At 41.2% G+C, this 144,179-nt stretch overlaps 3 protein-coding genes across 3 annotated transcripts; 1 reads left to right on the top strand and 2 right to left on the bottom strand.

Moving 5' to 3' along the window:
• The first annotated feature begins 50,936 nt into the window (after window positions 1-50,936).
• Window positions 50,937-60,105, top strand: MRPS22 (mitochondrial ribosomal protein S22). Its single transcript, XM_074963967.1, has 8 exons — window positions 50,937-51,127; window positions 52,174-52,337; window positions 53,665-53,829; window positions 54,368-54,511; window positions 55,092-55,175; window positions 57,051-57,196; window positions 58,711-58,819; window positions 59,102-60,105. The coding sequence occupies exons 1-8, from the start codon at window positions 50,998-51,000 to the stop codon at window positions 59,192-59,194; spliced, it is 1,035 nt and encodes a 344-aa protein (XP_074820068.1). The 5' UTR covers window positions 50,937-50,997; the 3' UTR covers window positions 59,195-60,105.
• COPB2 (COPI coat complex subunit beta 2) lies at window positions 58,822-86,108 on the bottom strand. The gene is made up of 22 exons (XM_074963966.1): window positions 85,958-86,108; window positions 83,452-83,589; window positions 82,477-82,563; window positions 77,121-77,247; window positions 74,799-74,947; window positions 73,515-73,661; window positions 72,369-72,468; window positions 70,936-71,078; window positions 70,502-70,701; window positions 70,230-70,340; window positions 69,845-69,933; window positions 69,623-69,729; window positions 69,189-69,332; window positions 68,297-68,427; window positions 67,768-67,975; window positions 67,351-67,461; window positions 65,490-65,704; window positions 63,450-63,542; window positions 63,188-63,368; window positions 63,001-63,069; window positions 61,074-61,172; window positions 58,822-60,545 (listed from the first exon to the last, which is right to left on the bottom strand). Exons 1-22 carry the CDS (start codon window positions 85,958-85,960, stop codon window positions 60,435-60,437), a joined length of 2,763 nt encoding a protein of 920 aa, XP_074820067.1. The 5' UTR covers window positions 85,961-86,108; the 3' UTR covers window positions 58,822-60,434.
• Window positions 86,109-99,351: 13,243 nt separating this feature from the next.
• RBP2 (retinol binding protein 2) lies at window positions 99,352-138,374 on the bottom strand. Its single transcript, XM_074962980.1, has 7 exons — window positions 138,299-138,374; window positions 133,978-134,156; window positions 131,132-131,233; window positions 129,382-129,431; window positions 122,745-122,842; window positions 101,073-101,123; window positions 99,352-99,485 (listed from the first exon to the last, which is right to left on the bottom strand). Exons 1-5 carry the CDS (start codon window positions 138,369-138,371, stop codon window positions 122,788-122,790), a joined length of 459 nt encoding a protein of 152 aa, XP_074819081.1. The 5' UTR covers window positions 138,372-138,374; the 3' UTR covers window positions 99,352-99,485; window positions 101,073-101,123; window positions 122,745-122,787.
• Between the last annotated feature and the right edge of the window lie 5,805 nt (window positions 138,375-144,179).

Genomic DNA, 144,179 nt, shown 5'->3' with positions numbered 1-144,179 from the left:
TTCTCAACTATGCTTTGCTCTCATTTGCCTTCAAAAATAGTAAGATAAAGCTATATCTAAACAGTTAAGCTTTCTGGAAAAGACAAGAAGGCGAGCCCATGCCTCGTCAGTGGGATCTAAATTCCAAACTTGAAGCTTGTGTCCCTTTTTCCTTTGTTATCAGTCATTGGTGCATCCCTATTTAGATTCACATGAGACTGTGGTTCAGTTTTCATGTTGTGAATCTGACCTGCCCCAGCTGCAATTCACTTATCTACATTTAGTTTTTTACAGTGTAATCTTCAGCACTTGCATTTTAATTGCTTGGAAATGCAGAGTTGTTTTGGTTCAGTCAAACCACAGAGGCGACATTTATCACAACCGTTACATTGCGAACTGGTTCAGTTCTCACCAAAAGGAACTGTTATTCCCATCAATGACATTGTGTTCCAAAAACAAGGCTACTGATTTGGCTAAAGTAAACAAAACAGCCTTTCTCACTCCAAGATAGCTACTAGACTCTCATCTCAACTGCAGAATAGAAGGGAGGTGCCAAGGGACCAAGGATATTACAGCTCCTGGAGGACCATGTTACTGATATAGGGCCCAGTTCATAGTGAGCGAAAGAAAGTTGCTTCATTTAGTTCTGTCCTTCTCATGGATAAAAAAGAACCTTAAGGCCTCTTTATAAGAAAACAACATGATCCATATTTATGTTGGGGCTACTGTAAAATGTAAATATGGCTTAATATCACTATTCCTGCTCCAAAATGTATCATGTATAATCGCCAGAGGGGAGGTGGGGCAGAAAGAGAATCATTGTTTAGGCTACAAGTGGCTGAGTATCATGGGGTGGGGGGAATCAAAAATTTCTTTTAAGAGCCTAAAGTTCGGTTCCTAAATCCATGCTTAGGTAACCGCCTGATTTTTAAAGTGTTGATCACCCAGCAAGTGGACACTTTTGAAACTCAGGAAGTTGCCTAGATACCTGCCTACCTTTAGGCTTTTATTTTTGAAAATCTTGGCTTGGTATTATAAATGGTCTTCGCTGGTGGTCTCAGCAGAGAAATCAAGGACCGAATGAACATGGGATAGGAATTTCAAAACGTCAGCACGGGCCTAACTTTGTTCCCACTAAAGCCAGGGGCAAAACTCCCATTGAGTTCAATGGGAATCAGTCAGGCCAGCAATTCTGGAAATCGAACCCGTGGAGACAACTACTGCTCTTCCTAATCAGGGTTGTTACACATTGGTGGAATGCCATAAGGACACTTACACTGCCACTATGTGTGCTGTATCCCCATTCTATTGCTAAACAGGGGACTCTAATGACTAGGGCTTAGATCCTGCAACTTCTTCCTGCATGGGAAAACCCTGGCTCCAGTACACAGCTCTGTTAAAGTTAGCTAGCAGGTACACAGAGTGCTAATTTTTCCAGATCCTGCAAACTGAGGTCCACATTTTTTAAAAGATTTGACAGGGTAGATGCAAAAGTAACACAACATTATCCTGCAAAACTCCATGTTACCTAACAGACTCAGAAAGATGTTTCTCTTGATTTAATTATAGCTCAATTGTTTGTTTTTGACGCTTCCTAAGGTAGAGCCAGCTTCTGACATTGTTACTCACATTGAGTGTACCCGGTTTGCTTTGGTGTCACTGACCAAAGGTGGTGCTCCATGCGAATCAGAATTTGGCCCATTAACATTATCTGAAGTCCAGTCTTTTGAAGATGCTAATGCTTTCAACTCTTCTAAAAATTCTTACTTTACAGATTTTTATGCAGAACATCCTTAGCTACTGAATTTAATAGACTTGTGAAAAACGTTACTGATGAGCAGAAAGCCAGTTCCATTAGAAAAGAATTACAATATCTCTCACTTGCACCACTATGATTGAGTTTCTTGGCATCCAGTTATTTGTAGTCTATCTAGATTTTGTAATAATTTTTATGTTCTCCCCCCCACACACACTTCTTCTGTTGTATTAACTGTAATGTGCCAGCAAATTCTTCATGTGGTGTTTTAAAAACTAAACTAATATATATATAAATACTTGTATAAAAAAGCTTGGATCTCAGAATAACTCCATGACTAAAAGCTGATGAATTTGCCCATTATACTGAAAGCCCATTATACTGAAAATATGGGATTAAATGCAACCTTTACAAGGTGCTACCCAAAACTGGGCTAGAAACTTCTTGAGAACAAGTTTCCTCCTTAGAATGCTATTATATCCTCATTCTGATCCATGGAAACACGTCTTTTGTGTTTTACGTTGGCATTTCTGAATTTTGAGCCTGAACTCAAAACTGAAGAATCAAATCAGAGGGAAAGTAGCAAGGGAAGTGGCAACAGGAGAATGTTCGCCAATCTTTTTCACATCAAAAAGTGATTTGGTTCAGTTTCAGTTATCTGGGCAGGTATAGGGGAATTCATATTTTATGCAGGCCAGTTGGTTAAACTCGACAGCATCCACTAAGCTCATGGGAGGAGGAGGGCAGGAGAGAGAGAGATAGAGAGTAAATAGTAATCCATTGATAATTTGCACTATATTGCAAAAGCTAGGTGCTGTATGTACCTATTTAATAAGGATTCAGTGGCACATACAGCTTGTTTTCTATCAGCTTACTGACCAGAGTTCCATACCACAGAACAGATGTTCTGAACTCAGACTGGATTTCAGTTACCTGAGCTAGTTCTCTTATCTTGCCTAATTCTGCATAAACTTGAATTGACAAATTCTATGTGTTTTCTCCTATTTTTTATATGTCATTACATATCTTGTTTCCCAAAGGTGGGTGAAGCTTCAAACAGTCTCTGAGCCTGGAAGAACAGAGATGTTGCCCCATGACTGCACTAACTGCAGCAGTGCTTAAGTCCTGTGGAAAAAAATCAAGCAGAGCAGAGTTTCAGGTATCTGGTCCCAGAGCTGTAATCATTATGTATTAGTTCTGATTAGACCAATGTACTAGAATGGAGTAGGGCTACACAACATGACTGCTAAGATGTCCAATCACATTTGTCAAATGTTATGTTGCATTCACATCAGGAACACCATACCAAGCTCATGTTTCTGATTCTGGAAAAGACCTTGGAGAAATCTGTCATCTACCTACATTCAGTCAGGAAATATATATTGTTTTATATAGCTGTGCTTTCAAAAGCAACCAGACTGTTTTGTTTTTAATGTGAAGGAGTTTTTATTTAAGATGGATTTTTCTCTGCCTATGGTTTCTTTTGGCTCAATTGTTTTGGTTCTCATTTAAAATATATATATATATATATATATAAATTGCCAGGACACTGTCTCCTTCAAGAGAGGAAGGATGATCTTGTGGTTAAGGCACAAGACTATAACTCAGAAGATTGAGATCTGCATTCTGGTTCTTGTCTTTGTTTTGGACAAGACTTTTAACCTTTCTGTGCTTTTATTTATCCCTCTCATAGGGACATTGAGAGACTTAATTCACCAATTGATATAAAGCACCTTGAGAGTCTTAGTTACAAATCACTTCAGTGCTAGCAAAATTATTATTCAGAGAAGGTGACACTTTTGTTCGGCTATACTGAAAGAAGGACAAGAGACATTTGATATGGATTTAATCAAGCCGCAACTCTATTATTAGAAGTCTGGGACTACCTGGCAGATAAAAGTGTACAGTGCATGTAACCCCTGGTTTATTCCGTAATTACCTGGGGGGCTTCGACTAGCTCCCCCTCATTTTTCCATCCCAGTTCCTTCAGCAAATCCATTGCTGGGACCTTACCTCCACCCCACCTTGTAGGAGGGTTAAGATGGGCTATAAGAAAAGGGGGTTGGCTCCCTGACATTCCAACCGTAGGAGTCCCAAGCCCTCCACCATTCCATTCCTTTAACCAGCACCTCCTTTTTAAGTCCTTTACCAGGCCATTTATCTGGTCACTGGATGTCTTCCCTGTGCAGTACCAGCACTGGACATCCGCCCACACTTACATATAGCCTACCACCTTTTGTGCTCACCATAATAGGTCTTCCCTGACACCTGCTGTGGGGAAGGTGAAAAACCCCCACTCCACCACGGTATACATTGGGGTAGTGTTCTTGAAATGGACGACAGATACCAAAAGGACGGATACCGGTGACCCGCTGGTACAGTAGTGGTGTCGGCAGGAGGGAACACTTGGGTGGGCCCTGGGTGGGCGGGCAATGATGGGGGAGCCAAGGGGTAAGAGCGATCTGGCTCCAGCCGGCCTTGCGGGGGGGTGGGTGGGAGGATAGACGCTCTGGCCAGGGGCTCCTGGAAAAATGGGAGGGGCTGTAAAAATGTGTGCCCTTGCAACCCCCGTGCTCTCCTCCCGCCCAGCGCTCGAGGCTTGCCCCGCTCCATCCACTTGGCGCTCCTGCTGGGGAGTGGGATTGGGGTGCAGGGGCTCACCCCACTCTGCCTGGCACTCCAGCTAGGGATTGGGGCACGACGACTTGTCCTGCTCCACCTGGCAGGAGAGCGGGATGCAAGGGCTTGCCCCGCTCCGCCCGCCCAGCATACCTGCCGGGGTACAGGGGCTTGCCCCGCTCTGCCTGGTGCTCTTTCTGGGGAGCAGGATTTGGGAGTGGAGGCTTGCCCTGCTCTACCAGGCAGCGGAGTGGGATCTGGGCATGAGGGCTTGCCCCGCTCCGCCTGCTCAGCGCTCCTGCCAGGGAGCGGAGTTGGGGGCTTGCCCTGCTCCGCCTGCTGAGCGCTCCTGCGAGGGAGCGGAGTTGGGGGCTTGCCCCACTCCACCCACCCAGCGCTCCATCCGGGGAGCGGAGTCGGGGTGCGGGGGCTCGCCCCATTCCCCCCGCCCAGCACTCTAGCCAGGGAGCAGGGGTTGGGGGCTTGGAAGCCCCCACACCTCAACCCCACTCCCCAGCAGGAGAGCCGGGCGAGCAGAGCGCAGCAAGCTCCTGACCCCACTCCGCGGCTGGAGAGCTGGAGCTGGGCAAGCGCTGGCCGGGAGCAGTGCCGGGACTGGGAGGGTGGGCCTGGATGTAAAGTGGCTACATGTATCTGTTGCTCATCAATAGGGGAACGTGTTCTGATTGACGTCGGTCCCGATCCTCATATCCCTCGGTTGCAACTTACAGTACAGTACTGCAAATGACGGATATGTGGATCGGGACCGACGTGAATCAGAACACGTTCCCCTATTGATGAGTGATGGATCTGTGACACAATGGATAAGGGGGAGATGTATACCGGGGACCCCCTGTATGGTGCTCGGGGAAAAATTCCTTCCCAGCCCCTTAAAAAGGAGTGACTAGTGCAATGACCACAGCAGATTCAAACCCCACCTCATAATCACACCTCAAGGTGCTGCCTTGCCTGCTGCACAGAGAAAAAGGTTTCCAACTCCAGGGCTTGCACTGTTAAAGCCTTCTGCCCTTACATTCCCAGGGGGTGAGTCAGTGCTGCAAAGCTGACACCACCCCCCACCCTTTTGCAGCAGTTTCTGACCTTGTCTCTCCCCTCCCCCATAAAGCACTACTGCCTTCCTCTGGCAAGCCTGGACAATGTCCATCCCCCTTCCCCCTCCACCCTGCTTTAGGTGCCGTGCAGTCATTCTGAAAACTAAAGAGCTGAACACATAAAGGTAAAGTGACCATATTTTCAAAATAAAAAAACAAGACGTGTATGTCCACATGTTTTTTAGTATTGCAAAATATTTCTACAAAACATAAAAATATACTTCTTAAAAACATGTGTTTGGGTTGTGTTCTTCAAGCTTCTGAAGATCCTCCTTGATCTAGAGGATTTTTCTAGGAATCTAGTTTTCTGAATGAGTTTGCCATGAAATGTTGAACAAGGGTTCGTAACATTCCCAGAGCAAAAGAAGAGCTCTGACAGTACCTACACTTATTTGACATTTCTCTTCACTTCAAACTATACATCATGCTAAACACTTGTTCTATTGGACTGCTTTTTCCTGGTAAACACAGGAAAACACTTACTTGGTATATCAATATATCTTGAACAAACATTTATGAGTTATAAAATATCCAAATGTTTTGACTGATTAAATGAAAAATTGGAATATTGCAGTTGTCTTTAAAAAGGGTCCTGAGACAGTAAGATATTATATGACAAAACAGGACTGTCATTATGTTTCATAAAGGGCTACTCAAGTACAGATAGTTCATGTCCAGTAATAGACATAACTACTGTTCCTTCTAAGCTGTGCGCGTGTGCGCACGCACACAGATCCTAAACCCCGCGCACACAGCGAAACACCGCATGCACAAAAATTTGCACAGAAGCACAACAATTTGCACGGAAGAAATTTTTTGTGCACATGGCCTGTCAAAAATTAGAGGGAACATTGGACAGAACATACCTTATAAATGTTATCAACTTTGTTGATGTGTGTTTTAAAAATCAGTTTATCACCTAGAAGTTATATTTTGAAATGTCACCTTTTGAGAGGTCCATCGAAAGGGATCCTGACAACGTACTAATATGCATTCCCTCTGAGGCTTTTAGCCAGATAGATACCAAAGCAACTTACAAAAAGGACAATTCAAACTACAGTATGGACCAGATTCACCATTGTATGCCTCTAGATTTACACCAATGTAAATCCACTGAAATCAACACTTACTTAACAGTGAGAGAGTCAATTTCCTTATATATTCCCAGACAAGAACTTCATTAAAATGTAGATAAGGTTGAGACTACTACCACAAATCAATAATTTAGGTTAAAATACTGTGATGAGCTGGGTGAAACCGTGTTATGGGTTGAGTTAAAACCTTGTTAAAACTGATGTGTGAATGCACCCTTCACTTAAGATAGTTGTAAGAAACACTTAAGGAGGCCACACCTACAACAAGGTCCAACAGAAACTGCCCAGAAACTAGCACCATGTGGACAGAGGGTTCCACTGAGTATTGTGATCAGGGAGTGTGTGTATATGAGAGTATGTCTACACTGGCAGAGTTACAGCGCCACTCAGAGAGCGCTGAAGGGAAACCACTGTTGTGTGTTCACATTGACAGCTGCCTGCGCAATAGCGTGTTCACATTTGCAGCACTTGCAGCGGTATTCAGAGTGGTGCACTCTGGGCAGCTACCCCATAGAGCATCGCGTCCTCTTCTGCCGCTAAGAGTTGTGGAAACGCGGAGAGGGTCGCAGGGTATCCTGTGTCCTGTTCCAATGCCCTGTGATGCATTGCTTTGCGTCCCAGCAATCCCTGTGCTTCCGTCTGCATTTGGTGCCACCTTTCAATGGTTTGTGTTCTGCACACTCTGCCTCTTCAGTCTGCAGGAATGGATCCCGAATTGTTGACCAATATGCTGCTCGCTCTGACTAACACGTCACCTGTGGCAATGGAATTATTCTTTAAACTACAAAGGCAAAAGGAGTCAGAGTCAGACATTGATCTCATCACGTGTACTAGCTATGACACGAGATTGCTTGTGACATTCACAGAGGTGCTGACCACAGTGGAACGCTGCTTTTGGGCTCAGGAAACAAGCACTGAGTGGTGGCATCACATTGTCAAACACATCTGGAATGATGAGCAGTGGCTGAAGAACTTTCAGATGAGGAAAGCCACATTCATGAGACTATGTGATGAGCTCACCCCAGCCCTGCGGCGCAAGGAAACGAGAATGAGAGCTGCCCTGCCGTTGGAGAAGTGTGTGGAGATTGCACTGTGGAAGCTGGCTATTCCAGACTGCTACCGATCGGTCGCTAACCAATTCGGAGACTTTTGGACTCGTGCTGACGGAAATGTGCAGGGCCATTAATCGCATCCTGCTCCAAAGGACCATGACTCTGGGCAATGTTCATGACATTGTGGATGGCTTTGCAGAAATGAGCTTCCCTAACTGTGGAGGGACCATAGATGGCACACATATTCCAATTCTGGCACCAGACCACCTAGCCACCGAGTACATTAATCAGAAGGGGTATTTCTCAATGGTTCTTCAGGCGCTTGTGGATCACCATGGGCATTTCACAGACATTAACGCAGACTGGTCCGGAAAGGTGCATGACGCGTGCATCTTTCAGAGCACTGGCCTGTTCAGGAAGCTGCAAGCAGGGACTTTTTTCTGGAACCAGAAGATGACCTTAGGGGAAGTCAAAATGCCCACTGTGATCCTGGGAGATCCTGCCTACCCCTTAATGCCGTGGCTTATGAAGCCATACATGGGGCACTTTGATAACAGCAAGGAGCGGTTCAACAACAGGCTGAACAAGTGCAGAATAACTGTTGAGTGTGCTTTTGGCTGTTTAAAGGCCTGCTAGCGTTGCCTATATGGGAAGCTGGGCCTGGCCGATGACAATATTCCTGTGCTTATAGCCGCTCCGTAATTTTTGTGAAGTGAAGGGTGAAAGCTTCACTCAGGGCTGGACTGCTGAGGCTCAGCGCCTGGAGATTCAATTTGAACAGTCAGAGACCAGGGCTATTAGAGGGGTGCAGCGCGGGGCCATAAGGATCAGGGATGCCTTGAGGCAGCAATTAGAAGCTGAAAGCCACTAATATTTGTTGCTATGCTTGGGAGTGTAGTGCTTGTAATGCTAGGAGGTGATTGTGATTGGTGCAGACGATGCAATATGAAGGTTTAAGATAATTGTCTGTTGCTTTGCAGGGTTCTGTTTGCTTTCAATTAATAGAATAAAGATTGCTTTCAAACCCACACAATTCTTTTATTAAAACACAACAACCGGAGGAGAGATTTCAGAGTGGTAGCCATGAGGAGAGAGTCAAGCACAAAAACACCTCAGCTCTGAGGGGGACGGGGGAAGGAAAGGTCCCAGGTCCCAGGAGAAGGTGGGGTCCTGGGACAGCTAAAGATTTGTGTATGTCCAGGGATCATATCCAACGATCTCCTTTGGAGTACAGTGCAGGGAGTACTGTACTTCAGCAGGGCCAAACTGCAGAAGGATGGGTGTTGAGTGCAGTAGGTACGGGAGTACAGGAGCATTTAATGGGCAGCAGGTTTGAAACAAATAAAAGCAAGTTCTTCTTCACACAGCGCACAGTCAACCTGTGGAACTCCTTGCCTGAGGAGGTTGTGAAGGCTAGGACTATAACAGGGTTTAAAAGAGAACTGGATAAATTTATGGAGGTTAAGTCCATTAATGGCTATTAGCCAGGATGGGTAAGGAATGTTTGTCAGAGGGTGGAGATGGATGGCAGGAGAAGGATCACGATCATTACCTGTTACGTTCACTCCCTCTGGGGCACCTGGCATTGGCCACTGTCGATAGACAGGATACTGGGCTGGATAGACCTTTGGTCTGATCCAGTGTGGCCATTCGTATGTTCTTATGAGTCCGCAGTGCTGGACTGTGATGGGGAGGAGTGGAATGCCGCAGGTACAGACTGGAGCCAGGAGATTGATAAGAGTGTGTTGGCAGTGTCTGGGGGGTGCATGGAAAAGAGTTTTGCGACAGTGGCTGCAGGGGAGAGCGGGCGCGGAGCTGCTCGGTTTGCAGTGCTAGTATCGCCTGGAGCGTGTCCACTTGGCGCTCCATAACATTTAAGAGCCACTCCGTGGCTTCATTCTGGAATGCTGCATTCTCCTTTCGGTCCCTCTTCTCCCTGTCCTGGCACTCCGATTCCTGTTTTCAGCTGCGGAGTGCATTATAACATCACGCAGAAAGTCCTCCTTAGTTCTTCGTGGCCACTTTCTAATTCTGCACAGCCGCTCAGCCAGCAATAACAAAGAGGGAGGCTGGGCTCCCAAGGTCATCTCTGTGAAGCAAAAACGCAACATTTTACAGAAGCAGTATTGTTTGCAACACACGGAACACTGATTCAGTGATTTAAAACACAGCCAGTATTCACATACCTGTCACTAACTGGCTGACCCCAGGCAAGTACACATGAGCCACAAGACCCCCAAAATGGTGAGTAGCCACAGAAGCATGGTAAATCAGTGTTCCCGGACCCTACTGTACACTGGGCATGTGGCTCTTGGGGACAGCCAGCACTGTAGGAGGGGCCTGATAATCATTCCTGTCCCCACATTTTCCACAGGCTGTGATCATTATGGAAGATATCTCGCTGCTGAGGGTGAGCAGGGAATCAAGGGAGGGTCTTCTCCAAGACTGCGGCTTCCGCCATGGCCCTTATGCGGCTCGCCTGTGTGCAGCAATGGTGTCTCCCACCCCACCCCGTGATGGCACAGTGGCACGGGAAAGTTACTGTTAATGGGGCAAGAAACAAAGCAGCTCTGCCAAAGAACCTGTGGCAGCGGATTTCCCAGTATCTCCATGAGAGTTTCCTGGAGATCTCTGAGGCAGACTCCCATGAAGTGAGGGAGTCGATCAACAGCCTGTTCCGCCACTCAGACTAGGCATGTGGTGGTACATGCATCATACAGACACAAGCCTGCTTTCTGCAATCCCCTGCCCCAGCAACTCGCAACAGCGATTCCCAAAATCAAATCCACTTACCAGGGACCTCCTCCTGTTTGTGCTTCGCCAAGATCTGACTGCTGTGACTGGCTAGGCTCCTCATGGGTAGAATAGAGCTCCTGGCTGCATGTATCTCTGACCTCCAAGTCATCCTCTGCCACTGGGTCCCACTCCCCCTCCACATCCTTGTCCAAGATTTCCTCTTCCTGGCTCGGTCCAGTCTCAACTGGCATGCGACCCACCGAACTATCCTCAGTGGCCTTCGCAGTGGAGGTGGGGTCACCACCGAGTATCGCGTCCAGCTCTTTGTAGAACGGGCAGCTTGTGGGTGCAGCACCAGAGCGGCAGTTTGCCTCCTGCACCTTGCGGTAAGTGTTCTGCAGCTCCTTCACTTTGACCCTGCACTGCAGTGTGTCCCGGTCATGGCCCCTTTCTGTCATGCATCGTGAAATCTGTCCATAGGTATCATAATTCCTATGGATGGAGCGCAGCTGGGACTGGACAGCCTCCTTTCCACAAATGCTGAGGGGGTCCAGCAGCTCGGCATTGCTCCAAGTGGGGGATCGCCTGGTGAGTGGAGCAGGCATGGCCACCTAAAAAGATGCACTGAGACCACTGCATGCATCACCAAGCAAACAGGAAGGGGACTTTCAAAATTCCAAAGGAATTTACGGGGTGGGGATGACGGTTGTTCACCTAAAGGCAGGGCAGTAGAGTTCAAACTGATGACCAGAGAGGCAAGAATAGGCATTGTGGGACACCTCCCGGAGGCCAATCACAGTGCTGTAATTGACCAGGGTGTCTACACTGGCACCATGGAGCTGTACCCCTGGCACAGAAAGATGTACACCTCTTGTTAGGGTGGTTTTTTTACTGCACTGCAACTGCAGTTTCTGTGCACTAAGTGGCATGGCACTGTGTACATCTTGGGAGTTACAATGCAGAAAGCTGCTTTACTGCGCAGAAACTTGCCAGTGTAGACAGTACCAGACAGACAGACACTAAAGCTGGAAACCGGGAGAGATTGAGAGGCAGAAAGAGAATCAAGCAGCTACCTGTAAGCACAATGTGATCCTGGAAAAAGCTAGAGAGAGCGTTTTTGTGTCTGTTGGCTAAAGGGCCTGGGGCTGTAAACTAAGAAACTACTCCTTCTGTTCTTGTTTCATTCAGAGAAGCAGGGCTTTGTACATTCCTTGTAAATAAACAAGTCTGCATCTTAGAAAATACCAGACTCCATCAATTTCTACTTCCTTCTGGAACATCCCCAGGGCCCCAAACTTTGACTAGCCACTCAGGTCAAAAAGGGGCAACAGTACATTACAATGATGTTGTGGTTATCCCCAAACAAAGCATTATAAATTCATGCAATTCAGAATTAAGGTCAAACGTGTTAAGATATAGCAACGCATAGTTAGGGCACTCAAACAACCCTAACTCTGCCCTGTAGTGACACCATCCAATAAACATATTATTATGATTAGCACATTTTAGTTCTTGACAACCAAGTTAATTTTAAACACAATTTCCCCTCTCATTATGTCACTACATGGCACAGTTATGATTGTTGGGTGCCCTAAATATGCATTTCTATACCTCAACAAAATGGCCACCTAACTATAAGGAAATTATTATTTCAGTTCTGTTGAGAACAATGGGAGATGGCAATCAATCATTCTACATGGAATTCTCTTAGTAGAACATGATCTGTCAGCCTCTGCTGAAGAAAACTTTCAGTTATTAAGAATAACAGGAAAAAATATCTTTAATCCTAAAGTATCTTCAAATGTAATGTATGCACAAGATTTCAGTGGATTTTAACTATCAGGGAAGTTTAATGCCACCTATGTTATTATTAAGATCACACAGGAGAAAGAAATGGTGTATTCTGGGTGCTAAATATCTTAAAAGACCACTTTACTTGTAAAGTCTCAGCAAATGTATTCTTCACTCAGAGAGTAAAGGTGGTAGTTTCAGGGAGGATATGTTGTATTCTTCAGATGAAAGAAAATGACTGAATCCCTACTTCATACTGCAAAGTGCTGAGTACTCTATAGTCTATTCCATATACAACAAAATATTTAAGCATGTGCTTGACTTTAGGCATATGAAGGGTTGCATTGACTTCAATGAGACAACTTCTTGGCCTAAATACTTTGTTGGATTGGTGCCAGAGTGGATAGCACTTAGCAATATTGAGCCTTAAGTACAAAACTCAAACTCAGATATGGAGCTATGACCAGCACTTCCATAATTAAGTCGTGAGTATATGCTAGCAAGCTAAGGATAAAAATATTACAAGAATATTGTAACCATTATTCCAAAAACAAGGTTCCAAACCCTACAGATTCAGAGCTGAAGTTAAACTTAACATGCCTGGATTTCTACTAAGGTGTGGAAATGCACAGTTGAGGAACCCAAACAACCTTAACTCTGCCCTGTTGTGACACCATGAGGGGAACATATGACAATAACCCAATCTATTTTAAGAATGAGTTGCATCCAACCACTGAAGTACATTTTCATAATCACATTGTTAATGTATTTGTATTATGTACTCTTAAATGCAATCTCTAGGAATTTCCTAGAATTATTGTTTAAATTATTAAAAATACACGAATAGTAAACAAAAAAACCAAAGAGGATGTAACTATATGATACCGCCAATTAAACTTAACTGAAAATATTGAGCAGCAACTTTAAACATTTTTGTAAATTTTCATTTTTAAGGCACAGTCCTTGCATCACTGACTATGAAAATTAGTTAGAGGAGAAGGTTTTTAATTGGTTTAGTCACTGTACTTCTAATGTCAAAGTGGCCACATTGAAGAGAGATGTGAGCTATTGACCTGGCCCTGTCTACTAATGATAATCATAACAATTAAATACAATTGTTAATAGCTTAATTTAAAATCTAATCTCTTCAAATATAGTTTATGTACCAGATTTTCAATACATTTTAGAAAGTTTAAAAACTGTTATTCTATTGGAGCAAAAAAGCTTTGTCATCAAGTGATAATTTATTAAAGAGTCCATTTTTATTAGTTTCAGTAAAAATTAATTAACAGATTTACTTGTATATGCTCAGAAAATTAATTATATGCGCAAAAGAGTAAAGGGCTTTACCACTACTGAACGGAACTGCCGACATTTCTGGTGTAAAATACTTCAGCAATTCTATCCATTATTACTTTGAAATAATTGTTAGGGTGAGAAAATGGCCAGTCATTGATATTTTAATTATTTTTAAATTTGTCAGTTTTGGAAACCTTCATCAGACCCTCTCCTTTTCTTCCTCTTTGCAAGTAAAAGCCCACCCAGGTATTTTCCTACACCAATAGCTGTAGCTTCCGAAGGAGAAATGAAGGACTTCTCTGTCAGCATCCCACAGATCTAAGGCCCCACTCCTGCAACAAGCACTGTTCAGGCAGATCCCCGCATCCACATGGAGCTCCAATTAACTCAGTGGGGCTCTACATGGGCACAGAGTACCCTCAAATGGGGTTCACTGCAGACTTGGGGCCTAAGATATATAAGGAAGGGAAAAGTACCTGCTCCTCTCTCCTCCCCACCAAATAATCTGTAGCAGCCAGGGAAATTGGGTTGCTATTTTCAATCAAGGAGACAGAAAGCCAGTTGGGAGTGCCTAAACATCCAAATTCACATTAAAATAATTTTTAAAGAGCCCTAAAATTGTCATTTACTCACCTGCTATTAAAAAAGTGCAGCCACAGTTTAGAACAGGAACCGACAAATATTATATCCAGTTGAAACTACAGGGGGAACTTATATTAGCAGGATATAATTAGCTAAGTTGGAATTTGGCCAGGATACTAGGGTTAACATCCTTATGCTTATAAAAAGTGTCATGGGATCTTTAATGACCACATGTGGTCAGGACCTTAGTTCTCCCTCTCACAAAAAATACAAGTGTTAAATAATTATTTTCTTTGTTATTCTCTCTCATTTTGTCATTAGCCATCAAAACCTCTTCTGGTATCAGGGGCTCACTTTATATATACACCTTTGTCACTTGTAACAAGAAATTCCACTGTGATATTAGTTACCAACTTTTTTTTTTTATGGTAAAGTACTACTGGATCATCTCTGAAATTAAATCCTGGCAACAGGCTATATAGCCTATTATAGATCTTAGTATCTTGAATCTTATTCTGTCCATGGCTATGGAAATCAACAAGTGTCTATAGTCACAAAATAAGATTGATTGCTTTTCTCTCTGCATTTAGTCCTAATTACCTACTGTCAAAAGCTAAGTACAGGGGAATTTCAAAGTTTGATAAATTGTATATAGACAAACATACTTTGCTAAATGTCAGAATTCCAAGGAATCTGCAATGGAATGTTACGGGGAGTAAACGCTAGACATAAACTCACTCTTCCCAGTTATCTCTAACTAGCCAATTCTCAGTACCTTTGGTTCTCCAATTGGCTTCTTTGCATCCACAGAGATAGCTGTTTAATTGCTTTAGCTGATTAGCCTTCACAGCTGCATCTGTAGTGAGGAGGCTCCTTTTAAAATTAACTCATCTATCAATCAGCAGAGTAATTTGCTAAGGTGAAAATGCAACTGCTCAACTATACACTTATTAACGCAGAGAGTTTCTCTGGGAAAATTTCTTTTTATATTTGCTGTAATAATTATAGCCTTTCCCCAAACCCTTATAACATCAGTATAATTACTAGCTGACAGGGCAGAAAAATATTTTAATAGTATTTTGAACTTTCTTTTTCTTGCCTTCTCCCCACATACCATCCTACATTCCACCACAATCACCAAAGAAAACCTTCTTATTTTTATATGTAATTAAAGTCTGTCACGTGTCAAAGGTACTTTGGGCTTATGTCACAGATATGAAACTTAGTGATAGCTAATTTTCTAACCACAAAGTAGCCTCCAGTCCAGTCTCAAGTAATGCCACCATCTGGTCTACCCAGACAAACTTCTCTCCTCACGTAACATTGTCTACTCAGTGCCAGAAGCTCAGTAACCATTCTTTTTGCCAGCCACATTTATATGTGGCCACATTCAAATGTGGAGACTCGAGAACCCCTGCAAAATATCCGGCAGCAAATGTTAGTAGGTTCTACCAGGTGGCCATCCTGCTGAGCTGAGCTGTCCATTGCCAGCCCACTGCTGATTGACAAGCTGCTCATCCTATCAGAGAACAGCTATCCTGCCCTGCCCTACTTCCGAAATCTTCCCAAACTTGAGCAGCAAGGTGTATAGGAAAAGGGTAAGGGAGACAGCCTCCTCTAATACAGTTGTGTTTTTAATGAAAGGGACAGAGGCCCAGATCCTCAAAGGAATTTAAGCACCTAAACTCTCAAATCACTGGGAGCTAAACACATAAATTCTGAAGATCTGGGCTGGAGCTCTTACCCTGTGTGGAACCAACAACTGCATCCACCCATTGTAGTGGGGAAACAGCCACTGCCATACTAACAGAGATACAAGTTGATAGACAGTGTAGAGAGTCTGTTGAGGCGAGAGCTTTTCTCCACATCCACGTTTTATTTCATAGCTCCCTAGCTCTGGCTGCTAAATGCCAGATTCAGTCATTAGCTTGGTGAGACATGTAGATTTTTTGACATAACTGACATATTCTTTTCCACCCATGTACCAGGTGACTTTCTTTGAGGAAGCATCCATTTTGTGATTTCCAGCAGTGGGCACTATTAAATGTTGTATTGGGTTCCTGGTTTTGTTCCCTATTTATTACAGTTTATTGTCCCTGTCTTTGGCACCCTCCTTTTTTTATTGAAGGTGTTTAGAGAGGAATAATTCTCTGATTTTCAATTTACAAAACCACAATTCAACGTGTTGGTCACTTGGTGAGTTCAGAAACACAAGGTATGCCAGGATCTTTTATTTTCTATTCCCAGAGAATGGAAAGCAAGGGTCTAAGTGGGAGCTTGAGCAAAAACTTTATTTCATTTAGGAACCTCTAAAGTGTGACCAAAAGGAAATATTCTGGTGTCCCTAGAACCTCGGTCCCTAATACTGCCTGGAACACCCAACAGTAGGGCACACACATAACAGGCTGAAGAAAATGGTTACATAAGACCAAATGGGACAGGTGGAAAGTAGGAGGACAAACATGTTGGAGTGTGCAGGGATTACTACTACCCATTATTTTGTCCACTGACCTTGCCATTTTGCTTGAATAAAGGTTTTAAGATACAAGTACAGGTCACCCCTGTTGGATCTTAGCTAAAGATCTTGTTGCCTGTATTATTGTACTTCTAATGATCTTCTGGAGGCTTGAAAAAATATCAAAACAGACCAGGACCAGTTGGTGAAAGTTGCCATTATATTTTCTTCATGATAAATCAGAGTGGGAGCAATTCCAGCGAGGAAAGAGATTAGGTTGGGCCTAATGTGTCCTACCATTATGAGCAGTTTTGTATTCAGTTGAGTATCCAAAATGTTGCAGAGGGCTAAGTAGAGGCAGAGCACTTAAAATGGTTCAGTGTAGTACACTTCCCCACAGGGGGCCTGAATCAGCTCCTTAGGAAATACCTGCAAATCTAGAAAATAAATTGTTTCACATTTCCACCAATCTACCTTTTCCAAGTGTTGCAGAAATATGAACATTCTGTCCAGAGTAAAACAGAGATACACTGGTCAGAGCTCTCTCAATCTGGCGGTCAAGCTGTCAGCTTGCTACAGCACAGTACAGCTGGAAACAGCTGCCAGGCGTGTTTATTAGGTCTAGCTTGGCTTGACATGGCTTGGCTTTCCAACTTCAGAAGAAATTGATCAGGATTTAGATATTGTCACATAAAATGACAAAAATTCCAGCCTGTCTGCAATTCTTTGAGGACCTTGTACACTTGTGTCACAGGGATATAATTTATTATTTCTGAGCATATGGGACAATTCTGTAATCTGCACAGTAAAGGAAAAGGCTTGTGTGGCAATTCCTCCTCCTTCCTCCAAGCCAAGGAAGATGATTAAGGTGGACTGCTGCTGCCCTTTTAAAGTTAGGTGAAAATCAAAGTATTCCATGTATATACCACTTATATAATGCACTTCTGCTTTGTGTCTTCTTAGAAGTCAGAATATACCATGCAATTTTGTAGACTATTATACTGGCATATGGTAAACAGAAACTTCAATTTCCATGTGATCACAAGACCAGGATCAAGTTCTCTCTCATGATAAGTGAGACTGCATCATAGCTATGTACGTTTGCTGTAACCATGTAAACAGGTTAGGAATAAAAGAAGTTCTATACTGGATCAAACCAGTGGTTCATCTAATCTGGTATCTTGATGGCCAGTACCAGAAGCTTCAGAGAAAGAATCCTCATGATAGGCAGGTAGGAACAAACTTTCCCTATGCTTTCATGATTGCAAATCTTGCTCTTGGGATTAGAAAGTATGGTCTTTCCACAGCAATGTCCTCTCTGTGAATGTTCCACACTGGAATTTAGGGAAAAGTTTTTGTTTTCTTGTTGTTGTTGTTTTTAAGTACTTGCCAGAATACTTTTAGATGCTAAAGTGCTTACACTTACTATCAGCCCTGTTAAAAAGAAAATAGAGCATATGAAAACAATTTCCTTTTTAATGAAAGATTAGCACATGCATTATTGTGCACATCAACAATTATGCAGTGGGCCATTTTTAGTGCCTCAGATTCCTAATTTAGCCTCTGACATCAGTAATTTACAGCAGTCAAATGGGAATACACTACCCTGATATGAGGTGAATTTCAGCTTCATATTAGGGACGTCAAGAAGTATGACCAAAAAAAAAAAAGGAAAATGTTAGCTAACACAGCTTACTTTAGTTTAAGACAGGTAGAGCTTAGCTTCAGGCTATTAATTCAGTTGAAATAAATCACTAGCTGATGCTGTGACATACAAAGGTAAGTGCCAGGCTGTTTTATTTACCTCTCTAAGTCCTACCTGCTCTTTTGTGCCCTACTATTCTCCTATTGAAGTTAATGGGAGTTTTGTTATTGACTTCAGTGCAAACAAGTTAAGATCTTGTGCCCATGCAGACCTTATTGTAGGACCAGAGCCTTAGTTGTACAGTGATTTTGTAAAGTATTTTGGGGAAAAGTTTGTACAGAGTAAAGTAACATGAAGAGAAGAAATTAACAGGGTCTAATCAGGGGCAATCCAGTAACAAGAGGCAGAATATTTTAGAGGTTACTATTTCAAGTTTATATGCAATATGCTGGTAAATATTACTGCTATAATTCAATGTACTTCAGTATTCCCTCCATATTCATTTAGGGCTATTTCCAGGAGCTAATTGAGAGGAAAGGGGAAACCTTGACAACAGCTGTGAGCTGGCAAAACAAAAATAAATCCAAAATATGCAATGTGTGATGTAATCCACATGATCAGACAGCATGTCAGGCTCATTTTGGGCTTTGCTGTGTTACCGATAAAAATTTTATTCAACCGTACATTTTATAATCAGGGTTTGAACTAAATCATTTTAAAAGAGAAGAGAATAGAACATTAGATGAAAATCCTGCTCCTGTTGCCTATAGCTTTTTCTAGATTTTTATCAGGCTGGAAGCATTTGTTTGGTTTTTAACTCTTTTATGGATCTGATTTGCATTCATTTTATCCTCCAGTTGATTTTAAAAAGGCGGGTTTTAAGCTTTTCTGTATCTATAATCCAGAGTCTCTTTTCTGTATGCAGTACAACTATGCTTCCTGTATGGGCACTGACCCATAACTGTGAACAGATGTGCTTCTTCGGTACAGACGGAGGTTACAGATGTTCTTCTGCCAGAAAAACTGCTGTTATTTCAGTGCAGCAAGAGGAACTTAGAGCACCTTGACCCATCCAAGGAACACCTTACCCTTTGCTTTACTGTGCTGCCAGGTTTTTCTTCTTTTCACATAATGTCATTGATGAAGTTTTAATGTGTGGGAGACAAGGCTATTGCTGTTTATCAAGCCCTTTGAAATGTCCAAAAGCTTTGCCAGAACTGGGAAGCACAAGTTTTATTGAACTGACTCTGCAGTGAACTCTCTACACTAGGGGTGCTTCCCTTGCCCCTCCTCCCACCCACCCGATAGGCTTTATTACAAAGTGGCAGCTCCCTCAGTTGACACACCACTCTTGCTGCTCTTCTGATTGGGGGGCTGCTGCACAGAGAATTTTTTGTTTGGGGAGGGAGACTTTTTTCAAACACAGCTTCTTCATAATTTTGAACTGCTCACTGCATTGCTCCTTTGTATCTGATGCAGTTTCTACATCACACTGAGGAGATGCATGTGATACAGGCATGAAAAATAGGACAGGGAAAGTAGTCCAGCAGCAGACAAACCTGCATTAACAACGGACACTCCCACTCCTTTGGTAGTCTCCCTCATTCAGAAGAGAGGCTCCTGGCCAGGTGCAGGAGACCTTTAACTGTCACTGCTATTGGAGGTTGGTTTCTAATTTCATGCTAACATCCGTCACTAGATTTAGCCCAAAGAATCTATCAAGAGACATTTTTATAAAGAGTCATCTCAGCAACCAGCTGGCCACCTTGCTAGAGCCAACAAACTTTGCCAATGAGAAACATCCAATGGAAGGTGGGGGGAAAAAGTGTCTGTGCTTCAGCAGCACCTGGTCAAGCAATATGTAGAAATTGTTTCTTTTACAGATAATAAAAGAAGTTCAGTTTGGTATTGTTCCAGTTCATACAAGAGATAAAGGATCTTTTTCTTTCTTTAGTATTACAAAAGGTAAAAATAACTTTAGCCAGTGCAGAATTTCTACAAGCAACCTGTTGTTTTTTTGTTAAGTGTATTACCTTTCTAAAGTTTTTTCATAAAGGCAGATTGTATGCTAGATTAAATATATTTAATTTACTTTCATTCTTCACTTCTGCCCCCTCTCTCTTCACTCAACTCCTAGGATAATGTTCTCAGTTGTAAATCTGCAGAACTACAAAATATTCTATGAGGAATTCACTTTATTTTCCTTACCTTACATTACAGCACACATAAGTAATAAATAGATATGGTTTAATGCCAATTCCCTATAAAACACACCATTGACATGATTGTTAGCTCATTTTGTGTGTCACTGCACAAATAGCCAACTCAACACTCTTCACACTCTATTAAGGCCTTTCAGAGTCCTAACCACAAGTTCTGGCATACAAATAAGTTCACAGATTAGCAAACATTGGTAGCTGGTAAAATATCAGACTTTGCAACAGAACACCAGAGCTGCCCATTCTCAAACCCTGCCTCCTTTCATGCAGCAGAAATACATCAGTCCAACTAGCTCAGGCCCTCACAAAGCTACAGAGGAGAGGACAAGACTTGTCCCTTTGCAAATGATCTCTTTCTGAACGTAGAGAAACTTGTACTGACGATACAGCGAACTGTTCATATTGAAAATGAACTCTCCATCCCCTACCGACCCTAGTAGATCTGAAAGATTTTCAAAGTGAATACAAACCTGTATTCAGCTACTTAGGATGAGGGCTCTGATCCTGTGTCTTGTGTGCGGGCAGACCCTTGCTCCTGCACAGAGTCCCATGGAGTCCAGTTCAGTCTCACCTAGCAGAACTGGCTTTGCAGTGCAAGTACGTGTAAGGAAAAAAAAGGGTCAGCCTTTAATTTGGTCACTATAGTAAGCAGCTGTCGGACTCTGAATACACACAGAGTAGGAAGGAGCTGTTTTGCAGAGTAGACCGAAACTTTAAAGGTGCAGCAGACCACATATTCTTCTACAATCTGATGAGAGTGTTTGGGCTTATACATCATGCTTCATCACATTTGGCTGTACTTCTGATTGGGTATAATATCTTCCCCTCTAAGGTCCCAGTCCTGCAACTGGACACAGACTGACTCTTGAACCTGCACAGAGCCCCACTGACTACATCATCATCTTCCTTCTTTACAATAACTTATGATATAAATAAATATTGTTTTGTATGCATTTACTTAGTACTGTACAAATAAAAGTAAAATCACAACCGACTTTCTTGTCTGTGGTTAGCAAAGTGCACATGGCTAAATGTTCACTGTATTCCTGTCCCTAAGCCTCACACGGCATCTTACTCAAGTATCATTTTGGAAATTAATTTTTTTTAAAAGAAAGGGTTTTGTGAGTCTCCGCCAAATCACCTAGGAAGGAAAATAAAAAGATGACAAAACCCAACATTTTTAATGATGTGTCGAAAGAAAATGATGTTATGTGGTTCTCTAGTTACACCCAGCTGTTAAACAGACATACTTCTAATTCTTCAATCTGTATACAGTATCCCCAAACTAAATGCTGTCTAACAGACTGTGGATCTGTGGGTTTTTGTTGATTGTGTCTGAACTAAGATCATCTAATTATACAACAAATATTCTTCAGAAGGAAATCAGAATTATAAAAAACAGCATGAAAAGAACCTAATGGTTTATTGGAGTGACAATATTAAGTACAATTGCACAAAATACACAGAGCCATTTAAATCAATATCCCTAAATGTGGAGTAATATTCCCTGTGAGTAAGGATGACAGAGTCTAGTCCAAACTGTTTTATATGTTCCTTCACTTGTTGTAATTTCAACTTTTTCAAGCAAAACAATGACAGAATCTGATAATCATATTACCTTTGATTTATATAGCATCACACTCTGAAGAACAACAAACCTCTCTCCAAAGATGAGTTAGTATTTTTAATTGCCTCATATAAGAGGAGACAGCTGTTAAGGGGGAGATTTTCAAAGGCCCAAAGGGAAGGTAGATACCCAGCTCTCATTGAAAGTCACTTGGGTATTTGAAAATCTCTCTCTACATGACCTGACCAAGGTCACACAAGGCCAAATTGTGATACCCTTAAACTGAGCAGTACCTTACATCCTAAGTGGTCTCAAAGTCACTGGGTCCACTTGTGCAGTAAGGCACTGCTCAGCCTGAGTAAGGGATCACGTCACACAGCGAGTAAGTGGTAAAGTACTAGCAGACCTCATGAATACTGAGTTCTAGTCACTACAAAACATTGTCTGCAGATGTACAACAAAATCCTGGAACTTCAAACTACACTATCTATCTAAAATAAAGCTGTGTCTTCATTAATGTCTAATACCATAGGATGATAGAAAATACATTTCTATATTCAAAATCTAGGCTAAGGCTTATATGTTACCAGACCAAAAAGAAAATGTATTACTGTATCTCTTCCTATATATTTTTCAATTTTGTATGTAAAAGTACAGGGATGTAGCGAAACTTTTATAATGCTCTCTAGACCCAGATGGGAGGAAGTAGGTGCCTAAATATCTTTCAGGATTGGGGTCATAGATTATCAGAGTTGGAAGGGACCTTAGGAGGTCATCTAGTCCAACCCCCTGCTCAAAGCAGGACCAATCCCCAATTTTTGCCCCAGATCCCTAAATGGCCCCCTCAAGGATTGAACTCACAACCTTGGGTTTAGCAGGCCAATGCTCAAACCACTGAGCTATCCCTCCCCCATAACTGTTGGATTCAATAAAATGAGAGAAAGTGTGGTCAAGAGGAGGAAAGTCTAGTATCTCAGGGCCAAGGAACTTGGTGCAGACATTTGGCTCCACTGGTACTGTCACCTACGCTCTTTGGGGCATGAGACAGCAGCATCAGGAAGCCAAATATTTCCACTTGTATTTATAGACCTGCCACTCCTTCTCCAGCACCCCTCCTTCTCCGGCACCATCACTAATATACCTGCTATGCTACAGTTTCTTAGGAGATCCGTTGAAGACAGCCATAACGCTGTCTTACCCAGTGTCTACATTAGGGGAACACTCCCCAAGCAAGGTATGACACTCTGGCCCTTTTATTTTTGCCTATATAACCTATAAACGTGGTTGGAGATCAAGGTTTGGTTGTTCAGGGTGGGGAAATGTGGTGGTAGAAAGGGAGGTAGTTGAGATTGAGAAGGGCAATAAGTGAGTGGAATGCAGATAGGGTTTTGAATGAATGAATTGCTTATTTCCTTGCCTTTTATACTTTGCATTAATATCTTATGTAGTCTAGGAACCTTAACCCAAAGGTAACAGTGTTTGTTTAGAAACACGCATACATATGTACTCACACATGCACCCTTTGGACTCTGATGTGATTTATTAAAAAATAATTTCTTAATATTTTGATCCTTGAAGAGGACTCATCAGAAGCTGACAGACAGGATCCCTCCCTCATCAACTCTCAAATTAATCAAAACACAATTCTTTATTCAAAAGGACACTCAAATTTAAATTATATCTTTTGTGAGATTACTTTCCCTATTGCTTTGTTGCAGTCTAAATTTGATAACCACCTGGTTTAGGAGCCTTCAACTTTACACTGTTTTAAGCCTGTAGTTCCATATCTGGATCTCTGCCACTTCATTTCCACATTCATCAAAGCTTTGTGTGGGGGAACAAGATACACCATCTCCTCCAACTCTTCAGTCCAGTAAAAAGCAGATGGCTAATTAAGTAGACTGTCATTTTTTAAACATTTATTTTTTATCTTCTGAAGCATTAGGCCCTGATCCTGCACAGGGATCAACCCTATGGAGCTCACTGCAGGTCTGAAGCCTTCATTTTCTTTTTAATCTATAAGCAGGTGAGGATAATCTCTTTCCCATGAGGCATCAGATAGTTCTATTCACTTACTTACATGGAACATATTTAACCCCTAAGAGAATGCATATAGTATAAAATATTTGCTATTCTAACTCTGAGAGAAAGGGTATCATCCTGCCTTCTGTTCACATGGAGAACACTGAAGTCAATGGGAATTCTGGGCACAAAGGGGTTGCAGGTTGGTGCCTACAGATTGCAATAAATGTACTGTAACAGGTGTATTTGGGTTTGTTATGGAGATTGCCAAATTCAGGTATCTCACCTAACATAATAGCAATCGCTGACATTTATGACTGAGTATGTTAATAAGCAACTTAATTGGCCACATTCCCTAGACTTTAAGGCTAGGAGTTTCAAATGTGTCTAACTGCCACTGGAGTTGGTGTCAAATTCCTTTAGGCCCCTTTGAAAAATCCCAGTCTAAATACTGTTTTGTGCCACTTTCTAAAGTCTTTTCACACGTCACTGCAATCTTTATTTAGCTGCAGGTCTGTCTGACATTACAATGAGTACACTGAAAAGATGTATCTTCACTGTCCCATTCAGTTCTGGAATTTAGCAGTCAGGTTACTCTACTCTCAATGCTTCAATACCCTCCCGCTTTCTGAGTTGAGAGTTTTTGCATATCACCACTGCATTCCAATGAGTAAGCTCACAGTACAAGAGATTCAAAACTATGAAAAAAAAACAATTTATTTTTATAAAAAAACATGGTTTGTAAAATAAATTGGTTTTATTAATCTACCGCTATTCTATAGTTCTGTTTGTTTTAGCCCCAGTGGTATCCACTAAACAGTCAACTTTTACCAAAAGTGGTAACACCAAGTGGCTTCTGCAATACTGTACTTAGGTCCTGCTCAGCAAGATACTTAATCACGTGCACAATTTTAAGCATGTGTGTATCTCACAGACTTTCAGGGGACTATACATGTGCTTAAAGTTCCATATATTCCTAACCATCTTGCTAAATCAGAGCCTTACTGATTTGATCCTGCTCCTCTCAAAGGCAATGGCAAAACTATTGTTGACTGCAGTGAGCACACGCAACCCCTAAATTTTTACTTTAGTTATAGAGACAGATATCACTGAGTGGTGACTGCTGGCTTTTTTTGAGAGAGAGAGAGAGAGAGAGAGAGAGAGAGAGAGTCATCCTTGTATCTAGAAAATATTCTGGGTCTCATCTTCACTTCCTTAAATACCTTTAGAACCAAATCTTTCAAACATTCAACCAAGGTTTATGAAGATTTTTCAGGCAAGAAGATTGCAGATTTGGTCCCAGATTTTTGTTTTATATGTGCTTTAAGTATCATCCTTTATGTAGATAAGTGGGTATTTAGCACAGCCCATTTCCTCCCGAGTTACTAGAATTTCTGTTAAGTTATTTGGGAGTAATTTAGAAAACAAAAAGGTAGAATGGAATTCCATAAGCTTCATTGCATTATAAATGCCATCAAGACAGGCTGAAAATTACTGATCCTGCTTCAGTTGGAATTTGTACGAGTAATGTTATCTAAAGAACAAACATATGATGGCAAATTGAGCAGTACAGAACGAAAGCTATGAAAGTTGAAGCTGGAGGCAAAGTACCTAAAAAATATCACACATTCAGCCATATATCTCAATGTCTATCTAGATATCTTTTGAGTACGCTACAGTCTTCTTATTTTCCTATAACAAATCACAATAAATATCCATAAAATGTTACCACTCAATTTTAGCTGCAGAATGACATATGATGAAGAGTGCATCAGTCTTTCATGGTACAAAATGCCACATGTGCACAAGCAGATATATGTTGTATGAATCAAAGAGGCACTGTAGAAGTATATTTATTATTGTAACTTAACTATTTATAAGCTGATTCATACCAAATTTCTCCACAGTATGTTGTTTAGATTAGCAGAAGTATGAGCAACTGTGATGTTGGCAGGGAAATCAGGCAATGAATTTCTGTATATCCAAACTATCCTTGGTTAATTCAAAATATCTGCTTTCATTTAGTACTACATTTGCTCAAAGCATGAACAGTATAGGTATTGAATGGTAACGGTATTTCATACAGTATCTATTGCATGTGTGTTGGACAGCACATCATAAAGTGTTTGTGATGGGGCTAACCTAACACAGAACAATATGATGTAATATTAACTGTAATGAAAGACTATCAGAAAGAGAATATGCTGTGTAATGTCTTCCTCAGCAAACTAAGAGAGGATGGGAAGCCTTGTGGTTAAAGTACAAGCCTGGGAGACAGGAAATCTGGGATTTATTCCTGGCTCTGTCATAGATTTCCTGTATGCCTTTGGGAAAGTCTCTTTGGGGTAAATTTCAGTCAGGTTGCCTGCCTTTGGATGGGGGCAGGAGTGACACCCGCACCTCATTGTGGGCTGAAATATTCGCACTTCAGCAGATACCTACCTGATCTGCACAAGGTGCAAACATTGTGAATGCAGCTTTTGGGCCCATAATCTCTGAAGCTAGCAGAACAAGTCTCACCAGGTATGGCTTTTGAATGATTGTTTATGAGCAGCCAAGTAAAACATTTTGAGCAATGGAAAAAAGGTTAGAAACAATTTTGATTTAGGATTTTAATTGGCCTTGTAAAAAGAAGCATTCATTGAACTTCTGAAGTTAAAAAAATGCTAGTCCTTTTAATACCAGAACTAACTCCTCAGTTTCAAAATAACTATTCAGTCTTTTACTTTTAGACGATGGAGACTGGAATCTTATTCCAGCTTGAATCAACTCTCTTGGTTTCAGCTCAGTGGGATTTGGATCTGGGAGATCTCCCTCTGCTCTAAAGCACTGATAAAGAGGCACATGTGAACTGGAATATCTAGGCACAACCTCTGGCTCCTTCTTTCTGGTCTAAAGCATTTCCATAACTGAAAAATCACATATTTTGTTTAATAAATAATTTTAAATATATTTACAGACTGGGATCAGGTTTTCAGAAGACCTTAGCACTCATTTAGGCATTTCTATGAAGTGTCTAGTTTCTCAAAAGTACTGATCATCACCCAACAGCTCCCGTTGATCTCACTGGGAGCTGCTGGGTATGGTGAGTACTTTTGAAAATATGGACATTTATTTAGGTGCCTAAATGGGAGCTGTTAAGTGCTGAGCTCTTTTGAAAATCTGAACCATAAATGACAGCGCTAAGTAATGGCAGCTGGTTCCAGCAGCAGAGTTCTCCAGAATGTCCATAAAAATATATTCAGCACTCCCACTCTTGGCACATTCCATCTGGCCCCTGGCCCTAATCCTAAAACTTCCCCTGCGCCAGGATTTGAAAAGGGACTGCACATAGTGCCTGTACTGGAGAGATCTTCCCCAGATGGCTAGGGTGGCATACAGGGACCATAGCAAAGGTGACATCATCTATTGAAGTGAGCTGGGAAACATATAGAAGGCCAGAGTTTATGCCAAACAGGTCAATATCTCATGGAATTTGTCATAAATATTTTGCATGATTTTTTTAAAAAGAAATGGACTTTAGCAATAATGTTTTTGTTGAGTGATAATAGGGCTAGTTTAGCTCACTGCTGTAAGGTCAAAAGAAACTATTGCCTACTATGGAGATTTGTAGCAGTACAGCAGAGCACAATGTGCCCCATACAGAGTGGCCAGTCAATGTCGTTCATAGAAAGAGGACATTGTATCTATGAATGGATCATATGAACAATAACTCTACAAATATATGCTAGACATGTACAACTCTTCAAAGTCTTCAAAACAGTTGCACTGGGATGGAGGCATGTAAATCAGCTGATATGTACAGTCCACACTGGTGGGTGTCTTGTGGGCTTGGGGTGGAAATACATCCAGAACAGCATTAATCCATGTAGGGAAGAGAAGCATGGTGGTAAGTAAGTGTGTCCCAGAGAAATTCCAACTTGGGTATTTACATTCTGCCTATCTAAGCTCCCTCCTGCAACTTCCATTGAATAAGGTGGTCCCAACAGTCATGTAGTTTTGCGCTAGGCTACTAGACACTTGCTGCAGTTTTACGCCAAAACTGTCTGCATTTTACCCAAGTGAAGTGATTTCTGCATACTGTCAATACTGCGTAAGCTACTTTGACATCCTTCTAGATAAAATAAAATGTAAGATACTGTTATTACATTGATACTACAAGGACCAGAAGTCTCATCTTGGGTCAGCCTGCTACTTTCTAATAAAAATAGAAAGTGAAAATGAAAAGCATATTGATATAATTTCCCCACGACAGGTACATCAACTATAGGCTCAAGAAATTCTAGGCCTTCATACTAAGACATTGTCAGCTTAATTTGACAACAATAAGCCCTGACATGTAGCAGCAGGCACGTGTGCTAGTGGACGACCCAGCCGCCCAACTGTTTTTTCCACTGCAGCCTGACCACAAAAAGATACTCAGTGTTTGTCTCCAGCAATTCTGCAGGACTTTCTTCAACAATGAAACATGAGGAAATTCCTCATAATCAAAGCTGACTTATGGGAAAATGAAATGCACAAGGACGTGACAGCCTAGCAGATGACTACCCACTTATCTGCCCCAAAGGCTGTTCAATAGCTAACAGCCAACCTAAGACAGGGCGCTGCTGACCCCACATGTATTTACTGAAGAGATGTGACCTGAAGTGTGACATCTAGATTTGGAAGCTGACAAGAGCAAACCACCTGGAATAGGGTGCACACGGGCATAAAACAAATCTTTTTTAATCTTCTGAATGCTTTTAAACTCCCATGACTATTAACAAAAGACCATAGCCTCATTTTGATAAGCATCTGTGTTGTATTTGAAAGGTGGTATGTTCAAATTCTATTAAGGATGAAGTGCTATTGACTTTTCCCCTCAATTAAAAATTAATTCTTATCACTTTTTAAGTGACAAAAAGAAGCAATGAGAGCTGAGAAAAAAACCCTTCATGTTAAAAAAACAAGTTGGAAAATTAATGATTTGATTATGCCATGATGTGGGGCCAGAGACTTGGGTACATTACAGATGCTTTGTGCCACATTTCAGCTGCAATAGCAAAGACAATGGCCCAAAAAGGTTGACCCCATTCATATGCCACTCATCTTCCTTGCTGCTAGTAGAGCAGAGAAGGCAAGGCACAGTTACCAAGCGGGCTTACTCAGGGTGCAATTCCACACCACACTGATCTTGAGCGAGGTGTTTGTCCCCTTATCTGGAACTAGGCACTATTGTCATACAAATCACATTTGTAAATCTGCATCCACAAGCCATCTTTGTATTGCACATTTTGTGAAGGGCATCAGCTACAGACAGAGACCCAGATCCAGAAAGGTATTTAGAATCATAACTTCCACTGAAATCAATGTTTGCAGTGTTGTTGCAGCTGTGTTGGTCCCAGGATATGACAGATAAGGTGGGTGCGCGGAAACATCTTTTATTGGACTGTAACATGGTGTTCCCAGCCTCTGGAGCACCCTCTGCAGGCTGGTGTCCCACTTGCCGCTGGGCCCCAGGTCCCTCCTGGACTGCGGTGCCCCTTTCATGCCAGGGTGCTGCCTCCTGGAAGTGCCCCCACAGATCTGGGTCTCCCCCCACCCAGGGAACCCCCACCCTCTATTCCCACCTTGCCTCAGTCTTTGACTACTGCCAGTCACCATCTAGCTCCTGCTCCCTGGGGCGGACTGCAGTATAATTGCCACTCATCATCGGCAAGGAGGGTCTGGACCTGCTGTTTCTGCCTACCCTTGGGCTGCCCTCTGCAACCTCGGTACCCTTTTCCTAGGCCTTCATCAAGGCCTGCAGCCTGGGGGTTTCCTCAGACCGGAGCTCTCCAGCTCCTCTGGCCTTTCCACAGCCCTGCTCCACTTTAGTTAACTTGCTCAGCTCCCAGCAGTTAGGCCCCTCCCTCTCAACATCTAGAGAAAAGCTGTGTCCTTCTGGCCCACTGCCCTCTTATAAAGGCCAGCTGGGCCCTGATTGCAGCGTGGCCGCACCCGTGGCTGTTTCCCCAATCAGCCAAGGCTTGCTGCTTTCCCTAGCAGCAGCCCTCTTGCAGCCTCAGCCCTCTTCTAGGGCCGATTTCAAGCCCTTCAGGGCAGGAGCAGGTGACCACCCCTCTACATAGACCAACTTCTGTTACTTCAGCAATTGATCCATTAAAAGATATTCCCTCATCCATCTTGTCTCTCTCTATTGAAATCAGTGGATGTTAGGAGCCTAAATACCTTTGTGGATCTGGTCCAAAGTGTCAAATTCACCACTTGCTTATACAGGGGAAAGGTCTTTGACTTGGCCCAGAGTTGGATTTTCTGCTTAATAACTAGCACTACTGTAAAGTGACATACAGTAACTTACTTTATTTAATGTGCCCTTTCCAGCTCCTTTTATCACATGGTATATGGCATAAGCCCTTTTTTATTATTCTTTAGTTCATCTTTGACACTAGTTTTGCTGTTATAAAGGATATGAACAAGATCCTCAGCAGGTGTAAATCAGTCTGTCCCTCAGCTTCAATGAAACTAGGTCAGTTTACACAAGCTGAGGATCTAGCTCTGGTTTTGTATTTAGAAAAGTGCAAATGATCTATCGTTTATTCTGAACAGAGAAGATGACAATTTTCCCTTTCTTTCTAATTACTGAACTTTGACATCCCTAGATGATTCCTTCAGCATCAGGGTTTGTTTATAATGCAGTCACTGTTACATTGGTTTAGTTTATTATTCATTCATTTGAATTTTGTGTTCCAAGGATGTTTCACTGAACATTCACTGTAAGACCTTCAACTATGACCACCCACATCCTGAAATTCTCTCTCACATAATCTGAGGTTCTTCCTTTTGTTGGGACAGAGTAAATAAGTAATAAATTCAAAAACTTTTACAAAAACAGACCACATACATTTTTTCCATCCAAGTGTATTAATCCTACAGAATACCTTACGGTATTCTGAAAGTTTGTAGGCTTTTTTGTACTGTATACCTATATGTGGACCTATTGTTGAGAACTTTAGTTCAATCCACGTAGAGGAAATCCAGCTGCCACAGCTCAGGATGTCCTGTTGCTATGAAGGATGTTGGCCACTGCTTGGTCATTCTGTCATTGAAAATATAGCTATTTATGAGAGACGTTTTTGTCATTTTACCACTACTAAATAACAGCAATTTCTAAAATTCATTTTGAGAGGGGCCTTCTTTTAATAAATTAAGAATTATTGAAGGAGACTCAGGGGAAATTCAGACCTTGAGGGTCTCAGTAGGAGAGCACCCTGCCCTGATTTTGACATTGTATAGGGGAAAAATAAAACAAAAACAATTTAGCTCTGTAAATAGCAAAGGGATGTTTTCAGGTCACCAGTGGTGATCCCAGAAATGTACTGCTGCTCCCAGAGGATCTCTATGGACTAGGTTGCCTTCCAAACCAGATCCTAGCCCAGTCTTGTGCGTTCCTGGTAACAGAATTCCTGTAGAGTGGGTGGGTTGGAGTTCTTACCTCCCCACCCTGGCCGGACTGAGGGGAAGCAGCTGTGTTTCTGACTAATCTACTCAGTCAGAGCAGGTGGACCTCATTACTCTGATAACCCATCAAGGAATATAAAAGGCTGGTCTCCTGTCAGAGGGGAGAAACAGAAGGTCCTCTGGGGAGAGGCTCCTGATGAACAGCTGGCTTGTGAAGGCAATGAGGACATAGCTTTGGGTTTAAGGTCTCCTTAAAACCAGTCTTTTGCTTGTATTAAAAGGTTGCTTGCTACAGAAAGGATGAATGCAGTTCAGTAATTAATCTGGACATTGTTTGTTAAATGACTCAAAATGAAGTCAAATATATACAACTCCTAAAAAGGGAAGATTCTCTTTCATGAGCAAATACTGGGGGGACTGTCTCTTCAGTGCTGCTGTCCCAGGCCTTCTACAGATATTCAATATTAACTTGAGTTGATTTAGGTCTTTACTAATCTTCCTGTAGGAGGGAGCTCTATTGCACTGATGTCTTTACTAACCATGTTCTTGGAAATAACAGCCTACTTCATCAGGTTTAGCCTTGTCTTGCCTGCAGACATCATAGGGTGATGTGATCTGTCACATATGAGCACAAATCTGATGGGTGCCCCAAATAAGTGGCAGGGTTGCAGGCAGTAGTATGCTCTCTGGCCATACCTCCCAAGTTGGTCGTATCTTCAGAATAGAAAAAGTTGGAAAGTGTTCATGTGTGTCACAGGGGAGAGTATTTGGGTGGGGGATAAAGAAAGATGGGGACGTAGAAAGAAAGAGTGTCCTCTCCTACCCCTTCTTTGCAGAGTGAAAGACTAGGATGTGCTAAAGCAAAGGGTAGGGTAGGACAAAGTTGTCTTTGTCCTTCTGTGACCTCTTTACTGTTCTCACCTATTCCCATCCTCTCCTCTACTATGTCACCCTGCTATTTCTCTCTCACACACACACAGTCCCCGAAAGCTTGTATTTCCCAGTTTGTGTTTCCTCCCTCTATTGGCTGAGACAGATCTGAGGCAGGGCCAGAAGTCTCCTGGTGGCAGCTAGATGTACTGTAGCCTGAAGATCATCCACCCCATATGTGCAGCTCTGACACAATACATCCAATATCATGCAGAGATACACATCCAAAGACACACATAAAGTGCTCTTACATAAATGATTTCCATCTACACCTCTTTAAAGCAGGACAATCCTAGCCAGAAGTCAAATAAGTTATAGCAAAATTTTCTGGAGAAACAGGAAAGATATTAAATTTAGCCCATTTGGGAAAAAAAAATGGTGACAGTTCTGCACAAAAAGACATTTTATTTTTTGTGCAAAGTTATAATAGAAATTTCAAATTAAAAAAAAGTGTTAACCACCTCTATAAGCTTGTCAAAATCAGCCAAACTACTTCCAAAAAACTTTCATCATAATTTTAATAAGTTCTAATTAAAATGAATAAAGCAACATGAAGAAGAAGTGATACACATGGTGGAGTGGGAAGATTCATAAGCAAGATGGAGACAAAATATAGATGGGGAAAGGGTTCCGGGGCAGCAGGAGAAGGGTATATGTGAGTGAGAGAGAGGTCCCCGTAATGAACTAAACTTACCTAATTAGGGCCTGATTCTGGATCCAGCCCTTGAGGAACTTTTATGTACTTCTGTATACAAATGAAGTGATTCTGAATACTCTGCTTTCTGTTTTAAGCCATCCAAAATAAAATGCTAATTAAATAGAAGTAATTGCACTCAGTTCTATACAACATATTTCACCACAGAATAATGTTTGTTTTCCAAACAACTTTTGTTTAAAATATTAACATTTTCCCCTCTCTTCAAAGCCTTGCATTGTGTTAAAGGTCATTTGAGGGAAAATGGGAGGTTGGCATGCTGGCCACATTATTTCTTCCTGTTCTACAGTAAGGAACATTCTGATGATATCAGGAACTGAAAATTCCCCTTTTCTGTAGATTTGTCAACGTGATAGGCTACAGTAGATGAAAGGAGAGCAAATGATGTACACACTAGTCTAACAAAGAAATGTTCCCCATTAATCACACTGCAGGAAAAAAGCGTCTGCAATGCATTCGTACTTTTCAGAGTGCAGAAACAGAGCATTTCAATGTTTTAATTGTTTTCATAATAAAGACACAATATTACAAATATTTTTGGAGGATGGAGATTCTTTCATGTCTGAAAGTTCTGCTACTGTAGTTTTTGTGAGACAAAGCCGGACACTGCCATCTAGCGTTCCTTTGTTGATAAAGGGAATTGTATTTGTGTTGAGGATTTAGCTTTAAGACTGTAGCAATGAATGATGACCCAATTTGAATTTTCTGGTATATAGCACTACCAGTTACTACAATCCCAGCTATTAACAATAAGACCACGTACTATCAGAAACTGGTATTCTCATTTGAGAAACATGGGAGAAAATACCAGGTTTTATTCTTTAGAAGAGAAACTGAATGTGAACTCAGCATGATTTAACTATAATCCAACCAACAGCACAGCTGGTATAAGATGAACAAGACAGCTGTATCTACAGTACACAGTGCAGTACGTATGATTAAGTATTCTGAAAGAAGTCAGTGTTTAGAAGAGGCTTGCATAAATGTGTAGGGAAAGAGCATGAAACAGGGACCGAAGAACTGCTACTCCCGGGGGGAGGCTGCATGACTGCGTGCCGCAGAGAACGCCTCCTCCCCCACCGCCCAACTCCTGTGCTTCCCTGCAGAAATCGGCAGGGAAGCAGAGGGAAGCCGCACGGGGCGGGACGACCATGGGTGCAGGTTTTTGAGGGGGAAAGCCCCCCTCCAAACGGAGGTGAGACGGGGGGGTGGGCACATGGGGTTATGTGTAACTGCCCCCACCCCTCATTTCTGCCCGTGCAGAACTTCCCAGCTGAAGGAAGCTGTCTGGGCTCCGCGGACTCTGCAGCCGAACGCCGCCTCCTGGGTCCTAGTGCCACTTGTGCGCCCCTTCTGTGTGCTGGGAGTATGTGTGAGGGAAGGGGGGGGAAGAGGTGTGGAGGAGGAAGGGGGGTGGAATAGGGCAGAGGAGGGGAATGTGAGAGTGAGGGGAGGGGTGGGGGATGGAGCAGAAAAGAGGATAGGGGAATTGCAAGGGGAAGCGGGAGCCTGGCATGAGGCATCCCCTCAGCAGCAGCTGGGGCTCCCCCATTAAGCAGGCCCATGGAACCCTCACCCTGACAAGCCCTACCTCCCTACACATGGGCCCCTCTGACAAGCCCCACCCACACCCCACTGATCCCCAACCAGCTGCACCTGGACCTCGTCCCCATCAAGCCCCACTCCCCCAGCACCACACACACCCAGCCAGACTCCCCTGTCGAGCCACAACTCCCCACACCCAGACCCCGCTGAGCCCCAACCACTTACACCTGGATCCCCTGCAGAGTCCCATTGTCTCTGCAGCCAGAACCCCTCAAAGAGTCTCTGTGCATTCAGATCTCCCACTGAGCTGCCCGCACCCAGATTGCCCCACACAGAAACTTCACACCCCACACCTGGATCTCCCCACACAAGCCCCTCCACACTTGGATCCTGCTGGGCTGAGCCCACTGCACCACACTTGGTGCACCTGGCACAGAGGGGCAGGACCCCCAGGTGTTTCTGGGGCAGGCCTGGCCCTTGCACCGTGTCAGGGTCAGGTACAGCCTCACTGCCGAGTGAGGAGGTAGGGGCTTTAGGGTGATCTCCCACCTCTGTGCAGCCAGTGGCCTGTGCTCCACACTGCCATACTGGAGCCACATTTATTTATTAACAAATACAATTTGCAGAATTTTCAAATATTGTGCACATTTTTAATTTTTTGACATAGAATTCCCTCAGGAGTAAACTGCTGAGCAATACCAATACTAAGTAATAGGGGGAAGTGGAGGGAGGGAAGTAAAAAACTGGTTTTGATAAGATAGTCACTTTAGACCAGATTCTCATCTGTGATGTCCCCTTTGTGCTGCTGTGGTGCTTCAAAGGGAATGGAATTTGGCTTTCTCCCTCTTGCTGGGGATTAAAGTTATTTAAACTTTAAGTCTTTGTAGGATCAGGGCCTGAGTTTATAGATGGTACTATCATGCTTTTACTGCAAATTGAGAGAGGAAATTTTGAGCTCTATTTAATGGCTGTCATGGGAACATACTGTTCCAGTTGTAGAAAAAGTTATCTAAACTAGACAGCATGTGAAACATTAAAACTGTATCCAGGCAGAGTCCAGCACTTCCAACTTCGAAATTTAACTTAAGTCTACCAGCTACAGCATATGAAATATCTCAGGTTCAGCACATCTCCAGAATTATGCTTGCATTAGGGATGCCTTCCATCCCCTAAATAAATATATCCCAGACTTGGACTCCTCATCTTGTACATTCATCTCTGACAAGTGGGGGCAGCCAGCATGGAGTGTGTGAGGCAGACCTGGGCCTGCAATTTTTACATTCCTGTGAGTGATATTTCTTCTGGAGTACTGGCAGGGGCTTTGTTTGTTTGGCTTTTTTATTATACTTTTTTTTTTTTTAGAAACTCACTGCCACATCTCCCCAACTGCTCCAGCTGTGTTATTTATTTGATTTAAATGTGTAGAATGTGTATACTGAGCACTAGGCATTTATGCTAGTCCAAGTTTAAAAACAGACATGTTAATGATCATATTGTGCACTGTATAGCAGAATGTTTAAGCAATAGAAAAAAAAATCAGATATACTGAATGAGACAATAGATTAGCTAACAGATTGACTAGTTTGATTACAGATGTCTAGCTACACACTTGCTTTCACAGAATTAAAGCCACCTATGATTCTTTAATAGCCAGTTTAAAAAATGGGCTTTGCAGTATACCTATAGATCAGATTCTCACCAGTATAAGCTGAAGTAGTTTTCCTCCTGATATGGCTCTCCTGGAATCAGCTACTGACCTCTTATCTCTGTACTATGTGAAATTCTGCTTTCAGGGTTTGATCCAAAGATAATTGGAAAGAAAGACGTCTATCTGGCTTTGGATCAGGTCACTAGCTACACCTAGCAATTCACCTGATATCAAGAGAGTTACATGGCTGTAACTGTAAGCAAAAAACTCTGTCCAATAATTATGTTTGGTTAAAACAATTATATGTTTATTGTATTTTTTAATTTCTAATATTTTGACTTGCTGGGTTGGAATAAAATAAGCGCAGTGAACATAGCCAGGGACTGTTATTGTAAGATGAAGACTGAAACAAGTAGCTGACTACTTCATTTAATTTTGGGAGTAAAGGCAACCTTTAGTTCTGAGTAGTAGACTCAAAAATACATTCTGCTTAAAAGAAAATGGAAACAAGTTATACAATCACTCTTTAAAACAAAAAACACAAAGTTGGCTGAGAATTTAAACTGATGCTGTATCTTCTGCTTCTATGTGATAAAAATATCTGACTGCATGAGCGGTTTCTTTCATTTGAGTATGGAGGGAAGATAGTGTAGATTTATTTGTTGTTTGTACTGGAGAGCGCAGCTGGTTTAACTTCCCTGGCAGCACCCAGAATCCTGACTTCATAATGACTATTTTGAATTTGGATTGTATTAAGTTTTGGATCATACCAAGACACTAGCACTGGGATTCTTTTTAATAAAAGGAGATACTCAAAATTGGGGGCAAAGAAGTATCCTTTAGCCTCATCATGGAGGCTATTTAAGCATACATTAACAGTCACAAAATACTCTTATAGCCCTGAACAAAATACAAAAAACAAAACAAAAAAAAGGCTCCAGAAGGCAAGGGAAAAAAATTCACTGAGGTTAAATGGCAAAATACAAAAGTTCATTTGAGCCAAAGAAGGTAGGAGGGGAGAGGGGGAAAAAGGAACAAAATTCCAGACCAACGGAAGCCAATATAAAATGGAAATTAGGAAGGCTAAGAGGGAATGTGAAGAACAATTAATCAAAGACATTGGAAAAATGCATCAAGGATATTAGAAGCAAGAAGTCTGTGAAAGAATTACTGTTTGATGGAGCATCAGAAGGTAAAGGGAGCAATTGAGAAGGATAGTGCAGAGAATCTAAGTTTCTTTGCATCAGTCTACCAAGGAGGATGTTGGAGAGGTACTTGCTCTTTTCAAGTGAAAAAAGGGAAGTACTGTCAGAGACACAGGTGGGTTTGGAAGAAATTGGTAAACTCAGCAGCAACAAGTCACCAGGAGCCGAGGGTATTCCTCTGAGTTCTAAAGGAATTGAAGAATGAAGTGATTGAGCTTGCTAACAAGATTACACAATCTCTTATTAAATTCAGCGAACTTCAGGATAACAAATATTGTACCTAACAAAGAGGTGGTAGTGTGATTCTGGGAGTTCCTGACTAGTAAGTTATAGTCTAATATTGGGTGAACTGGTTGAAACAATTATAAAACATCTAGATGAACTGGGACAAACCAGCACAGCTTCTTTAAAATAAAATCATACCTCTCCAGTCCACCAGAGTACTTTGAGTGTGTCAACAAAATAATGGCTAAAGGAGAACAAGTAGATACAATTGATTTGGGTTTTCACAAGACCTTTGGCAGAGTCCTTCACAAGAGGTTCATAGTTCGAGAGGGTAAGGTCAGAAAATGGGCTATGAGAGAAGACAAAAAGTAGGGTTAAATAGCTAATATATATTGTAGTAAAGTTACTCTGCGACTGAGCTCCAGCTTATTTTGAATGATACAGAATCATACAGGGACCTCGAGAGGTCATCTAGTCCAGTCCCATGCCTCCTAGCACGACTAAGTATTATCTAGACCAATCCTGACAGGTCTTTGTCTAACTTGCTCTTAAAAATCTCCAATGGCAAAGATTCCACAACTTCCCTACACAATTTATTCCAGTGCTTAACCATCCTGACAGTTAGGAATTTTTTCCTAATGTCCAACCTAAACCGCCCTAGCTGCAATTTAAATCCATTGCTTCTTGTCCTATGCTCGGAGGTTAACAAGAACATTTTTTCTCCCTCCTCCTTATAATAACCTTTTATGTAGTAGAGAAGTGTTATGCCCCCTCCCCCATCTTCTCTTCTTCAGACTAAACAAACCCAATTTTTTTCAATCTTCCTTCAAAGGTCATATTTTCTAAACCTTGAATCATTTTTGTTGCTTTTCTCTGGACTTTCTCCAGTTTGTCCACATCTTTCCTGAAATGTGCTGCCCAGAACTGGACACAATACTCCAGCTGACACCTAATCAGTGAAGAGTAGAGCAGAAGAATTACTTCTCATGTCTTGCTTATAACAGTCCTGCTAATACATCCCAGAATGATGTTCACTTACTCTTTTTACACCAGTGTTACCCTGTTGATTCATATTTAACTTGTGATTCTTTCCGCAGTACTCCTTCCTAGGCAGTCATTTCCCATTTTGTATGGAAACTGATTGGTCCTTCCTAAGTGGAGTACTTTGCATTTGTCCTTACTGAATTTCATCCTAATTTACCACTATTTGTTCTTAATATAAATTTTACATACAATTAGTGTAAGAGACCCAAAAAGAATGAATAACCTTTATTTGAACACTATAGACCTAATCCAAAATCCACTGAAGACAACACAAAGGCTTCCAGTGGTTTCAATGGGCTTTGGAACAGCCCTAACAGAACGACAAAGCAAGTAATATGAATTTGAGTGGGATTAATTTATCTAGTACAGGGGTGGGCAAACTACAGTCCAGGGGCCACATCTGGCCCTTCAGACATTTTAATCTGGCCCTTGAGCTCCTGCCGAGGAGCTGGGTCCAGAGCTTGCCCCGCTCCGTGTGTGCCGTGGCTCCGTGCGGCTGCTGGAAACAGCAGCATGTCCCCACTCTGGCTCCAATGTGTAGGGGCAGCCAGGGGGCTATGCATGCTGCCCCTTCCCCAAGCGCATCCCCCACCGCTCCCATGGGCTGGGAACCTCAGCCAATAGGAGCTGCAGGGGTGGAGCCTGTGGACAGGGAAGCGTGCAGAGCCACCTAGCTGCGCAGGAGCTGGAAAGGGAACATGCCGTTGCTTCCAGGAGCTGCTTGAGGTAATCACTACCCACAGCCTGCACCCCTGACCTCCTCCCCTAGCCCTGATCCCCCTCCTGCCCTCTGAGCCCCTTGGTCCCAGCCCAGAACACCCTCCTGCACCCCCAACCCTTCATCCCCAGCCCTACCCCAGAGCTCACATCCCCAGCTGGAGCCCTCCCCCTCCCCAAACCCCAAGCCCCTGCCCCAGTCTGGAGCCCCCTCCCATACTCTGAATTCCTAACTTCTGGCCACACCCCAAAACCCACACCCCAACCCCCAATTTCGTGAGCATTCATGGCCCACCATACAATTTCCATACTCAGATGTGGCCCTCAGGCCAAAAGGTTTGCCCACCCCGATCTAGTACAAACATTTTACATTATTTCAGTTGTTGGAGTCAATATTTGTATATAAATTTATAATTATTAATGTGAGATAATGGAAGCTTTGTGAGGGATAAAGGCAAATTTGAGGTCATTAATGTTAATAGTTAATAAATTTACATTAACATCCATTAATTAACTTGAATTCTCAATAGAGCTTTGAAAACTCAATCATGCCCTCTTGTGGCCCAGACATATAATAAAAGAGCCAAATGTTTTTAAATCAAAGAGTGCATATATTTTTTCTTAATGTGTTTTGCTTTTCTTTCAGCTTTCAGTGTAAATTACAAACAAGTCATATAATTTAGGCACAAGTAAAATACTAACGCATATTTTCTCTTCTATGTTTACTAATAATCCTTGTCAGAGAGCAGCAGATAAGGAAAACTTAGGAAACCATTTTGTGTATTTCACCCTTTTTCAGCACTAAGAGTGTATACATAGATTACAGGAGACAGATGAGAGAGACTTGTTAGATCACTGATGCCATTCACATGACAGAGCGATGCACTTGACATCAGGGTCATTTAATTTCTTCAGACATCTCCATCACTCCTGCCGTCTAACACTGGCGAATAATCTCTAGTCTGGCATGAGTGAAGCAGTAGTGAAATGGTTGTTTGTCCCGCTGTTGGGATAGTCACAGTTCAGTTTGGCAATGTAAAGAGAGAATTCCACATTTGCCTTGGTCTCTGTTTCAGGTTACATCTGAGCAGGCTCTGGGTGCAGATAGCATTTCTTCCCTTCTGTATCCAGGCTGTCAAGTGCCAAAATTCAGAAGCTGGACCATGGAAGTCAGTGCCAGTGAAGTCTCCAGGATGCAAAATGGCCACTGTGACTCCCCAAAACAGGAGATTATGGGGTTTTTTCGCTTAAAAAAAAGTCTATAATCCTCAGTGGAAGTGGGGACAAAAATTGCCTTTGGCACAGTCATCTGCTGCTGTGTGACTGTGGGACAGCTGCCTAGAATGTTTCCAAGGGCAATTCTAAAAGATGGTTAGGCAGAGTGAGAGGTGAATTTTGGGCAAATCAGCAATAATTTTTCTTTAAACTGAAGTGACAGATATGTAGTAGTTTATTTGGTACTATTTCCACTTTCAAATACTGCTCCAGTTAGCTCAGTAAGTAAAATAAAATTCAGCAATCAAACCTGTACCATAGATGTACCATACAGGGGGAAAAATGCAGGCAATTAAATGTACTATTTTACCACTGAACTATATTATTTCATTCAAGACATTTTTCACAAGATTATTAACCTTTGTAAATGCCATCTCCATCACACTTGAGTACTCTGTCTCCTTAATAAGAAATAACTTCTCATCAGACTAATGTATGCAGATCTGATGGAAACAACTTCCAACCCAGTCCAATGTGTCCCTTAGAAAAATGTTCCACACAACTGCCAGATTCTCTCTTATCAGGAACAAGCAAAACAAATTAATTTTTCAAAAGTTATGCCATCAAACGCAGACACACAGCACACTTACATTGGGCCCAGTCTGTTTCCTCTTCAAGAGCAGCTGGAAATACAGCTATAAAGCATTACATTTTGCATTTTCCAGTGTTTATGCCAGAGAAGAATCCTTCCTTTCCTGAAGTTATTTCTCGTGGTGATTTTAGTGTTCACAAAAGATGTCAGATTGAAGCCTTGTAAATTGAAGACCTCAGTTTATCTATCTACCAAGCAGGGGGTTGGACTAGATGACCTCCTGAGGTCCCTTCCAACCCTGATATTCTATGATTCTATAACAATAAAGAGAGCAGCAATGCAGATTTTTTGCCCACACTCTTCCTCCATGAGACTCCAACCAACCCAGGAGAGACAGTTCAGTCTCCATAGACATTTAATCCATTCCCCTCCTGAAACTGCCAACAAAAAGGCCAATTAACACGAACTGTTGAGGTAATTTTATGTTGTTGACACTTCAAGAGAATCCAAACTTTGACCACTAATGTGTTTCACATGGCACACCAAGCAGCCATCAGTTGGTTATAACTTTTTGTCAGCAACTGTCCTGGGCAGAATTCAGACCACCAACAGACAACAAAACAATCCATATCCCATTACTAATTGTTAGACTATTCAGTATCCCATCCTGGTGAAATACCTTAAGTGTATAACTATAAACCAACACTGGCTACTACACACATTGTCTCAAAATCATTGCCTTACTCTGCCTCTGAACTAAACAAAAATCCAATCCACCAACCTGGTATAAAGAAAAGGAGTACTTGTGGCACCTTAGAGACTAACCACTTTATTTGAGCATAAGCTTTCGTGAGCTACAGCTCACTTCATCGGATGCATACTGTGGAAAATACAGAAGACGTTTTTATACACACAAACCATGAAAAAATGGGTGATCATCACTACAAAAGGTTTTCTCTCCCCCCACCCCACTCTCCTGCTGGTAATAGCTTATGTAAAGTGATCACTCTCCTTACAATGGATAACCTGGTATAATCACTTATAAAAAAAAACCATAAGGTATAGTAACTAGCTATACCTCCATCTATAGTATTTGGTATTTTCTTTATCCGACTGGCCAAAAGGCTAATCCTCACAGCAGCTGTTACAACTCCAGAATGAATACAGAATGATTGTGAATTTAACTTCTCATGGATCTAGTCTAATAAATTCTGTTGTTGTTTCAAGCACTTCTGTGACTTAAAATGAACGTTGGGTTGCCATCCAAATGCATGAACAGGTCTGAAGTGGCTTTTATGCATGTAGCCAAATAACTTCCCAATTCCCTTATAGGGTATAGCTGTCACTCCAGAGATCTTCCTAGCAAAAGTTGAAAGACAACCTCTTTTCCATTTCCTCAAAATTATTTTTTAATTTTCTTAGCATCATTCAAATAAATTAAACACAATAATTACATTATAACAACAGTAAAGACCAAGTTCTCCACTGTTACACTCTCCTAACCCGAGTGACTTCACTAGATTTGTACCAGTGTAACAGAAGAGAATGTGTTCTTTTGGGTCTGTCTTGCAATGAAAAAAAAGCCATGATAGACAAGTCTAAGGTTGAAACTCAAACATATTGTGTCCAAGTATTGAACAGGGCTGTGCAAACCAACCTGAATAAAATAATAACATCCCAATACAATTACAACCCATTATTACAACCAAAATATATTTTACGATGTTGCTTAACTTCAGCCTAACTACAATCAAGACATGCTTTAAAACTTTTTCTCCCAAAATTTTAATTCCCATTTTTCAGGAGGCAAACAACAGAATTTAGGCAGAATTAACAAAGCACTTAAGCATATGCTAATTTTAAACCACTTGGAAATTAATGGGAATTAAGCATATGCTTAATTTTAATCATGCGCTTGGATATTTTGCTGAATTGTGGCTTTAATCTGTGACTGAAAGAAAGAAAGAGGAGGAATTTGGAAGACTGGCTGTCACATTTGGGGGCATGCAGTTTGTCTATTTCCATCTTTAGTCTGGCTGAGTGTGCAGTGATTATCAGCAGAGAACAGGAGTGCGAACCCACATACCTTAGGAAAAAGCTTGTGCAGTGCTTTAAGATCTACAGATGAAGAGCACTATGTAAGAGAAGTTAGTAATGCTATAGTAGTTTAGCTAATAGGGAGTTCTCTTCAGTTCAGGTGATAGAGGCCTATAATTTTGGAGCAGTTCATATTTCTATTATAGTGTAAATTGACCATACTAAGTAAGGAGTCCATAGCGACATTGGTAGAAGTAGGCAATGAAATGTGCTGTCCCTTTAAAATGGACTGCAAAGGTTGGATGGCAGGTCATTGGCTTCTTACTGATATTCCGGCAAGGAGAAACCTAGCAACAAGTGGAAGGGTACTACAGTAAATCTAGTGTGAGATGGAAGTTGAAGAGAAAAATAATGGGATAGCAAGGAAAACCAAGATAGATAGAAAAAGGACATGGAGATTGAGAGAAGCAGATATAAAGATCCAGAGTTCAGGGCATTTAGAAGTAAAGGTAGAAACAACAACAACATTTTATCAAGAAGTGGTTTTAATCAAAGCACAGCGGGAGGAGTTGAAATATAAAATTGCTTCTCACAACAAATGTTTTGGTGGCCTCAGAACGTGGCCACCAACTTTGCTGGTGGCTACTCTGACAATTTTTTCTAAAATACTTAATTAACTTTAGGAAAAACAAATAAACATGCTGTCATAAATAGAAAGGGAAGGGTAAACCCCTTTAAAATCCCTCCTGGCCAGAGGAAATCTCCTGTCACCTGTAAAGGGTTAAGAAGCTAAAGGTAACCTCGCTGGCACCTGACCAAAATGACCAATGAGGAGACAAGATACTTTCAAAAGCTGGTAGGAGGGAGAGAAACAAAGGGTTTGTGGGTCTGTCTACATTTTGTCTTTGCCGGGGATAGACCAGGAATGAAGCCTTAGAACTTTTAGTAAGTAATCTAGCTAGGTATGTGTTAGATTATGATTTCTTTAGATGGCTGAGAAAAGAATTGTGCTGAATAGAATAACTATTTCTGTCTGTGTATCTTTTTTTAACTTAAGGTTTTGCCTAGAGGGGTTCTCTATGTTTTGAATCTAATTACCCTGTAAGGTATTTACCATCCTGATTTTACAGGGGGGATTTCTTATTTCTAATTACTTCTATTTTTATTAAAAGTCTTCTTGTAAGAAAACTGAATGCTTTTTCATTGTTCTCAGATCCAGGGGTTTGGGTCTGTGGTCACCTATGCAAATTGGTGAGGCTTTTTATCCAACATTTCCCAGGAAAGGGAGGGTGCAAGTGTTGGGAGGATTGTTCATTGTTCTTAAGATCCAAGGGTCTGGGTCTGTAGTCACCTAGGCAAATTGGTGAGGCTTTTTACCAAACCTTGTCCAGGAAGTAGGGTGCAAGGTTTTTGGGAAGTATTTTGGGGGGAAAGACGTGTCCAAACAGCTCTTCCCCAGTAACCAGTATTTGTTTGGTGGTGGTAGCGGCCAATCCAAGGACAAAAGGGTGGAATATTTTGTACCTTGGGGAAGTTTTGACCTAAGCTGGTAAAGATAAGCTTAGGAGGTTTTTCATGCAGGTCCCCACATCTGTACCCTAGAGTTCAGAGTGGGGGAGGAACCTTGACACATGCACATATACGTGTCCAAGGGCCGACCCGTCTCTCTGTCCCTGCCTCCCGCGGCCCTTCAGCCAAAGCCCGCCCCGGAGAAGGTGGGTCGGGAACTCACCAGAGGCCTGCAGAGTCCCAGGCTCCCTGTGCCGCAGCCAGGTGGGAGCAGGGGAGCGTCCCGGCGACCGAATGCCACCTCCACTCACAAGAGCCACCTATGCCGCCATGCACATCGGCCCCATGTGTCTCCAGAGGTGCTGTCCGGAGCTCCTGAGGAGGCTGCATGGTTCAGGGCACCAATCCCTGCTGGCGGCACCAGCACAAACACCATGGTGGCGCATCTTATTGCTCTTGGTAACAGCTATTCAGGAGCAACAGCTGGATGATACAGGGAGGGGCTGCTGCTTTTCGGGAGGGGGCTGTGACTCGAGCTGTTCATGGGTGGCCGAACTTTTCAATTGTGCCCCTCCACTATCAATGTATGCAGATTAGGGGAGCCAATGCCCACCCATGTTCCTCCCCAATCTCTACCCATGCTTTGGAGGCTGTTGTGGCCACAAAAAAGTCCACTGGTGGCCTCATTTGTTTTATGTCCATGTGTATTTTTAACTGCTCTAGTGTAGCAGTGTTTTGGGGGACATGTCGGGTGGAAGCGGACATGGACACAGTGCAGTGCACTCTGATGATCACAAGCTGGTGAAATGTAGAGAAACTCTGAGGCTCCATAAGAAAAACAGTAGAAAAAAATCAGAGCAACCAGCTCTACTCCCTAAGAAGGAAACCAGTGCTGCAGAACTTTTAAAGTTGTCAATAATTATATTTTAAAGGAAATAATTTTAAGACCTATTAACATACATATTTTGATTTTTTTCTACTAGATCATAATATTTGATATGCTAGACAAAGAACCTACCATCTAGTAGAGAGACTGCACCCCTGACATATCATGTAAAGAGGGAAATAAAGTGGTTAAAGCAATAGTGCCTTCTTAATTTTATGAATACCACCTCAAATTTTCTTCTCTGATACACGGTCAAACTCAGAAGCCAATGAGGAAGGCATCAAACCAGCTAGTCAGATGGAAATTGTACCATATTACACGGTTCCACAAATACGATGTATAGTAGAATATAAATTAATAACAGAAACCTGTAAATTTCCTCTCCTATTTTCATTTTTCCTTTAAGACACTCCACTACATAAGCCAGAAAAGTAGACAGACAGTGGCTCTAGCCTGGTCATTTAAGTATGAAATTAAGAAAGAAGACGGTACTTCTATATATTTATAATTTTTATGGATACTTACGTTCTTCTTTGTCACACATAGTTAAGAAGCCAGGCTAACAAGAGGCCACAGCATAAAATGACCAAGCAGCTACACAAGGTAAAAACTATGCCAAGTCCTATTCTTTAGAAATAAGGTAGGATGTGTAGAAGATGGATTATTTTGTGACAATAAAATCCATGTTTTGTCTTCTCTCTCCTTTTCTTTTACCTATCTAAACTCATTAACCTGCCAACCATGAAACAGATTCTGCCATCACACTAAGCATACTACCAAAAACATAATGCTTCCTTTCCCCCCCCCCCCGAGATGATGTAATTCCTGCTGTGACATGATGCCAACAAGAGACAGCAACCCATCAAACCAGTAGTAAAATACCCAAGCCAGCTGATGAAAATAGAACCTATTCAAATAACATTTTGTGTAAGTCACAGGATGCTGGTTGTGTTAAAATGAAAACAACACACATGTTTTAACAGTTTTTCACTGTTTCGCATCTTTTAATCCTCCAGTCAATTATCCCTCTAGGAGACAGGATCTGCCACATAAAGAGTTCTGATATTTGATATTATTGAGGGATACAATTTTATTTGTTTTTAAATATGCTTGGCATTTATTTTATTACTTTAGCTTTCTAAAGGCTAAATACCACAGGCTTTATGGAGAGCATGAGACTAAAACCATCACAAGTCAGATAGCTACTCCTTCCAGAAAAGGGAAGGAAACTGGTATCTCAACTTAAGAGACATTCTTTCCTTAGGAAATTGATTTTTAAGTCATTAAAATGAATGATTAATTTGTCCATTTTTTTGGAATTATCCCTTCTTATGTGCCAGACAGAGAGCTTGCCATTTAGGATATGGATTTATCCCCTGATAGGTCATGCAAGTCTCAAATTCATAAAGAAAACAATAGCATCTTAATATTATGCAAAATTACTATAGAATTTCCCCCTCTCAGGCAGATTGTCAAGCTCAGAACAAGATAAATACCCATACCAGAAGCTGATTATAAGGGAACCAGATGAAATAGCCAGCAAGAAAATTATGCCACATCATATTTTCTGTATATATGATAGTAGTTATGGAATACAGATTAGTTAGTAACAGCAGCATTCAAGTTTTAGTCACCTTCTCTTTTCCCTTTTAACCATTCCACTGCACCCGCTAGCAAACCTACCAAGTAGGAGACACCCTCCATCCCTTTAATAGGATATGTCATGTGATTAGGAAAGAAAATAGCCAGGCACATCATTCATTAACTTTTAGACAAAGTCCCTATTGAAGGATATGTGGCACTTTGCTTAAAAAGAAATGGGGCATGATGTTATTAATATTTCTTAATTTTATGTGGATTTTAGGTTTTTCCCTGCCTCTCACAGTCATGCTCCCAATTTAGGAAACTCAGCTTCTCAAACCAGTTGCACAGGATCTCAACCAGATAGCCAGCAAGAGAAACACTTCAACGTTTCCAAAGCAAAAGGAGTATTTTTGAAATTTGTGTTCTGTGAAAAGTTCTGATATTGTGGCTTTTTTGTCTGGATGAAAACAAATTTCAAAATATTGGAGTTTCCCAGAGTGTGGAAATTCTGTTTGTTGATCAGCTCTGTAAGGTATGATTTGTAGAATGCCGATTATTTTCAAGAAAATAATTGATGTTTTAACTGACTCTTTTTTTCTTATTTTTTTCCATCCTAGTTTATCAAACAAGCAAGTCTGCTATCCATATGAGACTGCCATATCAGATTTGGTAAGTATGTTATTACTGTAAACACAATCCATCTACAATTTCTGTTGTAACATTTTCTTTGAATTTTTTAAAACAAATTCAGTTGAAGCATTTTCCTTTTTTCCTAGTGTAACCCATGTGCCTAATAGGGAGATATCTCTTTAAGAGACCCATTGGGGGAGGTAGAAGTGAGTTGCGTCTGGGTCATTGTTGCTAGGCCGATTAAGCATGCCACATCCAGAAGCTTCTGGAACTGGGTATGGTAGTTTTGGGTATGCTCCAATGGTTCCCTGTTGCTGGGTTCAGACTCCATGAGGGCAAGCAGTCAGGGCAGGTGCTTTGTAGAAGGCTATGTGCCCTGTGTGAGTTGGGAGAAGCTGAGCCCAGGAGCAGAAAGCAGGCTGTTGTTCCTAACTCTTAAGTATTTTACAGCAAGTTCGTGACATTGTTAACCCTCTAACAGGGAACTATGGAGAATGCTAATTATAGTAAGGGGAAATTGGGAGGGGAAAGTAACTTATTTTTTAATTGTATGCTTTGAATGTTGTTTTGATTTTAACTGAACTGTTCTAGTTAAATTGTCTCAACTAGTTTGAGTCACCAACTTTTCTTTAAATGTAGTAATGGGAAAAGAGTCATTTATATTTTGCTATTCTCAGTTTTGTATTTTCTTGTAACCGGGTTTTCTTTAAATCTGTACACTTAACTGAGTGTTTGGTTAATTAGTTAGCTGACTAGGTAGCAGTGATTTCAGCAGAGGAAGAATATGTATGGATTCCAACTGCAGATTCTGACAAGCAAGTGGAGAAAAGGTGTTGTTTTAGACTCAGCAAACTGTAGATTTGATGATCAAAGCCTTTTAACTGAGACATAGGTGAACAAAACCTAAGCTTTTTGGAACTTTCAGTTTCTTCTCACTGAATTTCTGTGGGGACTGAACTGTTCAGATTTTAATTTTTTTCTTTATGTTTGACTGACGGTAATGTCTGTGGATTATAAAATAGCCATGTCATGCTGTAAAAATTAGGTTTCTTTATCATAAGATTTTACAAAGTTATTTAATTACATTAATTTCTTTAGTTCCTTTTGGGACTCAAATGTGGGGAGGTTGACCCTGTGCAATCTTTGCTGAAAATTCTTAGAGATGAAGTCTGGATCTCCGGCTACTTTCTATGGGAGTTGGGGTTTTTTTTTAAGGCACTGGAGATGGGAATTGAAGTGAACTGTAGCCCATCCCTAAAGGTTATACTAGCACTACTGTAATTCCTGCTTTGACAATAAATTATCAATCCATTTAGCCAGTGGTCCATACCAGCTAATCAAAAGAGAACCTGTGCTAAATAACATTCCCTGTAAGACCAAACCCCAGGGTGCTGGTTAGTGTGTTGGTGAAAACATGCACATTTTATTAGTTACTTTTTCTTTTCTGTATCTGATGAGTCTACAGGCTCTGCCACAAACAAGTTTCTGTAAGTATGACATTATTGGGGATACAAGGTGTAGAAGTGTGACTCACTGGCCAGCACAACCCATCATGGCTGGGGATAGTATAGCAGGGTCTTCTCTTCCAGCACACTCTGCAAACAGTTGCTGCAGCCCTGCAGTGGTGTACTACTACTTCTGATTCAGTCCTCCAGCTAGGTCACGAACAGTCCCACCCCTTCAGGGGCAACAGAGAGTCCTACAGAACAAAAGTCCACCAGTCTCACATTAAGTCTTCAGCCTGAGCTCAGACTTGCAAAAGGATCTTCAGACCACCTTCCTTGGGGCACTTGTGGGGGAAACAAAGCCCTCCCTTTACTCTAGGTTTCAGCCCTAGAGGTCTGTCTAGTCAAGCCCCCTGGGTTACCTCTTACTCTAGTCTGTCTCTATGTTTTTCCCATAGCCCCTTCCCAGGTTCATATCTCCATAGATACCAGAGAAAAAACAGACTAATCGAGAACAAAGCAAGCATAAAAGTCCTGCACCAGGCCTATCTACCAGCCCCCCACCCCCAGAAGATTCTGGACTCCAAGAGCAGTTGGAAAGAGCCTGGCCCCAGCCAGGCTTTCTTTCAAGTAGTCTCTGAACGTCTATTGAGACCTAGCTAATTGAATCTAGTTGAATAACACAAAAGGTTCATTCCTTTTCTAAACCAACCATCACTGCACAGAGCTTTCCTGCTTTCAGTCCCCTCTTTCCAGGCTTATCATCTCTCACAGATGTAACAGAGCAGGTCTGATTGAGCCCACACTTTCTCATTAACCCCTTTCTGGCTAGCGTGGTGTCTGTATACCCTAACACACAAGGGATTGGGGGCTTTTTGTTGTTTTCAGAAAATATATTTTACATACATACTTTTGATACTAGTTTATATAGCAAACCCAGCTCCCAAAACTGCAGAGAAAAGCATGGGGAGAAACAACCAGCAGTGGTCAGCTAATGAATGACCATAGCAGACAGAAATAAACTGCTGCTTAGAGCTGGTCAAAAATTTTCTGACAAAACATTTTTCCATTGGACAACATCAATTCGTCAAAATGAAAACACTCCATAGGAATGGGTCTGTTTGACCAAATTTTGTTTGGATAACAACATTTAAAAAATAAGCATTTCAATAAGAGTCAACTCAAGACTCAATAAGAGTCGGAACAGCATATTTTGATTTTTTTTTTCATTTAGAAATCTATTTATTTGTTGTGTCTATATTATTTGTCTATTGCAGTTCAGCCACTGCTCTGACCTGGAATCCACTTTTTATTTTTTCTTTTGAAATTTTTTTCTCAGGAAACTTCCAAAGTTTTGACTTTTTGTTCCAATCCAGAGGTCCCCGGCCCCCCAAACATTGCATTTCCAGTGGAACAGATATTCCTACTTTATCTCGGTTCTAGGCCTGCCTCCACCCTCCTGATGACACCTGTCTGGCCTTAGGAAACTGACCTCAATGAATATTAATATTCTCAATGGCTCCGCCTCTGGCAGTCTCCCATGGCAGACACTGACCCGCCCCCTCTCAGGCTCTTCCCCTCCCGCCACCCCTCGGGGCCCAGTGCTGGCGGTGTGTCCCAGGGACTACACGTCCCAGCGTGCCTAGCGCGGCCTCCCGGAAGTCGCATTGTGAGAGCGCGGCGGACTGAGTAGCGCACCGGCATGGCGGCCCTCGGAGGGCCCCGGTGGCAGCGCTTGTGGCGCCGAGCGGCAGCTCCCCTCGGGGTGCAGCGCCCAGGGCGCGCCCTGCTGGGGAGCCGCAGGTACGGCCAGGACGCGGGCTCAGAGGCTGGTAGGTTGCCGGGCGCGCCTCAGCCGATGGCCTGCGGAAGGGACAGGGAGCGAGGCGGGAGGCGAGCTGGTGGGTGTGTTGGCGCAGCCCCGCGTCGTGCGCCGGGGTGCGGGCTGCGCTGCTCGCCGGATCTCTCCTCCGTCCGCGTCCGCTTGGGCTCTTGGCCCTCGGGCAACAGCCAAGTCCCCGCCCCCTGCGCGCCCGCTCCCCGCCCTGGCTAGGAAAGCCCTGGCTCGCTAGTGCAGGCTGGCTCTGGAAAGCCTTGGAGAGCCTGCAGGGACAGAGCTGTGCCACCCCTTCAAGGGTGCTGAGAGCCATTGAACTAAACGGTAAACCCTGTACATGCTGGAAACCACTTCAAGCCCGGGGGTGCGGCAGCACTAGTTCCAGCACCTATACACCCCTTTATCTTCTGAACGCTTGGAGACATGGGCTGGAACAGGATACTCTAAACACAAACTCAGTATGTTTTAGACCTGAAAATGCTCAAAAGTGGTTCTTTCCTGAGCACTGCCTAACTTGCGAACAGTCAGTATGTTCTGGAGTTTTACCCTCCAGACTAATGCCTTGAATTTTGAAAGTATTGAAGGAACTTGTCACTTGCACATTTCACTTCTTGGTCTGTTTCATTCTTGACTGGCATGTGCCTAAACTACACAGCCGTGTTAGTCTGTATTCGCAAAAAGAAAAGGAGTACTTGTGGCACCTTAGAGACTATTTTCCACTCCGTACGGCTAAATGCAGTGCCTTGCATAATGACAGGTTTCAGAGTAACAGCCGTGTTAGTCTGTATTCACAAAAAGAAAAGGAGTACTTGTGGCACCTTAGAGACTAACCAATTTATTTGAGCATAAGCTTTCGTGAGCTACAGCCGATGAAGTGAGCTGTAGCTCACGAAAGCTTATGCTCAAATAAATTGGTTAGTCTCTAAGGTGCCACAAGTACTCCTTTTCTTTTTACACAGGTCTGGTATTCAGAACTTTGAGCCTATTGGGTGTTAGTCTAAGCCAAAGAAAAGAATCTAATTTTTATAAAATCTCTTTCAGACAAAAAGAAGTCAGATGTCACAAAGCCTTGTTTTACGGATGAACTTGTTCAGAGTTTACTCTCTAAGATGACGGGGTTGGATTTGCAGAAGATTTTTAGACCCATTAAACAGGAGCTTAAACCACCCACTTACAAATTAATGACAGAAAAACAGCTAGCAGAGGTATGATGCCATTCTTTTAAAAAATATATATATTTGTTTAATCAAAACGTTTACGACAGATAAAGCTCTTGTATACTTTCGTGAATACAGCTGTCCTGTTGACAGACCTATATTAAGCATTATATAAAATATATTTGAAATTCTGTCCTCTACTACAACATTCCATCCCATTTTGTAAATAACATATATTTTACTGGTACTCTAAGTGATGGTCAATTTCCTTTGATTACTTTTTTCTGTGTGAGGAGTTGAATGTCAGTAGGCATACATTTTTCAAAAGATTAATGGGAAATGTTACCAGGAAAACACAATTTAAAAACAAAATTGTTTTAAATCTGTTCAATGTCTTTGAAATTCAATACCAACTCTACTCAAGCAGTGTGAATCAAACTCCTGATTTCTTTGTCCTTAGCAGTCTGTCTTTGTTTAGTAAAAGGCTGTAGTAGGTTGATGACTTCACAATCATTAAGGCCTGTGCAAAAGTTGAGATTCAGCATAACTGCAGGGGTGGAATACATTTTTTTTTAAAAGGAAAATGAAACCTACAGTAAACTAACAAAAAGGCAGGGCAACTTGGGCACAGATGTATTATAGTACCAAAGATGCTTTTAACTCTTTTAAGTGACTAGATTTCAATGTAGTGATATCCTTCTAAGTATCTCAGAAGATATTCTACCCTGAAGTCTTTCTTTCTCCTTTTCTCTTGGGTTTTGGTTTATTGTATATGGAAGAGAGTAAACTGCATATAGTTCTGTCTCTCTAGAATGATGACTTTTTTTTTATTAAACTTCATTTTTTTTCTTTGCTCTTCTGTGTGTGTGTTTTCTATGTATATTTGTTTCATGTCCAAACTACCTAAAATCCTGGAAGTCTTTTTTCTGCAGTGTCTTCTCTGTTCCCTGGCTGAACCTCTGGATGGTTGAGATTCCTAACTTAAGCCAGTTTTGTTACTACCACAATCCTGGGTCTCTCCTAAGCAGGTGGTGGTGTTTTAATGCACCTAGGGACTAGCTGAAATAAATTAGGTGACTTCAGCACCTTCAGTATTCTCTTTGAATCTATTGTCCACCTTTCCTAATTTCCAGTCTTCCTTCAGGAGAAGTACTCAAGAGTATGACAAAGCAGTGTTTTTAAGTCAGGACTAGTGGTATATCATTTATATAAGAATCACCTGCATAGTATTTTAGCCAGCCCGTGTCTCTCTCCGGAATATATTTCAGTGTAGTAAAAGTTGAGGGAAGTTTATTTTTTAACATCCCGGTACCGAATTGACTCTTCAATCCAGTGTGATATTTCACTGTACTGTTATTGGATTTTCTCTTTTTAGGCCACAAGAAAAGCCATTGGGGAAGCTAAAGAACTATTAAAAATGCCCCCTGTTCTGAGTGAGCGAGAGCCAATTGATGATGTGTTGGCAGAAGACAGGATCCTGGAAGGAACTGAAACTGTCAAATATGTGTTTACTGATATAACTTATAGCACTCCACACCGTGTGAGTAACTTACTAATATATTCTGCAAGAGAACTTCTTGACTATTACCTGATTTTTACTTGTAACTTCAAAGGAACAATCTTGGGTTTCACTAAAATATGTTATCACAGTTCAACCTCAGGTAAGTACAATATAAAATTGAGGAAACGTTTATTGCCAGCAGAACTAAAAATTACATTCTGATGCTGTAATGCAGGAATTTCTCTTGAAAGGAAAGGAGGGGAGTCAGATCTCATTTTTGGGTGTTCAGAAGAAAGCCAGATATTTGCAATTATTCAGTAAGTGTTCAGTGAATTTCCCTTGTTGTAACTAGTTTTTTTCCATCTCTAGAACATGAGTAACAAGCATAAATATGAACGACATTGGACAAGTTTACAGTTAAGTGATTAGGAAAGCCCGTTTCTAGAATTTCTGCTTATCCTGAGCTGCTGCACAGTAGGATTTTTCCAGCCAGATTTCTCCCACCTCACCTCAGAATACTAAGGGAAAAATATGGTGATAAAATGTGCAAAATTTTTTTTTCCCCCATTGATTTCAGGAGCGTTTCATTGTAATTAGAGAACCAAGTGGTGTATTACGTAAGGCCACCTGGGAAGAACGGGACAGGATGATTCAGGTGTACTTCCCGAGAGAGGGACGCAAACTCGTTCCACCACCAATATTCAAGGATGAAAACCTTACGGTAATTTTGTTTTTGGCTTTGTGGAGATTCATCACTAGTGTTGCTCTTCTGGTACAGTGCGTTACTGAAATTGAAAGTTTTTAAAAGTGTGTTGTAAAGGCCTTGTTTTTGTTCCACTTCAGTGATATTGGTTTAGAAACCTATAGTGTGCACGCAGTTAGTCTTGTGTAAAGGTACTTATCAGCATAGCTCATTTTCATAAATTTACAGGTCTGGTAGTCAGGAACAAACAAATTTTGTGCAGATGAATGAGATGGATTGAGTTGTCTGTTACAGGTCCACACTTAACTACTGTGTGTATTGATAAGACTACGTGCCTGACCTGAATATGCAGTGTGGCTTCCAGCAAACAAATTGTTTGTTTTTTTCTTTACTTTTATATATTTCATTTCATTATTGCAGTAAGGAATCTAAAGGCAATTATTGCACTCAGGTGGCTTGTCATTCTTGGCCTTGTGCCTGTTGACGTTTCCTGAAAGGTGTCATTACTTAAAATAGAAAAGTACTGACTGTTTAATTTCTTCATTTTAGAATAAGGGGTAATATAAAATTCATTCCTGAATTACAACTGTCATTTTAGACCGTGTTTCGTGAGGACCGTCATGAAGATGTACTTAACCTGTGCATTGCACAGTTTGAGCCAGATTCAGCTAACTATATCAGAGTAAGTCCATTTTATTATTTCTAATAGGAAAGTTAATGCCAATGACAACTTGTAGGTTTTTGTTTGTATGGAAATACGAGTTCTCTGTAGACCACAGTGATTGAAAAATCATATTGCCTTTTAGTGGCTGCATAGATATAAAAATGCAGCTGAAAATTTAGTGAAAATGTATGTACGGTTCTTTTAATATGCATTTTTCTATGAGATCAGCATGTTATAAAAACAAAAAAATCACTGTCCAATTGTATCTACCTCTGATTCTCTATTTTCACTTAATAAATTATCTATGCAACTGTTGCTTTTTTGTAACACTATCAACATGTTTACCATTTCAAAACAAATTCAACTTTAGTGAACACCACATACAAAACTGTATAATATGTACAAAATTCTGGTAAGTTAAAGGGATGCTACCAACTTGATATCTAGTGAATGTAATGCGTTAAATGGCTTCTGCTACTACACTTACCCCAGCTGTAGGCTCTTTGTCAATATTTTTCTCTCCGTTGTGGTGTGTGAAAGACCCACACAAACAGATTGTGTACACTGCTATCAATTGGACAAAGTAAGCAAGCTAAAAATCTCAGCTTGTTGTTGTGAAAAGAGTAGCTACAAAAATGTTCTGGGAAAGTATAAGTTTGTCAAAGATAAGCTTTGAAATATGAATGTTTTTAATTTTAACTGTTAACATTAAGAAATACTCTCCTACATACAGTTAGGCATGTGTGTAATTTTACTTATTTAGATAGTCCCATTGACTTCAGTAAGACTACTCAAATCAGTTATTTGTTTACAAAATATGACTGGAGCAGACACAAATAGACCTTAAGATTCCAAGTGAAAAAAGTAAATAGTACTTTTTGTTAGTACTAGCTACTTGAAATTATTTAGGGGCACTAGCTAAGATTTATAAAGATTGGCTCCTAACTTTAAGTCATGCCGGTGGCCTGATTTTCAAAAGTGCCAAGTGCTCCTAATTGGAATAAAGAAGAATTTAATGGTTTACATATCCATTTTGTTTAACTCTTGGAACCTGTATTCTTAATTCAAGTGCACGATATAGTTGTAAAACTTTAGTGTTAATTGAAAATGTATGAGAACATAGTTCCATATTTAGCAGAATTTGTTTCCCTTAACTTCTTAATAACCTTTCCTATACTCTACCATAAGATGTCATTTTGAGCCCGATTGTGACTCTTACTCATGCTGAATAGCATCTTACTACAGTAGTTCCTTGAAATCAACGTTAAACCATTCCCATAACCCAAACACTGAAGCTTCCTGCTATGTCAGAACTTGAAAGTGAAACTGATTTACAAACCAAAGAGCAATTGTGTTTTTATTATTCAAACTGGGATATAGTGTGAAAAATAAGTTTAAGTAGATATTGTTGAAAAGGCAAATTTAGACTTTTAAAAAAATTTTTCATAAACTATTAACACATTTTACCTCACAGCATCTATTGAAACTGAGGTCTGAGACTGCAGGTGCTCTTGCTGGTTCCTTGCATGGATATACACCAAGCATACATCTTCTGCTTCCTCCCTGCTTTGGGTGTAGATCCTGTCACTTGAGCATAGTGAAGGAGTAGATTGAAGGCTTCAGACTAACATTTTCCCAAAATAATGAAAGTATGTTAGCTGTGACTGTCAGTATTTCCCTCTAATTTACCCCCTAGAATTGGGATATCCCAATGTGATGTGCTGTTATCTAAAATTAAGATTTTTACGTACAGCCATCTAGGTTTGACAATGTTTTGAGGCCATCTGTGTGCTGTCAGCACTATTTTAGACCTTTTGCAGGTGTTGCAAAGGTAAATCTTTGTCACTCTTCTGGCAGTTTCAGGATTGTAAACTAAAATCTCATTTTGGGTAGGTTCATCATCAGACATATGAGGACATTGATAAACATGCCAAATATGATCTTCTACGTTCAACAAGACACTTTGGAGGAATGGTGTGGTATTTGGTAAATAGAAAGAAGACAGATGGCTTATTAATCGATATGATCCAGAGAAATTTGTAAGTGCTGTTTGGACACTAGCTTTGCTTTGTTTTCCTAGCATATAAACACAGTTAATATCAAATCTGATTTCAAATAGTCCTGAAAATACCTACTGCAAAATTTCTCCTATAAGATGCTGTGATTTTTGGCTTATGCAAAGGGATATACATGCAAAAAAGTTATGGGTTGTATTGAGGCAATACTGACCTGTACCTCTTAGTTCCTGCAGAATTTAACTTAAAATAAAAATAATCATAATTGCAGTTTATAACTTTTGGCACATTTTAACTCAGTGGAGTGTTGAGACTCAATCTTAAATTACGTGTATACTTTGTAAACTGATCATTTCATGATTAAGTGGAATTTTAGGATTGGCCTTATCCTTTAGGAGGACAGGGTGTAAATGAAGTATCATTAGTCCTTATTGTATACATACTAAAATTGGGGAAATGACTGCATTTTTGGGCAGTTCATGGTTTTTGCCCTGGACTTTCCAGGGCCTCAGTGAGGTACTTTACTTGCTTAAGAGCACCTGCACTAAAAATGTCTCATTCCAGCCACTTTGAGACTTCACTTTCTTGAACACCAGCAAAAGAACAGAAATTATTCCAGCAGAGCTGTTTCAGCTACCACTAGACTACAGTATGCATTTTAAGTAGCTAATAAATATACTATTAATTTACAAATCAATCTTTAGTAGCTCCAAAACAACCTTGATGGAAGTGTTAGTGCAAGACCAGGGATAGCTGATACATGTTCTTAAATGACATGTCATGACTGATACTTGATTTTAACTGACAAGTGAAACAGTGGGAACTGTTTGTACCCTATAAAATCTTAAATCCTTGTTTTAAAGGGGAGATGGGATTCTTGTAATAGTGGCTACCACATTCACTGAAATTCATCTTGGGGAAAAAATATGAAATTTTTTTAAAAAGGTTCAGTAGAGGGTGAGGCTTAAAATCAAATATTATGTAGGACTGGAAAATATTTAAAGGGAATTTATTTGAGGAACTCCAGTTACTGAAAAACTCTTTCCTTTCTGCTGCTTTTTTGTGAGGTGATAAGTAACCATGTCATCTACATTTAGGAGTAATTCTCATTTGCCTTTCAGTTAAATTTTGGGAGATGTGATTCAATGCTTTTAGTAGGGAAAATAACATTAGATCAGAGAAAGCTCTAGAAACTGGCTGGATTGTTAACAATTTTACGCTCCAGGATTGGTGAAGATAAATATTCCCATTTGGCAGAATAAAGAGCCATTGTGTATTTTGAAATGTATGCTAGGGAGGGATTAATAGCACAGGTCTTAAGACATAGCTTCTCTACACCCTTAGCCAGTGCCCCTTAGCATTCTTATTCTGCATATAGCATAAAGAGTACCACGATGTGACACCTTTGGAGATGTGTTCAAAGTGTTGCTTGGATCTTAGTTATGGGCTGGTGTACCTTCATACTTTCATATCCTTTTACTAACAATGCTATAGTATTTCCAAAAAACTGTAAGAAATGAGTCTTAACTTGTTTTTAGAATGGATGATGCTACATGCTTAATCAACCTCTATCATATGCTCCACCCTGACTGTCAATCAGCAAAAGAAGCAAAAGAACAGGAAGTTCATGGAGTAGATTTAATCAAGGTATAGTACACTTTCCTGCTTTGGATAGAATAATGGAAAGGTGAGGTTCACACTGATACCTGCTTTCTTTATATGTAGCCACACAGCCTCTTAGTTTCTTAAGAAACCCTCTATCAAATGACTGTACAAACATTAGGAGGTATGTGTAAGAAACCACTACACCCAACTTAACAAAGTAAGGGGTATGCTGAGATGCCACAAGAAATAGTCATTCTGTAAATCAGAAATTGTACAATAAATTCTGTACTGTATCACCATTTTAATAGCTGTTATCTTTAACAGGTGTTCATGAAAACAGAATCAAAGAAGATAGGATATATAGAGCTGGCTCTTCAGGCTTATCAAGAAGCACTGGCTAGTTCAGCAGCTTTGTGAAATAAAAGGCTCATTTAATCAAGTGTTAAATTTCAGGCTATCATCATTTTAACTTGTGGGAAGTACAAAATGTGGCTAGTGCTGTATAGAACTCTAAAATAAACACAAGTGACTGAGGTATGTGGTTCAGACTTTTCATAAAACAGCAAACTGTAGATACCAAGAAATCAGTAGGGTAATGCAAATCAGTTTTTACAAGAATTCTGCAACTAGAAAACAGGAAGATGTCACCCTTGCTAAACAGATCAGTACTAAAAACAAGCAGTCTGTTTTTATACATGAAAAACTAGCCTTTAGAGAAGAGCACTAGAACACAAGTGGAAGAGGTGACTGTAGTCACTAAGTAGGAGAGGATGACTACTATACAATGCATTTATATAGTTGAAAAGTTTATACAGTTCTGTATGCAACTTCATGTTAAATTAAATTTATTTCAAGATAAGAGGAGCACCAGAACAGCAGTTTTAATTCTTTGCAGTTTAAGTAGTGAGGTGGGGGACAACTAACCTGAATTAGGTGTCAGCCCCTTATGTCTAAGCCTTAATGCAGTGAAGCTACACATGACCTCTGATGTAAGTTGAAAGTTTATTTAACTAAACCTTCATAGGAAGTTGCCTGGTAGTAGTTAGAGTATTAAGTCACTTAGGGGCAGCTGGGGTAACTAATCCAGTTCTACCAGATACCTGTCACTTTAGAAAGTGTGCTACTGCTGTCTAACACCATAGCTGCCCATCTGAAGATAAGCAGGGCCTAAATTTTAGGCATATGTGCTGTAGTTAGAGATGCTCAGCTCCCCTGAAAAAGTAGCATCTTGCAGACCTGATAGATGTAAGCTAAACTGCATTACAAGGAAATGGGATCCTGGCTTTGCCTTTCATTCCACTCAGACTGTAGGGCCACGGTTGCTTTACTACCTCACGTAGTTAAATGGTTATAGTGAACATTGTATATATTTCCCTAGAATGGGGTAAGCAAAAATAAAAGTGAAATTCTTTAGTGTCTCTTTTAAACACTTTATTTTGAGTTTCTCTTGATAAATGTGACAGCTTATGGAGAGCTGCTTAGTTGCTACACTCAATGAATTTCAAAATGTTGCAATCTGAAAATTCTCTTTTGTGCAACAGAGGCCCTGTTACTATACCTATGTGGTCCAGATTCAGTATAAAAATCAAGCTAGTTTCCAATCCGTGTAGTCCATATAAATGTAATTCCTCTGTGTTGCAATTATGAATTAATGGATTTAGTCACAAATAAGAATCAAGTCATCTAAGATCTCTTCGTCCAGATTGATATCTGTAGTATCGATATCTTCCACCTCCAAGTTATCCAAATCATCCAAGTCTAGTAGTGCCTAAGAGAAGGAAAACATTTAGGGTTAGGTGCCAGGAAGAAAATTTTTACACTTGCTATATATGTTAATCTTTTAGTTGGTTATGTTTGCAAACAAACTTTGATGCAGCTCTTTAGACCTAGCCACAAACAGTGCTTCAATTTAAAACTACAAATATGAACTACTTCGCTCTTGGGAGTAGATGTCTTCAGTTAAACATACTCTACTATTACATGTGCAGCTGTTCCATAAGGAACTGGCCTCTAGTCATATAAACAAGCAAAGGCCAGCTGCTGGACTAGGTGGGACCTAGTTCTGACTGAGGATATATACACACATCCTTTTCTTAGCTGGGTATTTTATAAATATCAACCCTGACTAGTGGTAAGTTAGTATCCTCACAAAGTAAAGTGAAACTTCACAGTACTTAGTCCAGATATGTTAATCTATATCACTTTTTCCCCAGTGGAAATACAATATCGAAACTTGTAGATTTCAGATTAGCTTTCCTTCCCATCTCAGAGCTATACTTTTGAAACTGAAGTATACCTTTTCATCTTTTGTCATTGGAAGATGATCAGAGTTTCCTGGAACTGGAGGCGCCACTACTGGTTTAGGAGATGGAACTAGTTCTCTCTCTTCAGATTCCTTAAGAGATGAAAATGAGATTTCATGTTCACAGGTCTTAATATTGACTTAAAGCTCTGCCTAAAAGTCCAAATTAAGGATGCTAGCAGATCATACTTTCTTGCAAGGGCTTGTTTCTTCCACTTAAAGTCTAAGGTTTCCCCAAGTAGCTTTTGAACAGCACTTTCCAGTTGCTAACATTTGGATTTAGGTTTCTCTTGTTACAGTGGAAGTCACAACTGAGACCACACAGTAATGCAACTTCTCTTATGCAACAGCAGCATGGAAGGTTCTCAGATTTTCAATTTAACAACTTCAGTTCACTTAGAAAATATATATGGAGAACAAAGTGAGTTTTTTAGGGTTTACTAAATAGGGCCCTTTGTTTTCAGTTTTTATTTTATTTAATTTTTCCTGGGACTTTCAGTGTTTATTACTACAACAAAAACAGCTGAAAAATCAGTGCAAAAATCTTAATTTTTCTGGGTAAATATCAGGGTTTATTTTGGTGTACAGCAGGATGGGAAAAAAGTATTCAGTAGATTAATGCTTTGAACAGAATTCAATGTCATTTGCTGTAGAACTAAAAACAGAACTCAAAACACGTCACCTCTGAGTTTAAGAAAATACCTCTCTAATCCCTAAATAAAAACTTTTAATTTCAATAAAGTTTACTGTTGTAAACTGAGTTATAAACCATTAGCTGCTAACCACTTGAAATGTGTACATGGTGGGCATGAGATTCATCAGTACATTCAGATGCATGTGCACTTCAGAGCTTGCATGCGTGCCTGTTCGTTTATTGTGTGCATCTTCTAGATTAACGCAAAACCTTACTTCAACAGGCAGTTCTGCATATACAGATTAATGTATTATCATAATACATGTATTGTGCAGTGTATTGTATTTTCCTATATTTGAAATATTTGATATAAAAGTAGGGTGAAAATCAGAACAAACATTTTGTAAAACTGGCGATTTTTAAAGTAAAAAATCGGTTTAAACTGAAAATGAAGGGGCTTAAAGATAAAGAATGTGCCTATAGGAGCAGGTTCAATTTACTCCCTGGTCCTTCTACAAGATGTTTGAAAGAGGGAATATTTAATGGCCTACATCTGAAGAACAAAGCAGGACTAGGTCAGCATTTTCCCTCTCATTAGAGTTCAGGGACAGGTTTGGTTGGCTGGTTGCTTTAAAGCTCTAAGGTACTACATGCTTAAAAGGCAGGTCTTCCAATTATTGCAGGAGAAATGGAAACTGATTTCCCCATCTGGCAATTTGTGCCATTTTATAGTAGTACACTGGCTATTAGAAGTTAACTTATTTAGTCATGATTAAAAATGTGTTTATCACTTCTTAGACCACTTAAGTTTTAGAATGTTGGAAACAGCTGAAGCTATTTGTATTAAATAGCACCACAAAGAAAGACCTAGCTCTGAGTGATTCATCCAGCTGACAATTTAGATATTTGTACTTGTACTCACAGCAACCATACAAGATATACCACTAAGAATTTCTCACCCATCTTTTAGAAATCAAAGAACCATAGTTTAGCTCAGTACCAAAACTTGACATCAAAAATAGACTATGTACTTACGTTTAGTGCCCCAACTGAAGTACAGCAACTCATGCTAGTGGAACAATCTGTCAGTAATAGCTCAAGAGGTCAATAAAACTTGCGAAAGTATATTTTGATGGGACAAGAGAAGTGACCCCAAGTAGCAACAAAAGCAAACTAAAGCAATAATCTGTCCACTAAAGGTGGGTGTAGTGTCCCCAGAACAGCTGCTATTGCACAATACCAGATCCTCCTCATCCTGTAACTTTCTTGTATGGTTGTATTACTGACCTGGGATACTACTACTCCTGAAGGTTCAAAACCTTTCGCTTCTTCCAGTAAGTTTCTTTCTTCATTTGGCTAACAAAACAGCAGAGAAAAATACACTTACATGAAAGGTCCTGGCAGTAAAAATTGTAAAATCAAAACTCCAAGCATGGAATCATTTATATTAATGAAAACAAAATATTTTACTTACAGTGACAAGTGGGTATTCCTTAGCTGGCCGCAAGTCAGTATGAGTTTCCTTTACATAGTCTTCAACAACAAAAGCTTCTTTTAATCCAGGGAACAGGTTTTCATACTCTGTGGGATCAGCCAGGGACTCTGCAGCTTTCTGATTGACTTTAGAGAGATTCTCTCGCCACATTTTTACAACCCTGTTAATCGCACAGATATATGCTGTAAACAAAAGTTTTTAAAAGGAACATATTTCTACTTTAAATACGTTAAAAAGTTACCTTGAAACTTGGCTTGGCAAATATGTACGTGCTAAGAAGGCAGCTTCTGGCAAACGTCCAGTTTTAATCAAGAGTTCCAAACAACAGTCAACCCTGGAAGGTTAAATATTGAAGTTGTCAACACAGTAATGTTATTTCTTCTTTTAAAATACAGAAAAGTATTGCATTTAATTTATACTTTATGATAAAGTTGCTGAAGTAATGAAAACCAAATGTTAAGTCTTTCTGCTCAAACCTGAAGTACCACATTTTATTGTGAGAGATACAGGATCAGTCGTCTTTCTGAGAGGCCACATGCAGTAACTGTTAGGCACCCCAGAGTAAGCAAAATGTAGCATGGAACTTTAATCCTGAATTTCATTTTGAGAGAGAAAGTTTTATGGTCAAATACAATCCTAGTATAACATTATAACCAATAGATCTGCCAGGGATTAATTTGGCATTAATCTAATTTATTGGTTTTTAGTCTCTCAAATATGACTAAGAAAAATACTAGGTAAACCTTCTATCAACTCAGTATTACTTTGAATATAACAAAAATAAGGTACCAATCCACTTGCCAAAAATTTTATATACATGCTTTATGACCCATTGGAACTTGAAGTCAATGGGTTTTGCCATTGGCTGCAATGACAGACATCTTTCCTTTTCTCATTGGAAGAGGAATTCTGTGTGATCTAACATCTCTGCACCATGAATTAAGATTTATAATCTTCTTGTTCTGGGGGTACAGGGATTTGAGTGAAGTGTTCTGACAAGGCCAAAAATTTCAAATGTCTTCATAATTTTACCAAAACAAAATAGCTCTTTGTAAGACTCAAAGTTTTAGCAGACAGCAGAACTGTCAAAAAGATTTTTCTTCTAATACAAGTGTGGTTGGCAGGCTGCCCCACCCCATGAGAAAAAGGGCTGGAACAGGCCAGAGAGGCTGTGCAGACCAGCAGCCAATCAGGGTCCTATATAAAGGCTACCTAGCAGAGGAGAGGGTAGTCTCTCCCTGGCTGGCTAGGGAGAAGGACTGGCTCCTGAGGGAAGGATCTAGCACCTTGGACAGAAGAGGCTGCCGCTAGACCGTCCCTGGGTTGGGACCCAGAGTAGCAGGTGGGCCTAGGTCTCCCCCTTTATACTGCACCTGGCCACCGAGGAGTGTGGCGAGACAGACTGCAACTTGCCCCTGAACTGAGGGGCTAGACTTTGGGATTGTGGTTGGTCACTGAGGCAGGTGCAAACCGAAAGACTGCTACTAACCCTCCCCTTCCCCAAGAAGAGGGTGAGACTGGAGTAGGGTGCACTGCCGGAGGGGCCGCCGAGCGATGAGCAACGCAAGTCCCAAGGCAGCAGAGCAGACGGGCGAGACACCACGCGCCGAGTGCACTCTGCAGCTGACAGGAGCTAATTCCCAGAGCAACCAGTGGGAGGCGCCTGCGGTGGTGAGTCATGACCCCGTGACAAGCAGTTATTTCAAAATATCAAGCTTGTCACATTAAACATTGAGCACTTTTGAATTTGTTTAAAATAAAGCAATTGAAAGCTCCAGAGCTCAGCAAATTGTTTAGAGCAACCAGTCTCTTGCCATTCTTTAACTGAGATGCTGCCCTACCTGCTCTCCCCCCTCTTACATTTTTGGGCAAACAGTTTATATCAAGGCTTCCATACCTGTATTACCACGAGAGATTTCAATCTTGCTTAGAAAAAAGGAAAAGGGCGGGTGGGTAGGTGTCACTTGTTAAACTTCTCCCTAAAATGGAAGGGGCAGATCCTCCACTGTAGCCATGCTGGTGAGCACTAATACAGCATGTCCAATTACAACACAACTCCTCCTCCCAATTCAAAACTGTCCATTGGTCACAAGGTGCTGGCTTTCTTTTCCATCTCATAAGGGATAGCTAAACAGGAAAATATTCTGTTTCTTCATAAGCAATTGTCGTAGCATACCTCTGGCAGCTATCTGACTGGGAATTTGAGGTGTGGTCCACCTCAGTCTGAGTATTATAAAAATAGTGAAAATGAACACAATTGAAGCCTTTGTTTGCTACTTACTTTCCCTGCAAAAAGTAGCTCATAAAAGCTACATTGTTCTTGCCATCTTTTTCTGCTCCTTCTGCTAGCTTGTTCACCATGTTAGCATTTCCTGAAGCAGTGGCCAATAGCAATAAACCTCCATAGTCCTGTGCATGGTGCAGACACTCCTGGGCTAAGCCAAACTGGCATTTACTGATGGCAAGCTCAGCAAGTTGCTTCCACTTCTGTTCTGACTGTAAGAGATTTTCCAATTTTAAATGGTTTTAAAATTAAAGAACAGCACATTTTTCACACTTTTTTTTTTAAGAAAGACTTTGAAAACTGCAGATTAGGAGTATAAATTCAGTCAAGTTCAGGTCTCCTATCCCAACTTCACTTATATGTAAGGCTAAGATTTTGTCATAGTTATTTTAATAAAAGTCACGGTAAAATCACAGGCAGTTAAATTCACAGAAGTCTGTGCCCTGTCCATGACTTTTACTTAAAAAAACTGACAAAACAGAGAGTGGGGGAGTCCAGCACCCACCACTACTGTGGCTCACAGTGGCTGGGAGAGAGGTGGACCTGCTGCCTGTGGAGCTACAGAGTTCGCCAGCTGCCCGCAGCAGCTGAGAGCTCTGGGGCCCACAGCTGAAGTAGCAAATGTCATGGAGATCTCTGGAAGTCACAGATTCCATGACCTCCATAACATAATCGTAGCTTACTTATATGTATTTTCCCCTGCACTCAGGATGTTGGAGTCAGATACCCTCAGGATGCCAATGTAACAGCTATAGAGTAACAAGGTTGTAGCATTACACAGACTACATTTTATACACAAAGTTTCAGTGACTTTCATGTGGCAACTGGTAGGATCTTCCATTTAGTAAGGGGAGGAAAGCAAGATGAAGGCACATTAGTATTCCTGGTGTTCAGGAATTATTTGTTTTAAAAATAAGACTTTCAAAATGTTTTTAATAATAAAAAAGCATATTGTAACTCTCTGTCCATCCTTAACTTTAAGATGGACACTTTGTTCCTATTACAAAATAACACGACTAACAAAGCAGTTGATAGAATATCAGGATTGGAAGGGACCTCAGGAGGTCATCTAGTGAGTCCAACCCCTGGCTCAAAGCAGGACCAATCCCCAATTTTTGCCCTAGATCCCTAAATGGCCCCCTCAAGGATTGAACTCACAACCCTGGGTTTAGCAGGCCAATGCTCACACTACTGAGGGACAAACTTTTAAGCTTACACAAAACTCCTCTTCAGGTCTCGGAAAGATAACCAGAATGTCGAAGATCAAAACTGATGCAGATTGCAAAGCATAAGAGGTTCACACATACTGTAGGAGACCACTTGAAGTGGGCAACTAACGAGACTATCCTCAAAGTTAGTTATGGGCCAGATCATCTATGTTGGGCACTAGAAGTGGAGTTTGGGTCTTGGTGTTCGGCACCTGAAACTGGCAGGTCTTTGGAGTCAGCGTCCATCCATGCAGAAGTCCTATTCCCCTGCACAAATTCTTGGCTTTGTTTCCTTTCCCCCTAGTCTCCACTGTAGCTCCAATAACAGTGCACAAAGTTGGAAGGTAAGGTTATGACCCTGATCCAGTATGTATTCTCAGGGAATTCAGGTAGGTTTCCAGAGGGATAGCAACAGAACATCCTCTCTCCCTCCCCACCCACAGAGATCAATTCCCTATAGAGCACCTCCGGGAAAGTTTTCTCTGGTTGCTGGGGACAGCAGTGCAGGTAGGGGAGCAGGCTCAAGGATCTGATCTCCATCCCCAGATCCCCTTCCTTCACGTGAGGCCTAGCCCTCTGTTAAATTCATCCCAAGATGTGCAGGTTTTGCAGTATGAGCTTGACTTTCTGTTTAAATTAATCTTGTTTACCTCTGCTTCCACTGCAAGCTGGTATGCAATCTTTAATTCTCCAAGCTGAAGAGCAAGCTCGAAGCGATGTTCAGGATCTGTGGATACTGCAAGAGCTTGTTGTTTGAAGCCCTAAACAGATTTTTCAAGAGTCAAACTGTAGTCTACCAAGTTCATCGGCAATCCTTGAAATTTAATTCTGAACACCAAATCATTTCCCTTTACCCAAGCCAAATTGACTGTTGTATAAACAGAAAAGACTGCTTTATTCTTAAATGTGAACATATGTTTAGCAACAATTTTTTTTTTTTTTAAATAAGCGTTTGGTTTATGTATGCAGTAATGTGAGAATTCCCTATTGAGTAAACTGAAAACGGTTAAACTGGAATTACAACTTTACATGGTCACTGTTTACAGTTGGAAAAATAGTTCTCTTGCCTGTTTTTCAAGAAAATGTGCAACTCTAGTCCTCTGTTCCTTTGGAATTGTAGGAAGAACTTTGTCAGCCATACCAAAGTCTCTCCTCATTACCGCTGTCTGGTACTCGAGCACTGAGACCAACAAGGAGTAACTGACTATGTTTAGCTCTTTATCACCCAGATAAAGCCTGTTGTCCTTGGGGATGTACCCTAATAGATACATTGTCCTATAACAAAAACAATGAATTTTAATCTATTTATAGGTATCCAACTGAAGATGCAGTAGGTTTTATGATAGCAAGACAGTACTTACTATCTAAAAGCTTATTTCAATTTTACTAGTGATATACATACTATTAGACCATTATTATTATTCTGTGTGATATTGCAGTAACAATGTTACTCAATATACATTAAACTAATGTGGTTAGAAAAAGTAGTGCATGCTAAGAAGTCAAACAACTTCGTGACAAGTTGAAATGTTTCATAACATGTTTTAAAAAGCCTTACAAAATATATTAACAGATGAATATAAACTAGATACTCACCTATCCAAATGGGCAATAGTAACAATTTCTCCTCCAACGTAATAGTTCAGTCTGTTCACAGAACTGGTGTAAATAAAACAGTCGCCTACCCACAACCCTGTTTTCACAATCTCCTGAATCTCACCAAGAACCTGCCCAAAAAAAAAAAAAAAAAAAAAAAAAAAGTGCTTTTCATGATAAAAAACCTCAACTACATGTAAACATTAGGACTGGGACAGCCATGAAAAACTACCCCCAAGTTGAGTTTAAACACTTCATCCTCCACAATAGGGCAAGTTAAAGATGGAATTCTAGATACAAACTGGAAACATGCACATTTGTTTTAACATTTACAAATATATTCAGTAAAAAGCCTTCATGGAGGATTATTAAAATCCAGGTTAATGATTCCATTTTTGACCTGGACTGTGTACATCTATAGCTAGAAAAAAGACTCTTATTAATACGACTGTCTGATTTACTTGTTAGATAAGGGCCCAGCATTTTCTTCTGAAGTGCTTGTTAAGAACATTATTCAGCATATGCCCACTAACCAAGTCTTGAACTTTAAGTAAATTTCAACATTTGAAAATTGAAGGAGAATTTACACTATTATTTTACCCAGTTTTATGTTCTCTTTTTAGACATCTTTACGTTTGTTATAAGGACAAGATCTTTTATCCCAAGTTTCAACCGGAAGCATTTTTTCCTCCATTAGCTCCCAACACCTCAAAATACAATTTCTAACAGATGTTAGGGCAAGTTTATAGTAGTAAGGTTATAGGAATCATTATTCTGCATCATAGCTAACTTTTAGTCTGTAAAAGGGGAGTGTGTTACGGTACTCAAGGCTTGATCCAAAGCCTACTGAAGTCACTGACCTAACTGCATTCCCACTTTTAACAGCAATTACCTCAAAAGCATCTTCAATACCATCTTCAGTGACTCCCTCATGTGTTTCCTGCGCCGCTGCAACTTTTTCAGACAGATACTTCAGAATAAAGAATGATTCCTCGGTGGCAATACAGACCAGCTCACCAGAGTCAGACCAGAAAATCTAAATAAAAACAAGAAATAGCATTTAGGTTTTAGGGTGCTGTGATAAGAAAGGAGGACACACACGTTTTATCAAAATATTTGTTCATTTGCACATCCAGTGTAGGGGTTTAGAAGAGTGTCTAAGTAAGAGTCTACTACAAAAAAGTATAAAAAATTAAAAATATAATTTTTATCTTTAACAGCTTCATGAGATTGACAAATTCAAAAAAGCCTGTAGTATATTCTAAATACCCCTGATATGACAAGTTATATACATATACTCAAAGAGTGCCACCTGACAAAACTCACATGTTTGGGCTGAATTTCAATTCTACGTATCAATTCTGTGTTATCCCAGTCATAAAATGCCAAGCCATTAACAGATCTGACACCCAGTAAGAAACCTCCATAGATACCTGCAAAGAACAGCAAATGTCAAAGAAATTATTATTTCACTAGCAAACAATTTTTTCCAGCAAGAAAGTTAAGATCTGTAATCTAGCAGATTTAGGAAACACAAATAAAACCCACCCTCTGCACCAAAATCAGGTTTAAAGGACTTCTTCTCTTTGAAGTTCTTAAATATCTTTACAACGCTGTTGCTCTCCCTGATTGCATACCTAAATACACAGAGAAAAATACACCATTACAAAACAATTATCCAGACAACAAGATAGCAAAATGTTATACCGTACAGCCATAAAGAACTCTATAAAATACTAGACATGTAGGCTACTATATTTGATATTTCTTCAAAATTAAAAGTGCATTCAATATATAAGTTTCATGTAATCCGAACTACAGAATGCTTGTTACCCAATCCAGCTTTTAACTTTCAGACCAGTTTAGAGTTTAGGTAGTCTGGAAATCAGCAGAAATACGTTTAATACATCACAAAATAAAAAACTACACTTACTCTGAAGAATCATGTGCCCATACAAACTCCTGTGCAGAACCAAAACTCTTGTTCCTCAAAGCCATAGCTGTGTAAATGATGTATTCACCATCCCCACATACTACTACAAACCTAAAGATTGAGAAAAAAAGTGTTGGCATGGAAATTGTGTGCACAGACTATTGGGCATCACTAGAAGTAGATCAGCCATCTAGAAGGTATATTTTTCTGGTATGGCATATTTCTAAATTTTAAAGTGTCAAGAATTCTGTTCTGAAATTAAAAATTATTACCGTCCATTAGGGTTGTGCTGAATGGTCTGGGGATAGATTTCGCAGCTCCCCATATCCTTTACAGCCAGTGGCAATCTTTCTCCATCTTTAATTTCAGCATCTCCCATAGCTTTCAAATTAGCCTGTTGCACTTCCGAGTGTTTAGCCCAAATAATTTTTCCATTCGAATCCATAGACATAGCAGGTTCTTCACGGCCAAGCTAATAAAAGCAGCATATAAAGATAAGCATCCTCAGCCCATTACGTTCAAATTTCATTTCATTCACTTTAAATACTTACGTATGGCTCTTTTGGAATATGCCAATAAACTGAAGTGCCCATTTTTTTAAATCACTTCAGAGGCTGTCTCAGTATTAAAGAATAGTTTAGTAACAGAAGTTTGTGGCAATGGATCACCATTTTCATGTATGCTTTCCAATTTAATATTAAGATACCTTAACAATAATGCTGCCCTCATCATAACCCAAAGCTACATTATTGGATCCTCTCAGACTGGCCACGCACCACACCCTCTCCATGCCGTAGTTGAGAGTACTTTCCAAGCGATACGTGCTCGAATGCCAAATGCGGACAGTTCCTGGAGAAAAAGATATATGCAATTTCAGTCTTCTCTCTCAGTAGTAGAGCTATTAAACATTATGGCATTCAACAACAAGAATCCAAAGACCACATATGAAACTAACACCTGTAATTTAAACATTAGTGAAATAGAACTGTAACCCTTCAATCCCAGCAGTCTCACTGATGTTTGGAGGGATATTTGGTATCTACCACAAGTGTCACACAGGCCAAAGGAGGGAAATCAGCACAGAAGAATCTCTTGGTGGGAGCTTGAGGGATCACGGGGAGGAGAAATTAGGACCTCCGAGCTGGCAGGCAGCTCTCAATGGCTGTGCAGAGATAGTGAGATGGAGTTGAACTGACTGGGGCCTCACTGCTTGCAGATGCCCTAGGCTTCTCAGCAGCAGTACTCCAGCCTTCCTCTCAGCTATGTCCTTCCACCCCTAGGTGAGTTAGATTCACCTTTATTTGGGGTTTCCAAATTAAATATTCATGGTAAATAGGCCCAATGGCCTGTGATGGGATATTACATGGTGTGGGATCCGAGTTACCCAAGAAAAAATTTTCTGTAGTATCTGGCTGATGAATCTTGCCCATATGCTCAGGGTTTAGCTGATCGCCATTATTTGGGGTCGGGAAAGAATTTTCCTCCAGGGCAGACTGGAAGAGGCCCTGGAGGTTTTTCGCCTTCCTCTGTAGCATGGGGCATGGGTCACTTGCTGGAGGATTCTCTGCTCCTTGAAGTCTTTAAACTACGATTTGAGAACTTCAATAGCACAGATATAGCTGTGAGGTTTTTTGCAGAAGTGGTAGGTGAAATTCTGTGGCCTGCGTTGTGCAGGAGGTCAGACTAGATGATCATAATGGTCCCTTCTGACCTAAATATCTATGAATCTATGACTGCTCAAGAATATGAATGTGGAGGAAGATTGGAATTATTTTAAGTCAAAGCTGCAGAAACTATCTGAAGCCTGCATCTCAAGCAAGGGGAAAAATTCATAGGGAAGGGCTGCAGACCAACCTGGATGAACAAGCATCTCAAACAAGTGATTCAGAGAAAGCAGAAAGCCTACCTACATGGGATGGATCAAGGAAAGCCAGCTCTTGGAGGTCAGAAAGTGTAGGGATGAAGTGAACTACTAAAAGCCAAGCAAAACTGGACCTTGCAAAGGGAATTAAAACCAACAGTAACTAGTTCTATAGCCATATAAATAAAAAAGAAACAAGGAGGCTTCCAAACCTACAAAAGGATATGTAACCCACCCTACTGTTAATATACATGAAGTGTCAGAAAACTCAAAGTTACCATCTTCTGAGCCTGTGATTATGATTGGCAGCTCAGGGTGGAAGCTGACACAGGATACATTCTGAGCATGTCCCTCCAGTGTTTGCACACAGGTTTTATTCTGTAAGAAGAGTTAAGATACAAGAAAACAAAACATTAACACTAATTTTCTCAGATCATTATCTTCAAAGAAATTTAATGTAAGAATTATGTAAGCATGTCTCTAGTCTTCTTTCTGTAACCTTTACTTCTACTTCAATTTGTAGAAAGAATAGCATACCCTAGAGTCTTTGTCTTAAGACAAAACCCCCAACTGCCAGAAATGAATTTGTTCCCATTAGTGTAGCTGCTTCTTTGTTTCCTAAGCTAACTGGGTTCCTATCTACAAAACACTTTGTTGAGAGCAAGGTGGCTCAATGTATTAATACAAGACTCATTAGTGCCTGTACTTTTTGCTTCAAATCCTGAAAGCCAAACATAGAGCTGCACAGAATCACAAGGGAAAACCAAGCCTGGTGCTATCTTTGTCCCACAGGCCCAACCTTTTCTTCTCTGCTCCTACAGCATCCAGCTCAGGCCACAGGCTTAGGAATGGATAACTCCCCCATCAATACCCAAGCAACACATACCTAGCTAGTGGGGGGAGAGGGAGAAGGAAATCACAGATGCATAGGACAAGGAACATAAGCAAGAACAGAAAGCAACAAGGAGGAAGAAGAAAACAGACAAAACGATTGGAGAGTACAAGTGGACAAAGGAGACAATTATTCTCTGGACATACAGTAAAGGGATACAGAGAGCAGGTGGGTGCCCAATCCATTGCAAGGTGATTGGTCACAAAATAAAAAAATAGGACGCACTACTCTACAAGAAAATAAGCCACTGTTATTCAAGACAAAGTTAACTTTTAACATTTAGATTTAAGGTGATTTCTATATTTCACAGCCGGTAAATTCGAATGTTACTCATAATTTTTAACGTACTAGTTTTAGTTCAGTTTTTCCGGAAAATACATCACAAAACTCTCTATTTTCTATTCAAAGTCATGAAAACTCCAGAATATTTTTCTCCTTCATCCCTTTCCCTTGATTTCCATGCCTTTGCTGCTGATGGTGCCCAACAAAATTAATCTACTGAAGTGTTCACGAAGAGGTGAACACACTGTACCTGGTAATCCCAAATCTTGACAAGGCGATCATCTGCTCCTGAAATGAGGTAAGGCTTGTCTCCTCCACTATAATAATCGATGCAGTTCACTCCTTTTTCATGGCCTTCCAAAGTGAAGTTGGGTGAAGAAGAACCAAGCTGCCACACCTTGCAAAGAACAAGATCAGCCATACCTAAGTATTGATCTTACCCTCATGGGCCAGCACCACCAGATAGAATGAGCTCTGAGTGGTGCATTTTTAAAATTCTAGAGACAGGAAAGATACAGCTAATAAGTCTGTACCACTGCATCCTGATTTCTTAAATGTAGTGGGGAAAAAAAAAAAAAATCAAATTACCACTTTGGGCCAATATTTCAAAGCAATAAAATAGCTTTATCCTTCAATGGTCTCTCTTACATGTTAAACCCCTCTGCATGTATGTAGACTGAAAAACCTGCACAGGTATATATCACGTTTACACATGCCATACATCATCTTATATGTACTAAGCTTACTATTGTTTCAGAAATCTGCAGTTCGAGTCAGAAATATACATATATCCTTTAGTTGTTAGTGTGGATTTTAGAATCACAAATCTAAAATACTAAATGACTGTCTGTTAAATGGATCAGGGCAGGGTTTAGGTACATTGAGGCCCTAGGTGAAAACTTTGCCTCCTCACTACCATACCAAATCCCACTCACACATACCCATTAATCATAACAGCTGAAGGAGTCTTGAAGTATAGGTGGCCTTTTCTACAGTCCTAACACATAACGAAGGTTCCAAGGGAACATGGGGAAATCTCAGTGCCCAGATGGCCCCATGAACCCAGTAATGGCTCCACTGTGCATGAGAATCTTCAGGGTCTATCGCAGGAAAGGGAAGTAAGACTCTCAATGTAGGTACTCTGCTATCTTGCATTTCCCTAAAACAGACTCTGAAAGTGGACGATTATAAAAGTAAAGTTACACCCCCCAACACTTATTGGTAATCCAAATAGAATCACAAGAGTCCATAAATTTCTGCCAGTGATTCACATTTCAAAGATCATATACAATAATTAATCTTGACATTTCACAGATATATAAAGTCTTTATCCAGGTTCTGATAATTGTTCAACTATAACTTGACTGAGGTCATTCCAATTTATATATGTCCTTGTATGTAGTACACAGTCTATTACTGCACATATACTTGTTTTATGAATTTAAATTTTTCCATTGTCTGTATTGCTACATTGTTGTATTTCTTATGTCTGGTAATTATTTAATGAAGTTTTTAAAAGGTATATTTACTGTACCTTAATCGTCCTATCCAAAGAGGCACTGGCAAACTGGTTATTATCCTTTGGGTTTATGACAATCTGCATAACATAATGAGTGTGTCCTTCAAATACCTGAGAACAAGACCATTTTTTATCCCAGTCCCAGAGTTTAATAAGCATGTCATCTGGAAAAAAAAAATTCAAATTAGGCATTATGGATATTTAAAACTATCTTTTTAAAATAAAATCCTCAGTAACCCAATTTTCAAGGCTTGTCCATCCTAAAGGGAAGCGTTGCTACTATCAAAATAATTTATTGACTTTACTCAGAAGACTGTTTACCCTGAGAGGCGGGGGATGACCACAGGGAATGCAACGGTTTGTTTTTGTTCCCTCCCCTCATGCCCCAAAAAAAGAAATAGTTCATCTGCATTAAACTGAAGCCTGGGTATCTACCTTGCCAGAAGTAAGAACCTAGTAATAGTCTAGACTGCTTAGCACAGCTAAACATTTGGTTCTCATTTCAGGGCCATTCGGTGTTCTCTTAAAGAGGACATTGGTGTTGAGAAATTGGACTTCTACTTTCTGTTTTATGAAAGTCTGAAAGATTTCTTTAAAAAAAGGTAGCAGTGGTGTGAAAATACTTTGGCAATTTAGTGAGACATCACAAAAATCAGAGTGAAAGCTGAGCAATTGACAGGAAAGTGATTTTAAATGTTGGGATTTTTGTTAACACCTCTAACTTCAGGGACTTAATATTTTGGAGAAAGGAATGTGTGTTAAAACCTCAACACACTATCCCTTCAATTAGGAGGGTGTACATTATCAGCTGTCAAATCCAAGACTTTCCCCAGGACTGCCAACCATTGTTTTTAAACAGTTTGCTTTATATGTTTTGAGAAAGTGAAATTTAAAGGGAATTTGTGAGTAACATATCCCATAGCTCCTGTACAGCTCCAGAGACCTACAAACATCTTGGAGGAACCTAGTCTGAAACTCTGAAAAGTAAGTAGTTGTGGAAAGGGTCAAGTTTCAAAGACAAGCATCAAAACAAACATTGGAATCCTGAAGAGAATTTCTTCTGTTGTTAGTATAAGGATTTAGGGCTTGTTTACATGACCAGTTAGTCTGCAGAAAACTGGGATGTGAATCTACCCCCACTAGTCTGCCACAAACTAACTGTCCACGTCAACTTTAAGCAGACTAACAGTTCCTTACTGTGGTTTGATCTAGTCCCCACATGGACAGTTAGTGCATGGCAGGCTAGTATGGAGTAGATTCACACCCCAGCTTGCCGCAGACTAATTGTTCATGCAGACAAGCCCTTACATTGCCAGTTTTGTTTCTCTCACTGTTTTCTGCTGCTTTCTATGTGATTTAGTTTCTTGCTTTATTGTTATGGACTTCCTTGAAAACAAAGAGGTATAAAAGGGATGAACTGCTTAATTTGGCACACACTGAATTAAGCAAAAACTGCTTGTAGGCAGATCCTTGACTCTGCATGAAGCCTCCATTCCATCTAGAGTGTAATCCAGCTATTCTTCTCACTGTTCTTGCAACACAGTCAGTTCAGCCATACCGTTGATTGTTTTCAGGAGACACTGCACCTCGGTTTGTTCTCTTAAGCCCTGGTTCTGTAATGCACGCAGCATTTCTTCTTTTTCCTTCTAGGCATCTGGAAAACTAGCTCTTCCCTTTAACTTCCTAAAGAAAAGCTGACAGGCCAGTGCCTACTTTTTTTCCCTTTACAGAAGATGAGTCTCAGGCTCAGTCAGAGCACTAATTCATCTCAGACACTTCTAAGGACTGCACATCAATACTAAAGGATTAAGATAACAGTTAAATTTGCTTACTAGGGAATCTAGATTGAATGTTGTGGGCACAACATGAAGCCAACAATTCTGTTTCATGAAAGGACATTATATTTAAACTCCAATATCACTCATGTTACAAATCTTACTATGAAAACACTACAATGCTTCTAGTTTTAACCAGCAAAATGAAATTAATCTTGATATACATCAAACCCAAGTATGGCATGTCAGTATGCCAAACAGCAGATTAGCATGTAAATGAACTTCTTGTTTGGCAGACATTAAGCAACTAGACCTTCAGGTCTTCTTTGACAAGAGCTTAACCTATTACATTTCAGATCCGAAGTAAAGTTGAGATTCCATTAAAAACATGAAACTAGCTTGGAAAGAAGTAATTTGAGATGACAAAGGAGAAGTAGGCTACTTGCTCAAGAATTCTTATTTCAGCAACAGTACAGGCCATGTAGTTTCTCATTGTTCTGACTGTTATCTTATAAACAGAGTTATGTGAGAAAAATCAAATTATACCGAAAATATCTCTTACCACTGCTAGTTAGAATGAAAGGCTGAGTAGGATGTACAGCAATGCAACGAATATAATCGGAGTGTGCTTCAAACATGTGAACTCTTTCCAAGGTATTGTAATTGAAAACTCTAATTTGCATGTCATCCTACGGATGAGAAGAAAATAAAGACACTAAGATCAGCTTCTCTATAAAAGTATTTCACATTAAATAAAGACTAATATTCCATCTTCAAAGATTCTTCATCCATAAAAGTTCTTTAAGAACCGCATTAGAAGTCTGAAGAAAGGAAACAATGCCAGCTGGCATAATTATTCTGACACAGTTTTGGTTCAGAAATTTACATTACATGATCCTATTTTAAGGCATTTATAACTACGAAGAATTCATCTATGATCAAAGTTTCTCAAAGATGGTCTTAGCCCAAAAGGTCACTTATTTTAATTTAAGGCAAGTTTAAAGTTCCCTTAGACATTTTCACATTATAGGAGCATGAAAAAGTGTTTTCCATGCATTAAGGGCTTTGTTCTCCTCCCATTGACGTCAATGGGGAAACTTACATTGATATCAATGATGCAACATCATGCTATAAGAAAAACAGATGCTATGTTGCACTCAAATAACTGAAAAAAGCACTGCCAACTTGGATTTCTTTTTAACTGACTATTTAGGAAATAATGGCCCCAAAAAACACCACAAAGTCCTCCCTGCCCCAAAAAACAACCACCACCACCACCTTAAAGCTTTCAAATATGATGTCCTAAAATCTTTACTTTTTTTAATCCATTTTTAAACTGTGTTAACTTGGGAGCATAAAAATATGTACAGTAAAGTTTTCAAAAGAGGTTTAGATGCAAAAGGCAGGGCAGCAAGCCTCCCATCCCAGGTCAACAGACTTGGGCTTGTGCTACCAGGCTAAAAATACCTGTGTAGAGAGCACTGCAAAGTTGCAGTTCGGGCTCTGAAACCCAATCTCCTTCCTAGACTTCAAAGCACAAGTTCCAGTCTGAGCCAAACCTGTACACAGCAATTTTTGACATGGTAGCACAAACCCTGCAAACCTGAGTGTCAACCCAGGATGGAAGGCTTGCAGCTGCAGGCTCTGTAGACATACCCTTATGGACTGAATGGCTTAACATAAGAATGGCCATACTGGGTCAGACCAAAGGTCCATCCAGCCCACTATCCTGTCTACTGACAGTGGCCAATGCCAGGTGTCCCAGAGGGAGTGAACCTAACAGGTTAACAGTGACAAACAGAAGCTAGGGACACCATTCCTTACCCATCCTGGCTAATAGCCATTAATAAACTTCACCTCCATGAATTTATCCAGTTCTCTTTCAAACCCTGTTATAGTCCTAGCCTTCACAACCTCCTCAGGTTGACTGCGCTGAGTGAAGAAGAACTTCCTTTTATTTGTTTTAAACCTGCTGCCATTAATTTCATTTGGTGGCCCCTAGTTCTTATATTATGGGAACAAGTAAACAACTTTTCCTTATTCACTTTCTCTACACCACTCATGATTTTATATACCTCTATCATTTCCCCCCTTAGTCTCCTCTTTTCCGAGATGAGAAGTCCAAGCCTCTTTAATCTCTCCTTATATGGGACTCATTCCAAACCCCTAATCATTTTAGTTGCCCTTTTTTGAACCTTTTCTAATGCCAGTATATCTTTTTTGAGATGAGGAGACCACATCTCTATGCAGTATTCAAGATGTGGGGGTACCATGGATTTATAAGGGCAATAAGATATTCTCCATCTTATTCTCTATTCCTTTTTTAGTGATTCCTAACATCCCGTTTGCTTTTTTGACTGCCGCTGCGTGGACGTCTTCAGAGAACTATCGACGATGACTCCAAGATCTCTTTCCTGATCAGTTGTAGCTAAATTAGCCCCCATCATATTGTATGTGTAGTTGGGGTTATTTTTTTCCAATGTGCATTACTTTACATTTATCCACATTACATTTCATTTGCCATTTTGTTGCCCAATCACTTAATTTTGTGAGATCTTTTTGAAGTTCTTCACAGTCTGCTTTGGTCTTAACTATCTTGAGCAGTTTAGTATCATCTGCAAATTTTGCCACCTCACTGTTTACCCCTTTCTCCAGATCATTTATGAATAAGTTGAATAGGATTGGTCCTAGGACTGACCCTTGGGGAACACCACTAGTTACCCCTCTCCATTCTGAAAATTTACCATTTATTCCTGCCCTTTATTCCGTGCCTTTTAACCAGTTCTCAATCCATGAAAGGATCTTCCCTCTTATTCCATGAAAACTTAATTTACGTAAGAGCCTTTGGTGAGGGACCTTGTCAAAGGCTTTCTGGAAAAAAGCCATCCACTGGATCCCCTTTGTCCACATGTTTGTTGACCCGTTCAAAGAACTCTTAATAGATTAGTAAGACATGATTTCCCTTTACAGAAACCACGTTGACTTTTGCCCAACAGTTTATGTTCTTCTATGTGTCTGACAATTTTATTCTTTACTATTGTTTCAACTAATTTGCCCTGTACTGACATTGACTTACAAGTCTGTAATTGCCGGGATCACTTCCAGAGCCTTTTTTAAGTATTGGTGTTACATTAGCTATCTTCTAGTCACTGGGTACAGAAGCTGATTTAAAGGACAGGTTACAAACCATAGTTAATAGTTCCACAATTTCACATTTGAGTTCTTTCAGAACTCTTGGGTGAATGCCATCTAGTCCTGGTGACTTGTTACTGTTAAATTTAACAATTAATTCCAAAACCTCCTCTAGGGACACTTCAATCTGTCACAATTCCTCAGATTTGTCACCTACAAAAGACGGCTCAGGTTTGGGAATCTCCCTAACATCCTCAGCCGTGAAGACTGATGCAAATAATTCATTTAGTTTCTCCACAATTACTTTATTGTCTTTAAGTACTCCTTCTGTATCTCGATTGTCCGGGGCCCCACTGGTTGTTTAGCAGGCTTCCTGCTTCTGATGTACTTAAACATTTTGTTATTACCTTTTGAGTTTTTGGCTAGCTGTTCTTCAAACTCCTTTTTGGCTTTTCTTATTATATTTTTACACTTAATTTGGTAGTGTTTATGCTCCTTTCTATTTACCTCACTAGGATTTGACTTCCACTTTTTAAAAGATGCCTTTTTATCTCTCACTGCTTCTTTTACATGGTTAAGCCACAGTGGCTCTTTAGTTCTTTTAATTTGGGATATACATTTAAGTTGGGCCTCTATTATAGTGTCTTTGAAAAGTGTCCATTCAGCTTGCAGGGATTTCACTCTTGTCACTGTACCTTTTAATTTCTGTTTAACTAACCACCTCTTTTTTGCATAATTCCCCTTTCTGAAATTAAATGCCACAGCATTGGGCCACTGAGGTGTTCTTCCCACCACAGGAATCTTAAATGTTGTTATATTATGGTCACTATTTCCAACTGGTCCTGTTATAGTTACCTCTTGGACCAGATCCTGTGCTCCACTCAGGACTAAATCGAGAGTTGCCTCTCCCCTTGTGGATTCTTGTACCAGCTGCTCCAAGAAGCAGTCATTTAAAGTATCGAGAAATTTTGTCTCTGCATTTCGTCCTGAGGTGAAATGTACCCAGTCAATATGGAGATAACTGAAATCCCCCACTATTATTGAGTTCTTTATTTTGATAGCCTCTCTAATCTCCCTTAGCATTTCATTGTCACTATCACTGTCCTGGTCAGGTAGTCAATAACAGATCCCTACTGTTATATTCTAGAGGGATTTCTAAAGTGCACTGGCTTGCATAGACTCTGCTGGCAAAAACTAAGAGTCTGCATGGGCTGGTTAGCGTGCAACACATTGGTGCAGTTCAGAAATCACACCCCTCTATTGTATATTGTTGCTCTATATAGACAAGTCCTAAATCTCACTGAGTCACTGGGACTAGGTACTTTTGAAAATTTTATCCTAAATGTTTTGAAGGAAGCAACATGATATATGCTGGCTTGGGCCTACTCCCTTCTCCTTCCATACACATGCCTATTTGCTACCTCTTCAGTATCAGCTTTCTAACTTCTGTCACTAGCAGGCAACATCTTTCAGATCTAGAAAAAAGCTTGCAAGTGAGCTTCCCCCAGAGATGTGTATAAGAGTCATTATGCCAATGCATGGAACAGAGAGCGTAGACGATGAACAAGACAACAAAGTAACAAGTAACTAAGTATTTGATAGCAAAGTAAGAGTACTAATTTTTCCACTAAATTTTCTTTCATAGAAATCTTAGCTTTTACTTGTTTCTATAGTAGATACAAAATTTTCAGACAAAAAAAGTGATTTTCAAGTTGACTGCCCATTTAATAAATTTACTTAAAAAATAGAAATGCATCATGGACAATTTTCCATGAGGTCAAATGCCTTTGACCCACTTAAAAACTTATTCAGAAATTGTAACAGATTGGAAACATGTTGGGTATACACTATATCTACTTTAATTACCAATTCAGACACACACTGCATGCACATCTGGATGCATATTAAAACAACTTCATTTCAGTGATTGATATGAGGGCAATATGATTTAAAGGACAGATTAAAAATGTAACAGGAAAAATGTTTATTTCAGTGGTTACAAATAGAGATAAGTACACTGACACATGCTTGTACCTGCAAGTCTGCTTCTATAAATATTAAAAAGGCTGACAGAAATATGCACGCAAAATTAATTCAGACTTTCTTCCTTAGTAATGCAATGTTAAGGTTGAAAATGTAAAAACAAACGATGATTATATACGAGATATATATACATATTTTACAGCCTGTAAGGTGTATACTTTGTGACGTCAACTGTTACACTTTGCTGACTTTTCCTAACTGCAAGAGTAGGATGGATTTATTAAGCACATTTTAGTATGAAGTACATTCAATGGATAAAAGTGGCTTTAGTGTTCTAAAAGTGAACAAAAATTTCTCTAAAGATTCTGTATTAAAAATAATTGAGGAAAAGCATAGAAAACAACAGGTAAACTTTTAAAATCGTATTACCTTGAATAGCTGAAGTCCTTTAGCCTAATTACAGGGACATGGTTAAGGTACTGTGCATACTACATCTTTTAAACAAATTGAAAGGAAGTGCCAGAAGTTATTCGAGTTGGTAATATAGATTGGGCCTAAATGTAAAGTTAACTACCACTTTGTATTTTTCGGTTTTTAAAATGAAAGTTTGAGCTTTAAAGTGCCCTTCTATTCAGATTTTAGGAGAATGTTTTGGGGAAACAAACAGCTATAATCTGTTATCTTCTTCCAGTGTACAAGTTAATATAGAACCACACTTCTGGATGGTGTGTAAGGGTGCAACGAAGTAAAGAGAAAAGCGGGGGAATGTATATGAAACAGACAAACAAAAAATGACAACTTACAGCTCCTGTCACAACCCAGTTTTTTCTTGCCACAAATTTTGCAGCTCTGACTGGCAGGTCACATACTTCAAAGGTCTTCACTAGAGTCTAAAATTAGAAATATTGGGGTATATTACAGAGAAAATGTCAGTTTCAAAATCTGTTCAGCTTTTCTTAAAACAGCCCACTTTTAAATAGTTGCAAGTTTAAGAATTGTCAAGGAGCTCCTAGAGAAAGGGATCTGTACTCCTTTTTAACAGATGTGAGTATAAACAAAGTCAGGTAAGGGGAGGTATTTGCAGTATGGTGCTAAGTCTAAAAACATTTAATACCTTCTGGAATAAACAAAAATGAAAATTTGCAAAAAATAAATCTCACTGTATATAGTCAACAAATCCTGGGATTTATGTGATCTCCACAGACCTCTATATCTTTCTTTAGACTGTTTCTTAATGTTTGTGATATCGCCTGAACAACATATGCTGAGGCATCACACAGATTGCAAACAAATAAGCCTCAAGTTCAGGGAGATTAAACAGAAAAAAATAAGTTTAAGATCAATTTTGTGCATCACATCCCTACTACTCTTAATATTCAAAGCATTTAGCATATAAACAGAAAGCTCAGTGCTGGGTTAACATCCTAATCTATCTGCTTTATATCACGGTACTTATTTGTCTCTGAGGCTACAATTTGAAAATGCACCGCCCTTAGTTACGTTGCTCTTTAATGGCACTAAACTATAAGTGGCATGAAACATGAGTTTCTTGAGGACACTCTGCTGATTCTGCAAATTATAGGTTTTTTGTTTTGCTTTTTAAACAAAAAACAGTGATTTTATTATATTATTTAAAGTTCTTTCCATATGTTTGCTGCAGAAGAATGCACTTCATATATAACTATGATCAGGATACACATATCAATGAATTACCATATTGCTACATTGAACACACTCCTGTTTCTAATTAGAAACAGAATACAGCACAAAAAGTTTACCTGTGTTTCATGATTCCAAACACAGACACTGCCATTGTACAGGCTAGCTAACATCCATGGCTCGGTAGGGTGCAAGTCCACACTCTTTACTCGGTCAGACCGAGCTGTTAGTTTTCGCTTAATATCGAGTCGGAGAGGCTAGAGATCAGAAAAATTAAGAATGCTATGTTATGTTCTTCAACGTAAAAATGGCATAGAACCATTTTAACATATCTGTAGTGTAAATAACAAAAAACTGAAGGTTAAACCTAAAGTAAAACCAGGCAGCTCTGTTTTGAGGGCACACATCCCACACACTCCTTATCTTAGCTACCTGTTTGCTTCGTTCTTCTAAGAGAGTCTTTGGAATATAAACAAATACTGGTTCTCAGTGGCATCATTCTCACTGAGTTCTCTGGAGCAGGACAGGGTCCCAGTAGAGCACAGAGGATTGTTCTTGTGCATTTTTTCTTTAATCCACATGAATATATTGCTTGTAAAGAGGTTTTGAACTGCACAACTGGAAAAATCTATCTACAAAATAAGCTCAAGAAAAGGAAGGGCAGTGCATGCTTCCACACAACATCCTGCCCAGTATGCCCATAAACCATTTTCTCCTTTGTACTTCTGTTGTGAATGAAATGAGGGAGCCAGTTATCACAAACTATGATGTGTAACGGAGACACCTGTCCATTAGAAATTGATGCAAGTCTAACAACTCCTTTAAAAATCAGACAAACACAGAAGCCAATGATATTTTTAAAAGAAGCACTACAAAGTAAAAAAGAACTTTAAACCTTCCATTATACCCCGATTTTGACTTCACCTATAACTCTGGCAATACAAAACAAAACTACCTAAAATTTCACGGGTTGAATTCATGCCAAGGTAAGTTTTCTAGAATGAGGCATTTCAAAATGCGAAGGTTCTAAAAACGATGACCTTATTTACTGCTCAACACCACCTACTTCTGCTGGTGAGAGACACAAGCTTTCAAGTCACACAGAGCAGAGCTGAAGTTGGTCCTATAAGAGCTATTACCTCACAAACTTTGTGTCTCTAATACCAATGAGCTTTAACTGTCAGACTACTGTGCCCCTTTCAGGAAACTGATTGGGCTTGCATACCTCAAATTTCACCTCACTTTGTTTGCTTACAAAATTACACAAAAATACAAATGTCACAGCCACATTATTACTGAAAAACTGATTTCATTTTTACCATATAATTACGAAATAAATCACACACACACCCCCCATCAAGGTTCCCTCCCCACTCTGAACTCTAGGGTACAGATGTGGGGACCTGCATGAAAAAACCCCTAAGCTTATTTTTACCAGCTTAGGTTAAAACTTCCCCAAGGTACAAACTATTTTATCTTTTGTCCCTGGACTTTATTGCTGCCACCACCAGGCATCTAATATAACAGGGAAAGAGCCCGCTTGGAAACGCCTTTCCCCCCAAAATCCCCGCAAAACCCCCTTTCCTGGTGAATGCTTGATAAAAATCCTCACCAATTTGTACAGGTGAACACAGACCCAAACCCTTGGATCTTAAGAACAATGAAAAAGCAATCAGGTTCTTAAAAGAAGAATTTTAATGAAAGAGAAAATAAAAATCACCTCTGTAAAATCAGGATGGTAAATACCTTACAGGGTAATCAGATTCAAAACATAGAGAATCTCTCTAGGCTAAGCCTTAAGTTACAAAAAGACACAAAAACAGGAATATACATTCCATTCAGCACAACTTATTTTATCAGCCATTCAAACAAAACAGAATCTAACGCACATCTAGCTAGATTGCTTACTGACTTTTTACAGGAGTTCTGACCTGCATTCCTGCTCTGGTCCCGGCAAAAACATCCCACAGATAGAGCCAACCCTTTGTTTTCCCCCCTCCAGCTTTGACAGTATCTCATCTCCTCATTGGTCATTTTGGTCAGGTGCCAGCAAGGTTACCTTTAGCTTCTTAACCCTTTACAGGTAAAAGGGTTTTTCCTCTGGCCAGGAGAGATTTAAAGGTGTTTACCCTTCCCTTTATATTTATGACACCCCCATTGAGAAACACTGATATAGTATGTAGAGCAGTATAAACAAGTCTTCATTTGTATGAAATTTTAATATGCAGCTGTCATAAATAGCTGTAAAGGAACCAGACTCCCCACCCCCAGGCAAATAGGTAGGTGGTTACATCAACTCACTGGTCTGACACCCTGACCTGGTCCCCTCAGCACATCCCCTCCCAGCATCTCACCAGGGATTAATTCCTGCCACGCACCGCCCGCACAGCCTCAGGGATAGCGCTGGCCTGCGGAAGCGGGGAGCGGCTGAGGGATGGGGGCTCTGGTTCCTTTACAGCCCCCAGGAGAAGGGAACCCTGCACGCCCCTCACCACCTGTATGTCCCGGCCCACTCACCCTCCCCGCCCCCAGCCCGGCGGGCAGCGCCTCTGTCCGCCCCCGCGCCAGCCAGCCAGCCGCGAGGAGACAAGGCCCGGCCCCAGCTGGCCCCGCGGCCGGACTCACCATGGCTCCGCAGCCCCAACGCAGCAGCAGCGGAGACGTCGCTCTCTGAGCCCAACTGACCGACGTGGAGCTTCCGGCCCCGCCGCTCTCGCGACATGTAGGGTGAAAACGAGAACCCCGTACACAAGCGCTTCTGCATCTCAAACATCGCGGGAACGAGACTCCTCGCTCCTGTGGCGTCTGAGGGGGCCGGACGCACCTTCCTACTGAAACCAATGTACGACGCAATATCCGCTTCCCCCTGAGGGAGGGGGTGTGGCTATCAAACCTAGTAGCGGGGCCTGATGGGAATTATAGTCCGTTTGTGCCGTAAAGCATGCTGGGACATGTAGTCTTTGCCGCGCTGCATGCTGGGAACTATAGTTTCCATATGGGAGGAAAAAGGGGGGTTGTCATGGCCGCGGCCGCCTGCCTGATAAGGATTAGGGCCTTCCTTCAGCCGTGGCCTGTTTGTTCACATCGTGAGCGCGACCCTCTGCCCCACCCCGGCGCAGGAGATAGGCCTATGGCAGGCAAGGTCTGTCCCTGTGTTCCCACAGGCCTTGGCTTGCCAGCTTTCTGATCGCACAAACCGAACACCTTAGCCCCGCCCCCTGCTCGCGACATTCCCCTCCCTCCGTGGCTCGCTGCCCCGGCTGGGGCAGGGGGGTGGGGGCTGGGGAGGGCTCTACTGAGGGTACGTGCTCTGGGGTGGGGCCATAAATGAGGGGTTCAGGGTGTGGGAGGTGGCTCTGAGCTGGGGCAGGGAGGTCGGGTGTGGGAGGGGGTGCAGGCTCTGAGGTGGGGCTGGGGATGAGGGGTTTGGAGTGCAGGAGAAGGCTCCAAGCTGGGGAGTGGGGCTGAGGGATTTTGGAGGGGGCTATGGGTTGAGGCATAGGAGGGGGTGAGGGCTTTGGGCTGCGGGTGCAGGCTCCAGGGTGGGGCTAAGGATGAGGTGTGTGGGTTTTAGGAGGGGGCACCAGGCTGCAGGTTGAGGCAGGGGATTGGAGTGCGGGGGGTATGGGTTCTGGGCTGGGGATGAGAGGTTTGGGGTGCAGGAGGGGGCTCCAGGTTTGGAGGGCTCAGGGCTAGGGCAGAGGGTGGGAGCGCAAGGCTTACCTTGGGCAGCTGCTGATAAGCAGGGCTAAGGAAGGCTCCCTGCCTGTCCTGACTCTGCATTGCACCCCGTAAGGGGTCTGGCTCCTAAGCAGGGGGTGGGGGGGGGCAGGAGGCTCCACATGCTGCTCTCACCTAGGGGCACCCACCCCCCCCTTCCCAGCCAATGGGAGTGCAGAGCTGGTGCTCAGGGCAGGGGCAGCATGCGGAGCTCCATGGCCCCCCTGCCTAGGAACTGGACCTGCTCACTGCTTTCGGGGTACAACACAGAGCCAGGACAGGTAGGGACTAGCCTGCCTTAGACCCACAGCACCGCCGACCAGACTTTTAACAACCTGACCGGATCCGCCAGGATCCCTTTTCAACCAGGCATTGCAGTCAAAAACCAAACACCTGGCAACCCTACACAGGCCACGATGCCTCAGGTTGCCCCCAAGAACAAAGTCGTGCAAGCTCCCTCACCTTTGCTCCTTGTTGGGGTGCCTCTGAGATCTTGTCCACCCACTTCCCCAAAGAACTTAGTTGGGGTCTAGTCTCATCACTCAAGTTCCTTTATTTGGCATACAGCATAGCAATGCGGAGCTGATCAGACCCAAGCATAATGGGTGGCTATAGGGTGTAACATGCACTCAAAGTCACACAGTAAATCTCTTCCTTTATAACAGTGGTTCCCAAACTTTAACAACTGATGAACCCCTTTCACTGAAATGTCAAGTCTTGTGAACCCCCTCCTAAAAATTAATATTTCTAGGGATTTTCTCTCTTACCTCAGCATAAATTATAAAAGCAGTGATCTTGGACATACAAAATTTGTTTTTATGACATGCTTATTACACGCTATTTATTAATTTTTATTTACCATTACAGTATTTTTATTACATGATGAAAATGACAACACTCTTCCAAGATCTCACTTTTGTAGCTTGTATCACTTTTGATTAAGTCTGTTATAAGACAAGGCTCCTATCAGAGGCGCCAGTAGAAAAAAGGGGTGCGGGGGCAAAGCCCCTGGGACCAGGGCGGCACCGCCAGAAAAGCTGGGGGGGGGGCGCCAAGGGGACCACCGGAAAAAAAGGGGAGGGACCCACGGGGGAAGGGGCACGCTGACATACTGGCACCCCCCCCCCCCGCCCCGAGCTGGTGGCTCTGGCTCCTATGTTTCATCAAAGAGTATCAGATGTGAAACAGCATGAAGGTATTTAAGAAGCCAACTCAAAGAGTTCCTCCTACACAAGGATTCAGGTCTTTAGCAGTCCAGGCAAACAATGCACATTACAACAAAGCTTAAACTTGTTCATAATAATAATTTTAAAACAACACTAGCAGCCTGTTTAATTTTAAAAACAGCAAAAAAATCCACCTCCCTTTCTATTTCGTATAAGGAGTCTTGAAGTTTAAATCTTCTCAGTGCGATAGATACGTTTGCTTTGATCTGCTTAGCTCTTAGAAGTCCCCAAGGCTCCGGGCTGCTAGCCCCATGCTGCCCAGGGTCCCTATAGACAGCCCTGTCTGCCATTAGGGAATTCTCCCCACCCCCCCGAGAGCCCCCTGTAACATTTCGTGAACCCCAGCTTGGGAACTACTACTTTATAACATTACATTAGCTTCACTTCGTAGGAACCAATCTCAGTACAGAATGCACTGTCCATGCATATCTTGTATCTCATCTTATGTTCCAGGCTTATTTTATCCATTGTTATCTTGTCCACTATAAATGGTTCCCTGAGCGTTCACCCGTATCTTAGCTCGTATAAATATTATGTTTCCAGCCTGTTGATCCATTTATCTCCCTAATCTAGTCTCCCAAGAAATGGGGCCTCATTCAGGTCCATTTATTCATCTCAAGCCAGGTCTACACCTGTGAAGTAGTGCCACTATGAAACAGGCTTAGAATAGCAATGCCATGCTACACCTCTCGTGCCTCCATTCACAACCCTGAGAGGGTAGATGGGTGAGCTAATTGTGATGGTGGTTTATGTGCTGTAAGGAACTGTCCACTTGCACTGCACTGAAAGGCTAAAAACCCGTTTCACGAAAGTCTTGCATAGATACTTCAATATTCTTGTACTTTAAATTGCTACAGAGCTGGGCCAAATTCAAATTAGCAACCAAAATGCTAAAGGCTGTTGTGTCATCTTGTGGCTTAATACTATGCACATGGCAATCCAGAACAAAATTAAACAGAAACAGTATAATCAGTGTCAGATTTCTACTCAAACACCACCACCGTGTGATAAACCATCACTTCATTTCCACTCGCACTGTTGCCAGAGGACTTACAACCCTGTCTCTAGTAAATTACAAAGATCATTTAAGTCTAGCAATGAAGGAAATAATTACAAGAATGATAATTGTGAAATTGGAGATAAAAATTATTTCTATTATGGATACAGCTCAAATACGCAAATCAGGACTGGAATCCCATTGTACCGGACACTGTAAAAACACAGAAGAAAAACAGTACCTGCCTTAGAGCATTTACTGTCTGAAAGCCACAAGAATGCTTGGGATTGTGTCTAGGCTGGGTTGGCTGGCTTTTCCCCAGCCTGCTTTTTACCCAAAAATAAGGGAAAACAAAACATTCTTGTGTTTTTACTGGTTAGGATATAATCCTGATGAAAGAGAAAGAGAAAACGAGCATGGGCAGGAGCATAAAAAGAAGTCAGTGTTGCCATCCTGCATGATATTTGGTGTTTCTTAAACATCAAGCTCCTGGACGCACGTGATGATGCGAATCTCAGCTTTCATTAAGAAGAACACACTTTCTAGACCTCATAGTTGAGACACATGCTTGAAAACATGACCTGAGTGTTCACCACAAGTCCACTCAAGCACCCTCTCTTGGCCATTCACTAGACTGTTGTGAAGGAATCCAGCCCCTGGAGTTTGAACAGAGCCCAGGCACTGTCCCTAGCTTGGGGGTCCTAGGTATGCTCTCAGGGTGCAGAGCCTCTGCCTAGCATCCCAGCCTGAGATCTTAGCCCATGCAGTCCCTCTGCCAAATCCTTGGAACCAGTGCTAACTCCTCAGACTCCTCATTTAGCATCAACACCCCCCTCCCAGAGCTTCAGCTGAAGGTGTGAGCTCTCTGGTTTACCTCTTCAAGGGACCACACAATGTGTAGCACATAACCCCCATAGATGTTGCACAGGACTTGAATAAAACATTTCTCTTTAATAGCAGGAGAAATACACAGACCTATACAAAATAATAAACCACTCATTTTCCGGCCTCAGTTTCCTCACTGCTCCACAGCATTCTTGGGACTCGGGTCAGAGTCCTTGGTTAAGCCACAAGTCCGGCTCCAGTGTATGGCCTGTGTCCTGAAACATGGAGCCTTCTCTCCTCAGCTTGCCTTTCATTATGGGAGCTGCCAATCTCCTTCCCCTCCTGTCTGCATGGCTCCTCGCTCTCCCCCAACTCCTCTGCAGTCCTTTTTATAACCTTCTTAATCACTTGTCCCTTTGGCCTGCTTGGTAACTTTCCACTGCTCCAAACACCATCCTCTGTTGAGGGAAGTTGGAGAGAACTGGTTCCCCAACTCTCTCACCCTCCTTAGCATAACCATTGTGGTTAGAGTTGTCAAGTTGTCATGACCCATCATTGTCCCTGCTCTGGCAGAGATCTGACAACCCTGTCAGCTCATAGTGGGTACACATAGAGGGGCATTACTGATGCAGCAATTTTCATAGTAGTATGTCAGATAGAATTAATGAGTTGTACATATGTTCCCTGAATCACCAAATGTACCCTAATATCTCAAACTAAAAAGGCCAATAAAAAAAACCAGGTAAAGTCACAATTTTGGGGACCTGACATTTAAACACTTCAATGTTTGTAATACTATAGGTCAGGGTAGGCAACCTATGGCATGCGTGCCAAAGTCTGCACACGAGCTGATTTTCAGTGGCACTCACACTGCCCGGGTCCTGGCCACTGGTCTAGGGGGCTCTGCATTTTAGTTTAATTTTAAATGAAGCTTCTTAAACATTTTAAAAACGTTATTTACTTTACATTCAACAATAGTTTAGTTATATATTAAAGACTTATAGAAAGAGACCTTCTAAAAATGTTAAAATGTATTACTGGCACGTGAAACCTTAAATTAGAATGAATAAATGAAGACTTGGCCCACCACTTCTAAAAGGTTGCTGACCCCTGCTATAGGTCATGGGAGCAGAAGGAGAGATTGAAGGAAAAGAGCTAGCAGAAGACATCAGTGTTGGAGAAAGAAGAGAAGGAGTGTGCTAAGAAACCTGGGGGAAGGGGGTAGAGGGGAAGACCTATTGGATTTTTTTTCTTTGGGGAAACTTAAGATCCTGCATAGAGAGGGAAGAGGGTTTAAAGAGGGAGTCAGAGGCAGCTGGTGGTTGTTGGGTTCTCCAACCCCCGCCCTCTGGGGAAAGTCTAGACACAGTTCCCCTCGCCACCACCACAGTTCATTCATTCAAGTTTCCTGCAAGTGGGGATATAGAGGGGTCACCACACTTGGAGTGCAATGGATAAACCTCACCCTGGGAAAACCACCTTGTAATCTGCCAGGTGAGTGAGTGAGTGAGTGTAGGATTCCATGGAATGCTTCTGGGGGAATTCTGTACCAAAAAATTAAAAATTCTGCACCCAGTATTTTAAAATTCTGCATATTTTATTTGTCAAAATAAACAATATAATCATGCCAGTTTCAATTATTTCAAAATACCTGTCAGCAAGTATTTCTGTAGCAATACAGAGAACAAAAAGGTTTAGGAAATATTTGACAAATGGATTAGTTACTAGGCAAATTAATACAGAACTTGGGGTAATTCATTTAAACAACAATACAGAAGTGTATTTCCTGCATATCTCAGAAGCAGTGCAAAGGCTTGGGGGAGTAGGGGTAACGGAGGAGCTGAATGAGAGGGAAGTAATTGCTGGGAAGGAGTCTGGGTGTGAAGTTGGACAGTTGTTGGGTGTGGGAGGGAGAAGTATGGAACAGGGCTTTTTGGGTAGGGAGAGATTGTTAGGGAGTTAGAGAGCCTCCCCCTCCCATGCAGACCCCTAGCCTTTTCCATTTAGTCAGGCACATCTGTTTCCCTACACCTACATGTGCACCCCTGGCTTAATACTGTCACGCCACTAGTTTCTGTACCCTCACTCCTGTCAGTCCCCCCACTAGCCCTTCTGAACCCCAGTCTATGACCCCCAGCAACCCTGTGCCTCGCTCTGTCTGTCCTTCCCCATCCTGTGCCTCCTCACCTGGCCCCGTGTGCATGGCACTGTGAGGAAAGCAGCCTCTGCCTCTCCACAGCTGGCAGCCCTCTCTTCTGGCACCATAGCAGGCCCCTGTGGGCAAAAGGTGTAATTGCAGAGCCTTTCCATGTATGTATTTTCTGTGGTGGTGGGCAGGAGGGAATTCTGCACCGGTGGAGTGGCATAGAATTCCCCCAGGAGTAATGGAATGGGGGAGAGGTAGAGCTTTTCAGCAAAGAAGATAAAAGAACTGAAGGAATGAAGAGTAAATGCGTAATAGGGGAAATTAATGTGGTCACTAGCCTTCTGCCAAAGAGACTTCATGGTCGGAGAACAAAAGTGAGGCAAGTGCACATTAGGGATAAGCCAGAAGGAGTACTAGCAGGGCAGAGCGCGCAGTAAGAGAGAGGGGCACCAAAGTCAAGAAAGAAATAATATGCATAACTGCTTGCTTATTTGTTACAGGATGTTTGTCTCATTAAAAATGCACAGAAATGCATTTACCTGGCAGTATCAAGTTGGCATTCCATAGCATCTTAAATGAAGCAAAAAACAGATTAACTGCACGATATAAACCTGTCTGGGTTTTCTGGTCAGCTTACTTTTTCTTAAATACTTGACGGCACACCTGGGCAGTGTTTTCCCCAGGAATTGAAATGGGGGGGGGGGGTAATCAAATTTACGGGGCGGGAGGAGGGGGAGGTCAGGGCTGATGAGGGGTGAGACCGTGAAGGTGGGCTTTATGGCACCATACTGAAAACTGAAAAATGTTGTTTCATGACCATTAGATTTTAAAATCATCACACAAAATTAAAGTTGGCTACTCAAGCCTTCTATGAAGCACTACATCTACATCCTTCTTGGTTTCTTGTTATAAATTTGCACAACTCTGTTAATGAACTTCTTGAATGCAATACATTCATCTTTGGTGGCTTCTCGTGTGTCCAGTATTTCCATTCCTTCAACTGATATGCTCATTAGTTCATTCACATGATCAAGCAGAAGGCGACTTCTTTCAAAAACACAAAATTATTTTCAATGATGAAAAGGAACGCTCAACTGTAGCTGTTGTGACTGGGAGTAGCAAGAGATGAATTCCTACTTCTTTCAGCCCAGGAAACATAGCATAAAGATCGGGTCGAGCCACTAGTGATGATAAAAAAGAAGTTGAAGCCAATTGTCATTCATTCATCATATGATATTTCACTCTGTGTTCAAATTCTCTATTCTGTCCTGAGCACATGGCAACCCCATTGCTGGTAGTGCCTCACTCCACTCAACTGTCGGTGTTTTATAAGACAGGGATCTGTAAAAGCTATGTAGAGGTTGAGTAGAATCTAGAAGTCGCTGTTGTAGATTTTTAAGAATCAAGTCTTTGTACTTTTTCAGTTGTCTTAAACATTTCTTGTCCTCTTCATTTAAGGATTCAGTATAAACGCCTTTATTAATCAACTTCTGGACTGAAGTCTTTGCTTCTTCCAGTACTTTTGCAATGGATAGCTCTCTGATTGATCCAAATGTAGCTTCTATTGCTGGACAAAGATCTACTACTGTTGAAGCAGATGCCTGGATGGCATTATTTAATGACCCAAGTGGTTTCAACGGTAGACTTACAAGACAGAGAATGGCAATAGTCTTCTCTGACCATAGTAGCAAAAGTAATACATCAGCCTCACTATTTAGATCCATCCCATCTTGGTAGATACTTTCCAAAGCCAGTAATAATGGCTGGAGTAATTTTAAGACAACAGCCAAGGATCGTTCATGAGAAAGCCAGAGGGTTTTTCCAGGGACTTCAGTCCCAGTGTATCTTCTATATTTTTCAAGATATTCAGTCTTTCCGGACTCTACCTGAAAAAAGAATATAATGAAGACATAAAATGTATAGCTTTTTAAAATGTCTTTTAAAGAGTCTGCAGCTTGTACTAGCGCTAGTTGGAGTAGATGGTCTCGGTAGTGTGTATAGGAGAGACTAGGGTTACACTTTTCTCTGAGCAAAGCTTGTGCTCAATCATGTCTTCCAGAGAAGTTTGCAGCTCCATCAAATGCACAAGCAGCCATCTGTTTGGGGGCCAAATGACAAACATTTAACTCTTCTAAGATGTGGGTTGTCACAAATGCAGCCTATGTGTCTTCTATGACTTGAACATCTAGAAATGCATGTACTGGCCTACCACTGACATCAAGATAATGTACACAATGACTTAATACTTGATGACCATTTGCATTGGTGCATTCGTCAGCCATGTATGCAAATTTTTTGCACGTGGTGAGAGAGTTCTTCACTTTTTCAACTGTTGAGTCTTTCACTGTTGCATCACATGCATCTAGCTAGTCAGTTGAGTTTCTTACAGAAAGATAGTGAGCAATTGCTGGTCTTGTTCGGAAACAGTGTTCAACTTCAGGATGAACAAGTGACAATGCACTTAACATTGGCCTCCAGTTTGTAGTGTGTGGTATCTCTTGCTTAACTAGAAAGTATGATGCCACGGCCATGTTTGTTCACATGAACTGTGTTGTGTAACAGCCTCATTAACATTCACTGGTGTTGTCCTTGGTCAGTGGAGACTCCTAGTTCAGAGGTGCTTTCACATAAGTACATCTCCTAGGTGGGGGGCAAGAAGGCACCTTGCTCGTTCCTCCAGCTGCTCACTGTTTGCTCTGGCCGCTGTTGTTCATTGTGCCACCATTCACTCCATCGCTCTGTTGCCAGTGGCCCTGCACCATCACTTTCTGCTGCCACCGTGACCTCTGCGAGTTGGTCTCTTGAGGCTCCATCAGCTCTCAGTGATTTCAGCTGAGCTCTCAGTGGGGGAACCTCGCTGCTAGTGCATTCAAATGATTTGTAACCCAACCCCAGCCAAAATCTATCACTTGGGCAACACAGCTCTATTTGCTAGATACTTAGGTAGATTAGGTGTGAATGTAAATACAATCTGGTCCTGAAGCCTTTCCTGCCAGCTCATCACTAGCTGTCAGGGAGAGTTCATTTAGACTTTGTTTACAAATCATAATTTGAAATTGTTAGGTTGGCCAAAATAACCAAAATGAATGCACTGTCACTGACGTAAAAAATAGCAGCTGGATAAGGAAGCTAGTCTATGTTCATACTTTTCAAATCTATTATACCGTTTCAGATACAGTGTATCATAACATATGTGTATATGCTTTTAAAGTGTGTATTAATGTTTCAATTTCAATTCAAATTTCCAAACAATCACTAAATTGGCAACACTGCATGTAACTAGTTCACAAAACTGCAGGGGGGAGGTGGGAGGGAAATCCCTGTCTGGTCTTCACACATTCAAATCCTACAGTATTAAAACAATTGGTAAGTATATAGTGTTGCAAGCTACATTTCCTATATTTAGCTGCTACCCTCAAAAAAAACCCAACCAACCAACCAAACAACAAAACACTGAAAGACCAGCTAAGCCACCACATTAAAAAAGCATTTTGCTTCCCGCAGGTTTCAGTAATTAGATTTTGACACTTGCATTAAACTTTAAAAAGTAATGTATGAAAATATAAATGCATTGAAATTTCTCTGTAGTGGTGGAATTTCGAACACTTTATTATTAAAACATCCTATTGTTGATTAGAGGCACTGAAACAACAAGGGAATTGCAAAAAAGAGGTTATAACTAAAACCAGTAATTATTAGGAAACAATTACAGTAGTGTTTCAGCAGCTGATGGCTTTCCCCCTCCCAAGCTGTTGCCTCCCAGGACAGCATGTCCATTAGGTCCTCCAAGGGGTTTCAACTTGAAGCCTGGTGCCAATAATTAGAATTTGTCAGTGTAATTAATATTGTAATAGTGTAATAAGAGTCTGCCTGTCAGCTGATTGGGATGTTGTATATTATATATACACACACAGGTTATTGACCTTCTAATTATACCAGGTTAAGGCAGTGTAGGATGCCTATCACAAGCTTCTACAGTGTAAACATATAGCTTCTGGTAAGTTTATGTAATTGCATAGAATTAATTCTAACAAGACAAAGTGAAAAAGGGGAAATGCTAAATAAGAGAATATCAATGCACTTTAATCAAGTAAGGATTAGTTAATTTAGATGTCTGTATTATAGCCAACACTCCAGTTCCAGTGTGGAGAAATTCATATTGTACAAATTATCTATCTAGACCCAAATCTGGCGACATAAATATACAGTGTGCTGCTGCTTATTTCAGAAGGTATCAAAAGTCCTGAGGGCCCAATGTTTCCCTGCCTAGGACTGTCCTTTCAGGAGTCCAGTGTTATGTAAACTCATTTATTTTTCTAAACGTCACTGACTCCCTTATTTTCTTTACAGGCCTATATGGCCTCTCAGCCTCACTGCACATTCCTCTTTGGATCCCACTTTATTAAGTCAGCTGTTCAGTCGTGTTTGGTTTTTTTTAAATAGCTATATTGCCATTAGCTTGTTGAGTGTTTGCTAGGTTCCCCTGAGAAATCTTGCAATTATTTTGTGATGTGGATTATTGCATAATTCTAGCTAGAGTTTTGTTTTGTGGAATAAGCAAACATTTTCCTATAGAAGCTTTTTCCATCAGGTGAATACTGTGGTTTATTGTTAAGTGTTAATTTCAGAACCTGAATTAATTTGAGGTACTATTAAATGGGAAGAGTTAATGGCTGCAGTGCAGTGGACTGAAGCAAAATCCACTGAAGATGTGTGGCTTACCAGGGAGGAAGGTGGAGATAAATTAAGCCCAGTGAGTGTAATGAAAGGGGTTATTAGCATTTAGCAGCTATGCAAGAAAGATGATGGTAAACCTGGAACAAAAACCCCATCAAACCTTGTAACTGTATGCTATGCTGTATCCCTGCAAATCAACTGTTACCACATGCCTTTGTCTCCTTCAATCTAAAATGTTTCCAACTTGGTTTTTCTTCTCACCCTTCAGGACATATACTTGTTTATTACCATCCCAACTCACTAGTATCTGCAAGAACCAAATGATTAAATCCAATTCGATAACTAAGATTTTTAGACGACATTGCACAAACTAAAACTAATGATGGAGGTGACATGTTTGGGGGGAAAACAAAACAAAAAACCCCAAGTCCTTGTGTGTTGACAGTCGTGGTCCAACTGTCCCAAGGTGTAAAGTGCTTTTGTGTTGTCAGTCTTCTTCAGATGTATTAGCAAGGCTAATTCCCCACTCTGGCACTTCGAGTGCAGAAAGTGGGGGCCCCGCAAGGACTCTAAAAATTAATACTTGCCACTCCAGGCTTATTCCCAAGGTTATAACTTTTCTCTGACCTTGGATTGGTAGATGCTGCCACCACCCAAGCGCAAAACCCCTTTAAGAGCCCAGGAAGGCGCACTTGGGAATTCCTTCCTGTGGGGTATCCTCAAGTGCTTTCACTGCCTGCCCCTCGCCTCTGGGGAAAAGCTGAAAGAAAATAAAAAAAGGCAATCCGCTATTGCCACCAGCTAATTAAACAACATCTGCACAAACCTCTTAACACAAAAATCTAATTCTGTTCTTAAAAAAGGTAAAATTTTATTAAAAAAAAAGACAATACATCTGCGAACTCAGGCTTTTGCTAGATTTTAAAAGAGCAGCTACAAGGATTAAGCACCAAGAAGAGCTTTCTTAAGGTCCAGCTTAAAGGTTACAAGCAAAACAAAAGCACCTGGGGTTAGCATAGAGGAATCCACAAACCATAAAGAAATAAAAGGGATAAACCTAGTTGCATCTTCCTAGACATTTTCTGATCTACTTACATATCTGGGGTTTTAATGAGTAGTTTCTAGGTATGATACTGATGATTTTTTGCATACCTGGCCTAAGCTTTTTGCAGCATAGCTGCTGCCCTGTCCACCTCTCCCCCAGAGAGCAACAGACAGACAAAAAGGGAATCTTTTCTCAATTTAAAAAAGTTCTAGCCCTCCCATTGTCTCTATTGGCCAGGTGCCCACTCACTTCCTTTTACCTATGCATAGCAGGTTTCAGAGTAACAGCCGTGTTAGTCTGTATTCGCAAAAAGAAAAGGAGTACTTGTGGCACCTTAGTCTCTAAGGTGCCACAAGTACTCCTTTACTTTATGCATAGCAGTGAGACTTAACACTTTACAGGTAGAGCAATTAGAGAACAGCTACTAAGAGAGATTTTATAGCTACTGGCTGGCTGGGTGTCCATAAAAGGGAGCTATCCCTCCCCCCATTCATCACATGTATTAATATGTATTGGACATACAAAGAAGGGGAAGTCTTTACATGCTGCAGTAAAGAATTAGTGATGTGTATCAGTGAAGCGCTGCCTACAGATAACATTGCCTAACATTTTCCCTTATAAGTCCACGTTTTCAGTTTTTTAGAATTTTGCCAAAAACTGTAACCTTTTGGGTTGATATTTTTCATGCCAGCTGGCTGCTTCAATCTTTTTAAGAAGCAGCAAAAGGGTTTAATCAGTTTATTATTTTTCCTTAATGTCATTCTTGGAATCTTCCCTGTGTTAATATTTTTTCCAAACAATTTTTTGTTTGTTCGGGTTTTTTTGGAAGAGCTCTAGTGCCTCCATGCTTTGGAGCAAGGGGGTAATTTTGCACATCCATCTACATTTGCTCAGGGTCTGCGAAGTTGCTCTTCACACATGCTCAGTAGAACTTGTTAGAGGTTTGCAGTTAAAGATCTGCAAATATGCCAACTCAATTGAGCATGCATTAACTCCCTGCAGAGAACTGCTGCAGCCATCATATCCTTTGGAATAAGGAAAATTGTGTTGGACTTGAGCCAGGATACCATGAATTCTAGTCTCAGCAATTCCACTGTCTTGTGTGGATAAGTTTGTTCACTTCACAGCTCTTACAGAGCCTCACACCATGGCCTTAGAAGGCAGGCATAAAACCCAGAAATACAAATTCCCAAACTTCTTGCTAGGCAGAAGCAGCAATAGTTGTGTACTTAGTAAATTCCTTGTTGCATCACCTTTAGTGGCTGGTCCACACAGAGGATAACTGCTGCTAGCTGCTATCAGTTATTCTGTTAGCTCAAGCAGCAGAAGTCTTTTCTGTGATTCTAGAGGCTCTGGGTTTAAACCCTGCTGATGACTGATGTGGGGGGGTCAATATAGTGTCTCATACTGGAGATGGGCACAGGACATTGTGACATTCTATCATCAGCACAAGCGTTGACATGAATGGAAGCAGCAAATGATGACAACTTCCTGAAACATAGCTGATTGTGGTCCAGCTGTTTTAGGGGATAATAAGAGAATAAAACAGAGGGTAGTTTAAGCAATGAATAGCTGAATTCAATAATTGAATGCATAAAACATGTAATTCAAAACCTCATTGTGTAAGCACTGTGTCTGTGTAACTCCCACAGTCATCCATAGGATTCTTGAAGCTGGTAATTTTAAAATAATCTGGAAGGGGAAAAAAAGGTCACGGTAGTGCAGATGAAGGCCCTGATTCTTCATGCTGTTTTCTTACAGCATACAAATCTATAACACTCTTTAAAAATAAAGATTTCTCAGACTAATTAATAGCTTTCCGTAAGTTTTTAAATCCGGATATTTTGTGGAATGCCTGGTAATAACCATTGTGTAAATTCAGTGACACAAAGCTTAGTTAATACAGAGGTAAGGTTGCCCTTTTGTATATTATACCCTTCTAGAATATAAAGTTCAGCTAAATGCAAGCCTCTGAAAACCAGGAAATACACAGTTAAGGTACATGCCAATGCAGCCTTTACTGTGCCCTCCTGGAGCTGCAATAGCTATGGGATATTATCTGCATGCACTTCAGTTGCATTCTCTGTGTTAGGTGTAGCTATACTGAATGGAAGAATTAGCTGGAACAACCTGACAGAGGTGTGATTATGATAGGAGATCTGAGCAGTCCTGAGCCCTGCTCCCTGTCCTCCCCCACCCCAATATGCATAATCAAGGGAAGGTGGTGCACGTGTACCTTAGGTTGTGTCAGTAAGTGCACTGGGATCTTCTTGCCCGAGGATTGTCAGCTGAGAGAGGATATGAGAGTAGGTTTAACAATGGGTAAGTGAAAGTATACTATTAGGTAGCATCCTGTGCATAAGGCTGGAGGGGTTATAAAGTTCAGCAGGTGTGGTTTTGTTTCTATGGAGTAGATTAAGTGTTTGAGCATAGGTAGCTTCCGTTCACTACAGCTCACCTAAACAACAGTTTATACTCTGACCTAGGGTGGTCATTTGTCCTAAGTGATGTACATGAACTGCAAGGGCAGAGTCAGAGTATGTGTTTGTGTGTATTAGGACATGGCTTAAAGAGGGAATAATTAAGGTTGTGTGGGCATGTACCTTAACTATGTATTTCCTAGCTGTCAGAGGTTTGAGTTCAACTGAATTTGACATTCTGGAAGTGCATGATATAGTGCCAGGCAACCGTAATTCTGTATTAAAGGTTTTTGTCTGTTGATTTCCTAGTTTTTTTTTAAAAAACAACAAATAGTTGTAGGTACAGTATTTGTATTAATTTAGGCAGTTTAATTACCACATAGGTTTCAGTTCTGGGTTAAAGGACTGGTCTACACTGAAAAGTTAGATTCACCCAGCTATGTTTTTCACCCTCCTGTCACGATGAGTGTATACACTGAAGTGCTACATCTATGCTGCTGTAGCATTAAGTGTAGACATAGACTCCATCTGGTGTCTGGTTCCTACCAGGGCAGAAGCTCTGGGTTTTGTTTAAGAATAAAGAGACTGAAAAAAAAAAATACAGGATATCACAACCCCAACTCCCACATGGAGACACTGGCATTTCTTTTTTCCAAATATAAAACTGACCATTATTGCATTTACCTGGCATGCTCTTTTCAAATCTTGTCTTCTTCCTAGGATCTGGGCTAAAAACTGAAGAAAATGCAGAAGAAAAGTTGAAGACAGTTGAGGCCAAAAGGCAATGCATTTAATAACATTTTTTCTACACAGAAAATGTGCGCAACTCAGTACTAGAGTTTTTTACTGAGGTTTGTAGTTAAATTAGGTTAAACAACCAAGAGATTTGACAATTATTTGAATACTAGTACCTGCATTCATAATATCTGATTCAACATTACAAGAATTATCAGTCCTCATATTTAGGTGATGAGGAGGGTGGAGATTCTGATCAACTAGAGAAAGGGACAACTTTTCCCAAGAATTAAGTGCATTATACATTTTTTTCATCTTTCCTTGAAATACGTGCAGGTATAAAACTATTGTGCATGAAAGCAGCCTGTTGGCCTCTTATTCAGTATGGCATTTTCAATGTTTCTTCATTAGTTAAGAAAGAATATATGATTATACAGCTCTTAAGCAGATCACATACAGCCAACTGAGTTAAGCAGTATCTCTAACAGTTCTGTAAGAATTCAACTGTTGCCTTCTAACACTCCCTTATCTCTTGTTCCAGGCTCCTCACATTATACTGACTATTCACCAACCACAGAACAACTCAGTCAAATTGCTTAAGTATCTTGCAACTCTCCAGTTCCATTTGGAAGGTCATCATTTGGGGTCCTCAAAGGCAGCAGCCGTGGTTTAATATCAATGGTCATCTCAGCTTTTGGTTAAAAAGAGTATGTTTCTAGCCCTTTTCCTCATAGATGTGGCCTTGAAAATCTAAACTGATTGTTAGAATCAAAAGCTTGTCAAAAGTTTTCCAAAGTAGTAACAGGTTATTCACATTCCCTGCCACAAACCACCCAAGGCTGCAGACTCTGACAAAGTATGTAGAAATATTGTAAATTCTGTTCCCTGAAAGAAACATTTCTTACCAATGGTTGTATTCACTGTAAAGCAAGTCAAGGCCTCTGGCTTTGTAGTGAAAGAAAGTGAGCTGTGTGAATGACATTTACACTTAAATACCTAATTGCACATCCTTTGAGGCTGGGTCCAGCTGCAATGTACAGACCCTCTGAACATTTTGCATTCCCCAGCTGAATCCTGGGCACTCTGACTCTGCCTTCTACATCTGTTGTTTTCAAGTGACCATTATCTTAGAGACAACATTCAAAGGGAATGTTATTTAATTGAAAGTTTAAATTTTTCATGCTTAGGATCATGCACAGTTACTTCTGTTGTCAATATTCCTTATAATGGTCGACTATTCTTTGCAAGTAAGGTTACTGAGTTGTGTTTCCAATCACAATTTGTCTATGAGCAGTTTATATTTAAATTCCTGATATGCTAAGTGTGCGATTCCTTTGTCATCACAGAAAGAAAAAAAAAAAACTGTATTCACTTATTTAACTGGGTGGGGAAAAAATGGTTTACACATGGAAAATTGACTCAACTCAGTTTGAGAATTGTTGAGTTCCTTGTAACAGTGTTAGCTCCAATCATTTTTTAATACACGTTTGCCAAAGCATTCCTGTATTATTCACTTCATATCAGACTAGACTCAGCACATCTCCTGCTCCCCTCTTGCTCTGGAAAGAGGTGTAAGTTACTAGTTCTCTCCTTTTTGTGAAGCAGTTCATTCCCCCTTGTGTGCAGTCAGCTACCCTGGCTGGTGAGTTAGGGGTGGGGAGCAGAGCAAGAGGACTCCTCTCACTCCTAACAGCCCCTCTCAATTCACTTCTTGCCCACTTAGTTTCACGGGGGGAGTGCCTCAAAATAGCCAGTCACAGTCTCCCAACAGTTGGCAAGAAGGGGTGAGTATCAACAGAGGGTGTTGGGAATGGGCAACATCCACCCTGATTGAATTGGCCTTATTAGCACTACAAAAAAGTAACTTCCTCTCTGTTGATATTCACCCCTTCTTGTCAACTGTTGGGACTAGGCCTCTTCCACCTTGATTGAATTGGCCCTGTTAGCACTGACCCCCCCCACCCACCCACCCACCCACTTGGTAAGGCAACTCGCATCTTTTCGTGTGTGTGTGTGTGTCTACCTACTGTATATTTCACTCCATGCATCTGATGAAGTGGGTTTTAGCCCACGAAAGCTTATGCCCAAATAAATTTGTTAGTCTCTAAGGTGCCACAAGGCTCCTCATTGTTTTTGCTGATACAGAACAACATGGCTACCCCTCTGAAACCTGTCACCACAGCAGAGAAATGAGTTCCACGGAAAGTCATTTACACCTAGGAGTATGTGGAGAGTCATATCAGCTAGGTCAGTGGTTGTCAAAACTAGAGAGTAGTCTTGATGGAGAGAGTAAATCCTGATTGGGGAGAAAGCAATGAAACATGTTAAAATCTTTACTACTGACAGTCTCTATTAGGCAAATACTGAATTACACTGCATGTATAAATGTACAATTATTCTCAAATTATACTAACTAAAATATGCATATTGGCGTTGAATCTCAAACAGTATGACTTGCATCTCGCTGCTTCTCACAATACATCCATTTTGCTGCATATTTTAGTGCTATTATCAGAAATTAGCTCAAGGCTACCACTGTATGTGAATGGCTTGTAAAAAGTGTCACAGAAGTGCTGGCAAGAACCTTTTTACTACCTGTTCCCATCATATAATGTGTTTCAAGGTACCAAACATAAATAGGAAGTCTCTCGTAGGTTTCTTTTACTCTTTGCATCATACAAAGATGTGAAAGCTGCAGAGCGTCATTAGATCAGATGTTCATAGTTTTACAGAAATGCTCAGTATTGTGAACTGTATCAAAAGCACAACTTTTAAAATCTCATTTGGTCTTAGCTCTCTCCGAGGAAACCATCTGACCATGATTCTCTTTTCATACATAAGTTTGTTGGCTGTCCTGAGGGAAAAACTACTCCAATGTTTAACAGAGTTGAAGGATGAATTTAGATATTTTCATCCTTCAACTCTGTTAATGCTGATATGCTGATAATGCCAAATGCTGATAACCACTTAACTGAAGTTTTTTTAAAAAAAAAAGAAAAATTCTGACTATTCACACATACTTGGCAGTTATATTCTATAATCTGAATAGATCAGTTTTCTTTAAGGTTCCAATACAAACATATTGAAGCTTGAGGATAAGTTTTCTGCACTAGTGGGGAAAAAGAATGCTCAGGCTTTGAAAAAAAAAAATCTGTAGTAGCTGGCAGCATAGAGCTGTGTTCAAATGAACAATTCAAACTTTAATTTGAAGAGAGAGAAACAGTAAATCTTGATTCATCTAGCTAATCTTGAACCACATTTTCAATGTGAAACCTATTGAACAAGTCTACTAGCTTTGCTTATCTTTCAGTGTCAACTCAATTTAACCTAGAAGTAAAAAGTATAATTTGTAGCAGTTTTTCAACCACATAATTTTCTGGCCAAAGTGATTGGTCAGAAATTTTTAAAGTGAGAAAATGGTTAACAAGCTTTTGTGGTAAAATTTCAAAATAAAACAATTTGACATTTAACACTGAACATTTTGTTTAGGATTGTGTACTCCATAATGGGGTACATGTAATGTAAGATAGCAGAATCTTGCAGAAAAAGGCATAAGAGCCAATGATTGGAGGGAAGCTGAAGCCAGGCAAATTCAGAAAAACATGTAGCTTGTTTTTTAAAAAGTGAGGGTAATTAAATCATTGGCACAGCTTACCTAGGGACAGATTTGGTTCACCAACTGCAGTTTAAATCAAGACTAGATGTCTTTTTAAAAACAAAAACAAACATGCTCTCTCTCAAATAGAAGTCCTGGGCTTGATGCAGGTGAGGTTCTTTGGCCTGCATTATACAGGTGATCAGACTAGATGACTATAATGGTCCCTTCTGCCTTTAAAATCTAGTCAGAGAATGGAAAGTGAGAAGAGCAGTGTTATCTGTAATGGCTGAGAAACATCCAGGTGAAAATTCCCAAAAACTAAATTAAGAGAAACTATTGTAGTATGGGAAACTATAGCCAAGAAAAAAAAAATTCAGATATCTGCATCTCATGCAAGTTTTTGACTGAAAAGTCCTTAGTGCTGGTGAAAGCTACCAGCTTATTGGATAACGAATATTAGTGGGTGGAGCCCACCAAAGCAAAATAAGGCCCACTCCCTCAGATGAGGGAAGAGCCACTGAATTTAGAAATCAGTGGATTACACAGGACAAAGAATGAAGGGGAAAAAAAAACCTGACAGAAGTGCAGGTCACAGGCATCCAGTGGTGTCCTGTTCATGAGTAAAGACAAAATATTGTTCTAGTATATCTAGGGGTACAAGAAAACACACAGAATCCTTCACCTAGGAGGCATCTGACAGTGTGCTTGTCTCATGAATGGAGGGTCACAGTTTACCTGGCTGTGAAGCACTGCAGGGAATTTGCGATTCAGAAATATCTTGTTCATTAAGTCTAGGCTCTAGAATTCATGTAATGATTTTGTTTTATCTATAACCATTTCCAGTACTTCTACTTGCATCTGTTTTATTAACTTGCACTTGATTTCACAACAAAAATATCTAAGTGCTGTGTGTTAAGCAGAGCAGTGAACTGGTAAGCTAGTGGAACTGGTAAACTGGCCGGTGCTGTTTCTTTGGAAGCAGCAAATCTGTGAGTACTGCAAGTGTCCAGTGGATGAGGGGCAGGAGGCTCCAAGGAGACACTCGGAGGGCTCAAGGGTTGGGGTATGTCAATTGCTAATGCATAAGGTAAAAGCAGGGCTGCGAGGTTGAGAGGGGAGTACTTGTGTTGCCCATGGCTGGTAGAGTTGGGAAATTGACCTAAGCAGCCACAGACCTGGCTTCCTCCTGCTAAGGGCAGGTGGTAGCGAGCTGCTTCACAACTCTGGGCACCACCAGGCAGGGGTGTGCACAGGAATAAAAATTGGCTGCTTTTGGAGGGGCACTTTCTGTGCCCCCCACAGCTGGAGAAGCTCCCTGCCCTGGAGGAGTTTGTGCTCTCACTAATTGGGAGGGCCCAGGCCCCTGCTTGTTCCCCCTCACACATGCCCCTGCCACCAGGAAGCATCCCAGGGGTTGAGTAGGAAGTCTCTGGATTTAGCCACCAGTCTGACAATGCTAAAGACCAACAGGAATCAGGGCCTTCAGGAGAGGTAGTCTCCAGGTAGCTCCATCAGTACAGGCAGCCTGATTAGCCATACCACCTGACTGGATATCCGATGAAGTGAGCTGTAGCTCACGAAAGCTTATGCTCAAATAAATTGGTTAGTCTCTAAGGTGCCACAAGTACTCCTTTTCTTTTTGCGAATACAGACTAACATGGCTGTTACTCTGAAATAGGCCAGCTCATAAGCTAGCAGCAGCTTGCTGTCTTCTCAGTGCTCATGCCCCCCACAGTGACTACCCCTACCTTGAACTCCTCCTTGTCTGCTCCCTTGCTTGTTCCAGTTCCTGTCCTCTAATTTGACCTCTGGCTTCTGACTACAGTGTTCAGCATGACTATCTGCTCTAGCATCTAGTTCCTGCCCTCCGGCAGGATCCTTGGCTCTAGACTGATGCCTGCTCTGACCAGCAGGCCCACTCTGGCCACTCGGCTAGATTGGCCATGTCCTAGTCAGCTCACAGTGCAGGTTTCATCACACTGTTTCTACTGTACTAATTCTGAGCCTCAAGGCCTTCAATGAGCCTCTGAATTCTTGCCTGAGGCTGCCGATTGCACTAGGTATACAAACTACCTACAAGATGGCCTCAACACCAGCTCAGTTTAAATAGGCCACATAGCAGCCATTAGATAATGAAACACTTAGTCACAATCATCTTTGCTTGGATTTGAACTGGAATTATATGTGCAGTAGGGTTAACTACATGCTAGTAAGAAGGCAGGTGTATATAAGTAAGGAGCAGTGGGAACTGGAGTACTGTAAAGTTACACTAGAACCTCAGAGTTATGTATTGACTAGTCAATCACACCCCTCATTTAGAACTGGAAGCATACAATCAAGCAACAGAAAAGACAAAACAAATACAGTACTGTGTTAAACGTTAACTACTAATAAAATAAAGGGAAAGTTGAAAAGATGTGACATGGTAAAGAAACAATTTCTGTACTTGTTTCATTTAAATTAAGATGGTTGAAAGCAGCATTTTTCTTCCGCATTGTAAAGTTTCAGAGCTGTATTAAATCAATGTTCCATTGTAGACTTTTGAAAGAACTGTAATGTTTTGTTCAGTTACAAACATTGAGTTACATTCCTGAGGTGTTTCTAACTGAGGTTCTACTATACTAAAATTTTAGTCATTTGTGCTGCAATCTCTTTAGTTTCATTTGATCCATTGGCTAACGGGATAGCTTTATACCATTTATGTAATGCTATTAAGATGAATAGGAATTATCTTGATTTACCCCATAATACTCATTTTAAGCCTTGATTTTTGAAATTTTCTGGAGTATGTGGGCCTAATCCCACCCCTATTAAAGCCAATGGCAAAATAGCAGGCCCTTAAACTCAGGTACAGCAAATTCAGAATGCCGTAGTGTGCATCCTCCAGGTTCACAGCATATTCTATTTTTATGAACTTCACAATGGCTTCCAGTACAGTTCCATGTTGATTTAAATGTTTTTATTGACTCTTAAGGCTTCAAATGGACTTGTTCTAGCATAGTTAGGTACTCTTAAAGGATGGTTTGGCACATAGTTTAAGATCTGAAATCAGTTTGTTTAGTTTGAAATCAATTTGTTTAGTTTGCTCAGAATATAATCTTGGTATGTGACCTAGAGTTTTCTATATCAGTGCTTCTTGGCTGAGCAGTATCCTCTCTTCAACTACTGGAAAGTGTTAGTCCATATTGACATGCATAATCAGAGAGAAAAAAAATGTTATTTTGAACTATCCTTCATTAAAGTCAGCTGTCTCATGGAACTGTAGAGTGCTCTAGCTTGTTTTTGCCTAAGGTTCTTTATAAATTTTATAAAGCTTGAATTGTCTCATCAATACTGAGTCATCAGTTGCTTCAACTTTGTAAAATGTTAAGTCACATGTAGTGGATAAATATTGTTTTTGGGTTGTAAGTTAAACTTGAGGGTGGATTCTCCATTGCCTTCTCCATAGTGTAGTTATGTACACATGTATAAAGTGGTTACTAGAGTACACGATAGCATTTCATACCCATTAAGCATGTGTTCCCTACATATGGTTTGAATCTGCCCCTCCCCCCCAGTGTGTGGAATTGAGACAGCTTCCACCTTTGAGCTAAGATAAGGGGGTCTTAGCTCCAATCATATTGACCCATGCTTTCAGATCCAAAAGGTCAAGTTCAATGCTCTCTGCACCACCAGGCACATTGTGTTACATGTGAACCCTCCACAAAGGTGCAAATCAATGGAGAATCAGACCCTTAGTGTGCATTTTTGTCTACTTAAAGTGAGATGGACAATCTCTACCTTATTTTACATTGTAACAGCAACAGTGGAATAATAGAGAAAGGTCCAGTCCATTCCTGCTCTGAGAGCCAGATCCCCTGCTAGTGCAGCATTGACTTTAAGGTGGCTGGGCTGACTTACAGCAGAGGATCTGATCTTCAGTAGTTTTTCATACTGCACCACGCTCCCCCCCCCCCCCCAAAAAAAAACACACCCCACCAAATGAAGTAGTTTTGAAGAATTGCCAGCACATTTATTACCATAATTCTGCTGCTCAGCTACTATTGTGCATAGTATGCTCTGCTAGGAATAGTTCTATTTTAGTTTTTGCTTCCCCTACAGTCAAAGCCACAAAACATACATGGGGCTTCATATGTGCCATGATAATGTGAAAACTTGTTAAGGTCAAGCCGTCAGGAAGAGATTTTTTAGAAACACAGAATGTGACTAATCCATAACTACTCTTCTTAGAGCGGCCTGATATTAAGCACTGGTTTTGGCACACAATTTCTTCAGTTAGAAAGTGGCTCTGGCGATAAATGGTGGTTGGTTTATTTATTTAAAAAGCAGTGTTCTCCCCCCCTCCCAACTACAATAGTTGTAAGATCTGTTTAACAGTTTTGGGAAAAGTTTAAAAAACAGTTATCACAGTTTAGAGCTTCATAGCTAGATGATATTTCAACTTTCATTGTTTGAACTACAATTAGTAATCACCTACAATTGTTGGGCATTTTCATAGCCGTGTGTGTGTGTGTGTGTGTGCGCGCACGTGCTCGCTCGCGCGCGCATGTGGCCACCTTCGTAATGGAGGCATTCCTCACCATAGCGCAACAATATGTAATTTACTCACTACAGTAAGTGATTACAAAAAAGCTATATAAAGTTACTCTTTTATGATAGTGTATTATATACACATTGCTAGAGGCCTCCATGGCTCTTGCCATTTAAAATTATGTTGAGCTATTTTCCTGTTCAGCCTGCACTGTTAAGTCTTTCACAAAGAAAGTACAGAGGCATATGCCACTGATTATGATCCATCCATACAACAGGACAGTGGGGAAAGAAATCTGTATATGGCTAACAGTGAGTTCCCTAACATATTACTTGCTTCTTATACACCTTGTGCGTGCACTTAAGTGTTTAGCCAAGGGCAAAATTGTATGAAGGAGTATAACCCTCCCATATGTGGGCATAGCTTAGTCCACATCGATGGCGGGGGGAGGGGGGGGAAGATTGGCATGGAAACTAAACAGGATTGAGGTTGGCCTAGACACTGGTAATAGTGCAAGGAGATGAGGAAAGGCCAGGAGCCTAAGGAAGGGTAGTAGGCTGGTATTGCTGTACCTGAGAGGGGGAATCAGGAGTCTGATTGGATGCTCGGTGGCAGGGAAAGACGCACACTTAAGGTTTCCATAAAGCCAGTTGTTAAATCTAAAAGCTGCTTCCTAGCCTATCAGCTAATGTTCTGCACTGTGGTTGGCTGTCAGTTCTGCCTGTTCAGTCCTTGACATCAAGGGGAATGACTAGGCAAAAATGACTGAATAATCCTCGGCCGTCTAACAAACTTATTTTTAGGCTTACAGCATCCCTCTCAAAGGCTACATCTGCATTAGACTAGGTTGGTCAGTCTAGCTTATAACCAGTTTGGCAAGTGAAAAATTATAGCAGAAAAGCACTCATGTTGGTATACACAGTGTTGTTGTAGCCAAGTCAGTTCCAGGATACTAGAGAAGGTGGGTGAGATACTCTTATTGGACCAACTTCTGCTGGAGAGAGAGACAAGCTTTCAAGCTATGCAGAGTTCTCCCTCAGACCATCCTTGCCACCAAGATGGTCACCTCCCTATAGACCAGCATCCCTCACATTGACAGCATAGCTACCTGCCTCAAATATTTATAAGACAATGGACAACCCTCAGATATCCACCCCAAACACATCTATTTCATCCTTACCCATAACAATTTTACATTCAAGAAACAGACTTTGTCCAAACCCTGGAGACATCTTAGTACCCAGGGCTGTTCCCACAATATGCCAGCCTCTTCACAGGCCACCTCGAAGAAGAATTTCTTAACAAATGCACCGACAAACCAACTATTTTCATCCTTTGGACAGATGACAAAATTCCCTCAGATTGCTACCACCACCCTCATCTATTAAACTCTCTGAAATACTCCTCCACCAACATCAACTTTCTGGACATCACGATCCACTTCAACAATAAACCTTGCAGACAATTAATGTAGAAGAAACCCACAGATCATCACACCTACCTTCATAGATCTAGTAACCACCCCAAACACACCAAGAAATCTATTATCTACAACCAGACACTCAGATACCACAGAAATCCACTCCAAGGAGAAAGTCTGGGATATACCTAAAACTCACAACTGCCTTCCCCAAATAAGGCCACTTCACCAGAGAAGTAGATCATGACATGGAATGAGCCACCCAAATACCTCAAGAGAATCTGCTGCTATACAGAACCAAGACCTGCTCTGACTACATACCCCTAGTTGTCACCTATCACCCTACATTGGAATCCATATGGGGTAACAACTACAACCCATTCTTGATGGAAACCTCTTCCTGAAAGAAGTTTTTCCAGAGCCCTCTCTTTTGGGCCTTCAAACAGCCCCCAGTGTCTCCAAATCAGAAGCAAGCTACCCACAGACCAGGGCACACCACTTCAAAGACCCTGCCAGAACAGATGCAAAACCTGAAGATCTATCTCCACCACTACAATGATTGACACCTCCCACAATACATTTTTCAAGGTTCATGGATCCTACACATGCCTATCACAACATGCCTATCTACCTCATCCAGTGCATTAAATTCACCCCTACAGTTGCTGGGGCTACAAGACAACCACTACACTCTCAAGTGAACTCTCAGGAAAATGAAAAGGAGTACTTGTGGCACCTTAGAGACTAACCAATTTATTTGAGCATGAGCTTTCGTGAGCTACAGCTCACTTCATCGGATGCATACTGTCTTCTGCAAGTTCCACAGTATGCATCCGATGAAGTGAGCTGTAGCTCACGAAAGCTCATGCTCAAATAAATTGGTTAGTCTCTAAGGTGCCACAAGTACTCCTTTTCTTTTTGCAAATACAGACTAACATGGCTGTTACTCTGAAACCTCTCAGGAAAATAGAGACACCATTTCACCTGGGGATGAACACTTTCGCAAAGCAATCGCTGTATATCTTACCTATCAGTCCTCATCCTCAGAGGAAGCCTACACAAAACGCTTTCAAAAACGTGACCCTGGGAACTTAAAATTCATAACTTTGCTAGATTCTAAAAACTATGGTCTCAGGCAAAGCAGCATTTTACATGTAATCATCAGTGCAGCTGGGCCAGTGTAATGTTTTAATGAAGACTGTCTCCCCAAGAGATGGTAACTACGTTCACAAGAGTAGCTTCCCTGCTGACATACTGCTTATTCACAGGGCGTTATATTGGTATAACTACATTGCTCAGGGGTGTGGATTTTTCACACCTCTGAGCGACATAGGTAGATCTAGTGCCTGGGTTAGGGCTGGTCTACACTATGGATAGACTAGAACAATCTACCTTTTTGTCCTAGGACTACATGGGTTTTAAACAGGCCACTTCATGTTGAACAGTCACTTAGTTTAGCATAAGTAGTTAGCACATGTTCTATCTGTTTTGATCTTGTATTTAGCTGCGACACTGAGAACCTTCCCCAGACCTGAAGAAGTGTGTTGTGCATCTCAAAAGCTTGTTTCTCACCAGCAGAAGTTAGCCCAATATGAGATTCTCACCCATCTTGTCTTTGTCTTGTCTGGTATAACAGCTTGTACACTTCAGCTTTTGCCAGTATAGAAAGAAAATCCACCCCCACCCCCCACACTCCTCTCCCAGTGCCATAACTAGAGTGGCAAGAATTTCTAGTGTGGACCTGGCCTGAGTCATAGCTGACGCTTATTGGGAGCAGTGGTTAGGTGGCTGCTGATTGCCTGGGGTCAGGGCAGACATTTTGATTGATCAAGGCTCAGTATAGTCTTTGCTCACGCTGGACTTGACTGCAAATTAAGGTTTTACAAACAAGTCTTTGTTCCTAAGGGGTTCTTTTTTTCTGGTAAATTTAAGTGTCAAATTCACTGGTACATGTCTTAGAAAGTTTTGTTAAATACCTATGTAACTACTGAATCCCAAAACACCCTGTGATTGTTCCTTGAATAATTTATCCTGAATATTGCATATGAAATATAGCTTGTACTGTAAGTTTTCAGTAAAAGTGTGTATTAAAGTAACTAAGTAGGTGGAACATTTAACACAACAGAATGATAAATTGGTTTTATGCAACTTGTTCGTTACTTGCCCCCTGGCAGCCAGATACTATATATGAAATTGTTTCTAGAGGTCCACGACATTTTTCCTAATTTTGGTCCCCAGTGTTCAGATACCACCACACTCCCTGAACTGAATTTTAAGTTTTCCAGAACAATTCTCTTGGACTAAGTTTATTTTCCATCTTCACCTTAATTTGTATTACAAGACAGACCCCCTTGTGCCAGGCACTATACAAATGCCTAGAGACAATCCTTGCCCCAGACAGTTGGCAGGCAAGAGAGCAAGAGGAGAAACAGGCGATACCAAGAGGTGGAATGATTTCCCCCAGATCATACAGCAGGTCAGTGAGCAACAGGACTAGAACCCACATGGCCCAACACCCTGTCTAGTGCCCTATTCACTGGGATGGGCTATAATGCATTTGGCCCAAAACGTTTTTTTTAACTGCAGGTTGTCATGAGTTATCAGAGAGATAAGGTGGGTATTTTAATATTTTGTATAGGACCAAGTTCTGTGGGTGAAAGAGCGAGAAGCATTTGAGCTTACCCAGAGCTCTTCTTCAGGTCACTTGAGTTATCCTGGGACCAACATGGCTACAACAAACATTGAATACATACAAAAGTTATCAGACATACTGGACCAGATTCTTTCTATAGGCCTACTCATGGGGTAAAAGGGAGTTAGTCTACAGAGACAGATGGTAACCAATTTGGGAGGTTTTTCTTAATGTGTGCCTACCTACATTAACAGGTAAGGGGCTGAGATAATGGGATTACTTCCACTTTTCTGCATTTTAATCTATTCTTCTACTGAAGCACAGGCCCAGGTTTAATCCTCAGGACAAAGATTTATTACACAGAGTTACACTTCAGAGACATTTGAGAGAGAACATCTACAAGCAATACTTAAACTAGTTGTGAATATTTCTCATAAGCAAGTCACTAGTATAGGATAGCCTTTTGGTGTTTCTCACCCAACCTGCCAAACTTGTTGCTACTACAAGAGGAACTGTAAACAACATACCCATACATAGACCCCACACACTTCCTTCCAGCTGTCTCATGGTGTATGTGTGTGTGGCCTCAGCCCTTCTTGCAAGACGTGCATTTCAAAATATATACGTCCCTTGAGCATCTTACAGCTAGACTAGGGTGGCAGGTCCACGGTCTCCTACCAACCTCTCTTCATCAGAAAAAGGAACGCTCACCACTGGAAATAAGTTTGTCTTCTTCTCTTGGTCCCAGTAGGATAGGCAGTACCAATAGATTTGGATAGGGATAGCATACACTCCTTGAGACCTAGCCCTTGCAGTGGATACCTTTTATCTGTAGATGGTTCAGCTACTGATTTCATCCAGGCAGTCTCCAAGGTTTCCTATTTATAGTCTTCCTCTACTGCAAAACACACACACACCACACTTCATAAGTATTTCTATGACAGTTTGCTGCAACTTAAGGTGGAGGCAGAGAAAAGGTATTTGTTTCATGACAGCACATGTTGCTTGTATTAAAATTATAATCAGGACCCTAACTCAGAAAATTAAATGTATTGTACTGCTTCCAAGTCACTTTTCTGTACACAAGTTTGGCCAGCAGGCGGTGTCTAAATTCTGTCCATAAGAAGTTCTTTTTCTACTGTCTGGGGCTGCCTAGCTTCTCCTGTAATCTTTAGTGTATAAATTAGTTTCTTCAATCAGTTCACTGAAGACAAAGAATTTATAAAGTGTTTGCATTGGCTTTTGTAATATTGAAGCCTTTATATGAGAGAAAAAGGTTATTTAACTACAGTAAAAGCACAGGATCTTAACTTCACTTTGTTCTGTGTCACATTTTCTTTACAGCTACAAGTTCATTTTCATGGATTAAAATAAAGAGTGAATTTACTGCATGCAAAGTGTGCCAGATAGGTAGTATGGGGCTGCCCTCCCCCTTTTGTTCCTTATTACCATTGCACAGCTTTAACGTCACTGGTAGTAGAGTGGTAAAACACCCCTAGCATGAGTGCTGTTGTACCAGAATAAGGGTGCCTACACTGGTAGAGATTTCTACATGCAAAGGGAAATGAGCTATACTTGGGTAAGGCACCTTTATACTGGTAAAACTGCATCCACAGTACAACCTCTATTGTATTATTGGTAAAAAGAGTCACCTTCTCCTCCAACTGACAATTATACCAGTACAAGATCTGATAATGAAGACCAGCCTTAGAGAGCTGAAGGCAACTGTTTAGCCACAGAGTAAACACAGCTAAGGCAGTAGCAATGCAAACCTCTTCATTTCTCTCCTTCACCCAACCACTGCCACTAAAACTTTAAGCTTGAATTCAAGTGATAGTCAAAGCCTAGGAAGATAATTTGATTAAAAAAAAGTCTGCATCAATTGTTAATATTTAATAGTTTGGGATACAAGTTCAGTCCTCTTATGAAAAGGAATCTAAAATAGTTTGTCCTTATCACCTTCCTGGTAGCATAGCTGTATGTTACCTTGTGAGGATACCAAACCGTGTAATTTAAGTGTTTGCACTAGTTATTCTGAATAGAATATGATTACTAGTAAATTATAAAAATCCAAATAAGAGTGTCATGCACTATGTGAGGGTTTGGGCTGTTTATATTGGTCCAGAGGGCCAAAATATGCTCACTGTTGCACCCATGTAGCCTCAGTGTGTTCAAAGTTCCTGTTATTTAAATTAAATGACAGATTTATCTTGGATTTATGGATGACTTGAGATGAAGGACTCTGACATGCACATTATGGCAAAGTTTCAGAGTAACAGCCGTGTTAGTCTATTCGCAAAAAGAAAAGGAGTACTTGTGGCACCTTAGAGACTAACCAATTTATTTGAGCATAAGCTTTCGTGAGCTACAGCTCACTTCATCGGATGTATGCAGTAGACAATACAGTGGGGAGATTTTATATATACAGAATATGAAACAATGGGCGTTACCATACACACTGGAACGAGAGTGATCAGGTACGGTGAGCTATTACCAGCAGGAGAGTGGGAAACAATCAAGGTGTGCCATTTCCAGCAGTTCACAAGAACGTGTGAGGAACAGTAGGGGAAAATAAACAAACATGGGGAAATAGTTTTACTTTGTGTAATGACACATCGTCAAGAATCTACAACCTATCTTGAAGGATGAGCCATCACTCTCACAGATCTTGGGAGACAGGCCAGGCCTTGCTTACAGACAGCCCCCCCAACCTGAAGCAAATACTCACCAGCAACCACACACACCACACAACAAAAACACTAACCCAGGAACCTATCCTTGCAACAAAGCCCGTTGCCAACTGTGTCCACATATCTATTCAGGGGACACCATCATGTCAGCCACACTATCAGAGGCTCGTTCACCTGCACATCTACCAATGTGATATATGCCAACATGTGCCAGCAATACCCCACTGCCATGTACATTGGCCAAACTGGAGAGTCTATGTAAAAGACTAAATGGACACAAATCAGACATCAAGAATTATAACATTCAAAAACCAGTCCGAGAACACTTCAAATCTCTTTGGTCATTCGATTACAGACCTAAAAAAAGTGGCAATTCTTCAACAACTTCAAAAAACAGACTCCAACGAGCGACTGCTGAATTGGAATTAATTTGTAAACTGGACACAATTAACTTAGGCTTGAATAAAGACTGGGAGTGGATGGGTCATTACACACATTTAAACTATTTCCCCATGTTTATTTCCCTCCCCCCACACACACTGTTCCTCTCATGTTCTTGTCAACTGCTGGAAATGGCCCACCTTGATCATCACTACAAAAGGTTTCCTCCCTCTCCTGCTGGTAATAGCTCACCTTACCTGATCACTCTCGTTCCTGTGTGTATGGTAACACCCATTGTTTCGTGTTCTGTGTATACAAAGTCTCCCCACTGTATTTTCCACTGCAAGTATCTGATGAAGTGAGCTGTAGCTCACAAAAGCTTATGCTCAAATAAATTGGTTAGTCTCTAAGGTGCCACAAGTACTCCTTTTCTTATTATGGCAAAGTGTTGTCTTAACACATAGCAGATCTCAGAGAAGTGAATATATTATGTTCATGCATAGCCTTATGTCTGGATACTATAAAGCCCTGGAGTAAGTGATATTTTTGAGGTTTGACTATTTTTTGACCATTGAAGGGATTGATTTTTTTTATTAGAAGAAGCCTCCTCAAACACCAGCTTTATCAACAGAATCAAGGCATTAATTCCAGCAAGAAAATAAATTTATAAAGTCAGAACTTGAGCCCAAGGGCTTGATTCACTCACCTTGTGTAGTCATTTACACATGTGCTAAGTGAGTTTAAGCCGCTACAGGCCATATTAACAGTTTGTTCCACAGCCTCTTTATGCCAGCTACTGCTTTTCAAAGGGGCCACAAGCAGAGGTAAGACCACCTCTTTGGTCAGTAGCACTCGTGCATGAGGCATCTAGGTCAGGCACAGAGCTGGCTCCCATAGGTCTACACTGCCCTGAAGAACTTCAGTGCAGAGAGTTCATTACTGTAAAATGGGGCAGGTTAGGGTGGGCCAGAGAAGAGAGGTGGTGTGGCAGGACCAGGCATGACATATTGAGAGAAATGTGGGGACCCAGTAGACCATAGTCCACCCCATTTACACAGGCAGAGGTTTTGGAGGCCCTGGAACAACTGTCTCCCCTCACTGTCCAGGCTAAAATAATCCTGCATCCTGTTGCTACAAGCAGAGGCTATGGCAATGAGTAACCCGAGTGAAGGGTGCCTGTAAGGCTGCCCTAGCCTGCATTAGGGGCTAAACCGACTCAAGGATGAATTTGCTCCTACAGGTCTGCCTTGGTAGCATTTTATAGTCCTTTTGCACAATTGTAGAGATTACCACACAACAAGCAAGGCATTGGACAATCAGGTCTTGTATCCCGTTTTTAATGGCTTGAGTTCACTAAAGGGGAAGCCGTTCAATTATGATCATACAAAGCCTGTCTCTGGAAGACAGTTGCTTTGCTTTAGTGACTTTTGATATATTATCATTTTAATTAAGTGTTCAGGTTTTCTGTATATTCAGTTCATGTCGTCAAGGAAAGCAATTTGCTGTAATACTGCTCAGGGCACCCATTAGTAGCAAATAGCAATCTGTGTTTTCAGAGAACTAAGGCCATTATTTCAGAAAGGGAGTCCTTCAACTCTGCTTTAATCCTCTAACCAATAAAGCTCATCTTCCAGGTACATTTCTGGAATAGGTTACTGGCACTCACCTCAAAAGTGTTTAGAGAATAAGAATCTAATTAGATTAGCCTTGTCGTTTATTTCTAAAAATTTAAATCCACATGTCACTTTTTGGAGGCAACTAGAAAACTTGCCTTATGATCTTATTTTCGGTGATGTATTGTAGCCAGCTAAATGAGAAGGAGTCCATAATGAAGTCCTTCGCCTGCCCCCCCGAATTTTTCATGTAATGTGGTAGTTATATTTGTTATATGGTTGAAACAGAAACAAAAATGAATGCTACTACACATGTAGTGACAGTGACAAGGATAATTTGTACTGTAAATGCATGTAACTCTAGTTTCTAAACTCCAGTTTGTATCAGTAGAAATCCATGTGACTTATTGTGCTAATATCTTCAAAATTAGTGTAATAATAATTTTTTAAAACTGCTCTATAACTCATGTGTCTCTTAACTGGAAGGGAATTTTAAGCCAGAGCTAGATTTTCAAGTAGCAATACTCCATAATAAATTGTGTGGATATTAATTATTAATTCAAAACCAGTTACTTGTTCTATTTACAGAATATCCAAACTGAGCTGCTTTCATTCAAAACAAGGTCCCTCCCGATCTTGCTATACTTACTCACTAAAGTAGTGCTATTGAAAGTAAATGAGGCTACTTGATGAGCAAGGGCTACAAGATCAGACCCCAAGTCTACAATTAAATTTGTACTCACAATTCTAACGAACGCTGATGTTAAACCAAGAGAAAGGGAAAAGATAAAGTTACGCATTTTGAAAGTGTGCTTTTTGTCCTGTTGTCACGCCAACAGACTAACAAAGGCTTCCCCTGCTTTCAGGACTAAAGCACAATAGTCCTTCTCAGACCAAGTTAGGGTGTGTTTCCAGATTCATAAACAAGGCTACAAGAGGAAAAAGTATTTTTGAAGTAATGTGTTGAAGAGGCATATTTAAATTATTCAGACAGGCATTAGGACCACTCCACTGGAAGCCACAGTGAAGCACTACTGCATTAGAAAAACCCTCCAATTACATTTTATTGGCTAGTAATTTTTATCTTCAGTGCCCCTCCAAGAAGGATATATACTTTTAGTAACTGAAGCACACGTGACTCAAATTCTCTTTTCCAAGCAGTATATGAACTTGGGAAAAGAGGAGTGACTGCTGAGAAAAACATCAGGGAAATTTAAGATTTATAAAGATTTATATTTTAAAGCTTCCCAAAATGCAAGAGGAAGAGGATAAACAATGAACTATTATAATTTTAGAAGTTCACAAATTACCCACTGTAGACATTTTTTTAAATCCTCTTTTTGGAGGGTGAAGGTTAAAGAGGAAACAGGCAGCAAATACAATTGAGAAATTATAGGGCATGGAAGGCATAAAGAATGCCAGTCCTTGACTGTGGTGACAAGAAGCAACACTGGACACTGCTCGCTGAATTGTTAAAGTAGGATGGAAGAGACACCCCACACAGCAATAGTATGGAGTTATCAGGGAAATATTCCAAGTAACTTTCATACCTGACTTTTTCTGAAGTCACAAATAGGGCTCACGGGGATAGCGTCTATGATGGGGTTTGCCTAGATTTTCAGTAAGGCTTTAATAAGCAACTCTATGACAGACGATTACCCGAACTAAAAAAACAGCAGGGATCCAAAGCATAATATGGAAATGGCTAAAGAAGAGAGAATAGGATTCCCAGGGTACCTAAGGCTCTCTTGTTTTTTTACAATAGGTGTGTTAACAATTGGGAGAAAGACTGTTTAAGATTGGCTGATGATACAAAAGTGGACGCTGTAATGGGCCCATGATAACTCAAGAAAGTCCCCCCAAAAACAAGACAAACTTCACAGGCAGTTGGTCTAATTGTTTAACAAAATAGAGTGCTGACAAATTAAGTGCAATACAAGCTAGTCATAGGAGAGTACAAACTACACCCCCTTCCCAACTGATTTTGCACTGAACACCATGAAGGCACTGGAAAGCAGCACTGTGAAAGTACTCCTACACCATATGGAGAAGTCATTCGCAGTGAATGGAGTTCAAAGAGTCAGCATTCTGCTCAGAGCCTGCCAGCATTACCGATATCATTTTAATTGGTGTTCAACAGCAGCGTCTCAAAACCTTGCAAGCCTCTCACCCTGAAGTAATCATACCATGAATTTGCTCAGATTGCAATACAGTTTCTGATGTCCTTCTCCCGTCCTTTGTTTTACCTGTATTTCAGAATGCCAACGTCAGAGTGGCCCCACTTGGAGCACCTTCTTCCAGCAGGCAGAGGCCAAATGTCCCTCCCAAGTTTTCCCTGTAAAGGAGTCCACTTCAGGCTCTCTTACTTCAATAATAGCCTTCCTTGGAACTAGTTCATTACAAAAACATTGTGTAAATAGTCCAAAATACAGGTCACAAGCCAGTGCATTTATCACGCAGCATAGAGAGCCCTTAAAATACCAATACATGATACCCAACATACCACACACTGGCATCTTCCAGCATAGCAGGCACCCCAGCTGTCTTGTATCCCTCTGCCAGAAGAGGGACACCAGCTTTTCCAGCTGTAATGTAACCCCCCCCTTCACAGCCAGAGGCCTCAGTCTCCCTGCTGAAAGCTCATCTTCACCAAGAGAGCGTCCCTCATTCCCCCTGGCCCTCTCACCAATCCCCAGCATTCAACTCTCCAGTGCAGAGACCACAGCAGTCAAGTCCCTCCATTACTCCCTTGCCTTCAGCCCTTAGCTCTCCACTTTACAAAGCAGCAGGCAACACAATCCTATAATACTAGTTTGGGATGTCAGCTTAAAAAACAACAACACCCTCCTACTACCTTCCTTCAGGGAGTACTTCACTCTGGTTGTTCACCTCTCCTACCAACCTTTTTCTAGACAGCTCTAATTCACTAGATCATGCACTCCCTGGTCCTTTATAGGCTTCAGGTGCTGCCCTGCCCTCTTATTTGAGCAAATGGAAGCACCTGTTCTGACACAGTGGCATTGAATCTACTTCATGTGCAGGGTCAGTCACCCCACACAATGTGATAATATGGAAGGGAATTTTTTTTAAGCAACACATAGGGGGAAAAGGCAGAAAATTTTAGGTTTAGTGTTGGTAGCCTAGTGGCAGAGTAGGTAGGGTTGGATAAGTGTATAGGCACTACAGGCCTGTGCCTATGTCCCCCACTCCAGGAGTCACATGAAGACATTAGAATTTAAGCTTCCATTAAAAAAATGTTGCCAGTCATCATACTTGTAAAGAAAATCTTGAAGACATGACTCGTGTAACTGATGCAGTTATGACTGCCTAAGTGTGCAAACTGCCTGACCCAATAGCCCTGGAAGGCATAGACTGCCGATATACTGCTCAGAGTGTTGATGTTGAAATCTGCTAGTTTGGGACCTTTCCCCACCAGCAACACCACCACAGCAGAGGGCTGCATATGAAGAGGGTTGACTGTTATTGCTGCTTCTTGGCTCTGCTTGGGTGCAATCAGAGGTCTCCGCCGAGATCTCTCTGGGCTGCCAGTCTTTACCAGGACCTCCTCAAGACTTGGAAGCTAGTTTACATGCCCTGGTCCATGGTGGCTGCTGTTCGTGAGACCTCCTTGCAGAACCCCTGCTATGCAACCCCATCTCTAGGTGCAGGTGATGCAGTCCCCCTGGGTGTGCCAGAGGATGGTCCTGGCTGGTGCCACCTTATGATCAGTGGTACTGGGTGGACCCCATGGAGTCTGGCCAGCGCATGGGACTGCCCACCCTGCATGCCCCCTGTCATGTGCTCCAGGAGATGAGGGCAGCTGTGCTTCCTGCTTCTCATGCTTTTCCTCAAGCGGGTCCTGTGGGTGGGTGCTCCCTGCCCACCTCTCACCTCAGGAACTTGTCTTTGAGCATGGGTCCTGCAAGCCTCTCTGGGCACCCCTGACATGCCACCTGAGCTGGCTGCATAACATCCAGATGGTCTGCCTGTGAACCTCACCCAGAGAACATCTGTACATGCTCGTGTTTCACACCATCCACTTTCTCACGTCCCACCCCAACACCATGTGGCAGAACCTGTTGCCAGCTGAGTGGGGGGAGGAACCCCAGTGCACCAGTCTGTACTCCACTCAGGTTCCACAGCCTGCCTGGGATATTGGCTGGTGGCTTCTCCATGGAGCCGTAAGCACTGGGGTATACCTGGGCAGTTCACGAATCCCCTGGCACATGTCCCTTTTATTTGCACATCTATGCAGTGTGAATAAGGTTGCAGCCCCTTTTCTGGCTCCTCCAGAACCTCATCCTGAGTTTCTGGCTACACTTTTCCTTACAGCTCCCATCTGTGCCCCCACAAAGTCACAGGACCTCCTCATTCACCTCATACTGGTGTTGGCCAAGAGAGCTATCCATCATCTTGGGGAGGCAGATGGATGGGTCGGTGCCCTGCCACTGCGAATCCTATTTCCAATCCCTTGTACAATCATGTCCTCAGGCAAAGTTCCTCTGGGCAGGGTCCGCTGACTCCCTGGAAACCTTTGGGGACAGTTGGATGTTTTTTGTGAGGTCTCCTCCTCCAGGTCCCTGATTTTCTACCTTTGACCCTCACACCTGCTCCTGGGCTTTTTTCATTTGTTGTCCCTCATAATAAATTGTTGCCTGGGATCAATAGTTCCTCACAATTAACCGAGGGGGGCACTTTCATTTTGGGTGGGCCCAGACCCACCTGTCACCAGTACTTCAAACAGTACAGCACTCACCTCAGGTTTGTTAGGCCAGACTTTTGCAGTAATTTTTAGGAACCTAAGGGTCATAGGCTTCTGCTATATGTTCCAAAATCCCACTGGTGTCAGGAGATCTGCAGATAATTCATAAGCACTATTATTACATAGTTAAATGCCAGTAAAGGGTTTTAGGTCATTGTGTTCTCAGGTGGCGTGAGTCCAGTGAGATGACTTATTGGAAGTACTGCTTCTTAGGGAAGGGTGGGTCTCTCAGCAATGCCTGTGCTTGGGGAAAGGCTTTAAAAGCTTTACATTGTCCTCAGGAGCCCCACTGAAGTAATCCCTAGCAAAGGTGATTTAGCAGCATCCAGCTAGATTGACTCCATCAGAGGCAGATACAAACAACCCAACTCTCTCCCTCGCATTTGGTGGCAGAATTTCCACAAGTAGCATTCCAGAGCCCCCCTCCTGGATATCACTGCATGTACCTGTTGTACAGGGCTCACTGATTTAAATCCTGTCAAGGCACAGGCATGCTCTGTAAGGGTCTGGGGTAGACAGAAAACATGTTGACCACCAGCTTTGATAGCTCCCACCTGAGTCACAAGAGAGCAGCCTGAGGGGGTATTTGTAGCCACACAGGCTTTAGAAAAGGTTGGCCTGAGGCCAGGTCTACACTTGCTTGTTAGCAGTTGGTCTGTTAGGGGTATCAGAGTAACAGCCGTGTTAGTCTGTATTCGCAAAAAGAAAAGGAGTACTTGTGGCACCTTAGAGACTACCCAATTTATTTGAGCATAAGCTTTCGTGAGCTACAGCTCACTTCATCGGATGCATACTGTGGAAAATACAGAAGATGTTTTTATACACACAGACCATGAAAAAAATGGGTGTTTACCACTACAAAAGGTTTTCTTTCCCCCCACCCCACTCTCCTGCTGGGAATAGCTTATCTAAAGTGATCACTCTCCTTACAATGTGTATGATAATCAAGTTGGGCCATTTCCAGCACAAATCCAGGTTTCCCCCCCCACACACAAACCCACTCTCCTGTTGGTAATAGCTTATCTAAAGTGATCACTATCACTTCCTCAGCTCTCGTCCCCTAACACCCCTACTGTACTTGCGCTATATTGATGACAGCTTCATCATCTGGACCCATGGAAAAGAAGCCCTTGAGGAATTCCACCATGATTTCAACAATTTCCATCCCACCATCAACCTCAGCCTGGTCCAGTCCACACAAGAGATCCACTTCCTGGACACTACAGTGCTAATAAACAATGGTCACATAAACACCACCCTATACCGGAAACCTACTGACCGCTATTCCTACCTACATGCCTCCAGCTTTCACCCTGACCACACCACGTGATCCATTGTCTACAGCCAAGCTCTGCGATACAACCGCATTTGCTCCAACCCCTCAGACAGAGACAAACACCTACAATATCTCTATCAAGCATTCTTACAACTACAATACCCACCTGCGGAAGTGAAGAAACAGATTGATAGAGCCAGAAGAGTTCCCAGAAGTCACCTACTACAGGACAGGCCTAACAAAGAAAATAACAGAAAGCCACTAGCCGTCACCTTCAGCCCCCAACTAAAACCCCTCCAACGCATTATTAAGGATCTACAACCTATCCTGAAGGATGACCCAACACTCTCACAAATCTTGGGAGACAGGCCAGTCCTTGCCTACAGACAGCCCCCCAACCTGAAGCAAATACTCACCAGCAACCACATACCACACAACAGAACCACTAACCCAGGAACCTATCCTTGCAACAAAGCCTGTTGCAACTGTGCCCACATATCTATTCAGGGGACACCATCACAGGGCCTAATAACATCAGCCACACTATCAGAGGCTCGTTCACCTGCTCATCCACAAATGTGATATATGCCATCATGTGCCAGCAATGCCCTTCTGCCATGTACATTGGTCAAACTGGACAGTCTCTACGTAAAGAATAAATGGACACAAATCAGATGTCAAGAATTATAACATTCATAAACCAGTCGGAGAACACTTCAATCTCTCTGGTCACGCGATTACAGACATGAAAGTTGCGATATTACAACAAAAAAACTTCAAAACCAGACTCCAGCGAGAGACTGTTGAATTGGAATTCATTTTCAAATTGGATACAATTAACTTAGGCTTGAATAGAGACTGGGAGTGGCTAAGTCATTATGCAAGGTAACCTATTTCCCCTTGTTTTTTCCTACCCCCCCCCCCCCCGACGTTCTTGTTTAACCCTGGATTTGTGCTGGAAATGGCCCACCTTGATTATCATACACATTGTAAGGATAGTGATCACTTTAGATAAGCTATTCCCAGCAGGAGAGTGGGGTGGGGGGAGAGAAAACCTTTTGTAGTGGTAAACACCCATTTTTTTCATGCTTTGTGTGTATAAAAAGATCTTCTATACTTTCCACAGTATGCATCCGATGAAGTGAGCTGTAGCTCACGAAAGCTTATGCTCAAATAAATTGGTTAGTCTCTAAGGTGCCACAAGTACTCCTTTTCTTTTTGTTAGGGGTATGATATTTTTTTAAACCATCCCTAGTGTGGATGCAATTATATTGGTATGAAGGGATCATATGGTAGCATATTCCTCTGTCTGTAGCTATCTTGGTAGAAAGTACTGTTATTCCAGTATAACTGTATCCACACTAAGGTATTTGTACAGTATTGTTAAATGGTACATCTTTATAGTGTAGACAAGGCCTTAGCTCCTGACTCAGGCCTCAGGGTCTGATTTGCCTCTGACTTGCACCTTCTGTAAACACGTACCCCTGTGCAGTGAGTAGTAATTAAGCATGGGCCTGATCCTCCTCTCACTTACACTAGTTTTACACCCATGACATTTCAGTGCAGTTATTGCTGACAGCATAAATTAGAGGAGTATCAAGCTCTACCACTCTGATCTGGTAGAGACTGACACTTACTTTGCACAGGTGTGAATAGCACAAGCATTCAAGGCAGAGGAGTCTCAGGCCCTGGCTCAAAGCCCGGCTCCTTTTCTCCAACTTGTTCTGCTGTTTGGGTGTAAGCAGCTGTAGAGTGTAGCGAGGAGTTTACCTCTTGGTGTATGTATGCTGAGGCAGGGCCCTACATCCAGTCGCAGAGGGCTTTCTTGCTAATGAGGCCATAGGTTCATGGTCCGCTAGCTCTGCAATATGCACTGTCATTTGTTGCCCTCTTTCCCTTACTTAGTGATGACTGAATCACTGCAGCACAAGTTATAATTAGCAAAAGTGTGAAACTCAGAAAATAATTGACAAAATCCTTGCGGCTCTCAAAAAGCTTGGCTTGTTATTATTATTTTTAAATCTCATTTTCACAAAATGATTCCAGCTAATCTTCACCATCTGCATAACAAGTATAATCAGCAAGCCAAAATTAAAACATCTGCAACCCCTGCCCTTGGAATCAATCACAAATTAAAACTGAAAAGAGCCTGTTCTAGTGGGGGGAAAAATCTGCATTAAAAATCTGAAGGCATCTGTTGCTTCTATTAATCTCCCTCCACCAAGGCTAACTATATGCTCACCAGTTAGAAAGAGCACAGACAAATGTTGTAATTAAATGACTTTGTCAGTGCCTCTTTATTTGTCTTCATCAAGCCTTCATCAAGTAAATGCTTGTTTAACAGCCCTAGGGCCCTTTTCCAGTGTGGTGCGAGGGGTTTATGAAATTATGGTGGGGCAGAAATGCTCCACAAGCAGGAAAGTCAGAGATAGTGGTTGTTCTGCAGTATGATCATGGAAGCCACACTGTGCAAATACCACGTGGCTGGATCACCATGGATCTGGGGGAGGAAACCTGGGAAGCAGCCATTGTGCATTAAGGGTATGTCTACACTGCAAAAACAAACAAACAAACAAACAAAACAAACTGACCCCAACCAAACCCAAAACTCACAGCCGCAAGTCTCAGAGTCTGGGTCAACTAAATGGGCTCACAGGGCTCATGCTATGGGGCTAAAAATAGCAATACAGATGTTTCTGCTTGGGCTGGTGCCCAGGGTCTGAAACCTGGAAAGGCAGGAAAGGTGGCAGAGCCTAGGCTCCAGTCAGAGTGGGAATGTCTACACTGCTATTTTTAGCCCCATAGCCCCATGAGCCTGAGTCAGTTGACCTGGACTTGAGACTTGCTACCCCCATTATTAATAGTATTTTTTTTTGGAGCGTAGATGTACCCTAAAGGTGGGATTTTCTACAGCCCTCAGCATTATCTAACGCTGCTCTCATTAAAATCAATAGTAAAATGCCCATTGACTTTAACAGGCTCAAAGCAGGGAGGGATAGCTCAGTGGTTTGAGCATTGGCCTGCTCAACCCACGGTTGTGAGTTCAATCGTTGAGGGGGCCGTTTAGGGATCTGGGGCAAAAATTGGGGATTGGTCCTGCTTTGAGCAGGGGGTTGGACTAGATGATCTCCTGAGGTCCCTTCCAACCCGGATATTCTATGATTACTATGAAAGTTAGGCAAAGGCTGAGCACATTTGAAAATCCCACCCTAAACACTTCCCTCACACACGGGTGTTATTTCCAGTGGCAGGTAATGCTGCTGATGCGCAGACCTGTGCTCTAACTCCTAGGCAATGAGTTAACTACAGTGTTTGTAGCCAACCTCATTGGTTTCCTGGGCCAATTGGTGGCTTGTAGCTGGTCCTCCTTCTGAACAATTCTTAAATGACATTCATTCTGTGGGAAGGACAGTTTTTCAAAACAGTTGAGACAGTACCGCATTACCAGGTAGCTGAGAAATTCTGAATGAGTTTTATATTTATATGTGAGGTCCTTTTCTTTAATGCAAATAGTTCACCTGCTGAGCGGGAAATGGGGGTTTTACACAGCTTGGAGACCAACCTGCCCTAACGTGTATTGTATAAATTAGTCTGTATTTCTTCAAATAAGTATATCACAACACAATGGATCACCCCACATCTATCTCCACTGCAGAGCATACAGTTCTAAAGCTCATTAAAAGTTCTTGCATAGCATAAAGTACATGGGGGGCCCAGAAATAGCAGAAAGAAGAGGATGGTTTTTCAGCATGGATCACCTTGAGGCACATCTTCCTTTCCCATTTGCAAAAGCCTGAAATTATTTACTCCAGAATGTGTGTAGGAAAGTGATATTACCCAAATAGGGTAATGGGGAACTTTAAACTTTTGAGACCGGACAGATCAGAAAGAAGACAGGATCCGGTCTCAAAAGTTTAAAGTTCCCCATCTATAATCAGTGATTTACATGCCACCCACTTCCATCCCATAAACCCACCTAGTACCAAGAGAACTCTGGTACGTAACATAACAAGAATTCAGCTGAACAATGCCCACCTGTTTCTGGTGGAAGTTCCAGAGGTGGGTTTAACAAGTAGTAAGGAACTGCCTCATCTTTGTGGACAACCCTCGACAAACAGATGCGTTACCGCTATGTTAGACCAGAAAACCATCAGTCTTTAATCACACAAAGAATGCCATAACAGCATCAGTTTCAACCAGTGGAGGCTCAGATCAGTTAATAATAAAATAAATAATAATAAAAGTTCATGCACATATATTTGCCCAGCACTTATAAGTATCTGGGTGTCCAAATATGTATCATGTTAATACTGATACATATATGGTGCACATTTGGCACCATGATTTCAGGCTCCATCTACTGAAAACATGGGTCCTTTATCATCCATGGTTGATTTAAACTTGTCCCCAGCAAACAGCACAAAGTCCTTTGGAAAACCCTAAACAGTCAGGTAATTAAACTGTAGATACCCAAAGAGAGAGCTGGAAACTACAGACTAACAACAAACCGTAAAAGATACAAGGTTCAAGACTGAGAGCACAGGAGACTGTTTACACACAGAATAGGTGCAGCATGCATAATTGTTGTGCAGGCTTCCACATGCAGCCCCTGTCAATGTGCTTCAAGCTTAACTATAGAGACCAGCTCTTGAGTTGAGAGATTAGTTCAGTCTCTGTTCTCTCCACTGAGATTACTAAATAAATAGCCAATTATGATGGTTGGTTTGGGGTTGTGGGCATCTGTCTATTAGGATTGGACTAAGAAAACACCAACACTTTTCACATCAAACAGTTGTCAGCTGGTAAGAATTTTCAGTAGCTATGGACCTGGGCTGAATTCAAATTAGTGACCTAGATGTGAAAGGCTGTGTATCCTATTACAAATCTGTTGAGCCACCCTGTTGCCTGAAACTATGGATTTAGTGACCCAGAACTAAATTAAATAGAAGCAGTACAATGAATGTCAGATTTGCACTCACTCATCCAAACATATTATGATATTACAGCACCACAGAAAGATGTTCTGTTGTTGAGATAACTGTGACTGTTTAGTTACTGGATTGTTCTTAGAGGACTTACTGTCCTACTTCTGGAAAAATTACCAGGATTTTAGAAGTGAAAGAAGTAATTACAAGAATGAGAATTATTTTTATTTAACTCTGGATTGAAAGGCAAGAGACCTTAAAACATGCAGAAGTGTTTCAATGTTAGTGTTAAAGGATGTGTTTGCCTTAGTTAACAGTGCACAGAAACGCACTTACATGGCAGTGTCAAGCAGTCATTACATAGCTTTTAAAAAACCCAAATAGCATAATAGCACAGTGTGGAACCGGTTGGACTTTCTGGTTAGCTTACTTTTTCTTCTTAAATACTTGATGGCACACCTGGTCTTCACATGTCAGCTCCTACAGCATTAAAACAATTGGTAAGTATATATTATTCTGAGCTATATTTCCCATCTACAGCACCCCCCTTGAAAAATCACTGTAAGACCAGCTGAACCACAACATCAAGAAGAGTGTTGCTTATTTTAAAAAAAGCAGTATGTTCTATGGAGCCCTAATTAGCTGACATGCATTGCAGGTTGTGATAATTAGATTTTGACACTTGAGTTTTAAAAAGTATAAAAATGAAAAATGCATTGAAATGGCTCTGTAATGGTGTGGCTTTGCATACTCTATTATTAAAACAACATACTATAATTTATTAGAAGCACTGAAGCAACAAGGGAATTACAAAAAGAGGGTGGAGGGAAGTCTCAGAAAGGATGGGTACAAGGCCAATAGTGTTTCAAGAGACTCATACACCAGCCCACTAGGTCCTCCTGTTTCCAGAGATCTCAGTTTGAATCCTGGTGCCAATAATGAGAACTTTCATTAATGGAATTATTGGCAAATTTTGAATTTATATTGTAATAGGGTAGTAGAAGTCTGTCTGTCAGCTGGGTGACAGTGGTTTCTGCTTAGATTGAAGAAAACAATAGTATTTTTTTTATTAATCTGATTGACCTTCCAGTGGTAGTTAGATGGCCATCACAACCATCCAGAGTGTAAAATGTGGCTTATATAACTGCACAAAATTAATTCTAACAAGAAAAGACTTCAAGGCAGATCCTCAGCTGGTGCAAGTTTTCATTGCTTCACTTCAGTCAATGGAGCGATGCCAATTTCCACCAGCTGAGGATCTGGCTCTTCATGTGATAAATAGAGGAGACATGCTAAAAAGAAAATATTAATACATACTGTCCATCAAATAGATAACTTTGAGCTCTGTATTATAGCCAGCAATCCAGTTCTAGGGTGAAGAAATTCATATTCTGATAGGCAAAATAATTCCTAACTATCTATACAGATCCAAATCTGGTGAAGTTAGTATTAAACTACTCACTAAAAGCTGTGTGATTCTGCCTGTTACTGTCTCTTTCTGAGCCCATAACATCCAGCATTACCATGCACAATTTACCAATTGTTCTTCTTGGGACTCCAGTGTTCCTCCGTATGCTCTCATTTCTTTTTCCAGATGTCATTGACTGCTTATTTTCTTTACAGGCCCATATGGCATCTCTCCGGCTTGCTGCATTTCTCTTTGCATCCCCGTTTACTAACTCAACTGTTTGACTTTTTTTTTTGTGGGGCGGGAGCGGGAGCAGTAGCACAAGATAACTACACTATAGATTGCTCACTAGGTTTCCCTGTGTATTCTGGGAGAGTTTTTTCTCATCTGGATAACTGCATAGTTCTTGCTAGAACTCATTTTTTGGAATGACAAAAAATATTTTTCTTACAGGTTTTATTCAGCATATAAATGCTGTGGTTTATTTTTAGTATTTACTCAAAATGCGGAAGGAATTGGATGTGCTATGTAACTGGAAGGGTTAAGGGCTGTAGTGCAGTGAACTGGACCAAAAGTCACTGTAGGTTTGTGGTTTATTTAGGAAGTAGGTGGAGACAAATTAAACAGCCGGGGTTCTGGTAGAGAGGGGTTTTTAGAGTTTAGGTATCAGAGCTGTGTGAGTAAAATGAATAAGAAAAATCCTTGGAACTATAGTAACTATACTATTCCACAGTCTCTGTTACATTCTATAGTCATGAAAGTCAGCTCTTACCAAATGCAGTCTATCTCCTTCAATCCAGTGTGTCCAGCCTCTGTTTTTCTTCTCTCCCTTCTGGACACATACTAATTTATCACCATCCCAAATCACGAGAGTCTGCAGCGATCAAAGGATTAAATCCAGTAAGTTAACTAGGGATTTTGGAAAACATCGAAACACACCAGAACTAACAATGAGGTAGCATAACTGCAGTGTGTGATCAGAAAATCCCACCTGCTTGTCTGAAGACACTAGTGGCCCAAAAGCCCCTTAGTATAAAGTGCTTTATGTTGTCACCTTGTAATTATTTCTTCAGATACCATGATACAGACCATATGTGTGCAAAGGAGGGGGAATGAGTTAATTGAATTTCTGATGCTGTTTATAATCTTTTTTTATTAATGCTTTCATATAGTGAGAAAAGAAAAATACAGTTTTCATATGCAGTGCTATTCTATAAAGTGCAATAACTGGAATGCTATGGATCATAGTGACTAGTGCAGCATTAACACCGCCTCTGTCTGTACATAAAACAGACAGACAGAGAAAAAATATGTAAATGACACTTGGTACAACACAGTTATAATTTATTTTATAGCATCCTTCAGGCACTGTAACCAAGAGCTTTAAAGCCAGAGCAGTCATATGTTTTCACAATGAAATTTAAACTGAGTATTTTGTTAAAGGGCGAGAATGGAGGCATGGCTTGGCTGCTGGTACCACTCCCTATCATGCTGACAAATATTGTCTCATTGATGGGGGTGTATAAGGAAACAATCTATTGTCTTGTTTTATATTTAGAGCATAGGCTCTTTGGGGCAGGAACAGTCTTGTTGTTCTGTACGTCACCTAGCACAATGGGGTCCTGGTCCAGGCCTGGGGCTCCTAGGTACTATGATGATACAAAAAAATAATAAATGAGTTCCAGGTAGAATGGGCACCAGAGGCAGGGGTGAATGAATGACCTAAGCCCCCTCCACCTCCCACAGTGCAGAAGGGATAGAGACAAGCCAAAACTGGAGAAGTGGAAAGTGTTGTGGCTGTAGGTGCATGTAGTTGGAGAGAGAAGAGGAAATGAATCCAGAGGCAGAGTTCTGGAAACCTCAAGGGCAATTTTAAATTAGAACTGGAGACTAATAGGAAACCAGTGAACGTGACTCTCCACAATCTCTAGATTTAGGGAAAGAGAGAAAATGGCATATCCACAGCATTCTGGACTCTCTAAAGTTGAGAGAGGGATTTAGGGAGACTGTGAAGATGGAACATCATTCGTCAAAACAGGAAATGATTAAGACATGACTAAAATTACAGCACAGTACAGTCAGAATCAAGATAAGGATAATGTCGCCTAAGACTAGCAATAAAGTTTTCTCCACTACACAACAATTTATACAGGGGAAATGATATCAGGTAGCAATCATTTAGATAAGAGATCAGGTGGAATTATAATGTTGCAACAAGGAAGTCCAACTTGTCCCAAAATAAGGGTTGTGAGATAAGAGGAGAAAAATAAGGTTACAGAGAGTTCAGTGAAGACAATTTTGTTCACAGATGAGATTGCTGATGGCTTTGACACAGGGGAAGGAGAGTGGGGAAGGTTATAGATGGACCAGGTTGTAGATGGATCAGTGGAGACTTGTGTGAATTGTTTTAAAGCAGTAAAGCTGTTTAGTACCTCACCATGCTCACTGTAGAAAGGGCTGGGGAGAAGTGATAAAGGTTAAAGCAGGGGATTTGGAAGCCTAGAAAGGACATTATAAGCCTGATTATTCTCTGACTTACACTGTTGTGAATCAGAAGTAACTCCAGAAGAGCTACCTCACGTGAAACTGGGGCAAGTGAGAACAAAAGCATGCCTATGGGTCAAACAATGCCTTCAGTTAAACCCATGCAGCTCCTCTGGGGGATTCCATGAGCGCAGATAAGGACAGGATTTATCTCTATATGCTGCCTACTTCCTCTGTGAGGACTAATGAGACAAAGTGGGTCTTGCTGTCAGTAAGCTTTGAGCTGTGCGACCATCTCTCCAGAGGCTGACAGCAGGATCTGAGTTCAGAGATTAAAGCTGTTTACTGGGATAAGTTGATGATGCAGAAGTAGGTGTAAGGTCAGAGAGGAGCAAGTTAGCCAAGAGCTGAGGAAGAGGGTAGAACTGGTTACCAGCTGAAGAGCTGGCATGGATAGGATCAACAAATGATAACAGAAAGAGAGGTGAGTGGCTGTTTGGGGCAGGTTTTCAAAGGCCCTTTGCATTGTTGAAAGTCTCTGTTACATGTTTTCAGGGGATGTTAGGGGAATAAAACTGATGGCAGTATTGGTAGAGGAAAGCAAGGGTGTGTTCAGTAAATGAATACACCAAATGGTTCAGGCCATGATCCCTTAAGAGGTCTTTTTGCAGAACTCCCACTAACTTCCATGGGAATTCCACATGTAGAGGGCTTACAGGAACAGACTCAGATAGAACTGGCAATTTTAAAATAATGTGGAGGGGAAAAAAGCCTTAGTAGTTTTAAAGTGCAACTTCAGCAGCAGCTAAATTATATGTGACAAAATATACTTCCTCTCTTTACTTTTAAATATAGAACACTACAAAGAGGTTTATCATAGAATGACAGGAAAGATTCCTTGCTAGAAAAAATGTAATTAGTTATTGCCCTCACAAATCTGGGAAACCTTCCTGATTTGCCTATAAAATAAATATTTGCAATGTGAAAGAAAAATGCAAATTACCTGCACTTTAGAGACAAACATTCTCTAATATCTGTAAATTGCTTTCCATTATTTTTAGTCAGGAAATTTACAGAACTCCTTGCCCTGTTTTTAACTGCAGTGTACATGGAAATCAAATACTAAGTGTATACCTGCACAACTCGGTTGTCAAGCCCCTTGGTGTATTCTTCAAATGCCACTCCCACAGTGTAATTCAGTTCATAGTTTCTGAGAGTGCTCAGTGTTTTTGTCTTAAAATTGACTCCATCTTGAATAATTTCCTTCGTTTGTTTCAAGTGTCCTGCAATCTTACGAGTGGCAAAATCAATGCCTATCAACAAACAAAACATAAGTACCTAGCCAAATTCCAACTTCTGGTACAAAGATGCAAAAGATAGATACTTTTATATATACACCAAAACTATGAAAACTACAGTATGAAAAGCATTTGCACATATAATCCTCTCAATTACAGGTAAAACAAGGTGGAGTTTTCTAGAATTGGCTGACATTTCTCACTTGAAACTTTTTTTTAATGACAAAAAAGGTCTTTTTTTTTTTAATGAAAAATTGAGGAAAGTTTGTGTTTTTTCAAAAAGTGTTCTAATTTTTTGATGAAAAGCCTGTTTTTTTTTTTTCAGTTTTGGGTATTTTTCCACCTTCATATACCCCTCTCCTTTTTTCCAGTGACAAAATGAAGGGCAAGGGGAGGCACAAAGTGGGAGAAAAACTGAAAATCTCCAAGATTTTCAGTATTCGTGTTTTTGGAAAAAATAAAATTTCCATTGCTTTCGGTGAAAATTTTCAAGAAAACAGTACCGCTCCAATACTGCTCTTTGACCAGGTTTCCTCATATCTATAGAAGGATCTCAGAATGAGTGCAGTAGATATGCAGTAGATATGCAGTGAATTTTGGCATGTATCTTTTATTTTACCATAATCATAGATTATTGTTTGGGACTGTGTGTAATCTGTGGAACTGATTGCATTTATATTGACCCTGGGACTATACTGCATGTGATTTAACAGCCATCTGTAAAAGCCATTATCCCCCTTATTGTAAAGTAGTTTGAATCAGAATCATATTCATTAGGAAACCCTTTGCAGAAATGATGCTTGCATATAAATGAGTAAACAAATAAGAGCTATATTCACTAATTGTCCCTAGGAAAGAATGTTAGAAACAAAAATCAAAGTTGGTCAGACTTTAAAGGACAAAAATGGATAGAAAAAGATTATTTTGCAGCTTCCATATGGGTAAAGGATGGAAAGTTAAAAACAAAAAGGCAAATAGCCAAAGAATACTGCATTTGACGCCCTCTTTAATATTCAGTCAGCATTTTGTGCCTGATCCCCTTTACCATTCCGTACTCTGTTCATGCTGAAAACTAACATAATATAAACAACTACTTGCAACTGAATGCCCTGAAAGATATGTCAAATATATTACCATCATGACACAGTTTACCCTAGACAATACACTTAATGCCAGCTGCATTGCCAGGTACAATAAATATCTGACCATTTGGCAGTGAATCTTGTTATGGTGCTATATGCAAATGAAATAATCTAACATGTTTCTCTCAGAGACTGAAAAATAGTGTGGCTTGTTAACCATCCTTGAGCTTTTTCACATACAAATTAATCATTTTCGTCTCGGCACAACCTTGTACAAATGGAGCCCATTTTCTTTTGGTGGATTCATTATGCTACTGCTAAGGCAGTAATTGAATTGAGTGAAAGGATTGGCTGGAAAACAAAACAAAAAATGTTACTTTAACATAGGAAATAACGTTCATATTCAAGTATTTATACTCAAGGGTTCTCAAGTATATTTCTTTTGTTGCTGTGGATTAAAGGTATCTCTGGGTCTGATTTATAGCCAGGTAACAAAGTTTAGGTCTCTCGGAGGAACGAAGTCTAATTTTCCAAAGGAATGCTATTTCTGACTAATCTATTAATCTTGCACTACTGCAGAAAATCAGGGGAGGTTTTATTAAACACATAACACATTTTGAACAATACAAGCAATAAAGATGAAATATGGTTCTATTAGATTAGATTGAAATACTTCGTAACATGCTTATGAAAAAGTTAAAGTTTCTGGCTTAAAGGGCAAAATGATTTGTTAATTAAGGTATAGGAATGCATATGTAGCAATTATAAGGATGAATGAACCTCAAAAAGTTCAGCTTCATTGTGCTTTGGACCTGAACTCCTTAATTCTTAGAATACCAACCAAATGTAAAATCGGGAGAAACAGAGCAGAAAAATCTCTTTTCACTATTTCCATATAATTTCTTTTTCATTGATAACATAGTAAGTGAGGGACAAATTCTCAGTACCACACACAGAAATACACATCTAGATACTGCTTTGTGGCAAATTAGGTAAGGCACTTTTCACTAGCACTGAAGTGCAGTGCATAAAACCTGGCCAAAAAACCCACAGAACAAAGGGCCTGATCCAAAGCCAATTGGTGTAAACATGGCTCTCACTCTGTAACCTCACACCAAGTTTCTTAGGGGGAGGCTATCTTTAAACTCCATCAGGAGGTTCAGTAGGCACATCTCCAGTGGAGGCAGTACAGGAGATGTAATGAATCAGCCTGTCTCCCAGGCAAAAAGTCCCTGTCCCAACCTAGTCTGGGCCTGCCCATTCACTGTACTGCACCAACCGCTTCTGAGCCACCCAGCAGATCAGGAATTGTGGGTGGCTTAAATTTCTGCGAATCCTTCTTCAAGTGGACTTCTCAGTGCTGGGTTCCTGTGGTCCTATTTCCACCTGAGGGGCCCAGGGGCTGAATCAAGCCCTTTATTTTATAGTCTAATGTGTCAAACACCCCAGAGAAATCCAGTAAGATAATTTTAGGATGGTTTCAGTCAGGTATCCTGTTCTCATCACTAACTGAAATAGTCCTGAGGATGGAACGGAGATGTGACTAAAGCACTGCTATTAGTTATGATACAAAAGGAAGCAGAGAATTGGGAAGCCCATTGCTTATTGTAGCAGGATCGGGATTAGAATGTTTAAAGATGAAATAATACACATCCTATGGGAGTGAGGCACCAAGCGCCTATTTAATTTCAATGAATATCTCAGTCTCAATTTCAGAGGGGAAGTACCAATCTAAAGAGAGATATTAATAATATTATTACCAATTGCTGGCCTTCTTGGTAAAAGTTTTTAAGAAGAGTAGATATGAGCAGTTATGACCCAACTGACAGAATCAATACAACAATATTAGCAGATGATACCCAAGGGAGAGTCTAGGAGAGGAGAAGGGAACTGAGTGTTGAGTGACATTACAACCAGATTAAAAGACTTCGTAAAACTCTCAGTCCTGTTGGAAGAGAGACTCATACTCTTCAAGTGCATGCCTAGACTAGCCTATAAGGAAGAAGGACACTTAAACAATGAAGAGAATTTGTCAGTCACCAAGAATGACAACAATATTAGAGCTCTTTTAGCTGCTTTTCCCAACAGTACATTTGTTCAGAGATCACTTTTGAGTTGAGTAGAAAGGATTTTCCATCCCTCGTGTAGTCTTGCCAGCATCAAGCACTCAAAAGTCATGAGTCCACCCACTCCAAATAATGAGATTGGCTTATAATCATGATTTTAAAATAATAATAAATGTTGGGCTCTTTTTATCAGCCTCCTGGTTCTGAGCCTCTAGGGTGCTCTCATTTCACATTTTCAGGCTGTCCTCTGCAAAAATGAGGGCTATTTTTCCCTACCCCCAAAAAATGAAAGCTGAGATTCTCAGATCCAGTAGGTAAGACTTTAAGAAAAATACTAAATATCATGAAACTCGCATGAGTCAGACCCCTTAGGTATCCATAATGTCCTATAGGGTTAAGATAGTTTTATCTGCATGCAAACTAAAACATCTGAAATTACATTTGTATTGAAAAGATCAAATATAAAATGGTCCTCAAGCTAACAGAAGACAATTATCCCTTGTAAAACTTTTACACTGTCATTATAATAATTGAAGACACTAATGTGGGGAAAACACAGAGTGACACTGGCATTACTAGGAGCTTGGTCTCCATTCACATTTCCAGCTCTCTTAATGTGCTGCTTGCACTAAATTAACTTTCTTTCAGTGTTCTTTTAACATCTAAATAAGGATTCTATTTGTTAATAACTTTAATTTTCTTGCTGTGGAAATATGCTCCCATAAAAATTGTTAGAAGGTTCATTACTATGTAAACTTTTTACTATACCTGTTAGTTCAGTTACAGTTTTTGCTCCACTGCTATGGAGTATCCTGTTACTTGCTTGGGAAGTCACTCAATTTTATCTAGACATATTATAGCAAGTGTATGATTTTTTAATATTACTGCCAGAAACTCTTATCCCCAAAACATATCAAAGGAGTAAGACTGCTCTACTATTAATTTTTTTTAAATAGGCATGATTGATAAATAAAAGCTCTTGTCCCAATATCGTATTTTTTTCATTTACCTAAGGCAACCATGTAACCGTTGAAGTTTTCATTGGATTCCATTTCCCATGTTCCATTGTAATCGGCAGGCATGCTGGCTAAGAAGGGCAGATCAAATGCTGAGCCTGGAAGCAAGTTCTGCAGAGAGAATGTGTTATAACTGTCCTTTTTATATCTTCCTTGGATAAAGTTTATGATTTTCCATATAATAAAGTCTGAAGGTCGGAGATATAACCCGACAGAACTTTGCTTCATTAACAAAGTTCAGGAGGACAGCAGACAGGCCAGGAATGGGTTTCTGAAGCAAGAACTAACAGAGAAAGGTATTTTACAGTGACCTTTGTAAAGAACAGCAATCTCATATAGACATTCCTTTGAAACATGTGCACCACAATGTCAAACTGTGCAACCCAATGTAAGTTCTCTTTTTCAATTCACTTCTCCTACATACAATAAGCCCCAATTAAGAGCCTGGCCTTGCATATTTCATGTGCCCTAACTCCCATGTGAAGTTGGTGGAAGTTTTGGATGTATAATGAATGCAAGATTGGGCCATTAAAGAGGAAATCCCTATTTTTAAAAGAGAGAATATTTATGATTTTATTTTATTTTACTTCTCAACTTTATATTCCAATGTATTAAAATAGAGTTCAAAGATATTCCTGTTTTCCCTCCCCAAATGTCCCTTTTTATAGATGTCAGATGTTGGCAAATATGCATCAGGCATAAATTCACTTGAATACATTTCATTTAACTGATTGTACAAGTCACAGGGCGCCTCTCAAGCTACCCTGGGAGCAGCACTGTCTAGCCCATTTTTAAGCCTGTTTCTTTTTCATCAAGTGCATCTTTAATCCTGGATTTCCAACTGGGGCAGGATTACAGCACAGGTGTACAGCAGGAGGGGCTTTTCACAGAATTTTTCTCTCTCCCCCACATTCTCCCTCTTTGTTTACCTCATCTTCATAGTTATATATCATCCCCATTACTAAGCCAATTACCTCATTAACCCAGTAGTTGCTTCCAAGTGTTAGTAATCTCCTCCAGTAACAAGTTGGTTGATTCCAGTTAAGCCTTCAGCCTTCTCTGTGCTGCAGCAACCTCAGTGACCAGGGTACAACAACTCACACTCTGCTACAGTGAAGATATTGAGATAATCTGCAGAAAGTCCCACAAATGCAGGAAAAGGCCAAACTAATGCAGCTAGGGTGCATTTTAGGCAGTCACTTCAATTAGCCTGATTTTGGGCTTTGGGTTAGACTCTTTCAGAGTCAGATCAAAAGTCTGTGTTTCAATTTTGAACCTCACAAGATGCACCTACTCAGAACTGAAGACAGACTGTACAATTTTTACTCCATAGCAGGGGCAAGGAGGAGCACAATGAGTCATGGAACTGTGTAGCTGATGGTACCTCAGCAGACCTCGCAGCTGTACTCTGAAGGCACCTTTTCTTTCCAGTGAGGCCCTGTCAAGGTTCCTCCCCCACTCTGAACTCTAGGGTACAGATTTGGGGACCTGCATGAAAAACCTCCTAAGCTTATCTTTACCAGCTTAGGTCAAAACTTCCCCAAGGTACAAAATATTCCACCCTTTTGTCCTTGGATTGGCCGCTACCACCACCAAACAAATACTGGTTACTGGGGAAGAGCTGTTTGGACATGTCTTTCCCCCCAAAATACTTCCCAAAACCTTGCACCCCACTTCCTGGACAAGGTTTGGTAAAAAGCCTCACCAATTTGCCTAGGTGACTACAGACCCAGACCCTTGGATCTTAAGAACAATGAACAATCCTCCCAACACTTGCACCCCCCCTTTCCAGGGAAATGTTGGATAAAAAGCCTCACCAATTTGCATAGGTGACCACAGACCCAAACCCTTGGATCTGAGAACAATGAAAAAGCATTCAGTTTTCTTACAAAAAGACTTTTAATAGAAATAGAAGTAAATAGAAATAAAAAAAAAAATCCCCCCTGTAAAGTCAGGATGGTAGATACCTTACAGGGTAATTAGATTCAAAACATAGAGAACCCCTCTAGGCAAAAACCTTAAGTTACAAGATACACAGACAGAAATAGTTATTCTATTCAGCACAATTCTTTTCTCAGCCATTTAAAGAAATCATAATCTAACACGTACCTAGCTAGATTACTTACTAAAAGTTCTAAGGCTTCATTCCTGGTCTATCCCCGGCAAAGACAAAATATAGACAGACACACATACCCTTTGTTTCTCTCTCCCTCCTCCCAGCTTTTGAAAGTATCTTGTCTCCTCATTGGTCATTTTGGTCAGGTGCCAGCGAGGTTACCTTTAGCTTCTTAACCCTTTACAGGTGAGAGGAGATTTCCTCTGGCCAGGAGGGATTTTAAAGGGGTTTACCCTTCCCTTTATATTTATGACAGGCCCACTGAAGGGGAGTCACAGTCTGGTGGACAACAACAGGGCTGTCAAATCAGGACTACTGCACAGGACAGTAAAGACCTCCCTGGAGTCTGGGGAGGATGGACATAAGGAACGTGGTGTCATGCTGTCTGGAACGGCTCATGACCATGAGTGTCTACCTCAAGGCAGACTGTCAAAAGCAAGTCAGACACCCCAGTTACTATTATTAGATTTCACCAAGCCAGTAACAAATGTGAACTCCTGGATCACTAGAACAGTCTCACCATGGAAATCACAGACAGTCCCCTTAGACTCTCTAGTCTATCTTGCCACCCAGACAAACTGGACTTAGTGATACATGGTCACTAACACGAAAAATCCCACAATATTCAGGTTGCTTCCAGTCCCAAGAGACCAGTCACTTACGCCAGATCAGTTGGTGCCCTAGATCTTACACCAAAGACAATGCCTGTAGCCAATCCTGTAATAAGCTATCTACAGATTTATTAACTAGGAAAAAAGAAATAAGAGAGTTATTTACAGGTTAAAGCGAGCAAACATATACACACAAATGAGTTATTATCTAAATCCTACAAGTGACAGAGTTGCCGTGATCTGTCAATTCAAAGTGTCTTTCAGGGTGGACCCAAGAAATAACCCCTGGGGAGCTTTGGCTTCAGTTTGGTGTCTCTAGCCCTGTGAGAGTTCAAAGAGTGAAGAGAGATGGAAAATTTTCCTGTGTCTTTATTTCCTTCATTCAGCTTCCAAGTCTGCAGAACAAGATTCCTTGGATCTAGTATTTCCCAGGTGTGATAGGGCCATTAATCAGTCCTCTGTATAGCAATGTTCCTTGATGGCCCATCTGACTTTGATAGTCCTTCTGGACAGGCAGGGGGATGATTCCTGTGCCTGGGTTCACAAGTTCAGACCAAACATTTTCAAAGTTATAAAGCAAAATTTACATATTTTCTTATAGCCTGAAATACTGACATGACAAGTGAAATTAATGCCTGCAGCAACTTACAAGCATTCCATAGCATCTACACACTAAATACAGGCATGACTAAAACCTATTTTGAGCAAAACTAATATACAAGTCAACTGGTCTGGTTTCCAGCTACGAGTTGTCAGTTCCTAGTTAATGCCTGCAGCCTGGGCAAGAGCTGGCATCTGGCCTGATGTTGTCACATATGGATTCTTCCGCCCTCCACATCCCTAATAGTTTGTGCCCTGCCACATCTCTGTTCATTCCTAGCATCTCCCTTGGGCCATCTCACTTCCATGTCTCTCCACCAATCTGTTCGTTCTCCATATCTCCTACTCCATGGCAGTCCGCTCCCTTAGTGGATGGGTGACATGAGGTTGCGAGGGGATCACAGATATGCCGATGGCCTGGGGCAGAGGGAGTTCAATGCTTCCGTGCTGAGGCATCACTGATGGAAGGACTGTCCTAGTGCTGGTGTCTTCTGTCTATTAAGCTGCAGAGCTGTGGGGAGCCGTTGGTACACAAAGCCTCAGTGCAGAGACAGTTGCTCCCATAGCAGTGCTACCCCAGTATGGCAGGGAGCCTAGGCAGCAGTTGTTGGAGCTGAGTGTTTCCACATAAAGACAGGGCCTCACCAAGGGCTCTACATGGTGTTGCTGCCTCCAGGAGCCAAGGTAGCAGCAATGACGGAGCCCTTCAAGAGCTAATGCCTCAGTGCAGATTGATGTTCCCCCAATAGGCCTTTTGTACAATTCACTTCTTTCCAACCTGGCTTCCCATCCACACAACTTTCCACCGGGCTCACTACATCTCCCCTATTCAGCTCTCCTCACTGCATCACTCAGTTGCTGTGATTTTAGTTAACAATTAGATTTACAAACATCAATTTTCCTTTAACAAATCTCTTTGCATATAATTTCAAAACATTTCTCTGTTTTTTTTTAGTTTTATTCCTTAGTTTTCATTGTGTTTATCATTTCCAGAGATGAAGCTAGTTATCAGGCAGTGGTTTAAAGGGTTTGGGCTAAACATCAAATCCTATTGGTTTTCCTCCTTCGGTAAGGGAGGACTTCCTGTTAGGGGTCAGGGGCTGGAAGGGTTAGTCCACAAGCCTGAAGGGCAAGGGTTTAGATCATAACAATTTCTGTTATACTGTCATTTCCTGTGACATCATAGCTAGTATTGCCACTTCCTGTGATATCACAATCCCATATTTTATGTCTCTATGATTCTCTTATCTCATCCATCAATCTCCCTGACATTTGCTAGGGTCAGTATGCTACTCAGGGGAATGCAGTGCCTGTGGGAACACAGTAACTCAGGGATGGATTTACAATGTGGCTTCTCCCACCTGGGCTAGACTAATCTGGGCACTCATCACCTGAGTTAACTCAGCAGTGAAGACATATCCTTTATGACACTACCACCTGTTGGATTTTGGAATTAAGAAAGCCATACTCAGCAGCTCCACCTTGCCATGTTATCCGGGGTTCTTGTGGTTGTGTGTGCTGCAGAGGACAAGAAGCCTTGCAGTCATCAAAGAGCAATGAAAAGCAATCCAAGTTTGAAGAGACATGTGAAGTCATGAAAGTTTTAAAAATAACTGCGTATGCAATACTTTCTGAGAACTTTCTGAGAACTTAAAGTGCTTTAGTATGGACATAAGACAATTCCCTGTAATTAAAGTTTTAAATGCTTAAGGAGCTTAACACAGCTAAGGCAACTTAATTGACCTAAGGTCCTAAAGACTGATCAGTTAAGGCAACTGAAGAGGACTCAACACTCACAACTTTCTCTCCTCTCTTCTTTTACTCCCTTTATTTTAAAACAGGGAACTGTGAATGATTTCCTCTTGTCACTTGGCACCAAACACCGTGGTTACTGTCCCACTTGCCCTCTCAGGCTCCGCAGGATTCTATGACAGGGTCTCTTGCCTCAGTAGTACCCTCCTGGGGGGCTGATTTATTACAAACATAGTGCAAATAATCCATAACAAAGGTCCATCATCCCCTGTGCACGTAGTCCTTAAAATTCTACACCATCTAGTCTGTCAACACACCACATACCACACTCTGGCATCTTTCACCGTACCTGGGCTCTTCTTCAGTCCTCTCCAGCCCTTTGGCCACGACAGCCATCCCAGCTCATCCAGATGAAGTCCATCACCATTCTTGCCGACACAAACTCCCCCAGCCTTTCTGCTGTCAGGTTATCATCACTAGGGGAACATCCATCTTCCCCTGTTCGATTATCCTCTCACATCCCAGACAGGCCAGCAGCTAGGTCCTTACTGTGGTCTCCTGGCTCTCAGCTCTCTCCTGCCCTCTGGCTCTCACACTCCAGCACTCCACTACTCACCGGCCTTCAGCCTTCTTTGGCCCATCTCTCCAGTACAGAAGTCAGTTAAACCCCTCTGCTGCTTCCCTGCTTTCAGCCCTCCCCGGCCCTCAATTCAGCTCTCCATTTGGAAGTCATCAGAAACTCCCTTGCTGCCTTCAGCTCTTGTTAGCTTGGGAAGCAGAGCTGGCAAGCCTCTT

Source organism: Natator depressus, chromosome 9, assembly GCF_965152275.1.
Source record: "Natator depressus isolate rNatDep1 chromosome 9, rNatDep2.hap1, whole genome shotgun sequence".
In the NCBI taxonomy this organism is placed as follows: domain Eukaryota; kingdom Metazoa; phylum Chordata; order Testudines; family Cheloniidae; genus Natator; species Natator depressus.
This window is presented reverse-complemented; position numbering and strand designations above follow the sequence as displayed.

Bases quoted from the DNA above. Each gene is read 5' to 3' on its own strand.
- MRPS22 (XM_074963967.1), top strand. From the start codon at position 50,998: ATGGCGGCCCTCGGAGGGCCCCGGTGGCAGCGCTTGTGGCGCCGAGCG. The intron at 51,128-52,173 runs GTAGGTTGCCGG...AATCTCTTTCAG, and splicing joins GGACGCGGGCTCAGAGGCTG to ACAAAAAGAAGTCAGATGTC. The intron at 58,820-59,101 runs GTATAGTACACT...TATCTTTAACAG, and splicing joins ATGGAGTAGATTTAATCAAG to GTGTTCATGAAAACAGAATC.
- COPB2 (XM_074963966.1), bottom strand. The intron at 77,248-82,476 runs GTAAGTTGTCAT...TCTCATCCGTAG, and splicing joins ACTGGGTTGTGACAGGAGCT to GATGACATGCAAATTAGAGT. The intron at 67,462-67,767 runs GCAAGAGAACTA...AAATCTGTTTAG, and splicing joins CACATTTTCTTGAAAAACAG to GGCTTCAAACAACAAGCTCT.
- RBP2 (XM_074962980.1), bottom strand. From the start codon at position 138,371: ATGCCTGCCGATTACAATGGAACATGGGAAATGGAATCCAATGAAAAC. The intron at 131,234-133,977 runs GTATACACTTAG...TGATCGCTGCAG, and splicing joins TTGACAACCGAGTTGTGCAG to ACTCTCGTGATTTGGGATGG. The intron at 122,843-129,381 runs GTAAGCTAACCA...AATTATCTGCAG, and splicing joins CAAGTATTTAAGAAGAAAAA to ATCTCCTGACACCAGTGGGA.